This window comes from Anomaloglossus baeobatrachus, chromosome 8 (assembly GCF_048569485.1).
Source record: "Anomaloglossus baeobatrachus isolate aAnoBae1 chromosome 8, aAnoBae1.hap1, whole genome shotgun sequence".
NCBI classification, from domain to species: Eukaryota; Metazoa; Chordata; class Amphibia; order Anura; family Aromobatidae; genus Anomaloglossus; species Anomaloglossus baeobatrachus.
Window position 1 is genome coordinate 58749929 of NC_134360.1, and position 144179 is coordinate 58894107.

Consider the following 144179-nt stretch of genomic DNA (forward strand, 5'->3'; position numbering starts at 1 on the left):
CAGGTGATACCCAGGTTATACCAGCTGTACATATATAATTATATACAGGAGATACCCAGGTTATACCAGCTGTACATATATAATTATATACAGGAGATGCCCAGGTTATACCAACTGTACATATATAGTTATATACAGGAGATGCCCAGGTTATACCAGCTGTACATATATAATTATATACAGGAGATACCCAGGTTATACCAGCTGTACATATATAATTATATACAGAAGATGCCCAGGTTATACCAGCTGTCCATATATAATTATATACAGGAGATGTCCAGGTTATACCAGCTGTACATATATAATTCTATACAGGAGATACCCAGGGTATACCAGCTGTACATATATAATTATATACAGGAGATGCCCAGGTTATACCAGCTGTACATATATAATTATATACAGGAGATGCCCAGGTTATACCAGCTGTACATATATAATTATATACAGGTGATGCCCAGGTTATACCAGCTGTACATATATAAATTATATACAGGAGATACCCAGGTTATACCAGCTGTACATATATAATTATATACAGAAGATGCCCAGGTTATACCAGCTGTCCATATATAATTCTATACAGGAGATGTCCAGGTTATACCAGCTGTACATATATAATTCTATACAGGAGATACCCAGGGTATACCAGCTGTACATATATAATTATATACAGGTGATACCCAGGTTATACCAGCTGTACATATATAATTATATACAGGAGATGCCCAGGTTATACCAGCTGCACATGTATAATTATATACAGGAGATACCCAGGTTATACCAGCTGTACATATATAATTATATACAGAAGATGCCCAGGTTATACCAGCTGTCCATATATAATTATATACAGGAGATGTCCAGGTTATACCAGCTGTACATATATAATTCTATACAGGAGATACCCAGGGTATACCAGCTGTACATATATAATTATATACAGGAGATGCCCAGGTTATACCAGCTGTACATATATAATTATATACAGGAGATGCCCAGGTTATACCAGCTGTACATATATAATTATATACAGGTGATGCCCAGGTTATACCAGCTGTACATATATAAATTATATACAGGAGATACCCAGGTTATACCAGCTGTACATATATAATTATATACAGAAGATGCCCAGGTTATACCAGCTGTCCATATATAATTCTATACAGGAGATGTCCAGGTTATACCAGCTGTACATATATAATTCTATACAGGAGATACCCAGGGTATACCAGCTGTACATATATAATTATATACAGGTGATACCCAGGTTATACCAGCTGTACATATATAATTATATACAGGAGATGCCCAGGTTATACCAGCTGCACATGTATAATTATATACAGGAGATACCCAGGTTATACCAGCTGTACATATATAATTATATACAGGAGATGCCCAGGTTATACCAGCTGTACATATATAATTATATACAGGAGATACCCAGGTTATACCAGCTGTACATATATAATTATATACAGGAGATGCCCAGGTTATACCAGCTGTACATATATAATTATATACAGGAGATGCCCAGGTTATACCAGCTGTACATATATAATTATATACAGGTGATGCCCAGGTTATACCAGCTGTACATATATAATTATATACAGGAGATACCCAGGTTATACCAGCTGTACATATATAATTATATACAGGAGATGCCCAGGTTATACCAGCTGTACATATATAATTATATACAGGAGATGCCCAGGTTATACCAGCTGTACATATATAATTATATACAGGAGATGCCCAGGTTATACCAGCTGTACATATATAATTATATACAGGAGATGCCCAGGTTATACCAGCTGTACATATATAATTATATACAGGAGATACCCAGGTTATACCAGCTGTACATATATAATTATATACAGGAGATGCCCAGGTTATACCAGCTGTACATATATAATTATATACAGGAGATGCCCAGGTTATACCGGCTGTACATATATAATTATATACAGGAGATGCCCAGGTTATACCAGCTGCACATATATAATTATATACAGGAGATGCCCAGGTTATACCAGCTGTACATATATAATTATATACAGGAGATGCCCAGGTTATACCAGCTGTACATATATAATTATATACAGGAGATGCCCAGGTTATACCAGCTATACATATATAATTATATACAGGAGATGCCCAGGGTATACCAGCTGTACATATATAATTATATACAGGTGATGCCCAGGTTATACCAGCTGTACATATATAATTATATACAGGAGATACCCAGGTTATACCAGCTGCACATGTATAATTATATACAGGAGATACCCAGGTTATACCAGCTGTACATATATAATTATATACAGGTAATACCCAGGTTATACCAGCTGTACATATATAATTATATACAGGTGATACCCAGGTTATACCAGCTGTACATACTGTGTATATATACTGCTCAAAAAAATAAAGGGAACACTTAAACAACAGAATGGTATTTTAGTGTATCCTTTATTTTTTTGAGCAATATAGTTATATACAAGAGATACCCAGGTTATACCAGCTGTATATGGTATATATGGTTATATTCAGGTGGTACTCAGGTTATACCAGCTGTTACATATATAATTATATATCAGAACTTACCCAGGTTATACTGTCCTGCTCCATATCTTTACTTAAATATTCAGATTATACCAGGATAATGTATATTGCTGTATTTTGAGGGATTATTCTGCTTTTATGGTCACAATAAAATAGATTATACAAGAAACACAATAAATATAATGAGACTCAGAAATAACTTGTCCTTTCTAAACATTTTAACCCCCCATTCTCCCCTGTCCCCGGTTGCTGATCAGCCGTACTTTTAATTCCACTCAACTACATTTCCATAATCCCCAGTGGGACCTTTAGCCCCATTGGGCTGAAGTCTGAGAAATCCCTTTAGAGGTTAGTAATGTATGAATTATGTGAGGATTAGGGGACAGATAATGTGATCTCCCCCCAACCAAAACCATTTACCTGATTGGCCCATGCACATCCAGACAACTTGATCTTATTTAATAGATACTGTAATACACAGTCTGCAGGTACCTTTATGTGGCCACTAATGATGAGCGAGTTTCGACATATTCAGATTCGCAATACTCGTAATGAGGACTGTCTAATACTCGCGTATGTATTCCAAATAGTCTGTGCAATACAAGTCAATGGGGAATACTCGCAATGTAACGAGTAACCCGAATCCTGTACTATTCGTGCGAGTAGTGAATAGTGCGGCATTCAGGTTACTCGTTGCATTGCGAGTATTCCCCATTGACTTGCATTGCACACACTAGTCGGAATGCATACGAGTAATAGACAGTACTCATGACGAGTATCATGAATCCGAGTATTTCAAAACTCGCTCATCATTAGTGGCCATCGACGGCCATGCTGAACTCATTGTGCCTGCCCTCATCAGATCGCAGACAATACACAGTTTGACTGAATAGGATAACTGAAGTGAGCACTAATATATATATATTATGAGTGCAAGCCAAAAAATACATACTATACAAGAATAAGGCTGCACATCAAACATAGATAATGGTATAATGCCTCAAGCATATGGAAAAATATTGGAATATACAATGAAAAATGCTACTTGCTAATTTGAACATGTGAATAATGAATTGCATACCTGCCATGAATATTAGGAAAAAGGAGATATTTAGCAATTGCATTGATCAATGTAACTGAGCCCCAAAACCTCGTCAAGGTACATCTCTATATTGGGGTCCCTAGCTCTGTGACCCTAACTGTGTGTCATCTCATTGCAATTAAAAACTGCTGTGGGTGGAGAGGGGTAACTAAGGACTTTCTTATATAGGAGATGGAAAAAACATGGCCGAAAGGGGCGGAGCTGTGTTCACATTCAGAAAAAAAACTACATATAACTGAATAGGATAACTGAAGTGAGCACTAATATATATATATCATGAGTGCAAGCCAAAAAATACATACTATACAAGAATAAGGCTGCACATCAAACATAGATAATGGTATAATGCCTCAAGCATATGGAAAAATATTGGAATATACAATGAAAAATGCTACTTGCTAATTTGAACATGTGAATAATGAATTGCATACCTGATCAATGCAATTGCTAAATATCTCCTTTTTCCTAATATTCATGGCAGGTATGCAATTCATTATTCACATGTTCAAATTAGCAAGTAGCATTTTTCATTGTATATTCCAATATTTTTCCATATGCTTGAGGCATTATACCATTATCTATGTTTGATGTGCAGCCTTATTCTTGTATAGTATGTATTTTTTGGCTTGCACTCATGATATATATATATTAGTGCTCACTTCAGTTATCCTATTCAGTTATATGTAGTTTTTTTTCTGAATGTGATCACAGCTCCGCCCCTTTCGGCCATGTTTTTTCCATCTCCTATATAAGAAAGTCCTTAGTTACCCCTCTCCACCCACAGCAGTTTTTAATTGCAATGAGATGACACACAGTTAGGGTCACAGAGCTAGGGACCCCAATATAGAGATGTACCTTGACGAGGTTTTGGGGCTCAGTTACATTGATCAATGCAATTGCTAAATATCTCCTTTTTCCTAATATCCATGGCAGGTATGCAATTCATTATTCACATGTTCAAATTAGCAAGTAGCATTTTTCATTGTATATTCCAATATTTTTCCATATGCTTGAGGCATTATACCATTATCTATGTTTGATGTGCAGCCTTATTCTTGTATATTATATAATACACAGTTTGAGACCTGGCAAGTACCAGCGTGGGAGACTTGGCTGGGAATCCCTGCTTCTGTCAACCTTAGGTACCTTCTTGTGCCAACCACAAAGTGTCTTCCTCCGTCCTGTGTATCTTTCTGTCCACTGCCTGTTGTCAAGTGTAATCCGTCTTTAGCAGCAGGAACGGAGACGGGTTACAAGTAATGGAGATGTGTCCTTTTGTCTCTGCTCCTGCTGCCATAATGCATATATAAATACATAACAAAGGCTGGTGTTAATTTAGGGTTGAAAAATTAGACATTGGCAGAAGAATTTCAGGCTGGGAAATAAGGGAAACAAAGTCCCAGGTGTTATAGTGCTGTCTAAGGCTGGTTTCAGACGTCCGTGTTTTAGGTACGTGTGACATCCATTTTTAACACGGATGTCACACGTACCCGTGTTACCCTATTGAGTACTTACATGGCCGTGTTTTCACACGGACCGTGTGGCCCCGCTATTACCCGCACTCACACGGAGACATGTCCGTTTTTTCTGCGGACTGCACACTGATGTGATCCGTGTGACATCAGTGTGACACGGACCGGAGAAAACACGGGATTTTAAATTAAAAGATTTTCTATTTTTACCTGTGTCCAGCTCTGCTGCCTCCCGCTCCTGACCCCCACTCATTATTTTCATTGATTATTCACTGTAGTGAGCAGCTGGGAGCAGGGGCATCGCGGTGACAGCGCTGGAGAGAGCACCGCTGAGGCCGAGGACAGCATCACTGGGGACATCGCTAGTGACAGGTGAGTATCCTGCAAGCAGTGTGTGCAGGGACTTCCAGGAGGTCATCGTATTTCCCAATGAACTCTGATGACCTCCTGATGACACCCCTGCGACAACTGCGCTACAGCGAGTGTCACGATGGTGACTTCCAGGGGTTCATGAGAGTTCATTGTGAACTCCAATGACCCCCTGGATGTCACTGCACAAACTGCTGTATACTCACCTGTCCCCGGCGGTGCTGTCCTCGGTTGTGCTGTCCGCCGCTGTCCCCGCGATGCTCCGGCTTCCAGAGCCTTGGGCAGTGAATAATCAATGAAAATAATGAGCGGGGGTTAGGAGCGAGAGACAGCAGAGCAGAAGACAGCATCGCTGGATACAGGTAAATATAGAACATATTTTCATTGCAGAGACACATGTTTTCCCCGGTACGTGTCACACGTATGCAAACACGTGTGACACGTGTGACCAAAACTATGAGTGTGACTAGTACCTGATTAAACACTGAAGTCTGAAACCGGCCTAAATGCTGCCGAGGGGCCATCACCTCAAAAGCAGATGGCCCAGTACACACCAGGAGAATTGGGACAGTTCTTGGTCATAATAGATTGCACCAAATGCTACAGGACCAGAACTGGGCTTAGTTACAGGTTCTGTATCAAAGGGCCATTTTCAAGCTTCTGTTAAGCCGAAACATAAACAATAATGATTGTGGCCATGCTGATGTTCTCTACTGTACAATGATTTCTGCTCTGAATCGTCATTTATCCAAGCAAGAAAGTGTGGGGCTTGTTCCTGCCTGAGCAGAGGAAAGACTTGACTCCTCATAGTCTCCACCCCCGAGGAGCTCTATGCAAAGGGGTACACAGCATGTATACATCAAGCACATTATTTTTCCTTGGTTGTAATTTTTTTAGAAATCTAGACCCTCCACCCATCATGGAGACCGCAACAAATGGGATAAGCAGCACATTTATTCAAATAAAGCTTACAAAACACAGGGGAAAGGTCTGTACATTATATGTCCCACTAAGTGGGACACAGAAAGGGTTCAGAAAAGGACGAAGAAACAAGGTGGCGACCTGAAGCTATAAGTTTGCCGATTTCTACAGGGACAGGAGCTAACCCCAGGCTTAAAGTGGACCTGTCAAACCTGTGGCATCTTGTACTTAGGAGCGGGGTATGGCTCATCTTTTTGCGGTTCCCAATCCCAGGTGCGGGAGCGGAAGCCATATTATCATGCTTATTTGAAATACTTGTTGGGGGTATTAATAAGAAAATGCCACAAAGAGGCACAAGGAGGCTGCAAAAAAGTTACATTTCAATAAAAAGTTTTATAAACTTTGCTGTTATCTGTGGCGAAAGGTCCACTTTACTGATGGCATTAAGAAGAGGTGATAATGAGGGTGCGGTTATTTATTTAGCGTCATAACAGGGTGGGGGAATTTATTCCAACTGCGCAAATTTCTAGCAACTAAGGGATGCGAGTAAAAATAAAGGCTCTGCTCTAGCAGTGAAGGGGTTACTGGGGCAATGCGATGGGGTTAGTGCTGCGGTTCTGCCTAGCAATCAACGGGTCTGGCATCGCTCTGCGCTGCAATCAGGTGCAGATCTCTCTGACAGCAACAATGTTAATGACATAACTGCAGAGAATCCCTCCAGAGCGGAGGGAAAGGAAGGGTTAATGAGAGTATGCTCTGCGGTGAAGAGGGTGTTGGGTTTTCTATTGTTTCTCCGGATTTCAGCCGGTTCCGTCTGGAGATGGAGTCAGCAGAGTTGGAGTATCCCCGGCAGGTGTGCTGGCTGGTGATGGAGCTGGGGTTGCCAGGCCTGGCGTCTGCTCGCTCTCGTTAGATGGGGAAGGGGTTTTGGACTCTGTTGTCTGTTCCGGAGCTCTCAGCCTCTTCATCATGGTGGTCACTCGTACGGCTTTCTGAAATAGACACAAGGGATGTAAAAGGTGAGAGTGGACCAAGAGGGAACCTGCAGCAGGCAGAGGACTCCATCGGGTCACATCTACATGAACATAATTTTGGTCCAAGCAATGTCCGTGATAAAAAATGTTACCGGGTGTCCAGGTCTCGGACTAGAACACGGACTTTAAAAAAAAAGCCTGTGTCCGAGTTCGGGTGCTGTTCGTATGCTAACCACTCAATCAAGCATCAAGGTGCTCGGGTACACCGTCTCTGAATGGCTCACTGGGGATAAAAAACAACATTTTTGCACGTGATGAGTAAAAGAAACAACAGCAAAAAAACTCCCTCCCACCCTGGAAATGCTCTGCTTATGGCTGGGTGTATGTGGTCAGTGTACGTCAAAAGGTAGTCAGTGTACAGCTTGGATAGCAGTGTAAATTTTGTGCCCTCTAAATAACTCAACGTGTAGCCATTAATGTGTAAACTGATGGCAACAAACAGTGAGTACACCCCTAAGTAAAAATGGCCAAATTGTGCTGAAAGTGTCAATACTATATTTTGTGCGGTCACCATTATTTTCAAGCACTGCCTTAAAGGGAACCAATCACCAGGATTTCCGTATATAACCTAAATCCAGTGCTATACTGGCACTATCAGGCTGATTCTATACATTCCTTTAGTGGTCAGCTCGGATGTATAGGTTTTGAAATCCAAGAAAGTAAAGTTTCTAAAATTAGCTGCTTGTTGAGTGACAGCAGCTGAGGAGCAGATAATATCTGGGGGGGGGATTCATAGTTATCCCTTCCCTCTGTTAAAATTAGCATATGTATTATACAATCGACCTTGTAGGACCTGTGGTGTGGTGAGCGATAACACCAAATGTAACACAGCTGCTCCCATTCACACCTGAGACCGTGTCAATGAGTCACATGAGGTGAAAAATGGCTAATTGGGCACAGTTTGGCCATTTTGACTTAGGGGTGTACTTACTTTTGTTGCTAGTGGTTTTAACATTAATGGCTGTGTGTTGAGCTTTTTAGATGGCACCAAATTATTTACATTACATCAAAGTATCACATATTCAATGTTTTCCCATTAAAAGATATAATAAAATATTGAGGGGTATACTCATTTTTGTGATATACTGTATATATAGAGTATGTATATATATATATGTATTATATATATATATATATATATATATATATATATATATATATATATATATATATATATATATATATATATATATATATATATATATACAGTAGCTGTACAGTCATGGCCAAAAGTTTTGAGAATGCTACAAATATTAATTTTTACAAAGTCTACTGCTTAAGTTTTTCTAATGGCAATTTGCATATACTCCAGAATGTCATAAAGAGTGATCAGCTTAACAGCAATTACTTGCAAAGTCATTATTGGCTAAGAGAATGAACTTTAACCCCCAAAACACATTTCAACATCATTGCATTCCTGCCTTAAAAGGAGCAGCTAACATTGTTTTAGTGATTGTTCCATTAACACAGGTGTGGGTGTTGATGAGGACAGGGCTGGCGATCAATCAGTCATGATTAAGTAAGAATGACACCACTGGACACTTTAAAAGGAGGCTGGTGCTTGGTATCATTGTTTCTCTTCTGTTAACCATGGTTATCTCTAAAGAAACACGTGCAGCCATCATTGCTCTGCACAAAAATGGCCTAACAGGAAAGAGTATCGCAGCTACAAAGATTGCACCTCAGTCAACAATCTATCCCATCATCAAGAACTTCAAGGAGAGAGCTTCCATTGTTGCCAAAAAGGCTCCTGGGCGCCCAAGAAGGACCAGCAAAAGCCAGGACCGTATCTTAAAACTGTTTCAGCTGCGGGATCGGACAACCAGCAGTGCCAGCTAGCTCAGCAATGGCAGCAGGCTGGTGTGAGTGCTTCTGCACGCACTGTGAGGCGGAGACTGCTTGAGCAAGGCCTGGTTTCAAGGAGGGCAGCAAAGAAGCCACTTCTCTCCAGAAAAAACATCAGGGACCGACTGATATTCTGCAAAAGGTAAAGGGAGTGGACTGCTGAGGACTGGGGTAAAGTCATTTTCTCAGATGAATCCCCTTTTCGATTGTTTGGGACATCTGGAAAACAGCTTATTAGGAGAAGAAGAGGTGAGCGCTACCACCAGTCTTGTCTCATGCCAACTGTTAAGCATCCTGAAACCATTCATGTGTGGGGTTGCTTCTCAGCCAAGGGAATCGGCTCACTCACAGTCTTGCCTAAAAACACAGCCATGAATAAAGAATGGTACCAGAATATCCTCCAAGAGCAACTTCTCCCAACTGTCCAAGAGCAGTTTGGCACCCAACAATGCCTTTTCCAGCATGATGGAGCACCTTGCCATAAAGCAAAGGTGATCACTAAATGGCTCATGGAACAAAACAGAGATTTTGGGTCCATGGCCTGGAAACTCCCCAGATCTTAATCCTATTGAGAACTTGTGGGCAATCATCAAGAGACGGGTGGACAAACCAAAACCAACAAATTCTGGCAAAATGCAAGCATTGCTTATGCAAGAATGGACAGCTATCAGTCAGGATTTGATCCAGAAGTTGATTGAGAGCGTGCCAGGGAGAATTGCAGAGGTCCTGAAGAAGAAGGGTCAACACTGCAAATATTGACTTGCTGCATTAACTCATTCTGTCAATATAACCTTTTGGTACTCATAATATGATTGCAATTATATTTCTGTATGTGATGTAAACATCAGACAAACACAATTAAAAACCAGAGGGCAACAGATCATGTGAAAATATAATTTTGGTGTCATTCTCAAACCTTTTGGCCATGACTGTAGTACCCGGGCGTTGCCCGAGATAGTAACTGTCTCTGTGTCTCTCTCCCAGTCTCTGTCTATGTGTCGCTGTCTGTCTCTCTGTCTGTCTCTTTCCTTGTCTGTCTGTGTTTATGTCTCTGTCTGTCTATTTCTATCATTGTCTGTATTTGTATCAGTCTGACTCCATCTTTGTGTCTGTCTGTCTCTCTCTATCTCTGTGTCTGTCTCTGTGTGTGTCTGTCTGTCTGCCTCTTTCCCCATCTGTCTCTTTCCCATCTGTCTTTCTCTGTCTCTTTCCAGGGCTGTCTCTTTGCCCGCCTGTCTCTCTGCCCGCCTGTCTCTCTGCCCGCCTGTCTCTCTTCCCGCCTGTCTCTCTCCCCGCTTGTTTCTCTGCCGGGGTCTGTCTCTTTCCAGGGCTGTATCTTTTCAGGGCTGTCTCTTTCCAGGGCTGTCTCTTTCCAGGGCTGTCTCTTTCCCCGTCTGTCTCTTTCCAGGGCTGACTTTTTCCCCGTCTCTCTCTTTCCAGGGCTGTCTCTTTCCAGAGCTGTCTCTTTCCAGGGCTGTCTCTTTCCAGGGCTGTCTCTCTGCCCGTCTGTCTCTTTGCCCGTCTGTCTCTTTCTAGGGCTGTATCTTTTCAGGGCTGTCTCTTTCCAGGGTTGTCTCTTTCCAGGTCTCTCTCTTTCCCCGTCTGTCTCTTTCCAGGGCTGACTTTTTCCCCGGCTGTCTCTTTCCAGGGCTGACTTTTTCCCCGGCTGTCTCTTTCCAGGGCTGTCTCTTTCCAGAGCTGTCTCTTTCCAGGGCTGTCTCTTTGCCCGTCTGTCTCTTTGCCCGTCTGTCTCTTTCTAGGGCTGTCTCTTTCCAGGGCTGTCTCTTTCCAGGGCTGTTTCTTTCCCCATGTGTCTCTGTCTGTGTCTCTGTCTGTCTTTTTCTGTCTCTCTATCCATCTCTCCACCGACATCTTATTACCTCACACATAAGCTTCAACTAACAGTTTATTTTGTTCCTATAGCAACCACTGACAGTTGCTATTAATAACCTATAGCTCCCACCTCCATTCAGTTTAATGGCGGCAGGATTTTAGAGATTAACTGTAAAGCGCGGGGTTATTAAATTTTCCTGTCAAAACATAGTCTACGACGCTCCCTGGGTCACATGAGGCGTCTGTGCAAAATTTCGTGATTGTAAATGCGACGGTGCGGATTCCTTTAGCGGACATACATACATACACACATAAATACACACATAGTGTGTGTGTGTGTGTGTGTGTGTGTGTGTGTGTGTGTGTGTGTTTTTAAATATTTAAATATATGAGATAATATATACATTTTTAGCATCAAAAACTTCTTCTGTCTTTTTTTGTTCAAAGAGCAGAGAGTGTAGCAACTGTAAGATGGTCCTGGATGGAGTGTATGTGTAAGATGGAGTGTATGTGTAAGATGGAGTGTATGTGGAAGATGGTCAGGTCCTGGATGGAGTGTATGTGTAAGATGGAGTATATGTGGAAGATGGTCAGGTCCTGGATGGAGTGTATGTGTCACTAAAGTGCATAGCCTCAGTGTTGTGAAACCCGGAAAGCAGGCTCCAGCACCTATGGTGCTCAGAAGATTTTTAATTACAAGTTTTAGTAGCCGCCAGAAGTGCAGCGTGGGACTGACCACTCTGTTGTCTCCAGCCCTGGTTTTGTCTGGCTGCCTAGGTCTCATTTAAAGCAGCTGAGCTTTCTCAGGAGCTGTCTGTGGACAGAAGAAAACACCCTTTGAATGCTGGTCGGTCTTTGCCAGAGGCTGATCTGAACAGATGAGCCGATGTTATATTAAGGACTTTTTATTTTGTATTTTTGTTCTTTCATTTCTTTTGTGCCCAGGAGAGGCTCTTTTGTTTAAACCATATCTGGAAGGTTATGAAAATAATAAACTTCAGCTGTCTTGGATATAACTGCATGGCCATCCTGTGTGAACGCTACCAACTACCAGAGAGCGTAATCCACTACAGCTGGTGCTTGGAGTGCGGGCAGTGAATCCCAAGTGTCATAAGCGGCACAGTGGCTCAGTGGTTAGCACAGCAGTCTTGCAGCACTTTGGTTCTGGGTTCATATCCCACCAAGAACAACATCTGCAAGGAGTTTGTATGCTCTCCCTGTGTTTGTGTGGGTTTCCTCCGGGTTCTCCAGATTCCTCCCATGCTCAAAAAAATATACTAATAGGGAATTTAGATTGTGAGCCCCAATGGGGACAGTGTTGCTGATGTATGTAAAGCGCTGTGGAATTAATAGCGCTATATAAATCAAATATTATTATTATAATAAGCGAATGTGGACTAAGATTACATGTCCTGGCTGAAAGCTGCTATTCAGGCTCAGGCTGGAGCATGGAGGAGCAAATCAAATAGATGGTCCAAGCCAACTTGCAACAACATCAGAACAAAGAGGAAACCTACAAGCTCCTGATCCAGCACCAGCCGCTAGGAAGCAGAGGCTGCCCGAGGCAAGGAAACCACACCAACCCCAAGCGGAAGGTACGAGACCCAGTAGAGGAAGACTGTGAGAGGGGCATTGCAAAAGATTATTCCAAGGGATGATGTGGAAGTGTTCCTGTCGTTGTTTGAGAGGGTGACGGAGCGGGAGAAACTGCCTGTGAGCGGAAGTACTGGTGCCATTTTTGACTGGGGAACGGCAAAATGTGTATACCGATCTGACTCTTCAGGACCCCAAAGAGTATGGGAAACTGAAGGCTGAGATCTTGGCCCGCTTGAGCATTACCCTGGCAATTAGGGCTCAACGAATGCACCACTAGGCTATTGTATAGATAAACCTCCCTGGTCGCAGATTTTGACCTGCTACACATGGTGCAAAAATGGCTGCAATCTGAGACTTCTTCACTTGCACAGATGGTCGAGAGAGTAGTGATGAGCCGGATTATACACTTTTTTACGAGACCGGTTCAGGGCTGGGTTGCCCAGAATGATCTCCCGAACACCAATGACCTGGTGGAGAGGCACCGCACGATTGAGAGTACCCTGGCGAGTCAAGAGGCTATGTCATCACCTTATTGGAGTTCCTAAAGGGGCACTGACACTCCAAAGAGGGGGGCTAAAACCTCACCTTTAGGGCACCCAAAGGCCCAACTGGCAGCCAATTGGCATCTGAGATGAGAGATCTGTACGGTGCTGTGGTCTACTGGAGGTGTCATGCCCCTGGCCATATAGCCTCCCGGTGCCCCGTAACCTCAGAGACTATGGACTGCAGTAAAGGCCGGCACTGCTTTTATTTCGCATACCCTTCCTGCAGTGCTGTTCTTCATCCTCAGGCATGCCTGGTGATTGTAAATGGAGGTGCAGGTGATTGGACTTTTGGACTCAGGAAGTTTTGTAACCCTGGTAAGGGCCACACGTCCTCATCAGCTGGTTCCTGGGAAGGTGCTGGGTGTCAGGAGTATCCATTGGGATGCTAAGAATTATCTGGTGGCCAGCATCAACATAAGTACAGACTGTGGTACTGCGTCCCATGAAGTCAGAGTGGTGAAGGACTTGTTGCATGCCATAATTTAAGGCTAAGTTCACACAGGGCATCTTTTGATGCATCTTTGGTGCGTTTTTGACATCACAGAGATGCACCAAAATGCATGCATTTCCTTCCTCCCAGGAAAGTCTATGAGATTTCTATTTTGCTGTCCACACTGGGCATCTATTGTTGGCTGCATCTTGGCTGAGTTTTTGAAGATGCACCAAAGATGCAGCATGTCAATTATTTCTGCATTTATGCAGCGTTTTGGAGCCATTCCAGTCAATAGATTTGACTTAAAAACGCATTGGGAAAAACGCGGTAAAAACGTAGTGTGTTTTTGTTGCGTTTTTGCCGCGGTGCGTTTTTGATGCACTGGCAAAAAGATGCCATGTGTGAACATAGCCTTAGAACGGGACTTTGCGTTGTTTTGGGACCTGTAGGGAAAATCAATGTTACCTGGTAATCAGATCATAGTTAAAAAAAAATTGTCTCTTGCTGAGGCCAACGATTTTCCGTTTTCTGTGTTGGCTGACGATGAGGATGAGATAGCATCCCCAGAAGCCAATGTACCTGAGCTAGAGGTGTCCAGGGGATACTTTGGAACCGCCCCAGCTCATGGACGTAACACTAAAAAGGTGCACTGGAGAATGTGACTGTATTAAATGGGGTTCCTCAGGCAACAGGGGTAGAAGGTCGATTCCCTCATTTTGCCATGAAGAAGATTTGTTATATCAGGTGGTGAAACAAAGTAGGGAGGTAATAAAGCAGTTGCTGGTACCAAAACCCTTCAGACGCAGAGTGTTAGATATGGCCCATTCACATGTGTTGGGTGGTCATCTGGGGATGAACAGTGCCCAGGAGCGGATTATTCAGAGGTTCTACTGGCCTGCCTGCTACTGAGAGATCCCGAAATACTGTCTGTCCTGATCGACATGCCAGCTAACCTCCCCAGTATCCCATTTCCGCAGTCCCCTAGTTTCATTGTCTATTATCGAGGTCTCTTTCTAGGGGATCTGAATGAATTTAGTGGGTCCCTTGGTAACGTCTGCTAGGGGACATCAGTATGTCTTAGTCGTCCTTGATTATGCCACCTGGTACTCAGAGGCGTTGCCGCTAAGAAACTCCTCCGCTAAGTGCATCGCTCGAGAACAGGTCCATTTATTCTCAAAAACAGGCCTGCCAACAAAAGATACTAACAGACCAGGAAACGCCATTCATGTCAAAGGTCATGAAAGAACAGTGCAAAGTGCTGCCTATTGCCTATTGTGCTACTCAAGACCTCAGTTTACCATCCACAGATGGACAGCCTGGTAGAAAGGTTTAATAAAACCGTGAAGGCAATGTTGAAGAAGGTAGTAGAAAAGGACAGCTGAGACTGTCTTCTTCCGTATCTTTTGTTCTCCATCAGGAAAGTTCCTCAAGCTTCTACAGGTTTCTCCCTATCTGAACTGCTATACAGTCGACATCCCTGTGGATTCCTAGACGTGGCTAAAGAGTCCTGGGAAGCTGAGACCACCCCCTACAGGAACGTGTTAAATGGAACCTGTCACCAGATTTGGTGACTATAAGCTGTGGCCACCACCACTGGGCTCTTATATACAGCATTCTAACATGCTGTATATAAGAGCCCAGGCTGCTGTGTAGAACGTAAAAATGATTTTATAATACTCGCCTAAATGGTCGCTGCAGTGGAGTTGGGTCATATGGACCTTCTCCGTTCTCCGGTGCCGAAGCCTCCTCTTTCGGCCATCTTTGTCGTCCTTCTTCTGAAGACTAGGTGCATGACTCGTTCTACGTCATAAACACTCGCCGGCATTGAGCTCCTGCGCAGGCACACTTTGATCTGCCCTGAGCAGGGCAGATCAAAGTATTGTAGTGCGCCTGCGCGGGACCGGCGAGTGTGTATGACGTAGGACGCGTCATGCACACAGGCTACAGAATGCGGATGAAGATGGCCGTAAGAGGAGGCGCCGGCACAGGAGAACGGCGACGCCCATATGACCCAACCCCACCGCAGCGACCGTTTAGATAAGTATTATAAAGTCATTTTTACGTTCTACAAAGCGGTCTGGGCTCTTATATAAAGCATGTTAGAATGCTGTATATCAGAGCCCACTAGTGGTGGCCGTAGCTTATAGGCCCCAAATCTGCTGATGGCCTATATATGGCCCAAATACATGATAAGATTGCAAACGTGATGCCCATTATGAAGGAGCACTTCCTCAAGGTACAAGAGGCACAGACAAGTGTGTATAAGTGGTTGGCCAGAGTGAGGCAGCAAATTCCTGGCCAAGTGGCAGGGCTCCTATGAAGTAATGGAGAAGATGGGTGAATATAACTATAAAATTCATCAACCATGGAGAAGAAAGCCTTACCAGATCTACTGTTAACCTGTTCAAGCTCTGGCAAGACAGAGAACCCGTGGACGCTCCCTGTCTTCGGCTAAGTTTGAAGCTAGTGTAAAAGACGTCAAGGTTGTGGGAACCTTGTCCTGTTCTCAGAAGCACAGGTGTGGAGAGTTGTTGCAGTGGAACAAAGATCTGTTCTCGAAGTTACTAGGTTTTATGCAAGTCATAGAGCATGAATTACGGAGTCTCATGTTCGTGTCAACCTGAAGCCATATCGGATTCCAGAAACCCGCCGAGAGGTAATCTCGAAGGAGGTGCAACGGAGTTGAATCTGGGTGTCACCGAAGAGTCCCAAGAGTGGCTGGTCCAGTTCCATAGTGTTGGTGCCAAAGTCGGATCGGGAGTGGCACTTCTTTAACGACTACAGGAAGTTCAATGAGGTCTCTAAGTCGGATGCGTACCCGATGCCCCAGGTGGATGAGCTCCTCAAAAGATTAGGATCAGCAAGGTACATAACCACCCTTGACCTCACAAAGGGATATTGGCAGATCCTCCTATCCAAAGAAGCCTCAGAGAAGACTTAATTCTCGACTCCAGAAAGATATTATTAGTACATCAGGATGCCTTTAGCTCCAGCCACTTTCCAAAGAGCCGTCAATCGGGTCCTGGCCCTTCACAAGAAATATTCAGCGGCCTACTTAGATAACATCGTTATCTTCAGCCGGGATTAGGGAAGTCACCTGAACAAAATCTTAGCGATATTGGATGCTTAAAGGAAGGTGGACTTCACCATCAACTCAAACAAATGTGCAATGTGGTTGGAGGAAACAAAATATTTGGGCCATGTTTTAGGCAACGGTGTGATCAAACCTCAGATAAATAAAATAGAGGCGATACAGAGCTGGCCACGACCCCTCTCAAAGAAACAGATGAGAACCTTCCTATGGATAGTGGGTTACTACCGAAGGTTTATCCCCAATTTCGACCTGAAAAACGCCTTTCTGATGGACCTCTTGAAGGGTACCAATTCAGCGATGGCTAAGCAGTCACCGAAGGCTGAGGTGGCATTTTAGGAACCTGTGCTCTGTAGACAGCTAGTGTTCATAGCGCCTGGCTTCACTAAAGAATGTGGTCCAGATGAACGCATCAGATGTCATATAGAAGCTAAACGGAGAGTAGCACCCAGTCATCTGAGTTTAAAGTTGTTCTTCTGTGAGCGTAATTAATCAATTGTAGAAAAAGAGAGTTTGGCCATTAAGTGGAAAGCCTTAAGATATTACCTGTTGAGCCAGAAGTTTAAGCTTGTGTCCAACCATGCCCCACTAAGAGGATGTGTTAAAAAAAAGCAAACACTGCCCTGGTGACACGGTGTTTCTTGGCTCTGCAAGACTTTAATTTACAGGTTGAGCATAGTCCTGGGAAACATCAAGGGAATGCGGATGTACTGTCAAGGGTACATTATTTGCTGGCAGAAGGTGCCCAGCCTCCCGACATGTGGCAGGGAGGGGTATGTATAAGGGTAGCAGGACAGGTAAAGTATGGAGAGTATGTGTCACTGAAGTACCTAGCCTTAGTAATGTGAAACCTGGAAAGAAGGCTCCAGCACCTATAGTCCTGGAGGATTTTTTAATGGGCCTGGATTTTTGGTCTTGGTTTTAGGCCGGGTGGAACTGACTTCTCCGATACCATCAGCCCAATTTGTTAGACTGCTTAGGTCTCATTTAAAGCTGCCGAGCTCTCTCGGGAGCTGTCTGAGGATAGAGGAAAAGACCCGTTGAATGCTGGTCAGTCATTGCCAGAGGCTGAATAAGTTTGGACTGAATCTGAGCATGTGAGCCCGTGCTTTCAAAATGTTGATCCGCCCACGCTTTGCCAGTGGAATCATCAGGATCCTGTATTAGGTAAGTAGATGTATTTTATTTGAATTAAAACTTGTGCTATCACTGTGGGAGCATCATAAAGTATGGGGGACCTCATACAGTTTGGAGGCTTCTGTGGGAGCCATTATACAATGGGTTATCAAACGCAAGGGATATTATACAGTTTAAGGGCTACTTTGAGGGCCATTATATATTGTGGGAGCAAATATGGGGTCCATTACAGTTTGGGGGCTACTGTGGGGGGCCTCAAGGTGTGAGGGCTATTATACAATGTAGGAGCTATTATACAGTGTGGGGACTACTGTGCGTACTATTATACACTGGGACCATCATATTGTGTGTAGGGGAGTTGTGGGACTATCATACTGTGTATTGGAGGAGCTAAGGAAGCATTATACTGTGTATTGTGGACAGGGCTGTATTTTGCCTTCGTGCTGCCCTAGGCACTTTAAGTGGTCGCGCCCCTTAGTGACAACGTAACACTGAGTTTTCGCACACGACATCTGTTTAAGGCAGATCTACTCTGTAAAACACTTGAAAAAGTATCAATGAGAAACGAAGGGCACTAACCCCCCCCCCCAATGGGGATCACCACAGGCACATCAAAACATAGCATGAGTATAAAGTATTCCCACCACACCGTCCCCACTTATATACTATGACTGTCACACTGCCCCTAATAAACTACACACTGCCCTCCCTTATAAATTATACCCACCACACCTTCCTCAATTATGAAATATGATCTGCACATTGACCTCACATCATGCTGCCCCCTCCTCACAATGTCCCATGCATGCTGCCCCCTCCTCACAATGTCCCATGCATGCTGCCCCCTCCTCACAATGTCCCATGCATGCTTCTGTGTCGCCCTGGGCAAGCCAGGGGACACAGGTAACAACACACACGCACCCCACATTCCCTGCAGGTACACCAGCTAACCCACAAATCCTTGTTGCCTTCCTCCAGAGGCTGATGATTCACACCAGGGGGTGGAGCCAGGCGGTTGGTGTCCGCCCACCAAGGAGTTCACAGCTCTGGAGGCAGGAAGTACCAGGCAGATTAGCCCAGGCAGGGCTTGTGAGAGGAGTCAGCTCAGGGACGAGCTTGAGAAAACAACAGAGTTCAGCTCAGGAGGGAGCTAGAGTGGAGTGAAACAGCAGTGAAGGTGACAGAAAGCCTGAAGTTGGTCTGTGGCTGTGTGCCCAGACGGAGTCAGCAAGGTCAGCAGACGGTGGTGAAGGTCTGCAGTGGGACTGTCTGGAGGTTGCTGGAAGGACCACGGAGGCTGTGTGTACCCGGGGGTCTGGAGCAGTATACAAAGGGCAGTCAGCACCAAGGCAGGGGCTTTTCGGATCCCGGCAAGGCTTGGAGTCGCTGTAAATTGCCAAATCCGTTAGTGAAGGGGACGTAGATCCCCCAACAAGCAAGTCCTGATTGACGGCAAAGGTCCAACCACAACGGGGAAACACCGCCACCGCCAAGGCACCAGTTTCCCAGGGCCGGCGCCTGCGGGCAAAGTGTGGAGCTCCTCCGGCACAGATTGTAGTCGGGGAGCGGGTAACCGGTGGGAATCCACCGCTACCAAACAGACATTTCAAAGGTGCAGGGAAGAGACCGTCACCGCTAACTGCAGGGAACCGCAGCACCGTGAACCGTCCGAGGGACCCGTCCAACCAGCCGTTTGTTTACCGAGAACTGTGTCGTGTTTACTGGCTGAGTGAGTACCTCAGTGCCGCAAGGCACAGCGCTGCCCCTGCGCCCCTGCACCCCACTGGGCCCCGGGATCACCAACCCCTACCCACGGAGGGGCAACACAACAACTGGCTGCTCCGCCTCACCATCCCCGGGATCCCCATATAGACCAGCGGTGGTGTACACTCAATCACCACAACCGTGGGTGGCGTCACGGACAATAAACAATCTCCCCAACCAAAATACCCCTTTTCACTCACGGGCGAGGAGTGCCGCTCGAGAAGCCCCCGGGATCCGGCCCACCGCTCGAGCCACCACTGAGCAGCAGCCGCCGGACCCGAGCAGAAGGGGCGAGCGTAGTGTGCCGACACCCTCCTCCCCGCCCGCGACACTTCCCCCTCCTCACAATGTCCCATGCATGCTGCCCCCTCCTCCCAATGTCCCATGCATGCTGCCCCTTCCTCACAATGTCCCATGCATGCTGTCCCCTCCTCACAATGTCCCATGCATGCTGCCCCCTCCTCCCAATGTCCCATGCATGCTGCCCCTTCCTCACAGTGTCCCATGCATGCTGCCCCCTCCTCACAATGTCCCATGCATGCTGCCCCCTCCTCACAGTGTCCCATGCATGCTGCCCCCTCCTCACAATGTCTCATGCATGCTGCCCACTCCTCACAATGTCCCATGCATTCTGCCCCCTCCTCCCAATGTCCCATGCATGCTGCCCCCTCCTCACAGTGTCCCATGCATGCTGCTCCCTCCTCACAATGTCCCATGCATGCTGTCCCCCCTCACAATGTCCCATGCATGTTGCCCCTCCTCCCAATGTCCCATGCATGCTGCTCCCTCCTCACAGTTTCCCATGCATGCTGCCCCCTCCTCATAATGTCCCATGCATGCTGCCCCCTCCTCACAATGTCCCATGCGTGCTGCCCCCTCCTCACAATGTCCCATGCATGCTTCCCCCTCCTCACAATGTCCCATGCATGCTGTCCCCTCCTCACAATGTCCCATGCATGCTTCCCCCTCCTCACAATGTCCCATGCATGCTTCCCCGTCCTCACAATGTCCCATGCATGCTGCCCCCTCCTCACAATGTCCCATGCATGCTGCTCCCTCCTCACAGTTTCCCATGCATGCTGTTCCCTCCTCACAATGTCCCATGCATGCTGCCCCCTCCTCACAATGTCCCATGCATGCTGCCCCCTCCTCACAATGTCCCATGCATGCTGCCCCCTCCTCACAGTGTCCCATGCATGCTGCTCCCTCCTCACAATGTCCCATGCATGCTGCTCCCTCCTCACAATGTCCCATGCATGCCGCTCCCTCTTCACAATGTCCCATGCATGCTTCCCCATCCTCACAATGTCCCATGCATGCTGCCCCCTCCTCACAATGTCCCATGCATGCTGCTCCCTCCTCACAGTCTCCCATGCATCCTGTTCCCTCCTCACAATGTCCCATGCATGCTGCCCCCTCCTCACAATGTCCCATGCATGCTGCCCCCTCCTCACAATGTCCCATGCATGCTGCCCCCTCCTCACAATGTCCCATGCATGCTGCCCCCTCCTCACAGTGTCCCATGCATGCTGCTCCCTCCTCACAATGTCCCATGCATGCTGTCCCCCCTCACAATGTCCCATGCATGTTGCCCCTCCTCCCAATGTCCCATGCATGCTGCCCCCTCCTCACAATGTCCCATGCATGCTGCCCCTCCTCACAATGTCCCATGCGTGCTGCCCCCTCCTCACAATGTCCCATGCGTGTTGCCCCCTCCTCACAATGTCCCATGCATGCTGCCCCCTCCTCACAATGTCCCATGCATGCTTCCCCCTCCTCACAATGTCCCATGCATGCTTCCCCGTCCTCACAATGTCCCATGCATGCTGCCCCCTCCTCACAATGTCCCATGCATGCTGCCCCCTCCTCACAGTGTCCCATGCATGCTGCCCCCTCCTCACAGTGTCCCATGCATGCTGCTCCCTCCTCACAGTTTCCCATGCATGCTGTTCCCTCCTCATAATGTCCCATGCATGCTGCCCCTCTCCATGAGCTCCTAATGCTGCCTTCCTCTTTTTCATAATGACCCCTCCATGCTGCCCCACTCATCCTAAGACCACCACACTAACGCTTATGCTGAGACACCCGTCCCACACACACACACACACACACACACACACACACTACCCCACTCTTGATATTGACTCCCCTACATTGCTCCACTCCATACTGAGCCCACACATGCTGCCCCTTCTCCATAATGAGCTCCCAATGCTGCCCCCCTCTCATTCTGAGTCCTTACACTCCCCCGCCATCGATTTTGTCATTGCACTATCCCTCAACCATTGTCCTCTGTCTCTAGGATTGGCCCCTCTCTCCCATTCCCCCAGCAGCAGCCGCTCTCCCCCGCCTTCACCAGCAGCCTCTCCCCCAGCATCAGCCTCTCTCCCCCCAGCCCCCCCAGCATCAGCCTCTCTCTCCCCAGCGTCCCTCAGCTTCAGCCTCTCTCCCCCCAGCCTCCCCCAGCTTCAGCCTCTCTCCCCCAGCTTCCCCCAGCATCAGCCTCTCTCCCCCAGCTTCCCCCAGCATCAGCCTCTCTCCCCCAGCTTCCCCCAGCATCAGCCTCTCTCCCCCAGCTTCCCCCAGCATCAGCCTCTCTGCCCCCAGCATCAGCCTCTTTGCCCCCAGCCTCCCCCAGCATCAGCCTCACTCCTCCCAGCCTCCCCCAGCATCAGCCCCCCCAGCATCAGCCTCCACCCTCCCAGCCTCCCCCAGCATCAGCCTCCCCCCTCCCAGCCTCCCCCCTCACAGCCTCTCCCAGTATCAGCCTCCCCCAGCATCAGCCTCTCTCCCCCCAGCCCACCCAGCATCAACCTCTCTCCCCCCAGCGTCCCCCAGCTTCAGCCTCTCTCCCCCTCAGCCTCCCCCAGCTTCAGCCTCTCTCCCCCAGCTTCCCCCAGCATCAGCCTCTCTCCCCCAGCTTCCCCCAGCATCAGCCTCTCTCCCCCAGCTTCCCCCAGCATCAGCCTCTCTCCCCCAGCTTCCCCCAGCATCAGCCTCTCTCCCCCAGCTTCCCCCAGCATCAGCCTCTCTCCCCCAGCTTCCCCCAACATCAGCCTCTCTGCCCCCAGCATCAGCCTCTCTGCCCCCAGCATCAGCCTCTCTTCTCCTAGCCTCCCCCAGCATCAGCCTCACTCCTCCCAGCCTCCCCCAGCATCAGCCCCCCCAGCATCAGCCTCCACCCTCCCAGCCTCCCCCAGCATAAGCCTCCCCCCTCCCAGCCTCCCCCCTCACAGCCTCTCCCAGTATCAGCCTCCCCCAGCATCAGCCTCTCTCCTCCGAGCCTCCCGAAGCATCAGCCTCTCCCAGCATCAGCCTCCCTCAGCATCAGCCTCCCTCCTCCCAGCCTCCCCCAGCATCAGCCTTTCTCCTCCCAGCCTCCCCCCTCCCAGCCTCCCTCAGCATCAGCCTCCCTCCTCCCAGCCTCCCCCAGCATCAGCCTCTCTCCTCCCAGCCTCCCCCAGCATCAGCCTCCCCCAGCAAAAGCCTCCCCCCTCCTAGCCTCCCCCAGCATCAGCCTCTCTCCTCCCAGCCTCCCCCAGCATCAGCCTCCCTCAGCATCAGCCTCTCTCCTCCGAGCCTCCCGCAGCATCAGCCTCTCCCAGCATCAGCCTTTCTCAACATCAGCCTCTTTCCTCCTAGCCTCCCCCAGCATCAGCCTCTCTCCTCCCAGCCTCCCCCAGCATCAGCCTCCCTCAGCATCAGCCTCTCTCCTCCGAGCCTCCCGCAGCATCAGCCTCTCCCAGCATCAGCCTTTCTCAACATCAGCCTCTTTCCTCCCAGCCTCCCTCAGCATCAGCCTCCCTCCTCCCAGCCTGCCCCGGCATATCAGCCTCTCTCCTCCCAGCCTCCCCCAGCATCAGCCTCCCTCAGCATCAGCCTCTCTCCTCCGAGCCTCCTGCAGCATCAGCCTCTCCCAGCATCAGCCTCCCTAAGCATCAGCCTCTTTCCTCCCAGCCTCCCCCAGCATCAGCCTCCCTCAGCATCAGCCTCCCTCCTCCCAGCCTTCCCCCTCCCAGCATCAGCCTCCCTCCTCCCAGCCTCCCCCAGCATCAGCCTCCCTCCTCCCAGCCTCCCCCAGCATCAGCCTCCCCCAGCACCAGCCTCTCTCCTCCCAGCCTCCCCCAGCATCAGCCTCTCTCCTCCCAAACTCTCCCAGCATCAGCCTCCCCCAGTATCAGCCTCTCTCCTCCCAGCCTCCCCCTCTCTCCTCCCAGCCTCCCCCTCCCTCAGCATCAGCCTCTCTCCTCCCAGCCTCCCCCAGCATCAGCCTCCCTCAGCATCAGCCTCCCTCCTCCCAGCCTCCCCCAGCATCAGCCTCCCTCAGCATCAGCCTCCCTCCTCCCAGCCTCCCCCAGCATCAGCCTCCCTCAGCATCAGCCTCCCTCCTCCCAGCCTCCCCCAGTATCAGCCTCCGCCAGCATCAGCCTCCCCCCTCCTAGCCTCCCCCAGCATCAGCCTCTCTCCTCCCAGTCTCCCCCAGCATAAGCTTCCCTCAGCATCAGCCTCTCTCCTCCGAGCCTCCCTCAGCATCAGCCTCTCCCAGCATCAGCCTCCCTCAGCATCAGCCTCCTTCCTACCAGCCTCCCCCAGCATCAGCCTCTCTCCTCCCAGCCTCCCCCCTCCCAGCCTCCCTCAGCATCAGCCTCCCTCCTCCCAGCCTCCCCCAGCATCAGCCTCCCTCAGCATCAGCCTCCCTCCTCCCAGCCTCCCCCTCTCTCCTCCCAGCCTCCCCCAGCATCAGCCTCCCTCAGCATCAGCCTCTCTCCTCCCAGCCTCCCCCACCATCAGCCTCCCTCAGCATCAGCCTCCCTCCTCCCAGCCTCCCCCAGCGTCAGCCTCTCCCCATCCCAGCCTTCCGCAACATCAGCCTCCCCCTCCCAGCCTCGCCCAGCATCATACTCTCTCCTCCCAGCCTCCCCCAGTATCAGCTTCTCTTCCCCCAAGTCTCCCCCAGTATCAGCCTCTCTCCTCCCACCCCATACGCAGATCTCCAGTCTGCATTAGAGACACCCCCACGCTCCTTATGAATCTTCAGCTCTGCGAGCACTTACCTGCTCCAGGGCCCGCCGTCATCTTCCTGGCTCACGTGAGTATCCTCTTCTGACACCGGCTTCCATCGCGGCGTCCACTGCGGCGTCCTGCTGTGAGCTCTGCATGTGAAATCCATACAGCATTGGATGCAGCACAGAGGAAGGAGCTGATTGGCGCGCCTGTGACCCCGGAAGTGCAGGCGCCGGCAGTTCCGGGGTCAATCAGCTCTCTGTGCCCGGCCGCTGCAGTTTGTCTGCATTCGCGTCTTAATTGACGTGGATACAAATAAATAAAGGTGCGCCTCTCCCCCCTCCCCCCTCTGAAAATACAGCGGATTTAATGAATGTGTAAAAAAAAAAAATTTTTTTTTTTACTGCTAGAAGGTGCCGCCCCCTGCATCCTGCCACCCTAGGCACGGGACCACGGGTGCCTAATGGTAAATACGGCCCTGATTGTGGAGCTGTAGGCCATGATACTGTGTATAGGGGAGCTATGGGCCTATCATGATGTGTATAGGGAGTTGTGGAACCATCATACTGTCTATAGGGAGCAGTGGAGGCATTATACTGTGTATAGAGGAGCTGTGAGACAATCATACTGTCTATAGAGGAGCTGTGGGACAATCATACTGTCTATAGAGGAGCTGTGGGACAATCATACTGTCTATAGAGGAGCTGTGGGACAATCATACTGTCTATAGAGGAGCTGTGGGACAATCATACTGTGTATAGAGGAGCTGTGGGACAATCATACTGTGTATAGAGGAGCTGTGGGACAATCATACTGTGTATAGAGGAGCTGTGAGACAATCATACTGTGTATAGAGGAGCTGTGAGACAATCATACTGTCTATAGAGGAGCTGTGAGACAATCATACTGTCTATAGAGGAGCTGTGGGACAATCATACTGTGTATAGAGGAGCTGTGAGACAATCATACTGTCTATAGAGGAGCTGTGAGACAATCATACTGTCTATAGAGGAGCTGTGGGACAATCATACTGTGTATAGAGGAGCTGTGGGAACTTCATATTGTGAATAGGGAAGTTGTCGGACCATTGTACTGTGTTTAGGGGAGCTGTAGGCCCATCATACTGTTTATAGAGGAGCTGTAGACTGTGTATAGAGGAGCTGTGGGCCCATTATACTGTGTATAGAGCAGCTGTGGGCCCATCATACTGTGTATAGAGCAGCTGTGGGCCCATCATACTGCGTATAGAGGAGCTGTGGGCCCATTATCATTATACTGTGTATAGAGCAGCTGTGGGCCCATCATACTGTGTAGAGCAGCTGTGGGCCCATCATACTGTGTAGAGGAGCTGTGGGCCCATTATACTGTGTACAGAGCAGCTGTAGGCCCATCATACTGTGTATAGAGGAGCTGTACACTGTGTATAGAGGAGCTGTGGGCCCATCATACTGTCTATAGAGCAGCTGTGGGCCCATTATACTCTGTATAGAGCAGCTGTGGGCCCATTATACTGTGTATAGAGCAGCTGTGGGCCCATTATACTGTGTATAGAGCAGCTGTGGGCCCATTATACTGTGTATAGAGCAGCTGTGGGCCCATTATACTGTGTATAGAGCAGCTGTGGGCCCATTATACTGTGTATAGAGCAGCTGTGGGCCCATCATACTGTGTATAGAGCAGCTGTGGGCCCATCATACTGTGTATAGAGCAGCTGTGGGCCCATTATACTGTGTATAGAGCAGCTGTTGGCCCATTATACTGTGTATAGAGCAGCTGTGGGCCCATTATACTGTGTATAGAGCAGCTGTGGGCCCATTATACTGTGTATAGAGCAGCTGTGGGCCCATTATACTGTGTATAGAGCAGCTGTGGGCCCATTATACTGTGTATAGAGCAGCTGTGGGCCCATTATACTGTGTATAGAGCAGCTGTGGGCCCATTATACTGTGTATAGAGCAGCTGTGGGCCCATTATACTGTGTATAGAGCAGCTGTGGGCCCATCATACTGTGTATAGAGCAGCTGTGGGCCCATCATACTGTGTATAGAGCAGCTGTGGGCCCATTATACTGTGTATAGAGGAGCTGTGGGCCCATTATACTGTCTATAGAGCAGCTGTGGGCCCATTATACTGTGTATAGCAGCTGTGGGCCCATTATACTGTGTATAGAGCAGCTGTGGGCCCATCATACTGTGTATAGAGCAGCTGTGGGCCCATCATACTGTGTATAGAGCAGCTGTGGGCCCATTATACTGTGTATAGAGCAGCTGTTGGCCCATTATACTGTGTATAGAGCAGCTGTGGGCCCATTATACTGTGTATAGAGCAGCTGTGGGCCCATTATACTGTGTATAGAGCAGCTGTGGGCCCATTATACTGTGTATAGAGCAGCTGTGGGCCCATTATACTGTGTATAGAGCAGCTGTGGGCCCATTATACTGTGTATAGAGCAGCTGTGGGCCCATCATACTGTGTATAGAGCAGCTGTGGGCCCATCATACTGTGTATAGAGCAGCTGTGGGCCCATTATACTGTGTATAGAGGAGCTGTGGGCCCATTATACTGTCTATAGAGCAGCTGTGGGCCCATTATACTGTGTATAGCAGCTGTGGGCCCATTATACTGTGTATAGAGCAGCTGTGGGCCCATCATACTGTGTATAGAGCAGCTGTGGGCCCATCATACTGTGTATAGAGCAGCTGTGGGCCCATTATACTGTGTATAGAGCAGCTGTTGGCCCATTATACTGTGTATAGAGCAGCTGTGGGCCCATTATACTGTGTATAGAGCAGCTGTGGGCCCATTATACTGTGTATAGAGCAGCTGTGGGCCCATTATACTGTGTATAGAGCAGCTGTGGGCCCATTATACTGTGTATAGAGCAGCTGTGGGCCCATTATACTGTGTATAGAGCAGCTGTGGGCCCATTATACTGTGTATAGAGCAGCTGTGGGCCCATTATACTGTGTATAGAGCAGCTGTGGGCCCATTATACTGTGTATAGAGCAGCTGTGGGCCCATTATACTGTGTATAGAGCAGCTGTGGGCCCATTATACTGTGTATAGAGCAGCTGTGGGCCCATCATACTGTGTATAGAGCAGCTGTGGGCCCATCATACTGTGTATAGAGCAGCTGTGGGCCCATTATACTGTGTATAGAGGAGCTGTGGGCCCATTATACTGTCTATAGAGCAGCTGTGGGCCCATTATACTGTGTATAGCAGCTGTGGGCCCATTATACTGTGTATAGAGCAGCTGTGGGCCCATCATACTGTGTATAGAGCAGCTGTGGGCCCATCATACTGTGTATAGAGCAGCTGTGGGCCCATTATACTGTGTATAGAGCAGCTGTTGGCCCATTATACTGTGTATAGAGCAGCTGTGGGCCCATTATACTGTGTATAGAGCAGCTGTGGGCCCATTATACTGTGTATAGAGCAGCTGTGGGCCCATTATACTGTGTATAGAGCAGCTGTGGGCCCATTATACTGTGTATAGAGCAGCTGTGGGCCCATTATACTGTGTATAGAGCAGCTGTGGGCCCATTATACTGTGTATAGAGCAGCTGTGGGCCCATTATACTGTGTATAGAGCAGCTGTGGGCCCATTATACTGTGTATAGAGCAGCTGTGGGCCCATCATACTGTGTATAGAGCAGCTGTGGGCCCATTATACTGTGTATAGAGCAGCTGTTGGCCCATTATACTGTGTATAGAGCAGCTGTGGGCCCATTATACTGTGTATAGAGCAGCTGTGGGCCCATTATACTGTGTATAGAGCAGCTGTGGGCCCATCATACTGTGTATAGAGCAGCTGTGGGCCCATTATACTGTGTATAGAGCAGCTGTGGGCCCATTATACTGTGTATAGAGCAGCTGTGGGCCCATTATACTGTGTATAGAGCAGCTGTGGGCCCATCATACTGTGTATAGAGCAGCTGTGGGCCCATTATACTGTGTATAGAGCAGCTGTGGGCCCATTATACTGTGTATAGAGCAGCTGTGGGCCCATTATACTGTGTATAGAGCAGCTGTGGGCCCATCATACTGTGTATAGAGCAGCTGTGGGCCCATTATACTGTGTATAGAGCAGCTGTTGGCCCATTATACTGTGTATAGAGCAGCTGTGGGCCCATTATACTGTGTATAGAGCAGCTGTGGGCCCATTATACTGTGTATAGAGCAGCTGTGGGCCCATCATACTGTGTATAGAGCAGCTGTGGGCCCATTATACTGTGTATAGAGCAGCTGTGGGCCCATTATACTGTGTATAGAGCAGCTGTGGGCCCATTATACTGTGTATAGAGCAGCTGTGGGCCCATCATACTGTGTATAGAGCAGCTGTGGGCCCATTATACTGTGTATAGAGCAGCTGTGGGCCCATTATACTGTGTATAGAGCAGCTGTGGGCCCATTATACTGTGTATAGAGCAGCTGTGGGCCCATCATACTGTGTAAAGGGCAGCTGAACATGGGGGGGTACTTTATTAAATGTTAAGTGGGCACTTAAGAATTAATGTTATAGGGGCACTCATGGTATTGTGACCGTCAAATGTGCACATGGGGTAATATTACTTTCTGGGAGCAAAATGTGGCCACTGTTTTCTTGGGCATTATTATTTTCTATGGGACATGCTCCTCTGTCTAGTGCTGAGAAGTGATGAGCGAGCACTACCATGCTCAGGTGCTAGGTAATCAGTTGGGTAAGAACAGTTGGATGCTCAGATGGGTGCGACTTGAGCACACGCATATAATGGAAGCGAATGGAGGGACGCAAACATTTTTAGGGGAAATTTTCCAGAAAAATGCTTGAGTCCCCCATTGACTTCCATTATGCTTGAATCACACCCATCCGCACATGCAACTGTTCATAAGGATTACCGAGCCCCCGAGCATGGTAGTGCTCGCTCATCACTTCTCAGCACTAGACCGAGGAGCATGTGAGAACAAATCTGCTCGGTGCAGGATGGTCCACAGTAGGAGTTGTACTCCACTCAGTATCCACGGGTGTAAGCGCCTCATAAAATGACAATATAATTCAATAAAACTGTGCTGAGACTGCAGCGATGATTAGAGACGCCGAGAGCGGCCAAGATCACATCATGTGGATATGAGATGCTGACATGTTCCCGTCACATCACACGCTAATCATACGCTGCAGATGTAAATGAGCGCCACTTTATTTAGCGCTAAATATATTACAAGCCTCAAATCCACACAACAAGACCGTAATCAGCAAACCGGGGTCAACCGCTTGTACACAGCCCATTCCTATTCTCAATATCAGAGACGGCAGCAAGAAGAAAAAGCCTCAAGATATCAGTAATGTCACAGAAGATTAAGGAGAAGTCCTCATTATAGAGAATTCACTGCCGAGCAAGACACAAAGCAGGAGGCTGAACGTCAGCAGATGAATATAAAGCGACCCAGGAGCAACGATCTGCAGAAGACTATAAAGCGACCCAGGAGCAACGATCTGCAGAAGACTATAAAGCGACCCAGGAGCAACAATCTGCAGAAGACTATAAAGCGACCCAGGAGCAACGATCTGCAGAAGACTATAAAGCGACCCAGGAGCAACAATCTGCAGAAGACTATAAAGCGACCCAGGAGTAACAATCTGCTGAATAATATAGAAACCCAGGAGGAATGATCTAAAAATGAATAAACGTATCCTTTGTAGAATAATCTGCTAAAGAATATAAAGGAACCCAGAAGTAACAATCTGCAAAATAATAGAAAGTTACCAAGGATCAAGGAACTGCAGGAGATGCTATATATGGCTGGTTTCAATGTGGACACGTTATAGGGTCTTATTACACCCACAATGTAGATCCAAACAGATCACTATTGGGTTCTAAGCCCTACATATATTCATATAGGGCAGTATATGCTATGTGCCCATATGGCGTTTTTCCTTGCTCATTTTAATCAATAAAAGCATCCCAGCACAGTCGATAAGAATCCTGACTTGCTGTACACATGTTGCTTCTTTTTTTTCATTGCAGATTTTGTTGCTGAAAAAAGAAGCAGCGTGTCAAGTTTTTCTGCGTTTCCATAATCCACTGCAATGCTTTATCACTACAGGGGATTATATCGCCTCACACATTATGCATACAGTATGGTGTGTGAGGCGATCCGTAGCTCAGTAACCCGGGGTCATCATGGACACGTGTCAGGTCAGGGAGGACTGGTAGACCCAGGAGGTGGATCCGCTGGACCGAGCACGCCACCGGGGGGCAGGGTACACGGCGGCCAGAGCACTGGCGTGGCTAGGACGGGAGCCGCATCCCACAGGGGACGGGAAGAACAAAGTCACTGGGGTCACGGAGTTCCTAAGAGACAGTGCAGGACACTGGTACAGGTGCCGGGTAGGAAAGACAAACAGTAGTACAGGACACGGCACAAGGGGACCTGAGCACCTAGCTCACAAGACAAGGCTTCAAGACACGTTGATCAGGCGCCACCCACATGGAAAGGCCAGTCTTATATACCCAGCACAGCCTCATGTCATTTCCTGCCGCAGGTGTGCTGGGCCTATAAGACCAGGAGAGTAGGCGCGGCCTGGTCCTATACAGAACCATGTGGCTAAGACTCAGAGTCAGACTCATAAGACCAGGAGCAGGACACAGGAGAGCACGAGCGGGAGCGGCAGCCATGACCGGTGGACACGTGGACTGGATCAGTGGTTATGGAGCAGTGCAATGACGGTGAGGCCGGATCAGTGGGTACGGAGCGGTGCCGGGATGGTGCGACCGGATCAGCGGGTAAGGAGCGGTGCCGAGGCATCGGGAGCGTGACAACACGACCCAGGTTTTCCATGGCAGCGATCGGGTCACTGTGATGGCATTACAGGGACCCGATTGCCAGGAGGAAGTAAGCGATCCCTCTCCCTGCCTCCCGAATGCTGCAATTGCACTGATCACAGCATTCAGAGGGTTAAACTGCCAGGAGCGGTGCGGGGACTGCTCCTGGCAGTGAGAGCCGGGTCCTGGCCGTAACATCAGCCGGAGACCTGGCGGCGATCGCAGGGGGTACAGCGCCTGAACCCCCATGATAGCCATGACTAAAAAAAGAACAAAAAAAACACAAAAAGAAGGAAAAATGCAAGTGAAAAAAACATGCAAATGCAATAAAAATGTGTGGTTTTTTTAGCTGCTTTTTTCCTGCCAAAACATGTTTTGTGTGCAGAAAATAAGCATACAAAAAAGCAACAAGGGCACAGTTATATTCTTGTACATAGTGGGCAGTATTATAATAGTTATATTCTTGTACATAGTGGGCAGTATTATAATAGTTTATATTCTTGTACATAGGGGGCAGTATTATAATAGTTATATTCTTGTACATAGTGGGCAGTATTATAATAGTTTATATTCTTGTACATAGGGGGCAGTACTATAATAGTTATATTCTTGTACATAGGGGCAGTACTATAATAGTTATATTCTTGTACATAGTGGGCAGTATTATAATGGTTATATTCTTGTACACAGGGGCAGTATTATAATAGTTATATTCTTGTACATAGTGGGCAGTATTATAGCAGTTATATTCTTGTACATAGGGGGCAGTATTATAATAGTTATATTCTTGTACACAGGGGCAGTATTATAATAGTTATATTCTTGTACATAGGGGGCAGTATTATAGTAGCTATATTCTTGTACATATGGGCAGTATTATAGTAGATATATGCTTGTACATAGGAGGCAGTATCATAGTAGATATATTCTTGTACATAGGGGGCAGTATTATAGTAGATATATTCTTGTACATAGGGGCAGTATTATAGTAGTTATATCCCTGTACATAGGGGCAGTATTATAGTAGTTATATTCTTGTACATAGAGGCAGTATTATAGTAGATATATTCTTGTACATAGGAGCAGTATTATAGTAGTTATATTCTTGTACATAGGATGCAGTATTATAGTAGTTATATTCGTGTACATAGGGAGCAGTATTATAGTAATTATATTCTTGTACATAGAGGCAGTATTATAGTAGTTATATTCTTCTACATAGGATGCAGTATTATAGTAGTTATATTTTTCTACATAGGATGCAGTATTATAGTAGTTATATTCGTGTACATGGGGAGCAGTATTATAGTAGTTATATTCTTGTACATATGGGGCAGAATTATAGTAGTTATATTCTTGTACATAGAGGCAGTATTATAGTAGTTATATTTGTGTACATAGGGAGCAGTATTATATTAGTTATATTCTTGTACATAGGTAGCAGTATTATATTAGTTATATTCTTGTACATAGGGAGCAGTATTATAGTAGTTCTATACTTGTTAGTGTTGAGCGAGCAGCCAAATATTCGTACTCGCTATGCTGTTAGTGAGTACTGTCCGCTACTCACCTATTCGTTACGAGTAGCGGGCACAATGTAAGTCAATGGGAAATACTTGTCAAGTAGCGAGTAAGCCGAAATAAGTACTATTTGCTACTTGCACGAGAAGTACGGCTTTCGGCTTACTCGCTACTTAGCGAGTATTTTCCATTGACTTACATTGTGCCCGTTACTCGTAACGAATATGCAATAGCGGACAGTACTTGCTAACAGCAAAGCGAGTATGAATAGTGAGCTACTCACTCAACACTAATTCTTGTACATAGGGGCAGTGCTCAGCTGTGTAGGAGCGGTGCGTTTTTGGTGCGTTTTTTGGTGCAGTTTGTGACCCAAATCTGTATGTCTTTCTTCATGCCAGGAAAGTCAATGAGAATTCTGAAGTGTTGTGCGCATGTTGCTTATTTTTTACTTGCAGATTTGGTGCAAAAAATAATCTGCAGCATGTCAATTGTTGGTGAGTTTTTTTCCTGTGTTTTTTTTTAGCCCTTCCACCCATTGACTTCATTAAAAAAACGCATGCTTTTTTTTGGTGCGTTTTTCTGCCTGAAGGTGCAGATTTCATACAGAAACTTTCTGCCCCAAATCTGCAGCGTGCGCACATAGGATTATAGTAGTTATCTCTTGTGATGAGTGCATTGTATGACACAATGTATTAATACTAACTTGTTGCGTTTTGTAGTTCCTAATATCATTGTGCGGTGAACTTCTTACCTTCCATTTGGCTTTAGCAAAGTTTTTCTCGATCTGAGCGCAGACTCCGTCTTTGATGTTTTTATCTGATGCTGCGTTCCCTGAAATCCTGTAATAGAGAAGGGATATGTAGCAATCGGTCTCCGAGTTCACGGTTATGTAGCTGTATGGGTCACAGCTCGGGGTAACAGCCGAGCCGAGGATTAATACTCAGAAATAAAGAACACGGTGAATACAGCAGTGACTGACATGACGAATGATGACTGAGATAACATAAAGGTGATGGCTGCCACTCGGTGCAGTCAAGTGACACAAGGATCCACTGGTGGGGTGTCACTGTGGAGGCTGCACAGATGGGTGTTGTTTTCCTTCGCCTTCCACCTTTATGGAAAGGGGAAGTTTGACGGATACTAGTGACGTTCAAGTAATCAAAATCAATCCAATCCCCGACAGGTCATATAGTAATGACATCATGAGTGACACGTAAGAAATCGGAACGGATCGAGTTCCATGTGATGCCGTCTCCTAAGTCATCAGTGTCTGGGGTTTACCTCTTGTGCACACGACTGTGATATGATGGACATGCTGGACACCGATGAGGACATGGGAATGAGTAAGGTCTATGGTGAGACAGAGGTGAAACGTCACCATTCATGGCTGATGGCGTCGGCCGCTGTCACCCGCTGGTCCTGGTCCACCTCCATCAGACGGGTCACCAGGTCTTTGGCTGCAGAGAATAAAGTGTTGGTTATTATACGCCCCAATATCCTGCAATCCTGAACGCAACAGCAGTGGGATCATTCTACTGACCACCCTTCCAGGTTGATAATCTGTGCCTTATACATTGTAACAAACCCTCAGCTACATGAGCAGGACTAGAAAGTTACAGACTTATTCAGTATACAGTGATGGCGCTTCAGTTACAGAAGATGCCATTAGGGTATGGTTCCACTTGCACATAGCTTCTGATGCGTGAGCAAGCAATATGCTAATGACCCTCTGCTGCGAGCGTCAGCCGAGAGTCAGGCAACTGTGATCTGAACTTGTGATCGGATCACAGCTGCAGAGAAGAGGGAGGGAGCACATTCTCCCCATCTCCTCCGCAGCCTGTCTCTGCGTTTATCACACTGCAGTCGGATGACATGCGAGTGCAGTGCGATATTTCACACGCTCCCATAGACTTCTATGGGGGTGCGTGAGACGAGAATCGCTGCCAAACGCAGCATGCTGCAATTTATTTCTCAGGCCAATATGACATGAGAAATCAATCGCAGATGGACATTGCCCAATGTTTTATCGGGTTGCACTTGTCCGTGCAAAATGCAGGTGGAACCATACCCTTTGATGAAGCATGGCTGATGCCTACCTGCGGGGGAAATGTCATCCCAGTACGGTGAATCAAATTCGTAGTCCCCATGCAGAATCTTCCTGAACAAGTTCTTGTCATGGCTTTCATAGTCCTCGTCCTCCATCTCGTCGTAGAACGGGGGGTTCCCAGATAGACTATGGGAGACCATACGTTAGCTTTTATACGGTATACCCTCGCTAATACGTTGGTGACGTCCCCTCCTGCCACTTACAGTATATACATGATGACGCCTATCGCCCAGCAGTCAACAGGTCGTCCATATCTCTGTCGTGCAACCACTTCAGGCGCTGCAAAAAATGGTGTGATCCATAAGAAGAGGTGGATTCGAGTATACACCAAGCCTAAAGGCCCCGTTACACGCTACGATTTATCTGACGATATGTCGTCGGGGTCACGGATTCCGTGACGCACATCCGGCATCGTTAGCGGCGTCGTTGCGTGTGACACTTACGTGCGACTCCGAACGATTGCAAATAGGTTGAAAATCGTTGATCGTTGACACGTCGTTCACTTTAAAAATATTGTTCATCGTTTGGAACGCAGCAGATATATTGGTACGTTTGACATCCTGCAAACGACGAACAACATCCAAACGACCGCCTTGGTCAAACAATATATCGCTGAACGATTTTGCGTCACTTGTGAGATCGTTACGTGTGACCGCTAATAAACGACCTATGTGCGATCTTGGCAAATCGTAACTCCGATCTGAGCGTGTCACATCGCTACTGAGATCATCAGATAAATCGTAGCGTGTAACGGGGCCTTAATGCTGTGCCAGAACCATAAATGCTACATAGAGAAAGGGCCTGGTAGTGTGTGTCCATGAGATGGTCTTCATCACATGCTGTTTTATGACAACTTAATGCAGCCTTTAGTGGCATCTTTTTTTTTTCCCCCCAAACAAAACTCATTTATTTTATGTTTTAGGCTACTTTCACATATCCGGTTTGAGCCGTGCGGCTCAATCCGGCTGTGAAACCTATGCAACGGATGCGGTGAAAACACCGCATCCTTTGCATAAGTTTTTACATGCGGCCGGTCCGTTTTTTTCCGGTTGCGGCACGCTACTGAGCATGCGCAGTGAAAGAAACCGCATGCGGCGGCCGGATGCGCTTTTTCCCGCATCGCGCCGCATCCGGCGTCCATAGGCATCCATTGAAAAATGCGCCGCAGCTGCCGGATGCGGCGCGATGCGTTTTTTTTTGCCGGAACAAAAAACGTTGCAGGCAACGTTCCATCCGGCATCGGCTAAATCTGCCGCATGCGGCAAAAACCGGACCGAACGCAAGCCCATGTGGCACAATACGGCACTAATGTAAGTCTATGCAAAAAAAAAAACGCAACCGGCAGCAAAAAAAACGGTTGCGGTTTTTCTGCAGAGCGCCGTATTGTGCCGCAGAGCAAAAACCGGATGTGTGAAACCTGTAAAAAACACATCTTAAAACTACATCACAATTGTTGAAACACACCCTTTAAGAAGTTAAAGGCTCGGCGAGCTCAGCTGATGACGACATGTAAAGTGTTAATTCAAGGTTACAATATTACATTTTGGGGTTAAGCACAACTAACATGTTCAGTCCCTGTAAATCATTGGGTGCTTTTAAGTTTCATCAGATTTTTTACTCCAGTCACACCCAGAGCTGCAATTCTGAGTGTTTCCTAACTAAAGGCCCCGTCACTCACAACGAGATCGCTAACGAGATCGTTGCTGCGTCACCGTTTCCATGTCACAGCAGTGATCTCGTTATGTGTGACACCTACCAGCGATCAGGCCCCTGCTGCGAGATCGTTAGTCATTGTTGGGACCATTTTCTTCAAAGGCGATGTCCTGCTGGGCAGGACACATCACTGTGTTTGACACCTACCAACGACCTCCTAACACAGTCCCAACGCCCGCCGAGATCGTTATACAGGTCGCTGATTGTTACTGCGTCGTTGGTAAGATCTGACTGAGTGACATCTCACCAACGACCTCCCAACAACTTACCAACGATCCTTCTCAGGTCACATCGTGACGGGGGCTTAAGCTGCAGGCCTTCATATCTCACTCTTGCCCCCCGCTGGTTGTGATGTATCCGTGACTTTCGTGAGACATAACCTACTGTCAGAATGCGATGCAGCCGAGTGATTGATCTTGGCAGGGGAAGTATGGGGTCTCTACGCTCCTATATGGACACTGACAGTGTCGGCCCTGAGTCACTTACCCAGATACTCGGGGGTCCCACATGGTTCTTTGATCAGGCTCGTCTCCACTTTGGCCAAATGGAAGTCGCTGATGACAATCTTCGAATTTTTCATGCGATTAAAATACAATAAATTCTCCAACTACAAGAAGAGAAGAGAAGAGTGATCATCTGCAGACGCTGGTTTTCCCCCTATATCACATCTAACAACCATAAAACTAAGTTACCTCCACCCTTGTCACACCCTGGCCTCCTTTACCTTCAGGTTTCTGTGCACGATACAGAGCGAGTGTAGATACGCCACCGCCTCCAGGACCTGCCTGATGACGTTACTCGTGTCCTTCTCCGAGTAATATCCCTGGTCCAGGATCCAGTCAAAGACTTCACGTCCTGATGCCCTGAAGGAGTAATAACCAATGAGAAAAGAATGTATTATGAGAAAAATGTAAAGGAGAACGGCATGTTTCAGCTTAATTGTTGGAAAATATTAACATTTCATTTAAGGAGAACTCTGGAATGATTATAATAACAAGGACTCCTCACTGGAGCGAGCCAGCATCAGTAGGACAGGGCAGGGATCTTCAAGACGAACAGGAATCTCCAGGACAGTGATCTCCAGATCCGTATGGGGGATAGCCAGGGCAGGGCCAGCATCTCCAGAACAGGGCAAAGACAACCAAGACAGGGTGGGAATGACCAGTACAGGGCCAGGATCTCCAGGACAGGGCAGGAATAGTCAGCGCAAGGACAGAATCTTCAGGATAGGGCGGTGATCTCCAGTACAGGGTCAGGATGTCTCCTGGACAGGGCTCACCAGAACAGTATGAGGATACCCCAGACAGGGGAAGGATCTCCAGGATAGGGCTGCGACCTTAGGACTGGGTCAGAATTTCCAGGACAGGGCAGGAATAGCCATTAACGGGCCAGGCTCTCCAATACAGTTTGGGGTTCTCCATGACCGGCCACAGGTCTTCAGAACTGAGCGGTGATTTACAAGATTTCCAGGACTGGCCGGAATCTTCAGGACAGGGAGACAATCTCCACAATTGAGCCAATTGATTTTCAGAACAAGTTGAAGATTTTTATGATGTGGCTAGGAACTTCAGAACAAGGTTGAGATCTCCAGGATGCGGCCAGGATCTCAAGGCCAAGAATAGGATCTAGATGAAATGGTGGGAATCTCCAGGAAGAGGCCAGGACTTCCAATACAGGACTCACATTTTCAAGACAATGAAGAGATCTCCAGGAAAGAGCGGAGATCTCTAGGATGGAGTCAGTATCTTCAGAACAAGGTGAGGATTCTCAGGATAGGGTCAGGATCTCCAGGGGGTGGTGCCTGGATTTTATAGGGTGGGGATCTTCAAGACATTAGTGACTGAATATGTAACGGGTATATAAAAAGTAGAGCAAGATTCACAGAATGAAATATACCAATTAGAAATATTTTTGTTTCATTACCCATTAAAAACCTCCAAAATGTAAATATTGCACTTAATACGTAAAACAAGTCTACCTGATACCAATGCAGAATAAGCCTCCACAGTAAATAGACTGAGAAATTCTATAAATCTCAGAATCACAAGTATAGGGATTAATTCTGGAAATAGGTTGATAATGTATACTTTATGGTACAGTGACCTATTAATTCCCTGATGAAAAAGTCCCTACCCAGCCGTGAAAATTGGTATCCTATAAAAACGCAAATGGCGTCCCGGATCAACATGGTCTTATCCTTATAGGCCCTGTAGCCCCTGGCACTTTAATGACAGTTCTCCATCTTCAGTACAGTGCTGGTATTTGCAGCCCAGGACTGGTATCCGTATAACAGGACCATGATCTCCAGGACCAGGATGGGGCCAGATGGGATAAGATTTCCAGCACAGAGAAGGCATCTCCAGGACGGGGCCACAATTTCCAGGAGAGGATGGAATGCTTCACCTGCTGCTTATGAGACCTCTAATTATAATTATCTATAAAATCGTTCAGGGACTGCAGTGCTCATTACGTGACTCCATATTGTATGGGGACCGTGACTGATAGGGAGCAGACACCAGATGACGTGGAGATTTCTGCTTCCAGCGTTTTTTCTTCTCATCTTCTAAAATCAAAAATCTTCAGATTTGATATTCAGCTGCAGTTTACACAGAGGAGACAGCAGCACACAAAGCTCCACAACAGGCCGCAGCATCTGAATATTGATCAAGAGCTGCAGAGCATCAGCCATGCACCAGAGCCCTGGAGAGCATCAATCATACACCATACTTCTGCACTAAAGCCGTGCAGAGCATCAGATCTACACCAGAGCTCTGCAGAACATCAACCACGCACCAAACCTATGCAGAGCATCAGATCTACACCAGAGCTCTGCAGAGCATCAGCCATACACAAGAGCCTTTCAGAACATCAGATGCTTGCACCAAATCTATGCAGAGCATCAACCATACACAAGAGCCTTTCAGAACATCAGATGCTTGCACCAAATCTATGCAGAGCATCACCCATACACAAGAGCCTTGCAGAACATCAGATGCTTGCATCAAATCTATGTAGAGCATCAACCATACATAAGAGTCCTGCGGAACATCAACTGTGCATCAGACCTATGCAGAGCATCAACCATGCACCAGAGCCCTGGAGAGCATCAATCATACTCCATACTTCTGTACTAAAGCTGTGCAGAGCATCAACCTTGTAGCAGAGCCCTGCAGAGTATCAACCATGCACCAAACCTATGCAGAGCATCAGATCTACACTAGAGCCCTGCAGAGCATCAACCATGCACCAAACCTATGTAGAGCATCAGATGTGCACCACAGCCTGCAGAGTATAAACCTTGCACCAAACTTATGTAGAGCATCAACTCTGCACCAGAGCCCTGCAGAGCATCAACCATACACAAGAGGCCTTCAGAACATCAACTGTGCATCAAACCTAAACATAGCATCAACCCTGTAACAGAACCGTGCAGAGCTCTGCATAGCATCAGCCGTGAACCAGAGTCCTGTTGAACATCAGCCATGTACCAGACCTATGCAGAGCACCAATCGTACACCAGAGCCCTTAGCCACAATACTGCAGATTGTCAATCCTTAACCAGAGACTTTCAGAACAACAGTCCTAAACCAAAGCCATGCAGAGCACTGACATGAAATGATGTATTAAAGAGCATGACTGGGAGACTTGTTGAGATGCAGAGATAACATTATGCTATCTGTAGTGTGTTACTATATTTCCCAAGTCTCCCAGATTTTAAGAGTCCGTGGTCCAGATTCCTGACTCTTCTGCTCATCAGTGTATTCATTGCCTGACATCTGCCTGCAGTGTGGTTCCGCTCTCTCACCACAAGGTGGCAGCACTGCTCTATGTGGCCGTTACCAGTGACTGGCAGAACCGGCTATTTGGACCTGTGTAGACTGCAATGCGCCGCACAGAAGAGACAGAACCGTGCCCGCTGCTAACAGTACACATCAGATAACATAAATGCAATGAGTGCAATATTTCCCTTCAGTCGCTAAATTTAATCTGCTTTATGAGACCTGAAACGTCTGCAGGTCTCCTGCGCAGCAATGAGAGCCTCGTCTGATCTTGGGATACAGTAATACATGCAGCTCTGCTTAATTAACCTGATATCAGTTCAGCTGAATCCTCACAATGTCCGACGTTCTCGTCTCCTACTGAAGATTCTCTTTTTATAGCGATGTAATTACTGTAATAAGTCATTGGACTCAGCAAAATGAGATTAGCGCAAGTATAAATTATATAACTGGTGCATTATCAGCGACATCCGTGATATAGAACCTGCTTCTGCTGACTGGAGACCATAAAATAAGGAGTCAATTAAAGGGCCAGTAATTCTTCAGGCCGAAGTCTTGAGCAGTGCGAGGACATTATGTCAGATGTGATGTAAATGCCTCTGGAGATGGAACGAAGTAGTGACCCTGCATTTTCTGGCCATTATTCCTGGATGGCTGATGACAGCAAGCAATAGATTATATTCACCTGCTCAGGTGATGAACAATATAAACTGCAAGTGAATTTTCTCTTTATTTGGCCTTACACTACATTTAGTGATATGATACGTGATCTGGGTGCACTTACTTTAAGGCAAGAGCAGTACATTGGACAAAAGCTTTCATCAAAGACTCCAGTTCAGCTGCATTGTCTATTGGAGTCTCAGTCTGAAATCTGCCTTCTCTCTCATTAGGTGGCTCAGACTGCCGCCCTCCATGCTTTACATTGCAGTTCTGCCTTTTCAGATTGGCTGAGCATGAATGAGTTCATGAATGAGTTCAGCAGGAATTCAGTATATAGAGATGTGATAACAATACAGCCAAGACAAAAGGAGCTGCAAGCACCTGAACCAACAAAGAAGGAAGATTAACCGGGAAACTGCTGCATGTAGACTGAGGAGAGGAACCCCAATATGGGGAGGACCCACCAATATGAGGCAGATCTTCCATAGTGGGGCTCCCTCTCACGGGGCGTAGCTTCAGTATGAGAAAGAGACCCACTATGAGGTACAGTTTCAGTGTGAGAAAGAGCCCCACTATGGGGCACAGCTTCAGCGTGAGAAAGAGCAGTATTATGGGGTACAGCTTCAGCGTGAGAAAGAGCCCCACTATGGGGCACAGCTTCAGCGTCAGAAAGAGCAGTACTATGGGGTACAGCTTCAGTGTGACGAAGAGCCCCAGTATGGGGTACAATTTCAGTGTGGGGAAGTGCCCCACTATGGGGAGTATCCGTCAATATGGGGCAGATCTTCAGTGAGAGGGAGCCCCACTATGAGGCAAAACTTCACCGTGAGAAAGAGCCCCACTATGGGTCACAGCTTCAGCATGAGAAAGAGCCCCACTATGGGTCACAGCTTCAGCATGAGAAAGAGCCCCACTATGGGTCACAGCTTCAGCATGAGAAAGAGCCCCACTATGGGGTACAGCTTCAGTGTGAGAAAGAGCAGTATTATGAGGTACAGCTTCAGTGTGAGGAAGAGCCCCACTATGGGATACAGCTTCAGCGTGAGAAAGAGCACTACTATAGGGTACAGCTGTAGTGTGAGGAAGAGCCCCATTTTGGGGTACAGCATCAGCGTGAGAAAGAGCCCCACTATGAGGCACAGTTTCAGTGTGGGAAAGAGTCCCACTATGGGGTACAGCTTCAGTGTGAGAAAATGCACTACTATGGGGTACAGCTTCATTGTGAGAAAGAACACCACTATGGGGTACAGCTTCAGCATGAGAAAGAGCCCCACTATGGGGTACAGCTTCAGCGTGAGAAAGAACCCCACTATGGGGCAAGCTTCAGCGTGAGGAAGAGCCCCACTATAGGGTACAGCTTCAGCGTGAGAAAGAACCCCAGTATGGGGCATAGCTTCAGCGTGAGAAAGAGCCCCACTATGGGTCACAGGTTCAGCGTGAGAAAGAGCCCCACTATGGGTCACAGCTTCAGCATGAGAAAGAGCCCCTTCAGTGTGAGAAAGAGCCCCACTTTGGGGCGGAGCTTCAGTGTGAGCAAATATGAGGAGTATCCGCCAATATAGGGCAGATCTTCAGTGAGAGGGAGCCCCACTATGAGGCGGACCTTCAGTGTGAGAAAGAGCCCCAATATGAGAAGGTCCTACCAATATGGGGCAGATCTTCAGTTTTTCAGTGCGAGGGAACCCCACTAGGGAGCGGAGCTTCAGCATGAGAAAAATCCCCACTATGGGGCACAGCTTCAGTGTAAGAAACAGCCCCAATATCGTGTGGAGTGTCGGTGTTAGAAAGAGCCTCAAAAAGGGAGTGGAGCTTCAGTGCGGAAGCCCCAATATGAGGTGGAGATCCAGTGTGAGGAATAGACCCAAAATGGGGCGGATATTCAGTGTGAGACAAAGGTCCACTATGGGGGCAGAGCTTCATGCTGAGAAAGCGCCTAGATATGGTGTGGAGCATCTATGTAGAAAGTAGCTCCAATGTCGAGTGGCGCTTCAGTGTAGAAAGTAGCCCCAATATGGGGTGGAGCATCAGTGTAGAAAGTAGCCCTAATGTGGGGCTGAGCTTCAGTGTGGAAATCTCCTCACGAGTGGCATACCATGATGATGTAGCGCTGTGTAACATGAGTCCATGATACTGCCATAGAGGTAAGCGTTCGTACCACTACTTACAGCTCCATGAAGATAAAATATTCCTTTTTTGTTTCAAAGACATCGATCAATTGCAGGATGTTGTGATGTTTAACCCTGTAAAACAGAGAGAAAGAAGTCATTATTCATCACCATCATCATCATCATCATTATCATCATCATCATCATCATCACAGATGTTATAGGGAGGCAGCACAGAAGAATGGAGGTGATGTGCGATGAATCCCTTCCTGCAGTTACTAGTTATAATAGCGATTCCCTAATGTCGCACCCTTCCGCACTGACCAATGAGGGAGCTGAACTAAGCAGCATGCATCATACATGCGCCACATTGATTGTGTTATTTAGCCACTCTTATCAGCCATTGTGTTAAATTTGGCACATTTTAAGCGTATACTCTTGTTCTAGCAAATAATATCTGAAGTTGCTTTCCCATAATTGAGGGCTAGTGTAATAATCCCAATTATGGATTCATTGTCCTCTGGGCTCTATTCATCTAGGACACTTACATTTTAAGGATGTTGATCTCATTCTTGGCCGCCTTCCTGACTTTTCGGCCATCTCTCTTCAGGAATCTTTTGCAGGTATAAAGTTTTCCAGAAGATTTTTCTTTGGCTCGAAATACTTCACAGAACTCTTCCCTGAGAAGACAATATTACAAGAGGCTCTAGCTAGAGGAACCTCTGAAGATATCGCCCGGCCTTCCCAGAAACAGATCTAACGTATAAATAGCTGAACAGCAATGTGAAATACTTTTCAAAAAAGGAGACTCCATACAGGGTAAAACCGGTGACTCCATGAGGAGAGGCTGACACCAGCGACTGTATGATGAGAGGCCTACACCAGGGACTGTATGAGGAGAGGCCGACACCAGAGACTGTATGAGGAGAGGCTGACACCAGGGACTGTATGAGGAGAGGCCGACACCGGGGACTGTATGAGGAGAGGCTGACACCAGGGACAGTATAAGGAGAGGCTGACACCAGGGACTGTATGAGGAGAAGCCGACACCAGAGACTGTATGAGGAGAGGCTGACACCAGGGACTGTATGAGGAGAGGCCGACACCGGGGACTGTATGAGGAGAGGCTGACACCAGGGACAGTATAAGGAGAGGCTGACACTAGGGACTGTATGAGGAGAAGCCGACACCAGAGACTGTATGAGGAGAGGCCGACACCAGGGACTGTATGAGGAGAGGCCGACACCAGGGACTGTATGAGGAGAGGCCGACACCAGGGACTGTATGAGGAGAGGCCGACACCTAGGACTGTATGAGGAGAGGCAGACACCAGAGACTGTATGAGGAGAGGCTGACACCAGGGACTGTATGAGAAGAGGCCGACACCAGGGACTGTATGAGAGGCCGACACAATGAACTGTATGAGGCGAGGCCGACACCAGGGACTGTATGAGGAGAGGCCGACACAATGAACTGTATGAGGCGAGGCTGACACCAGGGACTGTATGAGGAGAGGCTGACACCGGGGACTGTATGAGGAGAGGCCGACACCAGGGACTGTATGAGGAGAGGCCGACACAATGAACTGTATGAGGAGAGGCTGACACCGGGGACTGTATGAGGAGAGGCCGGCACCAGGGACTGTATGATGAGAGGCCGACACCAGGGACTGTATGAGGAGAGGCCAACACCAGGGACTGTATAATGAGAGGCCGACACCAGGGAATGTATGAGGAGAGGCCGACACCAGGGACTGTATGAGGAGAGGCCGACACCAGGGACTGTATGAGGAGAGGCCGACACCAGGGACTGTATGATGAGAGGCCGACACCAGGGACTGTATGATGAGAGGCCGACACCAGGGACTGTATGATGAGAGGCCGACACCAGGGACTGTATGAGGAGAGGCCGACACCAGGGACTGTATGATGAGAGGCCGACACCAGGGACTGTATGATGAGAGGCCGACACCAGGGACTGTATGAGGAGAGGCCGACACCAGGGACTGTGTGAGAAGAGGCCGACACCAGGGACTGCCGTGGGTGACTCCCCAATGAAATGTCTTTTCACACTTACGTCTTGATAAGTTGTCCCAAATCATATCTGTCGCTCACTTCGGTGGGATGATTATAATCCTTCTTGTCGCCTAATGTCACACATCCAAACGGCATTGCCTGCCTGCAGCGAGACACAGAATATTCTGTCTTTATATGGCACTTTATCATAGGTCACATCAGTATCTTCAGTATTTTCTGTTTATTTACCGATCTCTTTTATTAACTTTTCAATTTATAACTGCGTCTACCTTTCTATCTATCTATATGTCTGTATCATACATATCTATCTATTATGTCTGTCAGAAACATAAGGGAACAACAAACAAAAGACTATATTGCTGGTGCAGAGCCTTCCAGGACAAAACCAAATTGTATATAAATATAAAAAAGGGCAGCACGCCAATGAATATTACAAGAAAAGAGTTTTTATTAGCCCATGTGGCAAGATTTTGGTTCAGAGAATGGTTTTGTGAACATGAACATTGCCACATGGGCTAAGGACTACTTTTTTCTTCCATTATTCACCCTTTTTTTCATTTTTTTACATCAATTTATCATAATACCTTCTAATATCTGCAAAAAAAAAAGTAGTAATGAATGGTGCAACAATAGTAGTATTCTGATTTTCAGAGGTGCTTTCCAAAAATCCCCATAAATACCTGGCAAAAAAAGGGAAGGCAGCACACTAATAGTTAATGTTTAAAGAAGACGGACTCTTTATTAGCCCATAAATTGCAATGGATCGATTATGCTCTTAGCCACTGATCGTTTCTCCAGCTTTCTGATATCTATCATCCCATATCTGTTTATCATTGGTTATGCAGCTCTCATATCTATCTGTTTTCATAACTATCATCTATCTCTCCATCTAATGTCTTTCATTCTATCTACCCATCCATTTATTTTCTCTACATCTCTCATCCATCCGTATCTCCAGGTTGCACTGGGCAGAGAGCCTGGAAATGAGCTGTGTATTTGTGTTTGCCCCGGACATGCGGCGGTTTGCTCTGCATGCATTCCCCCAGGAGCAGAGCGTTGTGCTCCCGCAGAGCGATGCGTAGTGACAGGACGCAGGGCTGTTCGTTCACTGACCTGGAAAGGGAGCACTTAGGGGGAGAGATGCTCACAAGTCACCACCGCTAGGATTAGCGCACAGTTAACTTCTGCGCTGCTGGATGCAGCAGCGACATTACGGGGACCATTATTGATTTTATGCATCCTGAAATTTAAGCCTGCTTTACACGTTGCAATTTCGCATACGATATCGTATGCGATTTGCAACGCCCCCATCGTATGTGCGGCACGTTTAATTTGTTGAACGTGCCGCACAAACGATTAACCCCCGTCACACATACTTACCTTCCATACGACCTCGATGTGGGCGGAGAACGTCCACTTCCTGGAGTGGGAGGGACGTTTGGCGTCACATCGACGTCACGCGGCAGCTGGCCAATAGAAGCGGAGGGGCGGAGCTGAGTGGGACGTAAACATCCCGCCCACCTCCTTCCTTCCGCATTGTGGGCCCGGGAGCCGCAGGAGGCAGGTGAGATCTGTTCATCGTTCCCGGAGTGTCACACACTGCGATGTGCGCTACCCCGGGTACAATGAACAATCTGACGTTCAATTCGTCAGGAATGAACGACGTGCATGCGATGAACGTTTTTTTGTTCAATCGCAATTGCACGTCGCTGTCACACGCTACAACATACCTTACGATGCCAGATGTGCGTCACTTACGACGTGACCCCGCCGACACATCGTAAAATATCTTGTAGCGTGTAAGGCAGGCTTAATACTATGAGGTTGTGCAATCAAACCTTGGTCCCCATCGCACTACTGGGTGGGGGAAGGGCAGTGACAACCACTCAGGATGCATTCTGTCCTGGAGCAGTAATTGTCACCTTACCACTGTCCGCAGGATTATCCTCTAGGTTGACCATGCTTGGAGCCCACAGACTCGGTGGTGGTCTCGACAGTAGGCTACTTTCACACTTCAGTCGTTTCAAATCCGCCAGGTCCGTCGTTGCGACTGAACGACGGATGCATCGTTTTTTAGCTGTCAACGGACGAGTTATTTCACAGGATTCCGTTCACTGGAATCCTGTGAAAAACTGGTCCGTTAGGCTAGGTTCACACTTCCGTTAAATTGTATCAGTCACAATCCGCTGCTCTGGTAAACAACGGAATCCGTTTGGCAGATTCCGTTGTTCCCATAGACTTGTATGAGCGGCGGATTGTGACTGATGATGGTGCGTTGCATCCTCCGCTCGACTGATCAGTCGTGGAACAACTGACCGCGGGGCGGAAGGAACGCAGCTTGTAACGTTTTTTGAGCAGCGCAATCCGTAGGATTTCGCTGTGCATGCTCTTTCTGGCTCCCTGCACACGTAACCAGGATACACATCGGGTTACCAAGCAATGCGCTTTGCCTAGTTACCCGATATTTACCCTGGTTACGTGTGCAAGGAGCCAGCGCTAAGCGGTGTACGCTGGTAACCAAGGTAAATTGAGGGCAACCAAGCAAAGTGTTTTGCTTAGTTTTTACCCGATATTTACCCTGGCTACGTGTGCAGGGAGCCCGACACTTCCCCGCTCGGGTCCGCCCCCTCCCACACTCCGCATGTATACACACACACACACCTGTCCCCAGCCATGCAGACCGTGGCACTGACGTCCTCAGCGCCACGGCCCTGCTCGGCTCCAACCACCTCGCACTCCGCCCCCCGCACACAACAGACTCCGACAATGAATTCTGTTCTTTGTCATCCGTTGTACAACGCATCAGTCACATGCGTCAAGCAACGCATGTGACTGATGCAAAACAACCTAGCCTTACATCCATTGTGTGTCCATTTTACGACAGATCCGTCGTGATCCGTTTGTTTTTTGGACAGCCCAATGGGAGTGCCAGACTAGTTGGGCATACTCAGTAGAACATGACGGAATCCAGAACTGGATTCCATCGTGTGACGGATTACGGCAGAATTCTGCACCATAGACAACCATTATACCTCTTGACGGATTACGACAAAATCCTGCGCATTGCGTTTTTTTGACGCTCCAAAAAACGTTACAGTGTCAGTTCCTTCCGTCCGACGGTCAGTCATTCCACGGCGGATGCAACGCAAGGCCATCAGTCGCAATCCAAGTCTATGGGGAAAAAACTGAATCCTGCTAAATATTTTGCAGGATACCGTATTTTCTCAAAGCAATGGATTGTGACTGATGGAGGAAGACTGAAGGGTGAAAGTAACCTAACATTTGCAGCCCAAAAAGTGGGGACACATGAAGGTTGACAGACAAAGTCTTCATAAATTTGCCCACCGCGGGGCAGTTTGTTGTATGTGTACGCCATTTATGGTGCTTTAAAGTCTATTGATACAAATGTTGCACCGTTGATGCCGTCTAGCCATATCCCTTTTAGAAATCGGAGCCTTCACTAAAATTGTGCGCTACATTGCTGACTGACGCGTGCCATCTGCATGTCCACGGTATTGGAGCGTCTGCCGATGCTTGAGTTGAGATCGCGGATCCTTTGATCCTAATGTAGGTTGAATATTTCCAGCCTGAGATTAGACCACTATCACATGACAGATCATCGTGACCCAGACACCGCTGATCACTGACAGAATAATGACGTGCTCTCGCCATGACGCTGTAATAATGACTGCCCCGCCGCGGCTTTGACATTCCTTCGCCTTGTCATCCTTTTTGTTATTTCTCAGCATTCTGGTTTTACATTTGTATCTGTAGTTCCAGTTTTAGTTCATTTGTTTTTCAATTGTCTGTGTTCCCTTTGAGATGGGCGTCCTGCGGATCCCAGGATCGTCTCATCAAAGCTCCCTCTATACCTCCGGTAAAATGTGAGTGCGCAGTCACGTGAATTTCACCAGGGTTATATTTTATTCATAGTTCTTGTCCTCTTATCTGCAAGACGCACTTTGCCTTCCTTGTATTCTCGGTCATCTTTGAGCTTTCGAAGGGAACGTGATAGTGTGCTATGGAGAATACTGCACTACGTGTGGGAAGGGAATTATTGGTTGTTAACTTTTTTAATTGTTAGTTATATCATAGATAATAACACAAGTCAAAGAACAGGACCATACACAGGGTGGGAAATCTCAGAGCACCCCATGAAACTGTTGAGCACAATGTGAGACCATCATCAGCAGTTGCCACATTGTCAGATCAAACCAACCACATGGGCCACAACAATACCAAAGTATTACCATCTGAGATATTTATTGCACATAGAAAGCATGCGACATAAATATCTAATAGGACCTGGTTGCATTTATATAGCTCTCATCTATCTGTCATGGTTGACAGACAACCCTATGGTGTCCGGCTGCAGAAGGTAGCTGTTGCTCCTTGCTATTCCATCCTTTCCTCTGTGGTGTAAATGGCGTTTTGTGTGTCATCTCTGTAAGGGTTTACTCTTTCCCCTTTAGAACCCTGAAGAGATCTTTTCCTTTCATCTGCTATTATTCCTCAACTTCTATGTCTTTTATATACCTGCATTTCGCCTTATAAGAAATAAATCCAGCGCAGTCCTCAAGATGTAGACTTTAAAATCATCAATATTTATTTGTGAAATCCAATAAAATCCATAAAGTGTAAAGCGGTCAGCAAAAATTACAGGGGATACAGATATGGAGACCCCACAGAACTACCCGTTTCGACACATAGTCTTACTCATGGAACCGCTTTACACTTTATGGATTTTATTGGATTTCACAAATAAATATTGATGATTTTAAAGTCTACATCTTGAGGACTGCGCTGGACTTCTTTCTTATATCGTATAATGGGCTGCCAAGCTTTCCTTGCGCTAGGTCCACAAAGACAGCGGTGAACAGCAACTCGGTGAGCTGAACTTTTTTCTTTATTTCTATGCATTTCCCCTTGTTATATTGCTGGTGATAGAGCGGAGTTTCTAGACGGTCCGGATGGTAGACATCTGAAGAAACATTGTTGTGTGTTGCTGTTTCTCTCCCCAAGTCATCTTGGAGATAGGTTGTGTGTTTGCTTTCCCTCTGTGTTCTTTAGGACTTAGTGGGATTAACTAGGGCTCATCCTGCCTGTTCAATACCTAGGCCAAGTTCGAGATCAGCCAGGGCCAGGTATCCTGCTCGGCCGATAAGGGGGGATCCTATTTTGGGGCTTCAGGGGAGTCTTTCAGCTGCTAACTACTATCTTTTATCTCTGTGTCTTGAAAAACCTGTATTTCCCCTTGGTATATTGCTGGTGATAGAGCGGAGTTTCTATACGATCCTGATTGCAAGCAGTCGGCTTTTAATTATCTGGAAAAACATTGTTGTGCATTGCTTTTCCTCTCCTTAAAGCCCCCATCACATTTAACGACTTACCAGCAATCCCGAAATCGATATGACCTGATAAAGATCACTGGTAAGTTGTTGGGAGGTCGCTGGTGAGATGTCACTCAGTCAGATCTTACCGACGACACAGTAACAATCAGTGACCTGCATAACAATCTCGGCGGGTGTTGGGACTATTTTAGGAGGTCGTTGGTAGGCGTCAAACACAGCGATGCATCTGCCCAGCAGGACATCACCTTTGAAGAAAATGGTCCCAACCATTCAGCAACGACTAGAGATCTCACAGCAGGGGCCTGATCGCTGGTATGTGTCACATATAACGAGATCGCTGCTGTGTTAAGGCCCCGTCACACTAAGCAACATCGCTAGCAACATCGCTGCTAACGAACAACTTTTGTGACGTTGCTAGCGATGTTGCTGTGTGTGACATCCAGCAACAACCCGGCCCCTGCTGTGAGGTCGTTGGTTGTTGCTGAATGTCCTGGGCCATTTTTTAGTTGTTGCTGTCCCGCTGTGAAGCACAGATCGCTGTGTGTGACAGCGAGACAGCAACAACTAAATGTGCAGGCAGCAGGAGCCGGCTTCTGCGGAGGCCGGTAACCAATGTAAACATCGGGTAACCAAGAAGCCCTGTCCTTGGTTACCCGATATTTACCTTTGTTACCAGCCTCAGCCGCTCTCACTGTCAGTGCCGGCTCCTGCTCTGTGCACATGTAGCTGCAGCACACATCGGGTAATTAACCCGATGTGTGCTGTAACTAGGAGAGCAGGGAGCCAGCGCTCAGTGTGCGCTGCTCCCTGCTCTCTGCACGTGTAGCTGCGTGAGCTGGTAACCAAGGTAAATATCGGGTTGGTTACCCGATATTTACCTTAGTTACCAAGCGCAGCATCTTCCACGCGGCGCTGGGGGCTGGTCACTGGTTGCTGGTGAGCTCACCAGCAACTTGTGTAGCCACGCTCCAGCGATCCCTGCCAGGTCAGGTTGCTGGTGGGATCGCTGGAGCGTTGCAGTGTGACATCTCACCAGCAACCTCCTAGCAACTTACCAGCGATCCCTATCGTTGTTGGGATCGCTGGTAAGTTGCTTAGTGTGACTGGACCTTTATGGAAAGAGTGATGCAGCAACCATCTCGTTAGCGATCTCGTTGTGTGTGACGGGGGCCTTAAAGCTGGGTTCACACATAGCGACAGCGATAACGACGTCGCTGTTACGTCACCATTTTCTGTGACGCAATCGCTGTTATGATCGCTGCTTAGCTGTCAAACACAGCAGAAGCAGCAGCGATCATAACGACACACGTCGCTGTGCTACATGTGCAGAGAGCAGGGAGCCGCGAGCACAGCTTAGCGCTGGCTCCCTGCACTCCTAGCTACAGTACACATCGGGTTAATTACCCGATGTGTACTGCAGCTACATGTGCAGAGAGCAGGGAGCCGCGCACACTGCTTAGCGTTGGCTCCCTGCACTCCTAGCTACAGTACACATTGGGTTAATTACCCGATGTGTACTGCAGCTACATGTGCAGAGAGCAGGGAGCCGGCACTGGCAGCGAGAGCGGCGGATGCTGGTAATGAAGGTAAATATCGGGTAACCAGGGAAAGATCTTCCCTTGGTTACCCGATGTTTACCTTGGTTACAGCTTTCCGCAGCTGCCAGACGCCGGCTCCCTGCTCCCTGCTCACTTCATTTCGTCGCTCTCTCGCTGTCACACACAGCGATGTGTGCGTCACAGCGGGAGAGCGGCGACCAAAAAAATTAAGCTGGACATTCAGCAACAAGCGGCGACCTCACAGCAGGGGCCAGCTCGTTGCTGGATGTCACACACAGCGACAGCGACGGGACGTTGCTGCAACGTCACAGAAAAAGGTGACGTAGCAGCGACGTCGTTGTCGTCGTCGCTGTGTGTGACACCACCCTAAGTCATCTTGGAGATAAGTTGTGTGTTTGTTTTCCCGTTTTGTTTTCCCTGTGTGTTCTTTAGGACTTAGTGGGGTTGACTAGCACTCATCCTGCCTGATCATTACCTACGGCCCAGTTAAGGGTCAGCCAGGGCCAGGTATCCTGCTCAGCGCATAGGTGCGGAACCTATCTAGGGACATCAGGGGAGTCAGGGCCGGCAGAAGGTGTTATCAGGGGATCACCATCTCCCCCTCTTGTACACACAGGGTTTCCCCTCTTACCTCTCCTCCCTTTTTGTTGTTCGGTAGGTATTTTCCCAAAAGTAGTGTGACATTATCAGGAAGGTTGACGTGCCCTTCTCATGGGTTTGCTATCCATAAAGAAAGAAACCATGCATTCAGCTCTCTACATTGTGTTATATGCCAGATGCTAAAGTAGTCAAGTGTTATCCTTCTACTATAAACTACAATGAATATAACAGCGCTCATGATGGCGACTTTTCCACCTCATCTAGTCCGTTCTGTGCTATGGTAGTCAGGACTCTAGTCATTTCTGGGCCAGACAGATTTCAGCATACCATGATTGCCTGTCCTTATGGTGCTTATTCACCACTGTACGTCTTGATGACGTACATATGACCAAACACTATACAAATGGTTGAAGGCCATACAGAAGGATATCGTCAGACACATGTGGCCCCAAGGCTGCAAGCTGTGCACCCCTGATCTGCAGCAAAGCGACAATCACCTAATCTTATTCTCACACAGCTGAATCACTGTGTACAAATATTACATCATTGAATACAGAATAGTGTATACATTCCATCTATAAAGGTTAGTGTATATATATATATATATATATATATATATATATATATATATATATATATATATATATATGTGTGTGTGTGTGTGAAATACTGTAAATATTGAACATGTCACCTATATTCTAAGTAAATATATTTCTAAATGTACTATTGACAAATTCTCACCAGATGACGTTACTCCATCCAATCCACACAGGCAAGGAAATCAAACCATAGATGTCCATAAATTATTTGTAATAATGAGAAACGACACAGAGAAAAGTATTGAACACGGTTTCTGAAATTAAATTAATACTTTGCACAAAAGCCTTTGTTGGTGATGAAGCTTCAAAACGCCTCCTGAATAGTGATGAGCGAGTATGCTTGTTACTACTCGGTACTCGCACGAGTATCAATGTACTCGGGCTACTCGGCGGGGACCGAGTAATCTCGCGATACTCGTGCTGTACTCGTGGTCTTCATGTTGGCGCTCTTTTTAGAGCCAGCCCTTATGCAGGGATTGGCTGGCAGACCAATGCAATGCCACAGCCCTGTTGTGGAATTGCAGTGATTGGCCGGCCCTCACAGCATGACCGTGCCTTTAGCCCGACACTTCCCCGCTCGGCTACGGCCCCTCCCGCACTCCACTCCGCGTGTATATATATATGCACGCTTACACACACACGTACGTTTTTTTATTTAATTTACAGTTTTATGGTTTCTACATGCTGCCGGTGGTCATTTCACAAAAATACTCGGGTCTCCCATAGGATAACATTGGGCTCGGTGCTCGGGCCGAGTACACGAGTATCTTGGGAGGCTCGGCCCGAGCCTCGAGCACCCGAGCTTTTTAGTACTCGCTCATCACTACTCCTGAAGAAACTAGTCGGCTGCATTGCTTAGGTGTGATTTTGGCCCATTCTTCCACACAAACAGTCTTCAAATCCAAAAGGTCCCATGGCTCCTTCTATGAACTCTGAGCTTTAGTTCCTTCCATACATTTTCTATTGGTTTCAGATCTGGTGATCGGCTCAGCCGTTCTAGCAGACTTATTTTCTTTTTCTGAAACCAATTGACAGCTTTCTTGGCCTTGTGTTTGCGATCATTTTCTTGCTGAAATGTCCACCCTCATTTCATCTTCATCATCCTGGTAGATGGCAGCAGATTTTTCTCAAAAATGTAATTTATCCATTCATTCTTCCTTCAAGTATATGAAGTTTGCCAGTGTCGTATGCTGAAAAACAGCCCCACTCCATGATGTCCCCAACTCCAAAGTTCACTGTGGTTATGGTGTTAAAGGCCTCCAAACATTCTGTGTATTATGGCATCCAAAGAGTTCAATTTTGGTCTCATCTGACCAGACTATATTCTCCCTATATTCACTTTATTTCACAGACTTGTCTAAATGTTGTTTTGCAAGCTTTAAACGTGCTTGAACATGCTTTTTGTTTAGGAATGGGGTCTTGCATGGTGAGCATGCACACAGGCCATGGAGGGGGCGTGCATTACTTATTGTTTTCTTTGAACCAATGGTACCTGCTAATTCCAGGTCTTTCTGTAGCTCTTCACAGGTGGTCATTGACTCTTGGACAACTCTTAAGAATTATTTACACTCTTCTGTCTGATATCTTGTAGGGAGCACAATGGACCTGACCAGTTTATGGTGAAATTATGCTCTTTTCACTTCCGGTTTCTGGCCCCAAATGTGCAACAATAAAGTTGCAAAGTTATTGAAACAGCTCACTGATGTTGCCCATCATGAGATGTTCCTTGTGTGGTACCTTGGTAATGATACACTTTTTTATAGGTCAACAGTTCAACCAGCTGATATTATTTTTCAATAAGTGGCAGGATTGCGTTCTAATTTATGATATATTTCAGCTGGTGTCATGACTCCATGTTTTTTTCACCTCTTTTTCTGCGTGTGTTCATTTTACTGTGTCATTTCTCATTATTAGGGTTCGCTTAAATCTGCATATAAATACGAAGAGTGCAATGTGAGGAAAAAAAAAAAATCGCATTGCACTTGCACCAATGTTATTCAATGAGGCAGCGTTCATCTGCGAGTTTTTCCTCAGATTTAATCAGGCTGAGGAAAGAAATTGCAGCATGCTACATATGACTACGCATATCAGACGACGCTCACTAATGCACTAATAAAATCTGACGGCACACGAACCATCCATAAACATTTCTCCATTGTTAACACCAGGGCTTGATGCTAGCTGACATCAACCCCAACTGCCATAACCCCAATTGCCACTGCACCAGGGCAATCGGAAGAGCTGTGGCGAAGCGCCAGAATTGGCACATGTACCGTATTTTTTGGACTATAAGACACACCCTGGTTTTAGAGGAGGAAAATAAAATTTTAAGCAAAAAATGTGGTCATGACACACTGTAATGACGCAAGGATCTGCTGCTGACACTGTTATGGGGGTAATGTCCCCAAATTCTCTACTAAGGTACCCCATCCTGGTAATGATCCTCCTGCCTTGTATATGGCCCTCATCCTGATAAATACCCCCATCCTGATATATGCCGCCATCCTGGTATAGCCCCTATCCTGTTATATACCCGCATCCTGCTATATACCCCCATTCTGCTCATAATATACCCCCATCCTGCTATATACCTTCATCCTGCTCATAATAAACCCTCATCCTTCTATATACCCCCATCCTGGTATATCCCCCCATCCTGCTCATAATATACCCCCATCCTGCTATATACCCCCATCCTGCTTCTAATATACCCCCATCCTGCTATATACCCCCATCCTGGTATATGGCCTGTATCCTATGGCACAGAAAAAAAATAAACGTTTATACTCGCCTTTCATCACTCCAGTAGCATCGCTCGTCCTCCCCTCTGTGTCAGCAACAGCGCCGCTGATCTGTGTGGAACCGTTCCCCTGCAGCATCACAATGTCCTCTTGTCTGCCGGCTGATGTGTGTGGAGAGCGCGCACAGGGATGACGTCATCCGTGCTCACCGTTCTCTACACAGATCAGCGGGCCGGCAGACAGGAGGAGATCGCGATGCTGCAGGGGAACGTTGATGGGTGAGTATACTGTACTTATTCACTGCCAGAATATAGCCACACATGATTACTCCAGGCTGTAGTTGCCAGGGGTGATCACGCGGGCTGGCTCTTTACTATGCGCGCACCCCCTGTCCATCATCCCCTCCACCTGTCAGCACCAACTTCGTCACTGAGAGATGATGGATGGGAGGATGCATGCATATGAAATGAACGGGCACACGTGGTCACCGCAGGCTGCTACAGCCTGCTCATGCCGCCGATGACCCGCTCCACCGCAGCACCCTCATTCCCCGCAGCCCTACATTCAGACTTTAAGACGCACACCCCCCCCCACTTTCCCCCAACATTTGAGGGGGGGGGGGTGTGCGTCTTATAGTCCAAAAATACGGTAATGTGATGCGCCACTTCTGGGGCAGCTGCGGTTTGGTATTTTTAGGCTGGGAAGGACCCAATAACCATAGACCTTCCGGCCAGATAATCTCAGCTGTCTGCTTTACCTTCACTGGTAATCAGAAATAATTATTTTAATTATGTATTTATTTGGTTAATCAAGCCTAAACACCCTATAGTGCTACATGAAAGGGTCTAAAGGGTGCAAGTGTATAATATGTAGGGCAGGTTGTACAGTTATATATCTACAGGATATCTATTATAGTATATAAAAAAAATGAGTACACCTCACATTTTTAGAAATATTTTATTGTATCTTTTCATGGGACAACACTGAAGATTTGACACTTTGATAAAATCAGTTTGCAGCTTGTATAACAGTGTAACTTTGGTGCCCTCTACATAACTCAACACACAGCCATTAATGTCTAAACCACTGGCAACAGAGGTGAATACACCACTAAGTGAAAATGGCCAAATTGTGCCCATTTAGCCATTTTCCGTCCCGATGTGAATAGACTCATCAGTGTTACAGATGTTCTCAGATGTGAATTGGGAGCAGGTGTGTTAGGCCGGGGCCACACGGGGCACTAGTGCGATGCTCACATGACACTCGGCTCGTGCTGGCAGCACAGCAGGAGCCGAGTGTCATGCTAGTGTCCCTGCGACTGCGGTCCGACTGTGCGAGCGGACCTCAGCTGCGAGGAGGGCGGTCCGGCTCTGAGGAGGGGCAGGCCAGCGCTGCGGAGGGGCGAGCCGGCACAGAGGAAGGGAGGGATGGATTTATCTCCCTCTCTCCTCCGTAGCCGGCTATTGCGATTCTCGCTCTGCATGCATGGTACACCGGAGTACTGCGAGTGCACGGCGATATATCTCTCGCCCCATTCACTTGAATGGGTGCGAGAGAAATGAGTCTCGCATTACAAATTGCAGCATGCTGCGATTGTTTTCTCAGTCTGATTAGGGCTGAGAAAATAATCGCTCATGTGCGCTGACACACAGGCTAGAATTGGTCCGAGTGGAATGCGATGTTTTATCGCACTCCACTCGCACCGATTTTCTCGCCATGTGGCTTAGGCCTTACATTTGTTGTTATCGCTCATACACTCTCTCATACTGGTCACTAAATAGTAGGACGTAGATAGAAATCATGTATATATCGCGCTGATACTCAATGGTATATTAATACAACTCCTTTATTGTTCATACAGGTCTATGCATTTCAGAGACATCCGTCTTCTTCCTCAGGGCATCAAAGGAACAATAGAACAGGTGGCTCCTCATGGCAAAGAATGCTATGATGATCTGAAAAACAGAATTGTTGCTCTACATAAAGATGGTCTAGGCTATAAGAAGGTTGCCAACACCCTGAAATTAAGCTGCAACCCAGTGGCCAAGGCCACACTGTATCAAATTGGTCTGCATGGCTATCATCCCAGAGAGAAGCCTCTTCTAAACAAAAAGCACGCAAAACAGTTTGCTGAAGACAAGCAGACTAAGGACATGGGTTACAGGAACCATGTCCTGTGGTCTGATAAGACCAAGATAAACATGATGGTGTTAAGCGTGTGTGGTGGCAACCAGGTGAGGAGGACAAAGACAAGTGTGTCCTGCCTACAGTCAAGCATGCTGGTGGGAATGTTATGGTTTGGGTCTGCGTGAGTGCTGCCGGCTGTGGGGAGCTACAGTTCATTGAACCATGAATGCCAACATGTACTGTGACATACCAAAGCAGAGCACGATCCCCTTCTGTTAAGAATCTGGGCCGTAGGGCAGTATTCAAACATCATAACGACCCCAAACACATCTCCAAGATGACCATTGCTTTGCTAAAGACAATGAGCTAAAGATGCTGGACTGGCCACGCGTCTCCAGACCTAAAACCTATTAAGCATCTGTGGGGCCTCCTCAAACAGAAGGTGGAGGAGTGCAAGGTCTCTAACATACACCAGCTCTTTGATATCATCATAGAGGATGGAAGAGGATCCAGCAGCTCCTGTGAAGCTGTAGTCACCTCCATGCCCAAGAGAGTTAAGGCAGTGCTTGAAAATAAAAGTGGCCAAACAAAATATTGATACTTTGGACACCTTTACAGTCAGTTTCTTTTGCAAGGCAGTAGTCATCTTGGAGGTGTGTTTGGGGTCATTATCTTGTTGGTATACTGCCCTGCGACCCAGTTTACAAAGGGAGAGAATCATGCTCTTCTTAAGTATGTCACAGTACATGTTGCCATTCATGGATCACTCAATGAACTGTAGCCCCCCCACAGCTGGCAGCACTCATGCACCACAAAATTATGAAAATCCCACCACTATGCCTGACTGTAGGTAGGACATACTTGTCTTTGTCCCCCTCACTTAATTGCTACCACATACACTTGACACCATTTGATTCAAATAAGTTTATGTTTTTCTCATAAGACCACTGGACATGGTTCCAGTAATTAATTTCTTAGTCTGCTTGTCTACAGCAAACTGTTGCGGGCTTTCTTGTGGATCATCTTAATAAGAGGCTTCCTTCTGGGATGATAGATCTGCAGACTAATTTGATGCAATGTGTGGCGTATTTTCTGAGCACTTATAGGCTGAACTCCCCATCCCTGTAGCATCTGCAGCAATGCTGATAGCACTTGTACATCTATTTTGAAAGACGACCTCTGGGTATGACGCTGAGCAGGTGCACTGAACTTCTCTGGTCGACCATGGCATGGCCTGTTCTGAATGGATGCCGTCTTGTTAAACCACTGTATCGTCTTGGCCACCGTGTTGCAGCTCATTTCTGTGTGTCGGCAACATTTTTATAGCCTAGGCCATGTTTATGAGAGCAACAATTCTTTATTTCAGATCCTCAGAGAATTCTTTGCCATGAGGAGCCATGCTGAACTTCCAGTGACCAGTATGAGAGAGTGTGTGAGCGATAACACCAAATGTAACATCCCTGCTCCCCATTCACACCTGAGACCTTGTAACTCTAATGAGTCACATGACACTGGGGAGGGACAGATATAATAAAATATTTTTAAAAATGGGAGAGGTGTATTCACTTTTGTGATTTTCTGTACATATGTCCTGTATACCTTATAGTGTATGTATGTTCTCCTGTATACAGTATAGGGTGTACATATAAAGTCACGTGTTAGTGTATTCAGTGCGGGGGTGCTGACATTAGCTAATGAGTCACACATAGAAAAATGGCGTCCTCGGCTCAGGTACATGCGGAGGAAGGATTGTATTTAACTTTATAGTGGTGTTAAAGCTGGGTGTTACCATAGCAACCGATCCCAGCCGGAGTATTCCGCGAATGCTATTAATGCATCAGGATGACACGTGTAATACTGGGGCTGAGGCTACATTGACAGTCGGTTGCCGGGATAGCAGGGATGAGGCAGCCCGGGTGCAGGGGTAGGAGAGATGAGACGATTTGGGAGCCAGGATAGAAGCGATGAGACATCCAATGTGCTGGAATAGGAGGGATGACAGCAAGAATAGTAGGGATGAGACAGCCGGGACACCAGGCTAGGAGGAATGAGACAGCTGGTGTGCAGGGTAGGAAGCATGAGACAGATGGGGTTCCAGGATCGGAGAAATGACACAGCCAAAGCACTTATCCTCTAACACAGTGAAGAGCAAAAGGGTAACAATGTTTTGAACTTTTTATTTGAGGCTCCATATCTCACTATCCACTACATCTGTAAGCGTGAGACTACCTTCATTTTATAGACAATCATCTTGGCTATCTCATACACAAATTTGCAACTATGTAGAATATGATTAGTTATACAGATTCTTGTCATGTCACTGTATTGTTACTGTTTTGCTTCTGGTTTTTGAGAAAACAATGTCTTCCTTTATACTACAAATTATAACATGTTCTAACATTCCCTAATAGCTCAGTGTGTTATTAGGTTGATTCCCAAGTGAAAGGTCACTGGTTCGAATCGAAAAGCAGCCATGAAGATTCCCCAAGAAAAGAGAACCGCATCATCCAGCTCATCGATAGCGGTATCGCTACCAAGAAAACTGCCATACTCCATCACATGAGGCCAGGATAGTTTAAAGAATATGAAATTAAGGCCATCCATCCATTCACAAGCCAAGAGCTGGATGTCCTGGCAAAATATCGGAGTCAACAAGCCAGCTAATCACAAGGTCTATCCGTTCTAGTGGGACAAACACAGCAATGGAGGCGGCTCGTATGCTTCATAATAATAAAATCACAGACATCCATGCAAGCGTCATGCAACGTACGTTACACAAATCTGGAATGGTGGCTTGAAAAAAGGTGAAGAAACCTCTACTTCAATATCATCATAAGAAGCGTCAGCTTGAGTTTGCAAAGAAGTACGAAAAGTGGACAGTAGAAGATAAAAAATTGGTGATTTGGAGCCATGAGCCAAAAGACAATAGACTAGGCTCTGAGGGGTGCAAATGGGTCTGGAATCCTGCAAAACGAGTTACTTTATAAACTTGAGTACTAAAAAGGACGACATAGTGTTCCAACAGGACAATGACCCAAAGCATAAGTTGAGATTGGTGAAGAAATGGTTCAATGACAATGAGGTAAAGGAGCTGGACTGGCCCCCTAGAGTCCACAGATCTCAACCCAATCAAACACCTCTGGGTAGAGTTGAAGAAAAAGCTGTATACATCCCCTAGTGAGCCGACCAGTATACACCAACATTGGGACCATGTAAGAGAGACTTGGGATCAGATTTCAGTTGAGACATGCTTGAGTCTGAAGGAGAGCCCAGAAAGATTCAGGCTGTGCTGAAAGCTAAAAGGTGGATTTACAAAATACTAACAAACTAATAAAAATTTAAATTTAGATTATTTAGGAGCAAAACAGTAACAATGCAGTGACATGACAAGAATCTGCATAACTAATCATATGCTAAATACTTGCAAGTCAGATTTATGTGTGAGATAACCAAGATGATTGTCTATAAAATGAAGGTCGTCTCACACTCAACGCTGTAGTGGTGGATGGTGAGACATGGAGACTGAAAGTCAAAAGTTCAAAACATTGTTACACTTTTGCTTATCACTGTATATCATATTATGACATAATGCTGCCCCTTAACCTCTCATATTTCTAGTTATTACATAATTCCCACCCCTAATCCTCACATTATCATCATATATCCATGAAATATAAACACCAACACTTTTGGTTTTGCTCCCATTTTCCATGAGCTGAACTCAAAGATCTAAGACTTTTTCTATGTACACAAAAGGCCTTTTTCTATCAGACAGTGTTCACAAATTCGTCTAAATCTGTGTGAGCACTTCTCCTTTTCCAAGATAATTCGTTCACCTTACAGATGTGGCATATCAAGATGCTGATTAGATAGCATGATTATTGCATCGGGGTGCCTTTGGCTGGCCACAAGAAAAGGCCACTGTAAAATGTGCAGTTTTATCACACAATACAATGCCACAAGTCTTGAGGGAGTGTGTAATTGGCATTCTGACTGCAGAAATGTCCACCAGAGCTGTTGCCCATGAATTGAATGTTAATTTCTCTACTATAAGTCATCTCCAAAGGTGTTTCAGAGAATTTTGCAGTACAGCCAACCATCCTCACAATCGCAGACCAAGTATCCATCCCACCCCAGGACCTCCACATCCAGCATTTTCACCTCCAAGGTCGTCTGAGACTGGCCCCCGGACAGCGGCTACAGCAATTAGTTTGCATAAAAAAAGAATGTCTGCACAAACTGTCAGAAACGTCTGAGGGAAGCTGATCTGCTCCTTGACGTCCTCATCAGGGTTTCCACCTCACTGCAGCTCCACATTGTAACCGACTTGAGTGGCCCTATGCTCACATTCGATGGCGTCTGGCATGTTGGAGAAATGTTCTCTTCATTGATGAATCCTGGTTTTCACTTTCCAGGGCAAATGGCAAACTGTAAATGGTGGTCACACCAGATATTGACTGGTTTTCTGACCCCCACCCATTCCCCCTCCACTACATTAAGACTGGACAATTTAGAGTGGCCAGCCTAAAGCGGGCTTTACACGCTACGATATATCTAACGAGATGTCGGCGGGGTCACGTCGTAAGTGACGCACATCTGGCATCGTTAGTGATATCGTAGCGTGTGACAGCTATGAACGAGTAGAAATACCTTCTCGTTCATCGTTGACACGTCGCTCATTTTCTAAAAATCGAATGTCCTGTTGTTCATTGTTCCCGAGGCAGCACACATCGCTCCGTGTGACACCCCGGGAACGACGAACACAGCTTACCTGCGTCCCGCCGGCAATGCGGAAGGAAGGAGGTGGGCGGGATGTTTACGTCCCGCTCATCTCTGCCCCTCTGCTTCTATTGGGGCGTCGCTGTGACGCCGAACGTCCCTCCCCCTTCAGGAAGTGGATGTTCGCCGCCCACAGCGAGGTCGTTTGGAAGGTAAGTATGTGTGACGGGGGGTTACAGCATTGTGCAACACGAGCAAGAAATTGCCCGTGCCGCACAAACGATGGGGGCGGGTGCAATCGCACGATTAATTGTAACATGTAAAGCAGCCTTAAGGCACACCTGTGCAATAATCATGCTGTCTAATCAGCATCTTAATATGCCACACCTATGAGTTGGATGGATTATCTTGGTAAAGGAGAAGTGCTCACTAAGGCCTAAGCCACACAGCGAGAAAATCGGTGCGAGTGGAATGCAATAAAACACCGCATTCCACTAAGACCAATTCTAGCCTGTGTGTCAGCGCACATGAGCGATTATTTTCTCAGCCCTAATCGGACCGAGAAAACAATCGCAGCATGCTGCTGGTGTAATGCGAGACTCTTTACTCTCGCACCCATTCAAGTGAATGGGGCGAGAGAAAAATCGCACTGCACTCGCGGTACACCGGTGTACTGCGAGTGCAGAGCGAGATTCGCAATAGCCGGCTACGGAGGAGGGAGAGAAATCCCTCCCTTCCCTCCTCCATGCCGGCCCGCCCCTTCGCAGCGCTGGCCCGCCGCTCCTCAGCGCCGGCCCGCCCCCCGCAGCTGAGGTCCGCTCGCAGAGTCGACCTCAGTGGCATGGATACTAACATGACACTCGGCTCCTGCTGTACTGCCAGCGCGAGCTGAGTGTCAGGCGAGCATCGCACTAGCCCCCGTGTGGCCCCGGCTTCACACAGATTTACACAAATGTGTGAACAATATTGAGAGAAAAAGGCCTTTTGTGTCCATAGAAAAAGACTTAAGGTACCGTCACACTAAGCGACGCTCCAGCGATCCCACCAGCAACCTGACCTGGCAGGGATCGCTGGAGCGTCGCTACACAGGTTGCTGGTGTGTTTCTGGTCAAACAGGCAGATCTCACCAGCAACCAGTGACTAGCCCCCAGCCAGCAGCGACGCGTGGAAGACGCTGCGCTTGGTAACTAAGGTAAATATCGGGTAACCAACCCGATATTTACCTTGGTTACCAGCGCACACCGCTTAGCGCTGGCTCCCTGCACTCCTAGCCACAGTACACATCGGGTTTATTACCCGATGTGTACTCTGCTACGTGTGCAGGGAGCAGGGAGCCGGCACTGACAGCGTGAGTGCGGCGGACGCTGGTAACGAAGGTAAATATCGGGTAACCAAGGAAAGGGCTTCTTGGTTACCCGATATTTACATTGGTTACCAGCGTCCGCAGAAGCCGGCTCCCTGCTCACTGCACATTCAGTTGTTGCTCTGTCGCTGTCACACACAGCGATGTGTGCTTCACAGCGGGAGAGCAACAACTAAAAAATGGTCCATGACATTCAGCAACAACCAACGACCTCACAGCAGGGGCCAGGTTGTTGCTGGATGTCCCACACAGCGACATCACTAGCAACATCGCTGCTACCTCACAAAAATCGTGCCTCAGCAGCGATGTTGCTAGTGATGTTACTTAGTGAGACGTGGCCTTTAGATCTTTGAGTTCAGCTCATGAAAAATGGAACCAAAAACAAAGAGTGTTGCATTTATATTTTTGTTCAATATATATTATTACATCATTTCCACCCCATTCTCCTATTATACTATTACATAGTTCTTCGCCTTCTCCTCTCATATGTAATAACACAATATAATTCCCACCTTTAATAAAAGATGGAGAAAACCAGGTTGCACCTCTATATATACAATCTAAGGGAACGTGGAGGTTGAGCAGGACGAATGAGCTCTAAAATGGATTGGAGAGTCGGAGCACTGAAGTTATTAGCATTCTTTAATGTAGCTTTAAGCGGGCTTTACACACTGCGATATCGGTCCCGATATTGCTAGTGTGGGTACCCGCCCCCATCTGTTGCGCGACACGGGCAAATCGCTGCCCGTGCCGCACAACAGCCGTCACACATACTTACCTGTCCGGCGACGTCGCTGTGACGGGCGAACCGCCTCCTTTCTAAGGGGGCGGTCCGTGCGGCGTCACAGCGACGTCACTGAAGCGTCACTGAACTGCCGCCCAATAGCAGCGGAGGGGCGGAGATGAGCGGGACGTAACATCCCGCCCACCTCCTTCCTTCCTCATAGCGGCCGGGAGGCAGGTAAGGAGAGCTTCCTCGTTCCTGCGGCGTCACACGGAGCGATGTGTGCTGCCGCAGGAACGAGGAACAACTTTGTTACTGCTGCAGTAACGATTTTTAAGAATGGACCCCCATGTCGCTGATTAGCGATTTTGCACGTTTTTGCAACGATGCAAAATCGCTTATCAGTGTCACACGCAACGGCATCGCTAATGCAGCCGGATGTGCGTCACAAATTCCGTGACCCCAACGACTCCGCATTAGCGATGTCGCAGCGTGTAAAGCCCCCTTTAGTTGATTTAAGTCCATTGCCATGGAATTGAAGAAAAAGGGATTCAGAAGCTTTAAAGGATTGGGTAACTTGAACATAATTTAAGACTGCCCTTCTTACTTCCAAAGTGTGTAATAATCCCTGCTGTTCATCCACTGGATCTCCCACAAACACTGGAAGCTCAAGCTTTTCCTTAAGGCCAGAGTCACACTTGCGAGTGCCTCGCGTGTATCTCGCGCGAGTCTCTCATTCAATCACCCGGCACGGACTCGCACTCTCCTGACGGGAGCGGGTCGGTTGCATGTATGTCTATGCAGCTGAGACGCTCGTGTCCGGAGAGTGTGAGTCCGTGCCGGGTAATTCAACTAGAGACTCGCGCGAGTTACACGCGAGGCTCTCGCAAGTGTGACTCTTGCCTTACAGTAGAAGTTGAAGAGTCTTCTGAAAGAAAACCTGGCATGGTTCTTAAAACAAGGAAGATCCTGAAGCTTGCTTACTACATTCTTCTGGTGGAAGTAACTGAGTCAAGAAATGTAGTGTTAAATTAAGACATAAAACAGAGTCAAGCATAGGCTTGAATAGAGGACCCATCAAGGCTTTTATAATAAGAGAAGTCCTATGGTGGAATAGGACTGTGATGTATTAGTTTTAATTCCTTTTTGTCTTTTCAAGGAGAGCTTGGATTCCATTAGTTGGCGTACTTGGATTCCATCTGAGCTTTCAAAGCTGTAAAATGGACCTTCAGAGAGTTGTATTTTAGGCTAGTATTACATTCTTGAAGAATAGAGTATAAGCAATCAATACCAAAGTTATTAGCAGAACACTATTCTTAATAAATCTTCCAGATTCTGTTGTAGGCAAAGATAGTAGCCTTTCTTCTAGTAGCCAAGAGGGTTTTAATCATGTGTCAATGAGCAGGGAGCACCTGAAATTATCCAGTCTGTCTCCAGATGGAGTTAAGGTACTTTTAGATAGAACATGAATCTCTGGAAGAGTAGACCTTTCTAGGCCGAAAGTTTCCATTATCTGCCTCTCGAGAGCACCAGAAATACATGCCCTACAGGGTATGATCATTGGGGTTATTACTATGGCTTTCATTGATCATCCAGAGTTTCCTCAGGATTTTCTGGATAAGATGGAGAGGAGGAAAGACATGAATCAACTTGTCCTTCTAACTGATGAGCCATCACTATGGAATTTCCCTGTATTGAGAAGAAGGAAAAGCTCTCCTGATGCCAGTAATTTTATTCAGGTTGGACGATATCATTCACTTTTGAGATGACCACATATGTTGGTGCCATAGATTCTGTAGATGGGCACTCCAGCCTACAGAGGAGGCATTCATAGTGAGGACTATATGATCTTGGTGAGACGTAGATCTCTATGAGCACATGCTGTCTGGGTGGATCCACCATCTCATGTCCTTTGTGAAATTTTGTATGAAAATTGGATTGTCCAGGGAACATTTCCTCCTGTTTCCGGAGCTCAGACTGTTTGCTTGAAGAGAATGGATTGAGACTTGGTCCAAGGAAAACATTGGGACTTAAAGGGATCCTGTAAGCAAATTTATACACCACATCTTTTTTTGCCAATAGATTCCTCAAAACTGAAAACAAGTATTTCTACAACAAATGTATGGATTTAACCTACATTACAGGGACTTTACACAGATGACAATAATTTGGGATGTAGAAATCTGCTGACCGGTTCACTTTAAATTTTCCATTTATGTTTTTGGATGTGGAATTACTTCCAAAACCTGGCAAACTTCTTCATTTGGAACGAAAAGATCTGACTTGTTACTTTTTTTTATTCACCTCATGAAAATATTTTTCCTTTACCTTCGGAAATAGATTATAGTATTTTCTCTAGTTAGTTGTGGCCCAAAGAGGCTGGAAGGCTGAAATGGCAGATTACAAAAAATATTTTTGGATGGGAGATCATCAGGATTAGAAACCAACATGCTAAGATTAGGATTATATTTGATCACATCCGGAGATGCTGCTCAAAGAAACTCTACTGCATTCTTTGTAAAAAGAAGATTCTGTAAGGCTGCTTTCACACATCCGGTTTTTGGCGTGCGGCACAATACGACGCTCTGCAGAAAAAAACGCAACCGTTTTTTTTTTTGCCGCCGGTTGCGTTTTTTCCCGCATAGACTTGCATTAGCGCCGTATTGTATTGTGCCGCATGGCCTTGCGTTGCGTCCGGATGGAACGTTGTCTGGCACATTTTTTGGTGCGGAAAAAAAAAACACATCGCGCCGGATACGGCGCGATGTGGTGCGATTCACACCTATGCAAGCCTATGGACGCCGGATGAGGCGTCCTGCGGCAAAAACCGCATCCAGCCGCCGGATGCGTTTTTTTGCACTGCGAATGCTCAGTATCAAGGCGCATCCGTTAAAAACCGGACGGGCCGCATGGAAAAAACGTATGCAACGGATCCGTTTTTTTCGCCGCATCCGTTGCATATGTTTTTGAGCCGGATTGTGCAGCTCAGCACAAACCGGATGTGTGAAAGCAGCCTTTAATGTCCTCTTTTGAGAGTCCATCCTGAAGGTGCTGATTATGCTGGTTTAATAAGATACCTGGGCTACACCAGATAGGTGGCAGAACAATAATAAATAATATTTATTCATTTATATAGCGCTATTAATTCCACAGCATTTTACATACAACAGGAACACTGTCCCCTGTGGGGCTCACAATCTAGAGTCCCTATCACTATGTTTTTGGAGTGTGAGAGGAAACCAAAGAACCTGGAGGAAACCCGCACAGACACAGGGAGAACATACAAACTCCTTGCAGATGGTGTCCTTGGTGGGATTTGAACCCAGGACCCCAGCGCTGCAAGACTGCAGTGCTAACCACTGTTCACCGTAAGAAATAGATTTGTCATCATATCCATATGATCTTGCAGAAAACAATGACTCTTCAAATGGAAATTCAGATTTTTTTAATATACACTACAGTTCAAAAGTTTGGGGTCACCCAGACAATTTTGTCTTTTCATGAAAAATCATACATTTATTTATCAAATGAGTTGCATAATGAGTAGAAGATATAGTCCAGACAGTGACGAGGTTAGAAATAATGATTTTTACTTGAAATAATAATTTTCTCCTTCAGACTTTGCTTTCGGCAAAGAATGCTCCTTTGCAGCAATTCCAGCTTTGCAGACCTTTGGCATTCTAGCTGTTAATTTGCGGAGGTAATCTGGAGATATTTCACCCCATGCTTCCCCCTCCCACAAGTTGGATTGGCTTGATGGCACTTTTTGCGTACCCTACGTTCAAGCTGCTCCCACAACAGCTCTATAGGGTTGAGATCTGGTGACTGGGCTGGCCACTCCATTACAGATAGAATACCAGCTGCCTGCTGCGTCCCTAAATAGTTCATGCATAATTTGGAGGTGTGCTTTGGGTCATTGTCCTGTTGTAGGATGAAATTGGCTCCAATCAAGCACTGTCCACAGGGTATGGCGTTGCAAAATGTAGTGATAGCCTTCCATATTCAAAATCCCTTGTACCTTGTACAAATCTCCCACTTTACCAGCATCACAGCAACCCCAGACCATCACATTACCTCCACCATGCTTGACAGATGGCGTCAGGCAGTCCTCCAGCATCTTTTCAGTTGTTCTGCGTCTCATAAATGTTCTTCTGTGTGATCCAAACACCTCAAACTTCAATTCGTTTGTCCATAACACTTTTTTCCGATCTTCCTGTGTCTAATGTCTGTGTTCTTTTGCCCATATTAATCTTTTCCTTTTATTAGACAGTCTCAGATATGGCTTTTTCTTTGCCACTCTGCCCTGAAGGCCAGTATCCCGGAGTCGCCTCTTCATTGTAGACGTTGACACTGCAGTTTTGCAGGTATTATTTAATGAAGCTGCCAGTTGAGGACCTGTGAGGCGTCGATTTCTCAAACTAGAGACTGTAATGTACTTGTCTTGTTGCTCAGTTGTGCAGCGCGGCCTCGCACTTCTCTTTCTACGCTGGTTAGAGCCTGTTTGTGCTCTCCTCTGAAGGGAGTAGTACATACCATTGTAGGAAATCTTCAGATAATTGGCAATTTCTCGCATGGAATATCTTTCATTTCTAAGAACAAGAATAGACTGTTGAGTTTCACATGAAAGTTCTCTTTTTCTAGCCATTTGGAACCAACAAATATAATGGTCCAGATTCTCCACTAGCTCAAAAGGAAGGTCAGTTTTATAGCTTCTCTAATCAGCAAAACTGTTTTCAGGTGTGCTAACATACTTGCACAAGGGTTTTCAAGGGATTTCTAAACATCCATTAGCCTTCTAACACGGTTAGCAAACACAATGTACCATTAGAACACTGGAGTGGTGGTTGTTGGAAATGGGCCTCTATACACCTATGTAGATATTGCATTAAAAAACAGACGTTTGCAGCTAGAATAGTCATTTACCACATTAACAATGTATAGAATGTATTTCTGTTGAATTTAAAGTTAGCTTCACTGAAAAAAAAAAAAGTGCTTTTCTTTCAAAAATAAGGAAATATCTAAGTGACCCTAAACTTTAGTATATATATATATATATATATATATATACACACACATATATATATATATATATATATATATATATATATATATATATATATATATATATTTGTTTATAGTATTTAATTTTTATTTTTTTATATTTATTTATTTTTTAGAGCTTTGCCATTGCCAGATTCGCTTAGGGGAGTGACCCCGCTGTGAGGTGAACACAGTAGTAAGTAGTTTATCTGATCTGGATCAATCAATTTGCAGCATATCAGGTCATTATTATCAAGTTATACTGCTCATATAACATGTTATACATAATCCCTGCCCTTCTCCTCTGATATCATATTACACCCCCGTCCTTTCATATATCATGTTATTGCAACCCTCCTCCCCCAATTATCCTATTGTATATCTTGTTATTGCATCCCTGTTATCCTCTTATATATCATATTATTACACCCCCTGTTATATTCTCATATATCATGTTATTATATCTCGGTTATCCTCTCATATATCACGTTATTACACCACCCGATATCCTCTCTTATATCATGTTATTATACCCCTTGTTATCCTCTTATTTATCATTTTATTACACCTCCGATATTCTCATATTTCATGTTATTACACTTCAGTTATCTGCTCATATATCATGTTATTACCGTCACTATCCTTTCATATATAATGTTATTAATCCCCTTTATTCTCTCATATATATGTTCTAACATCCTGGTTATCCTCTGATATATCATGTTATTACATCCCTGTTATTCTCTCATATTATTTTATTTTATTACCCCCTTGTCATGATTCCTCCTGTGCGTCTTGGATGAAATTAGTGATTATTTGTTGCATTATATATTCCAGGTGTTCTGAAATGTTGTATGTATGTTGATTGACAGTTCTGTTGTCCAATCAAGTGCAGGGGCATGCTGAGCTGTAGGCTATGTTCACACAGTGCATCTTGTCTAACCATAAAGATGCAGCGTTTTTGGCCCCAAAAAACGCATCCGTGGCAAAAAATGCATAAAAAACGCATGCGTTATTTACGTGTTTTTGCCTCGTTTTTACCGCATTTTGCCCAATGCGTTTTTTAAGTCAAATCTATTGACTGAAGTGCTGAAAAATACTGGAAAAACTCAAAAAGAATCGACATGCTGCATCTTCAAAAACACAGCCAAGATGCAGAGAAAAATAATATGCACAATGTGGACAGCAAAATGGAAATCTCATAGACTTTTCTGAGAGAAAGAAATGCATGTACTTTGGTGCATCTTTGTGACCTCAAAAATGCAATAAAAGATGCAGTGTGTGAACATAGTGAGAGTCTTCTGTTTAGGGTACTCTTCCACTTGCGATTTTCATGTGCGAGTGCAATCCGATAAAACATCAGATTGCATTTGCAGCAGTGCAAAACTATAGGACAGTGTCAATCTGCGATTGATTTCTTATGCCATATCGGCCTGAGAAATGAATTACAGCATGCTGCGTTTGGCAGCGAGTCTCGGCTCACGCAACCCCATATAAGCCTATGGGAGCGTGTGAAACATTGCACTGTACTCGCATGTCATCCGACTGCAGTGCGATGTACGCAGAGACAGACAGCAGAGGAGAGGGAAAAAGTGATCCCTCCCTCTTTTCCGCAGCTGTGATACGGTCGCAAGATCACATCACAGTCGCATGACCCTCGGCTGACGCTCGCCGCAGAGGGTCATTAGCATATCGCTTCCAGTGCTCTCGCATCGGAAGCTGTACACAAGTGGAACAGTACCCTTAGGGGTAGTGTACACGCTGCGATATCGCTAACGATTTATCGTCGGGGTCATGGTGTTTGTGACGCACATCCGGCGTTGTTAGCGGCATCGCAGCATGTAACACGTACGAGCGACCTTAAACCATCGCAAAAGAGACAAAAATTTTTAGTTTTGGAGAGGTCGTCCAAACACAAAAAATCGTTGTCTCGTACGTAGCGATGTTGTTCGTCGTTCCTGCGGCAGCACACATCGCTATGTGTGACACCGCAGGAGCGATGAACATCTCCTTACCTGCCTCCACCGGCAATGAGGAAGGAAGGAGGTGGGCGGGATGTTACGTCCCGCTCATCTCCGCCCCTCCGCTTCTATTGGCCGGCCGATTAGTGACGCCGCAGTAACGTCGATATGACGAGGGAGGGATTGTTGAGGGAGGGATTGTTCGGCGGTCACAGCGACATCGCTGACAAGGTATGTGCGTGTGACGCTGCCGTAGCGATAATGTTCGCTACAGCAGCGATCACCACATATCGCTGGAACGACGGGGGCGGGTGCTATCGCGCTCGACATCGCTAGCAATCGCTAGCGATGTCACAGCGTGTAAAGTACCCTTTAGGGTGCTTATTGGCCTCAGTTTTCTGTGCTCTGTGGATTGATCTTTTGCTGCCATACCTCTGACTTCTATTGACCATCCTGTTGCCTTGTCCCTTTGCTCTGATCCACTACCCTCCAGGTATTGTGATTCAGGACCATGACCTGACTACACCTCGGTCTAGCCCCTTAATCTTGACGTGCTCCCCTGGTGCCTGACCCATGAGCATTTATCTATCCTGTATCTCGACAATCCCTTATATTGACTAGTGTCACATTAAGACTTGTCAGACTTTTGTTTTTTTTCCCCCCTCTTCACCAGTATGGATCCTATTCATATATTGAGTGATCAGGTGACAAATCTGACCCAGGTGGTTCAGGATCTCGCCAAGGAGCAGCAGAGACTAGAGAAGTTGCAGTCCCAGTTGTAGGGTCAATTATCTAGTGCGAAAGGTGCCTCTCTCAGCCGGCAGCAGCTTTGACTCCTGTATCTCCTGATGTGCAGTTGGTCTCTCCCGAACCAGTATTGGCCCTTCCTGACAAATTTTAAGGGAAGAAAGATCAGTTTTGGGTGTTCATTGAAAGCTGCAGGCTATTTTTTACACTGTGACCCTCGTCTTAAGTGAATGAGTTCCAGTGGGTGGGAATATTCATGTCCCTGCTGTGAGGGGTCCTCCGACTTGGGCTTGTTGTTTACCCCTACAAGCCCCAGAAAGGTCATCTTTTGACCCCTTTTTTGACTCTGTGGGGTTGATCTATGATGAATCAGACAGAATCCAAGTTGCAGATACAAAGATCATGAACCTGACAAGGGGCTGCACCGCTGAGGACTACAGTACTGAGTTCCGGCAGTAGTCCATGGAAGTTCTGTGGAATGATGCTGCTGCGGCCTTTCAGATCCACTTAAGGACGAACTGGCTCTGCATACTCCACCCAGTTCCTTGGAGGAGGCCAAGTCTCAGGCCATTCAGGTGGATTGCAAGATTCGGGAAAGGTGTGATGAGCGAGCGACAGGGGGTTTTGAAGACCAAACTGGTATAACAGGATGCACTTAAGTTACTAGACCAAATGTAAATATGTCCACCCCTAAAAATAGACTTTATTAATTGATTATTAAAAAGACCAACAGTCAAACAAACAGAAAAAAACACACAATGTGCGTGTTGTGTGTAATTGATGCACACTGGTTAGAAAGGTGTTTGGGATCTGTCAATTGGGCTACAAGTGCAGTGGTGGAATATAATTGGCATAAGTTAACTATGCAGGGGTCTCAAGGGGATATGACTATCCCTTCACTCAGTCCTACCTGACAATGGGGCTTTGCGCACCCTAGATATATTATGGTGCCCCCAGACCATGACAGCTATCCCTTTATCTCCCTAACTACTTCAGGAAATACCCACTACCAACCTCCATAAAGTGCAAAGTGCAAATAACCTTAGCACACAGACATACACACCAGAAAGGGATTTTCGTACAATAAAAATATAACCCTCCCTGATGAGAACCTCGTCACTCAGGTGACCAACAGATAGAATACGTAGCCCTATAATGATGACTGATATACACCAAATTAGAAGTTAAACGACATGGTTTGTATTATTGGGGTACTTTACAGTTAGGTGGTAGTCCTCCTGGGCTACAAAGAGAATCCACATTTTGAAACGTACGTTCCCAGAGATGGAACCTAAATATAAAAGTTCCCGGAAATGTGTTGTGGTTAGAGGACCTAATCCCTTTCCCAACACGTTTCCCCCACTGGTTTTTGGGGTTCATCAGTCCAGATAAGGAGCATCCGCCGGATACACTTTCTATGGAAGGCATTTAAACCGTGACATATACCGGGCCAGCATCAGCACATATAGGACTGCGGTTTGCCTTATCTGGACTCAGGTGTTTTGCTCTATGGGACATCGTGACCGGTCACTTTATAATACCTGGACTCTTTGGATGGGGTGGCACTTCTGGGCAATCGGGATGCGACTGAGCTCCTGGTAGCCATTTCCAATTCCCCTGGTGAACCCCAACAACAAGTAGTGGGAAACGCGTTTGGAAAGGGATTAGGATTTCCATGAATATTCAGATTCACAAGCCTCTCATTGATTGGGGTCAAAGGGATATTGTTAAATGGAGTCGTCATGTCATAAGAAATGTCTAAATTCTGTACAGGTTTTCTACACTAGTCTGAGGGTCTTCCGGGGTACCTGAAATACTTTGGGCATGTGTTCTCAGAAAAAGAGGCAGAGATATTACCTCCTCATCGTCCTTATGACTGTGCTATCAATCTTGTTCCAAATGCCAAATTACCTAATGCTCGCATGTATAATCCATCGGGTTCTGAATGGACCGCCATGAAAGAATATGTAAACAAAAATTAATATTCGTTTTTCTTCCTTTTACTGAAGTTGCTGGATATTTAAAAAGAAAGATGGAGGTCTCCGTCCTTACCTGGATTTCGGTGAATTAAACAAAATACTTACCCACTTCCACTTATCCCTGACCTATATAACCAGATTACAGGGGTTAAATGGTTTTCCACACTTGATCTTAGAGGGGTATATAATTTGATACGCATCTGAAAGGACTATGAGTGGAACACAGCGTTTTTAACGTCTGAGGGTCTATTTGAAAATCTTGTCATGACTTTTGGATTAACCAAGGCGCCTCCAGTTTTTTCAAAACTTTATGAATTTTCTGATCAAATTAGAAAGTGTATCGTATTCTAGCTGGACGATAGTCTATTTTTTTTCCTGATCTGGAATCGCACTATGAACGTTTGTTTTGTCTTAGAGAAAGCTTAGAGAAAATGTGTTGTTTGCCAAGATGGAGAAATGTACTTTTTCTGTGAAAGAAATTTAATTCCTGGGGTTCATTGTATCTGCTGAAGGGTTTAAGATGGATCCTGGGAAGGTACAAGCCATAATTGATTTGGATCAACTTTGGGACCTTAGAGCACTGCAATGGCTTTTAGGAGTTGCCTATTACTACAGAAAATGAATTAGGTTTTTTTTCCCAGATCGTCAAACTCCCTCACTGTCACACATGTAAGGGGGCGGATGTGAGAGTTTGGTCACCGGATGTTGTTGGGGTCTTTAATAAAATAAAAAAGTATTTTATGTCCGCTCAAGTTCTTATCCAACCTGATCTGCTGAATCTGTTCATTCTGGAGGTGGATGCTTCTAAAATCAGGATAGGGGCTGTATTGTCTCAAGGTCCCAAAACATTCACCAACTTCCGGCCATGTGCCTTTTTCTCTAGGAAATTCTCTTCTGCAGAGAGAAATTCTTTTTTTTTAATCCAATTAGTTTTTTATTGAAAACACGGCAGATACAAAATCATACATGGTAATTTAAGAGAACAATTGTCAACTGCCCGCACATGAGGGCTCCATACATTAATATACTCCGAGACAATCCAGTTACAATTCCTCTGCCTTACACTTTAACCACACAACAACATGGGGAGGGAGGAGAGGGGAGGAAAGATGGGGACTTCATTCAAGTAAGGGGGAACAAGAACAAAGGGGGAGGGGAAGAAGGTAGGGTTGGGGGGGAAGTGGGGGGGGGGGGTTAGTAGGGGTACAGGGTTAGATGCCTGTCTGCATTACCAACCCCAGTCTACCAGCCGGGGCCATCAACTCCTCCTAGATTTCTCTCATAAACTGCTGCCTCAGTCAGGGTCTCAATGCTTTAGCCCCCTGGCTAGCCGAGCCAGGGCTATAATTCCATCGGCTCTATCTCAACTAGGTGCTCTTTGCACGGGGAATAGTTGTGTAATAGGTGTTGCATGGCTGGATGACAGCCAGGGTTCCCATATAGTAAGAATTCTAGTTTTTTGTTTTAGGGAGTGGGCAAGGCAGTATTCATATTGGCATTGTTGGTCGATCCTACTATATAACTCGGCTCCAGCGGGAGCTTCAGTGGCCTTCCACGAATGGCTCAGACACTGTCTGGCAGCTATTAGAATTTGCACAATCAGTCCCCTAAAATTCTGCGGGTACGAGTCTATGCCCAAATTCAGAACTGCCAGCCCTGGGTTGGGGTTGGTGTGCACTGCAGAGAGAAATTCTGATGTTGGGAATTGTCTATTGCTTGCTGTCAAATTAGCTTTTGAAGAATGGAGACATTTTTTGGAGAAAGCTGCTCATCAAATCACAGTTGTTACAGATCATAAAAATGTAGCTTATATTGAATCTGCCAGGCGGTTGACCCCAAGGCAGGCCAGATGGTCCTTATTGTTCTCTAGATTCAATTTTTTTAACACGTTTAAGCTGGGGGCTAAGAACGTGAGGCCTTCCGCTTTGTAACGCTGCCTTGATTCTGTTTCTCCTTTAGAACCTCCATTCTTCCTCTAGGTATTGTGGTTTCTATGGTATCCTCAAAGTCGAAAGCAGAGATCCATCAAGCCCAGCCGTTGGCTCAGGAGTCTCCATTTTTCTTCCCATGTACCTGAGAATATATGTCTGTTGCAGGAATTTCAGGACTTCGTTTTGAGTGGTCACCTGGGGGGTCACAGCTACCCAGAAAGCTATTGCTAATCTCTTTTGGTGGTCATCCATGTATAATGCTAAAGATTTTGCATTCGCTTGTGAAACTCGTGCACGCGTTAAAATCTGTCAGTCGGCCACAGAATTGGCTCCATTGCCAATACCAAAAAGACCATGGACTCATTTGTCCATGGATTTCATTACTGATTTGCCTTTGTCTGGTGGGAAAACGGTGATTTGGGTGGTAGTCGACCGATTCAGTTAACAAGCCCACTTTGTTCCGTTTTCATGGTTACTTAATGGCGAGACGTTTTCCAGGTATTTTATCAATCATATGGTAAGATTCCATGGAATCCATCTTAGTATTGTATCTGATAGGGGAGTTCTATTAGTCTCCAAATTGTGGACAGTTTTGTATAAAGTTGAGGATTGACTTGTTGTTGTTTTCCTCTGCTTATCACCCTGAAACCAAAGGTCAAACTGAAAGGACAAATCAGTTGTTGGAGCAAATTTTAAGATGATTCATTGCAGCTCAGCAGGAGGACTAGTCCGCATATTTACTTACCCCTTCCTGACTTCGCCTTTAACAGTCAGGTCAATCAGTCCACTCAAACCTCGCCTTTCTTTTATAATTATGGTTTTCATCCTCATTTTTTGTGAATTATCCAGGGGGAGTACTGGGTGTCCTGGAGTAGAGGTGGCCATACAGAAATTCAGTGATGTCTGGAGGGAATTTGGGTGGCTCAAGTTCGTCAACAACTGAAGGCTGATAGGAAGCGTTCAGCAGGTCTTGTCTTCAAGATAGGAGATGAGAGTTGGTAATCTTACAAAAATTTTAAACTGAAGGTGCCATCGACGAAGTTGGGTCCTAAATTTATTGACCCGTATGAGATTTTGGAAGTTGTTAATCTGGGCACCGGAAGACTAAAACTTCCTTCGTCTTTTCGCATCCCAGATGTGTTACATATATCACTTCTAAAAGGAGGTTGTCCCTTCGGTTTGTCTCCCTCTTCTCCGCCGGCTCTGGTCTCTGTCAATGACAGTTTAGAGTATGAAGCACAAAAAATTGTTGATACTTGGAAAGTTCATATTTACTGGAAGGGATACGGACCTGATGAGAGATTCTGGGCTCCGGCTCATTCTGTAAAGGGTGATCATTTGGTCAGAACCTTCCAACGAAGATTTCCTAGCAAAACAAAGGGTCTAGTGAACCCCACCAAAACAAAAGAGGAGTTGCCCAAATTGAGACTGGGAGGTTCTGAGCTTTCCAGGTGTGCCCTGTTCTGTTTGATGGCCCAGCTATTTTGCTGAGCAGTCAGTCCCAAAACACTGCCAGTCTAAAGGGTGCTTTACACGCTACGACATCGCTAGCGATAGCGATTTTGTGCGCGATAGCACCCGCCCCCGTCGTTTGTGCGACATTTGGTGATCGCTACCGTAGCAAACATTATCACTACGGCAGCGTCACACGCACATACCTTTTCAGCGACGTCGCTGTGACCGCCGAACAATCCCTCCTTCAAGGGGGAGGTGCGTTCGGCGTCATAGCGACGTCACTGCGGCGTCACTAAGCGGCCGCCCAATAGCAGAGGAGGGGCAGAGATGAGCGGGCGGAATATCCCGCCCACCTTCTTCCTTCCTCATTGCCGGTGAACGCAGGTAAGGAGATGTATGTCGCTCCTGTGGTGTCACACAAAGCGATGTGCGCTGCCGCAGGAGCGACAAACAACATCATACCTGCAGCAGCAACGATATTTCGAAAAGGAGCGACGTGACAACGAGCAACGTTTTTTCACGTTTTTGCGCTCGTTGATCGTCGCTCCTTGGTGTCACATGCTGCAATGTCGCTAACGGCGTCGGATGTGTGTCACTAACGACATGACCCTGACGATATATCGTTAGCGATGTCACAGCGTGTAAAGCACCCTTTAGTCTTCTTTTTAGATTGCTGTGCTCTGTGGATTGATCTTTTGCTGACCTCTGACTTCATTTGACCATCCTCTTGCCTTGACCCATTGCTCTAATCCGCTACCCTAAAGGTATTCTCACTCCAGACTGTGACCTGACCTAAATCTTGACATGTTCTCCTGGTACCTGACCCGGAGCCTTTGTCTATCCTGTATCTCGACTTGCCTGGCTAGTGACTAGCATCACACCCCTGGTATCCTCTAGTACTGTATATCATGTTATTATATCTCATTCTCCTCTCATATATGAAAGCATAAGGGGGGGGGGGGGTAATAACATTATATATGAGATGATATATAGGAGGATAACTGGGATGTAATAACATGATATTACATTCCCATTATTCTCCCATATATCATGTTTTTACATCCCGGTTACCCTCCCATATATCATGTTATTACACCCCAGTTATACTCTTGTATATCATATCATTACAGCCAAGTTATCCTCCCATATATCATGTTACTACCACCACCCCCCTCGTTATCTTCCCATATATCATGTTATTACATCCCAGTTATTCTCTCATATACCATGTTATTGCCCTCCATTATCCTCTCATATATTATGTTATTACAGCACTGCACTATTATAACCTGTGGTGAGTGGTTATATCGGTGTGGTATAATTGTGCAGTTTGCTCCCTGACAGCCTCCATTTTCTGCCGCTCAGCGTCTCATTAGCCTGTAATTCCTAATCCTGATCTTTGCTTGTGTAATTGACTGAATGAGATTTTGGTCTAATCCCTCATTCTTGCTGGTTGTTGGCAGGCACACAGGACGATCGGCGGCTTTACAATTCCCTGAACACTCACTGACTGCGACCCTGATCTCATCTGTCATCGGTTCTGTTATTTACAGTGTAAAGTGCCTATAGGTGACATGTCTGCAGCTCCTGCACCCCATATTCTGGACTCTGCACCCTCATAATACAATGGCCTCACCAAAGCAGAGCCCTGCTATACGGGAGACTCACACCAGGAGCCTGGAGCATCCCCGCCAGATACTCCCCAAAATTATACTAATGGAGATTACCATTTCCATTGTGATGGCTGAAATTTATCATGCTTAATAGAAAGTGCACCTCAACATTACCCCACTGCTCTTCATGATATACCCTGCACCCAAACTTACTACACCACTTAATGTGAATCATTAATCCTGTACAGAATACTCTGCTCGCCAACATCTCACCCCTCATTATGACCCTGCACCATACAGAAATGTCTCTGCCCCCAATATAATATTGGGGCTATCTAATGGTTCTCTGATAATAAATAAGTTAATTAGTGGGCAGCACAGTGGCTCAGTGGTTAGCATGGCAGTCTTGCAGCCCTGGGGTCCTGGGTTCAAATACCACCTAGTGGTGACTACAGACAGAATTTATCATGTATCTCTGTGTACAGGGAGCTCCCCCTAGTGGTGGCTGCAGAGAGAATCTTATAATGTATCTCTGTATACAGAGAGCTCCCCCTAGTGGTGGCTGCAGAGAAAATCTTATAATGTATCTCTGTATACAGGGAGCTCCCCCTAGTGGTGGCTGCAGAGAGAATCTTATAATGTATCTCTGTATACTGAGAGCTCCCCCTAGTGGTGGCTGCAGAGAGAATCTTATAATGTATCTCTGTATACAGAGAGCTCCCCCTAGTGGTGGCTGCAGAGAGAATCTTATAATGTATCTCTGTATTCAGGGAGCTCCCCCTAGTGGTGACTGCAGAGAGAATCGTATAATGTATCTCTGTATACAGAGAGCTCCCCCTAGTGGTGGCTGCAGAGAAAATCTTATAATGTATCTCTGTATACAGGGAGCTCCCCCTAGTGGTGACTGCAGAGAGAGTCTTATAATGTATCTCTGTATACAGGGAGCTCCCCCTAGTGGTGCCAGCAGAGAGAATCTTATATTGTATCTCTGTATACAGGGAGCTCCCCCTAGTGGTGGCTGCAGAGAAAATCTTATAATGTATCTCTGTATACAGGGAGCTCCCCCTAGTGGTGACTGCAGAGAGAATCTTATAATGTATCTCTGTATACAGGGAGCTCCCCCTAGTGGTGGCTGCAGAGAGAATCTTATCATGTATCTCTGTATACAGGGAGCTCCCCCTAGTGGTGGCTGCAGAGAGAATCTTATCATGTATCTCTGTATACAGGGAGCTCCCCCTAGTGGTGGCTGCAGACAGAATCTTATCATGTATCTCTGTATACAGGGAGCTCCCCCTAGTGGTGACTGCAGACAGAATCTTATCATAATTTCTATATACAGGGAGCTCCCCCTAGTGGTGGCTGCAGAGAGAATATTATCATGTATCTCTGTATACAGGGATCTCCCCCTAGTGGTGACTGCAGACAGAATCTTATCATAATTTCTATATACAGGGAGCTCCTCCTAGTGGTGACTGCAGATAGTTGGAATATATTGTGTAAATTTATGGCTGTGTGAATGGAAAACAGCACTATGCCCTTTTTCACTTCTACGACGGATCATTATTTCAATGAAGAAATTATGCCACCACTCTTTATTGATCCCTGCATTCAGGGTTTATGGAGAACATATGTCATCTGTGTATAGGAAAAAAACCAGCAGAAAGTGAATAATGACTCCACACGTGAAGTCTCCGGGGCAGAGATTTCCCAGACATTTACTCTTCTTCAAGGCTCTGCACACATCAACCGTATTTTCATTCCTTTTGCTAATGATCGGGAATTTAACTTTTTAGTTTGTGAAGTCAGGACCCGTCATCATCATCACCTTCTTTGCAGAACTTTATTGCTTCTGCCATGTGATTACCCAAACCCTCAACCACGCACAACACACAACATGTCATTATAACCTAAATTTAAAGTAGACCCTCCCCACAGCTGTAGATCCCCCTGCTCTCGGAGATGCACAGCGCCTTCTTCCCAGACTCATCGCTCTGATATATGGAGGCCATTACTCAGTGTCCAGATTGTGGTGCAATACGGCGGATGTAGTCGAGGCAATATGGAGCTGATCTGACAGAAATTTCCCTGTAGGTTTTACATTCATATCACAGAATATGCTGCTGAACAGCGGATCCTCGGCATCAGCGCAGCAGCTGCACATTGTTCATAGAGCGGGGGGAAGGGAGGGGGGGTTAACCCTGTTTTCATGCCAGGATCCTGATATTAAAATTTCCAACACTGGGAATACTGGTTCTGACTGCCGAGAAGTTTGAAGCTGGAGCTCAATATAGTATAATAGCTGTAGTATCCGGCATTGCTCAGGATAGTAACTGTCTCTCTCTCCCAGTCTCTGTCTGTATCTCTTTCCCTGTCTGTCTCTCTATCTCTTTGTCTGTCTCCATCTGTCTCTTTCCCTGTCTGTCTATATCTCTTTCCCTGTCTGTCTCTGTTTGTATGTCTCTTTGTCTGTGTCTGTGTGTGTCTCTATCTCTTTCCCTGTCTCTTTCCCTGTCTGTGTTTATCTCTTTCCCTGTGTGTTTGTCTCTTTCCCTGTGTGTGTGTGTGCCTGTCTCTTTGTCTGTGTGCCTGTCTCTTTGTCTGTGTCTGTGTGCCTGTCTCTTTGTCTGTGTCTGTGTGCCTGTCTCTTTGTCTGTGTCTGTGTGCCTGTCTCTTTGTCTGTGTCTGTCTGCCTGTCTCTTTGTCTGTGTCTGTCTGCTTGTCTCTTTGTTTGTCTCTGCCTGTCTCTTTCCCTGTCTGTCTGTCTGTCTCTTTCCCTGTCTGTCTGTCTCTTTCCCTGTCTGTCTGTCTCTTTCCCTGTCTGTCTCTTTCCCTGTCTGTCTGTCTCTTTCCCTGTCTGTCTGTCTCTTTCCCTGGCTGCATTGTGACATGCCAACATTCTTCTGAAGTTCTGGTTTCCAGCTCCATTGACTTTAATGGAGGAAGGGGTTTTTTTGTGAATTACTGTAAAGTGCATGGTTAAAATTTCCCCTCAAAATATATTCTTTGACATTCCCTGAAATAGGGTCAAATAGAGTGTCTGTGCAAAATTTCGTGACTGTACATGCAACGGTGCAGATTCCTTCAGCGGACATACACACACACGCACACATATATACATACATACACTCAGCTTTATATATTAGATGGTCAGAGAAGGGAGGTAGACGGGGTCCTGTGCTCTTTAATATTATGTGTGGAGCATTTACTCAAACAGAAGACAACACTTTGGAAATGACAGAAATCACCATCATATTTAAAAGAGGAGAAGACAAGAAGGGGGTCAGGAGGCGACAGGACTTGTGCTGTGCCAGAGGCCCCAACTGGAAACACTCATGCCTCCTCTCTAGTATAAATGTGGCCCTACAAATGCTTCACACCATGCATTTCTTACCCATTATGGGATTTGTCCTTTGGGAACATATATACTGACCCCAAATTGTGTCTGGGGAGCAGGATTATCTACGTTCTATAAACATGTCCCAGAAATCCAGTGTTCAAACATACTCGAACTGGAAATCACAGAGGAACATTGTTCTACAACTCAGCGCAATCCGTCACAACATCCAGGATAATGCGACCACGCCAATATCTACTGCTAAGCCACAGGAACTATAAGGCTCAGACAATTCTGCAAGCCCAGCATGTTCCTGAGTCCAGGCATGTGCATTCTCAGCACCATGGACAGCGGAAATGTCCTGCATCACACCATGGTGCAGCCCTTCACAATAAAAACCTGCAGGGACATGAGTCTCCCATCATCTCCTACCTCCTAAAGAGTCAAGACAATCGCTTGCTGTTACTAAATATTCTTTCACAGCTGAGGGTTTATTACTATTGTTGTCCTCTATAAAGGTAAAGGGAACCTGTCATGAAATTCATGGTGCACAAATCATGAAAGTCTCCCTATGTACAAGTGCATCCCTGCCGAGGACTACAGGGAAGACCTGACTGGTCCATGAGAGCCTTCTCCCGGCCCCGCTCCAGTTGATTGAGAGGTACCTTCCATGTATGTAGAAGTGCATCTCAATAAATTAGAATATCATCAAAAAGTTAATTTACTGTATTTCAGTAATTCAATAGAAAAAGGGAAGCTCGTATATTATATCGAGTCATTACACACAGAGTGATCTATTCCTATATATTATATAGAGTCATTACACACAGAGGGATCTATTCCTATATATTATATAGAGTCATCACACACAGAGGGATCTATTCCTATATATTATATAGAATCATTACACACAGAGTGATCTATTCCTATATAGTATATAGAGTCATTACACACAGAGGGATCTATTCCTATATATTATATAGAGTCATTACACACAGAGGGATCTATTCCTATATATTATATAGAGTCATCACACACAGAGGGATCTATTCCTATATATTATATAGAATCATTACACACAGAGGGATCTATTCCTATATATTATATAGAGTCATTACACACAGAGGGATCTATTCCTATATATTATATAGAGTCATTACACACAGAGGGATCTATTCCTATATATTATATAGAGTCATTACACACAGAGGGATCTATTCCTATATATTATATAGAATCATTACACAGAGGGATCTATTCCCATATATTATATAGAGTCATCACACACAGAGGGATCTATTCCTATACATTATATAGAATCATTACACACAGAGGGATCTATTCCTATATATTATATAGAGTCATTACACACAGAAGGATCTATTCCTATATATTATATAGAGTCATCACACACAGAGGGATCTATTCCTATATATTATATAGAATCATTACACACAGAGGGATCTATTCCTATATATTATATAGAGTCATTACACACAGAGGGATCTATTCCTATATATTATATAGAGTCATTACACACAGAGGGATCTATTCCTATATATTATATGAATCATTACACAGAGGGATCTATTCCCATATATTATATAGAGTCATCACACACAGAGGGATCTATTCCTATACATTATATAGAATCATTACACACAGAGGGATCTATTCCTATATATTATATAGAGTCATTACACACAGAGGGATCTATTCCTATTTATTATATAGAGTCATCACACACAGAGGGATCTATTCCTATATATTATATAGAATCATTACACACAGAGGGATCTATTCCTATATATTATATCGAGTCATTACACACAGAGGGATCTATTTCAAGTGTTTATTTCTGTTAATGCTGATAATTATGGCTTACAGCCAATGAAAACCCAAACGTCATTCTCTCAGAAAATTAGAATAATTACCCAAAACACCTGCAAAGGCTTACCAAAGAGTTTAAAAAGGTCCCTTAGTCTAGTCCAATAGGCTACCCAGTCATGGGGAAGACTGCTGACTTGACAGATGTCCAGAAGTCCACAAGGAGGGTAAGCCACAAAAGGTCATTGTGAACAGCCAGCTTCATTTGCAAAGTGCTGTATCCAAGCATAATAACGGAAAGTTAAGTGGAAGGAAAAAGTGATGTAGAAAAAGGTGCACAAGCAACCGGGATAACCACAGCCTTGATATGATTGTTAAGAAAAGAAGAAAAGGCCATTCAAAAAATTTGGGGGAGATTCACAAGGAGTGGACGCTGCTGGAGTCAGTGCTTCAAGAGCCACCACACACAGACGTATCCAGGACATGGGCTACAAGTGTCACATTCCTTGTGTCCAGCCACTCATAACCAATAGACAACGCCAGAAGCGTCTTACCTGGGCCAAGGAGAAAAAGAACTGGACTGTTCTCAGTGTCCAAGGTGTTGTTTTCAGATGAAAGTATATTTTGCATTCAATTTGGAAATCGTGGTCCCAGAGTCTGGAGGAAGAGTGGAGAGGCCACAATCCAAGCTGCTGAGGTCTAGTGTGAAGCCTCCACAATCAGGGATGGTTTGGGGAGCCATGTCATCTGCTGGTGTAGCTCCACTGTGTTTTATCAAGACCAAAGTCAGCGCAGCCGTCTACTAAGACATTTTAGAGCACTTCATGCTTCCCTCGGCCAACAAGCTTTTTGGAGATTGAAATTTCATTTTTCAGCAGGACTTGGCACTTGTCCACACTGCCAAAAGTACAAATACCAGTATCACTGTGCTTGATTGGCGAGCAAACTCGCCTGACCTAAACCCCATAGAGACTCTATGAGAGACACCAGACCGAACAATGCAGACGAGCTGAAGGCTGCGATCAAAGCAACCTGGGCTTCCATAACACCTCAGCAGTGCCACAGGCTGATCACCTCCATGCCACATTGCCGCATTGATGCAGTAATTCATGCAAAAGGAACCAACGACCAAGTATTGAGGCATTTACTGTACAGACTTTTCAGTAGACGCCAACATTTCTGAGTACGAAGACTTGTATGCCGAAACTAGTCTCTGACTAATCTCCCGTTTTGTGACTGCTATTCTTGCTGGATTTTTAAATATTTTTTCAATAAAAATTACATGATTTTAATCACATCTTCTGGTTACTGAGGAACACCGCTGGATTTGCTTCTGCCTTATTTCACATTAAACATTTCTGAGTGTAAAATCATGTTATCAGTTGGTCTTATATAATATTCTAACTTTCTGAGATAATGACTTTTGGGTTTTCATTGGCTGTAAGCCATAATCATTAACATTAACAGAAATAAATACTTGAAATAGATCCCTCTGTGTGTAATGACTCTATATAATATATAGTAATAGATTTCTCTGTGTGTAATGACTCTCTATATATTATATAGGAATAGATCCCTCTGTGTGTAATGACTCTATATATAATATATAGGAATAGATCCCTCTGTGTTTAATGACTATATAATATATAGGTATAGATCCCTCTGTGTGTAATGACTATATATAATATATAAGAATACATTCCTCTGTGTGTAATGACTATATAATATATAGGAATAGATCCCTCTGTGTGTAATGACTCTATATATAAATATATAGGAATAGATCCCTCTGTATGTAATGACTATATAATATATAGGAATAGATCACTTTGTGTGTAATGACTCTATATAATATATAGGAATAGATCCCTCTGTGTGTAAGAACTCTATATAATATATAAGAATAGATACCTCTGTGTGTAATGACTATATAATATATAGGAATAGATTGCTCTGTGTGTAATGCCTCTATATAATATTTAGGAATAGATCCCTCTGTGTATAATGACTCTATATATATTATATAGGAATAGATCCCTCTGTGTTTAATAACTATAAAATATATATAGGAATAGATCCCTCTGTGTGTAATGACTCTATATATAATATATAGGAATAGATTCCTCTCTGTGTAATGACTCTATATATAATATATAGGAATAGATTCCTCTCTGTGTAATGACTATATAATATATAGGAATAGATCCCTCTGTGTGTAATGACTATATAATATATAGGAATAGATCACTTTGTGTGTAATGACTCTATATAATATATAGGAATAGATCCCTCTGTGTGTAAGAACTCTATATAATATATAAGAATAGATACCTCTGTGTGTAATGACTATATAATATATAGGAATAGATTGCTCTGTGTGTAATGCCTCTATATAATATTTAGGAATAGATCCCTCTGTGTGTAATGACTATATAATATATAGGAATAGATTCCTCTGTGTGTAATGACTCTATATATATATTATATAGGAATAGATCCCTCTGTGTATAATGACTCTATATATATTATATAGGAATAGATCCCTCTGTGTTTAATAACTATAAAATATATATAGGAATAGATCCCTCTGTGTGTAATGACTCTATATATAATATATAGGAATAGATTCCTCTCTGTGTAATGACTCTATATATAATATATAGGAATAGATTCCTCTCTGTGTAATGACTATATAATATATAGGAATAGATCCCTCTGTGTGTAATGACTCTATATAATATGTAGGAATAGATCCATCTGTGTGTAATGACTATATAGTATATAGAAATAGATCCCTCTTTGTGTAATGACTCTATATAATATATAGGAATAGATCCCTCTGTGTGTAATGACTCTATATAGTATATAGAAATAGATCCCTCTGTGTGTAATGACTCTATATAGTATATAGAAATAGATCCCTCTGTGTGTAATGACTCTATATAGTATATAGAAATAGATCCCTCTTTGTGTAATGACTCTATATAATATATAGGAATAGATCCCTCTGTGTGTAATGACTCTATAATATATAGGAATAGATCCCTCTGTGTGTAATGACTCTATATATAAATATATAGGAATAGATCCCTCTGTATGTAATGACTATATAATATATAGGAATAGATCACTTTGTGTGTAATGACTCTATATAATATATAGGAATAGATCCCTCTGTGTGTAAGAACTCTATATAATATATAAGAATAGATACCTCTGTGTGTAATGACTATATAATATATAGGAATAGATTGCTCTGTGTGTAATGCCTCTATATAATATTTAGGAATAGATCCCTCTGTGTGTAATGACTATATAATATATAGGAATAGATTCCTCTGTGTGTAATGACTCTATATATATATTATATAGGAATAGATCCCTCTGTGTATAATGACTCTATATATATTATATAGGAATAGATCCCTCTGTGTTTAATAACTATAAAATATATATAGGAATAGATCCCTCTGTGTGTAATGACTCTATATATAATATATAGGAATAGATTCCTCTCTGTGTAATGACTCTATATATAATATATAGGAATAGATTCCTCTCTGTGTAATGACTATATAATATATAGGAATAGATCCCTCTGTGTGTAATGACTCTATATAATATGTAGGAATAGATCCATCTGTGTGTAATGACTATATAGTATATAGAAATAGATCCCTCTTTGTGTAATGACTCTATATAATATATAGGAATAGATCCCTCTGTGTGTAATGACTCTATATAGTATATAGAAATAGATCCCTCTGTGTGTAATGACTCTATATAGTATATAGAAATAGATCCCTCTGTGTGTAATGACTCTATATAGTATATAGAAATAGATCCCTCTTTGTGTAATGACTCTATATAATATATAGGAATAGATCCCTCTGTGTGTAATGACTCTATATAGTATATAGAAATAGATCCCTCTGTGTGTAATGACTCTATATAGTATATAGAAATAGATCCCTCTGTGTGTAATGACTCTATATAGTATATAGAAATAGATCCCTCTGTGTGTAATGACTCTATATAGTATATAGAAATAGATCCCTCTGTGTGTAATGACTCTATATAATATGTAGGAATAGATCCATCTGTGTGTAATGACTATATAGTATATAGAAATAGATCCCTCTTTGTGTAATGACTCTATATAATATATAGGAATAGATCCCTCTGTGTGTAATGACTCTATATAGTATATAGAAATAGATCCCTCTGTGTGTAATGACTCTATATAGTATATAGAAATAGATCCCTCTGTGTGTAATGACTCTATATAGTATATAGAAATAGATCCCTCTGTGTGTAATGACTCTATATAATATGTAGGAATAGATCCCTCTGTGTGTAATGACTCTATATAGTATATAGAAATAGATCCCTCTGTGTGTAATGACTCTATATAGTATATAGAAATAGATCCCTCTGTGTGTAATAACTATATAATATGTAGAAATAGATCCCTCTGTGTGTAATGACTCTATATAGTATATAGGAATAGATCCCTCCGTGTGTAATGACTCTATATAATATATAGAAATAGATCCCTCTGTGTGTAATGACTCTATATAATATATAGGAATAGATCCCTCTGTGTGTAATGACTCTATATAGTATATAGAAATAGATCCCTCTGTGTGTAATGACTCTATATAATATATAGGAATAGATCCCTCTGTGTGTAATGACTCTATATAGTATATAGAAATAGATCCCTCTGTGTGTAATGACTCTATATAATATATAGGAATAGATCCCTCTGTGTGTAATGACTCTATATAATATATAGGAATAGATCCCTCTGTGTGTAATGACTCTATATAGTATATAGAAATAGATCCCTCTGTGTGTAATGACTCTATATAATATATAGGAATAGATCCCTCTGTGTGTAATGACTCTATATAATATATAGGAATAGATCCCTCTGTGTGTAATGACTCTATATAGTATATAGGAATAGATCACTCTGTGTGTAATGACTCTATATAATATATGTGTTTCCCTTTTTGTATTGAATTACTGAAATAAATTACCTTTTTGATGATATTCTAATTTATTGAGATACACTTCTATATACATGGAAGGTACCTCTCAATCAGCTGGAGTGGAGCGGGGAGACGCCTCTCATGGACCAGTCAGGTCTCCCCTGTAGTCCTCGGCAGGCGTTTCATACCTGTCTACAAACCTCCTTCTATTGTGGCTGCTCCACTTTTCAGTGCCCTTCTGTTCCAAAGTTCTGCCCCCTAGTAATAGTGCAAGCTCTCATTTCAATGATAAGGGCGCCTACCACGGATCCAGAATCAGTGGAGCTGAAGCAATTGGGGGAGCACAGAATGACTGCACAAACCAGGTACAGCGCGTGGTGGGTGCAGCACGGCGAGGCCAATCATTCATATACACCTTCCCACCTACATGAGGGATAACAGAGGGTAATAGATTGCAGTCACCTATCCTAAAGTTACCTCTCCCAGTTGTAGCTGATAACAGGGAGTAATAGACTGTAGTCACCTGTCCTGCAGCTTCCTCTCCTCAGTAGTGGCTGACAACAGGGAGTACTAAATTGTAGTCACTTGTCCTACAGTTGCTTCTCCACAGTAATGGCTGATAACAGAGGATGATAGATTATAGTCACCTGTCATACAGTTGTGACGCCCTGGTCTAGCCAGGTAGCCACAGACAGACCCTTGCACAAACACCTGTCCCCTAAAAAGGTAACAGCAGCCAACCTAAAAACCTTGGTCACCCCTCTCGGGTCTTGACGTTCACACCAGGGGGCGGAGCCAGGCAGTTGACCACGCCCACGAGGAGTTTGGATAGCCTGAGGCGGGAAAAACAGGGCAGATTAGTTTTGGAGGTGAAAGAGAGTGGAGTTGAGAGAAGTAAACGTCTGACAGGGGTCTGGGTCGTAGCCCGGACACCCTTTGGCCAAGAGGCAGACGGTGGTCGCCACCTGCAGGAGTCGAGAAGACGGCCTGGTGGAACCGTAAGGGACCGGGACAGGGTAGTGGCCCGCCGGTACCGAACCGGGGAACCGACTGGAAACCGGAGCACAGAGGGGGGTACTCAGACCCTGAAACGAGGTCCCGAATCTACCGGACTAAGTTAATTCACTGATTGAGGTCTGGACTTTAGGTCCTTTCCCAACCAAGTCCCGAATGAAGACAACAGCCCAACGAGGGGGATAGAAACCCACCGCTCAGGCAGAGAGATCCCACGGGCCAGCGTCTGCGGGCAAACGGGCTCTCCCGTCACACACACAGCCGGGGAGCGGACTCCCGTCGCTGAAGCACAGGCAGTCCACAGCTACAAAACAAGATGCAGGAGAAAGGCGGGGACCACCAAACCGGGTGGGGGACCAGACGCAGCCGGCTGCGGGCACTGACCACCATCTTTTTGGTTTACTAGAGACTCCGGTGTATCTGTCAGAGTGAGTACAACTGTGCCCTCAGGCTGCGCACCGCCCCGCACCACACCAATCCGTCCGCACCCTCACAACCAGGCCCCGGGACCATCAACTCCCTACCCACGGAGGGGTCAACACCTGGCTGTGCAAGACCATCCCCGGGGGCCTAGTAAACAGCAGCGGTGGTGTCTACATTCACCACAACCCGTGGGTGGCGTCACGAACTTAACCCAAACCACGGCCCCGGCCGTAAACCTACCTACCAACCACCTACGTAGAGCCAGTATCCTTTCAGAGCGACGTGACCCCGGGTCCGGAGGCGCTGGAGCCACCCACCGACGAGCCCGGATCCGAGCGGCTCAGCTGCAGCTGAGCGCGGGGCGGTACACAGTCACCTCTCTGATAACAGTGGCTGATAACAGGGAGTAACAGATTGTTCTCACCTGTTCTACTGTTGCCTCTGCACAGTAATGGATGTTATCAGACTGTACTAGATTGTAGTCACCTGTCCTACAATTACGGCTCTCCAGTAATGGCTGATAACAGGGAATAATAGATTGCAGTTTCCTGTCCTACAGTCACCTCTGAGTAATAGCAGATAACAGGGAGTAATAGATTGCAGTCACCTGTCCTAGGGTTTCCTCTCCCCAGTAATGGCTGATAACAGGGAGTAATAGATTGTAGTTACCTGTCCTACAGTGACCTCTACCCAGTAATGGCTGATAACAGGGAGCAATGGATTGTATTCACCTGTCCTGTAGTCCCAGTAACAGAATAATAGATTGCATTCTTCTCCAGGCGATTGCCCTTTTACCCCTTGCCTACATGCAGCGGTGACTGTGGCAGATTGGGCTGTACACTGTGAGTATGATATATACAGATACTGTATATACAGTGAGGTTCAGTTTTGGGATCTGGTTGGGGGCTGCAGGGCGACTATATATAATCAATCTCCGCTTTTCCTGCCGCTCTCGTTAAGCACAATACCTGCGGGAGAAGTTATGAAGCACGAGCCCCATGAGCCCCCGCGTGGATGCGAGCGTGGCCTGCGCCCCCCACAGATCAGCCGCTCTCATCATCTCCGCAATTATTGTACAATTCCTGTCACCACAGACGTGTCAATGGGGAAAGTTACATGATAGTAACAAACCCTCTGCTATGAGGCCTATTCGATCAGGACAGATTGTATATACTAAATGTTACCATTCACTGACAGCAATCAGACATGTCAATTACTGTAAGAAAGCTTCAGATCTTTTCATTACAGGAACAAGATTGGAGAAGGCACGAACATTAGATCAGGAGATCCCTGCAGCTTCCAGAACACAGTGAACCCTGATATAGGGCTCGTGACCCCAAAACTAAGTTCCATTGCAGACATAGGGAATGCTATACTAGGGCTGAAGGCATTGCCACCTCACCTGGTGCTATGATATCAAAGACCCTCACCTGGTGCTACCCTCCTACTGCAGAAGGGTGGAGGGCGGAGGTCAGAACCGACGAAGAATAGAAAAATAAAAATATAGAAAAAGTTCTGCAACCCCATCAAGATTCTTAAAGGGAACCTGTCACCAGATTTGGTGACTATAAGCTGCAGCCACCACCACTGGGCTCTTATATACAGCATGCTAACATGCTGTATATAAGAGCCCAGGCCGCTGTGTAGAATGTAAAAATCACTTTATAATACCTAAGGGGCAGTGCGGTACAGACTGGTCAGATGGCTGTCTCGGTTCTCCAGTACTCTTTTGGCCATCTTTGTCCTCCTTCTTCTGAAGTCTGGGTGCATGACGCATCCTATGTCATGCACATGAGCTGGAATTGAGGTCCTGCGCAGGCGCACTACAATGCTTTGATCTGCCCTACTCAGGGAAGATCAAAGTGCGTCTGCGCAGGACCACAATGCGGCAAAATCTGGTTACTGGTTGCCTTTAACTTGTCCATGTAATATAAACAGTAAATATGTAATCCCTATATACTAATCATGGACTTTATATGCATAATGCAACCCACAAAAACTTCATATATGCCACCTATGAACCCCACATATACTTCTACAATGGAGATATAAGGTCCCCACCCCTGTAGGTTTTTGTCATGTAAATGATCCTGTCAAGAAAAAAACATTTCCAAACTTTTTGCCCCTTTAATGTCGCTCATAATCTTTACAAATCCATTGAGAAACAAAACAGAAAATTTTTTGAGTGGAAAAATAAAAATAAAAAACTAAAAGAATATTGTTGCATAAATCTGCACACCCTTACACTAAGGGGCACTTTGCACACTACGACATCGCAAGCCAATGCTTGCGATGCTGAGCGCGATAGTCCCCGCCCCCGTCGCAGCAGTGATATCATGGTGATAGCTGCCGTAGCAAACGTATTGCACATGCACATGCACTTACCTGCCCTGCGACGTCGCTCTGGCCGGCGAACCGCCTCCTTATTAAGGGGGTGGGTCGTGCAGCGTCACAGCGACGTCACACGGCAGGCGGCCAATAGAAGCGGAGGGGCGGAGATGAGCGGGACGTAAACAGCCCGCCCACCTCCGTCCTTCCGCATAGTCAGCGTGAGCCACAGGACGCAGGTAGGAGATGTTCCTCCCTCCTGCGGCTTCATACACAGCGATGTGTGCTGCCACAGGAACGAGGAACAACATCGTAACATCGGTCCTTCCGAAATTATGGAAATGACCGACGCTACACCGATCATACGATTTGGACCTTTTTTGCGCTCCTTAATCATATAAAAAAAGGATTTGCACACTACGATATCGACTGCGACGCCGGATGTGCGTCACTTTCTATTTGACCCCACCGACATTGCACCTGCGATGTCATAGTGTGCAAAGTGCCCCTAATGCTTTGGTGAATTCTCCTGTGAATTTCTGACAGCATTCAGTCTTTTTGGGTCAGAATCTACCTCTTGGCTCATCTAGAATTGTCGATCTTTGCCCTTTCTTTTTTGCAGTAGCTTCACATCTGTCTGATTGCGGGGGCATCTCCGGTGTACAGCGCCATCTTCAGGTCACCACAGATTTTCCCTTGAACTCGAGCCTGGGTTCGGGCTGGGCCATTCCAGAACTTTCATGTTCTTTTGGAGAAGTCGTTCTTTTGCTGATTTGGAGGTCGCTTAGTGGCGATCTTGTGCTTAAAGGTGAAATTCCTTTTTATCTGCAACTTTTCATCAGAGGACTGAAGGTTTCGATACTAACATTTTCTGATATTTAGAATTGTTAAGAATTCTCTCCACCTTGACTAAAGCCCCAATTCCAGCTTCTGAAAATCAGCCCGAATGGACAATGCTGCGCTGTGCCTCAATATGTGGCTGGTGATCCTCTGCTGAAGCACATTGGTGACTTTGCACCTTTTGGAATCAAAGCCAAAGAGTTCCTCCTTGGTCTCATCAGACATAACTTTTCCCTTAGGCTTTTGCAGACTTGAGGTAGGTTTTGGCAAAACATAGTCATACTTGGATGTTATTATTTGTAAGAAAAGGCTTCAGTCTTGTCCTCCCTCAACTACAGGCCGAACATACAGTACAGACCAAACGTTTGGAAACACCTTCTCATTCAAAGAGTTATCTTTATCTTCTTGACTGAATTGTAGATTCACATTGAAGGCATCAAAACTATGAATTAACACATGTGGAATGAAATACTTAAAAAAGTGTGAAACAACTGATAATATGTCTTATATTCTAGGTTCTTCAAAGTAGTCACCTTTTGCTTTGATTACTGCTTTGCACACTCTTGGCATTCTCTTGATGAGCTTCAAGAGGTAGTCACCGGAAATGGTCTTCCAACAGTCTTGAAGGAGTTCCCAGAGATGCTTAGCACTTGTTGGCCCTTTTGCCTTCACTCTGCGGTCCAGCTCACCCCAAACCATCTCGACTAGGTTCAGGTCTGGTGACTGTGGAGGCCAGGTCATCTGGTGTAGCACCCCATCACTCTCCTTCTTAGTCAAATAGCCCTTACACAGCCTGGAGGTGTGTTTGGGGTCATTGTCCTGTTGATGGTCCAACTAAACGCAAACTGGATGGAATAGCACGCCGCTGCAAGATGCTGTGGTAGCCATGCTGGTTCAGTATGCTTTCAATTGTGAATAAATCCCCAACAGTGTCACCAGCAAAGCACCCCCACACCGTCACACCTCCTCCTTCATGCTTCACGGTGGGAGCCAGGCATGTAGAGTCCATCCGTTCAACTTTTCTGCATCGCATAAAGACACAAATTTGGACTTATCAGACCAGAGCACAGATTTCCACTGGTCTAATGTCCATTCCTTATGTTCTTTATCCCAAACAAGTCTTGTCTGCTTTTTGCCTGTCCTTAGCAGTGGTTTCCTAGCAGTTATTTTACCATGAAGGCCTGCCGCACAAAGTCTCCTCTTAACAGTTGTTTTAGAGATGTGTCTGCTGCTAGAACTCCGTGTGGCATTGACCTGGTCTCTAATCTGAGCTGTTGTTAACCTGTGATTTCTGATGCTGGTGACTCGGGTAAACTTATCCTCTGCAGCAGAGGTGACTCTTGGTCTTCCTTTCCTTGGGCGGTCCTTATGTGAGCCAGTCAGTGAGCCAGTCAGTAGCATTTGATGGTTTTTGCCACTGCAGTTGGGGACACTTTCAAAGTTTTCCCAATTTTTCGGACTGACTGACCTTCATTTCTTAATGTAATGATGGCCACTCATTTTTCTTTACTTAGAATTTGTATTATGGCAAGAAAAAAGAAGCTAACAGTCTATTCAGTAGGACTATCAGCTGTGTATCCACCAGACTTCTGCACAACACAACTGATGGTCCCAAACCCATTTATAAGGCAAGACATCCCACTTATTAAACCTGACAGGGCACACCTGTGAACTGAAAACCATTTCCGGTGACTAACTCTTGAAGCTCATCAAGAGAATGCCAAGAGTGTGCAAAGCAGTTATCAAAGCAAAAGGTGGCTACTTTGAAGAACCTAGACATATTATCATTTGTTTCACACTTTTTTGTTAAGTATTTCATTCCACATGTGTTAATTTGTAGTTTTGATGCCTTCAATGTGAATCTACAATTTTCAGAGTCATGAAAATAAAAAAAACTCTTTGAATGAGAAGGTGTGTCCAAACTTTTGGTCTGTACTGTATAAGAAATACTATGCCATCACATGCAGGACACAATCAGTACCTCCTGCAGCTCTATTAATGTTCTTGTCGGCCTCTTAGCAGCCTTCCGGACGAATTTTCCTCTTGTCTTTCCATCAATTTTTGAGGGACATCCATTTCTAGGTATTTTCACTATTGTACTACATTTCAGCCCCTTCTTGATTACATCTTCACAATGCCTAAGGTAGATCTAATGCTTTGGAAATGTTTTTGTATCGTTCTCCTGACTGATAACATTTTAAAAGAAGATCCTTTGCTGTGTTGTCAGCTGTTTGTGGACCAGAAAATGTCAGGAAAATGCTTCTAGAACAGCGAAACGTAATCCGAATCGGTGTAAATGATGGCGGCCGTGCACAGACTAGTATGTGATTGATGATTTTGAACACAACTACATTCCCAATTATAAGAGGGTGCTCATATTTATGCAATCACATTATTGTAGTTTTCATATTTTTACTTTCCTGCTCAAAATTATTTCAGTTTGTTTCTTAATGGATTTCTACAGATCATAGGTAACATTAAAGGCGGAAAAAGTTCTGAAACGTTTCTTCTTTATAGGATATTTTAAATGTCAAACACCTAACATTTTAGCAAGGGTGTGTAGAAATGTTATATCCATTGCATCTGACAACCATATACAGTACTGTGCAAAATGCTGCACAATAAGTAAATGTTTAGTGTCAGAAGTGATATTAGTTTGTTTTTATCACTTGATAAAATGCAAAGTGAGAGAAGAGAAATGCAAATCCCCTCAGTATTCGGTGACCACTAGTCACCTTCATCCACTTCTTCCTGTCACTTGTTGTCACGATGACTTTGGGATAGCGAGGAACCGGGGCTCCTAAGCTGTCCCTCAAGCTAGGGGACCCCACGCTATCACTAAACTCATGGATACTCCTGATGGTGGAGAGGCCTGAGTCTCCTTCCCAGCCCTACTCCTGACCAGTCCTGATTGGATTCTCCCTCCCCTCCCCCAGGGACGGACAGGACAGGAGTGTGTTGAACCCACAGATATAGACAGACAAGGGAAAAAAAAATAAACTTTGTCAAACAGTATGCACATACAAAGGTAAAGACAAGTAGAGATTCAGGAGGCAAAACAAAAGTAGGAAGGAAGTACAAAACAATAGAGGTAAACACTACAACCGCTCCAAGCAATAGGCACAACTAAAGCAAAACTTTAATCAGAGAGTCTGGGACATGACACCTCACAGCCCAACATAGAATAAACTATAGCTGGCATAGGTAGAAGGATTCCACCAGCATAAATAGGAGGGGAGAAGATATGATAAGTCTCCGCACAGCATGTGATTAAAGGAGCGAGATTAACTCTTTCTAGCCTGCCTATGAATCAGCACACAGCAGGTTGATGTCCGAGTCAGCATGTGTTGATCCCAGACACCAGAGAAATTATCAGGCGGAGTGTCAGAGTCAGCAATCTGAACAGAATCTAATGCTGCCATGATAGTCGGAGACGTTAGTGCAAAACTCCGTGGGACACTTTTACATAATTTATGAAGGAGCTCGTCAAGAGATTGTTCCAAACATCTTGGAGAACTTACCCCCGATCTTCTAGGTATAAGGCTTATGTAGATTATTTTTCTCTTCATGTGATCCCAAACAGACTGGATGAAGTGCTTAATAACATCGGCTAGATGTTTGGAGTCATTGTCCAGCTGCAGAATAAATTTGGAGCCGATCAGACGCCTCCTGATGGTATTACATGATGGGTAAGTATCTGCTTGGATTTCTGAGCAATGGACAATGTTGAGGATCAGCAACTAGTGGGACCAGCTACACCCATCTACTGTTTAGCCAGAAGTCATCTTTATAGAAGAATTGCTGCCAAAATCCCAGAACAAACGTGGAAGAAAGAGCTAGCGACTTAGCTATGCAGGAAAACATAGGAACTAGGGGTAAAAAATGTCAGCAGGTCTCTGGACTGAAGAGAAAAATGGGAAATATTCGGCAGTAAAAGAAGTAGATTGTCCCTGAAGGTCAGAAGAGCGGACCAACAATGAGGGTCTGCAGGAGCAAGGACGTGCGGTGGAGGGTCCGGCAGCTTTGTGACTGCATTTCAGCAGATGGAGTTGGTGATTTGGTCAGGATTAATGGTATCCTCACTGGTGAGAAATCCAGGCCGATACTTATCCATCATGCAGCACCATCAGGTGAGTGTTTGGCTCCAAATTTCTTCTGTAGCCGGACAACGACCCCGAACATTAATCCAAGGTCATTAAGAAGGAGGAGTCCTGGAGGTGATGATCTGGCCCGACAGAGCCCTGATCTCACATCATCCCGTCTGTCTGGGATCACATGAGGAGACAGAAGGGTCCACAAAAGCCTCATACCCAGAAGATCAGGGGTCAGTTCTCCAAGATGTTTGGGACAATCTCATGCCACGCTCCTTCATACACTGTGTACAAGTGATGAGAAGATGTAATGGAGACAACGGTGCAGACACCAAATACTGAGGGGATTAATATTTTTCTATTTTTCATTCACTTTGTATTAACACTTCAATGTTTGAAGCTTCTTAACTGCAGCAGTTTTCTACGCCTGCCTAAGACTTTTGCACAGTGTGGTATATATGTGTGCACATACATATATTTCACACACATCGCAAGGCCCCTCACTCTCCACTGACCCCATGGACACATCACAGCTCGATGCTGGAGTGTTTGGTCGGATTACCGGCTGTAAAATCCTCCGTTACATAATCACATTTTACATGAAACCTGTCTGTGTTTTTCATTCCCTCAATAATCTCTATAGGAAGCACATATTAAATATCCTCCGCTAATGCCGGGTCCTAACAACGTACTACAACCCCCAACAGACCCTGAAATGCACTGTAATGACTACAGAGGAGACATCGACATCACCTGCCGCAAATCCTGTGCTGGTATTATGTGTTATCTGTGGTGTTACATAAGACTGCAGGTAACAGCTACTGCGCTAGCTATACCTATAGGTATCACTGTGCCAACTGTAGTCCTACATAGGACTGCAGGTGTGATAAACTACATTATCTGTACTCAGTGAGTTATCACTGTGTCATCAGTGGTGTTACATAGGACTGCAGATGACATCTACTGCATTATCTGAACTCTGAGAGTTATCACTGTTTTAGTTGTGGTATTACATAGGACTGCAGGTGACATCTACTGCATTCTCTGTACTCCGAGAGTTATCACTGTTTTAGTTGTGGTGTTACATAGGACTGCAGGTGACATCTACTACATTATCTGTACTCAGAGTTATCACTATGTTAACTGTAGTCTTAATGTCTTACATATGACTTCAGGGGGGGATATACTACACTATCTGTGGTGTTACATAGGACTGCATGTGACATCTACTACATTATCTGTATGTGAAGAATTTTTACTGTCATCTGTGGTGTTACATAGGACTGCAAGTGAGATCTACATTATCTGTGCTCAGAGAGTTATCACTCTATTGTCTGTGGTGTTGCATGGGACTGCAGGTGACATCTCCATTATCTGTGGTCTAACATAGGACTGCAGGTGGGATATACAACATTATCTGTACTCAGAGAGATATCACTGTGTTATCTATGGTGTTACATAGGACTGCAAGTGAGATCTACATTATCTGTGCTCAGAGAGTTATCACTCTATTGTCTGTGGCGTTGCATGGGACTTCAGGTGACATCTCCATTATCTGTGGACTAACATAGGACTGCAGGTGGGATATACAACATTATCTGTACCCAGAGAGATATTACTGTGTTATCTATGGTGTTACATAGGACTGCAGATTGGATATACAACATTATCTGTACTCACAGAGTTATCACTGTGCTATCTATGGTGTTACATAGGACTGCACATGACATCTACATAATCTGTGCTCAGAGAGTTATCACTGTATTGTCTGTGGCGTTGCATAGGTCTTCAGGTGTCATCTCAGTTATCTTTGGACTAACATAGGACTGCAGGTGGGATATACAACATTATCTGTACTCAGAGAGATATCACTGTGTTATCTATGGTGTTACATAGGACTGCAGATTGGATATACCACATTATCTATACTCACAGAGTTATCACTGTGTTATCTGTGGTGTTACATAGGACTGCACATGACATCTACTACATTATCTGTACTCAGAGAGATATCACTGTCTTATCTATGGTGTTACATAGGACTGCAGGTGACCTCTCCATTATCTGTGTGCTGTCTGAGTGGTGCTATGTGTAATATTACTTATGTGCGGTGACTTTTTGGGAGCCCGGCATTTACTGCTCCATTACAGCACGCCGCGCCCGCACACAAGCCTGAAATCTCATGTAACCCATCTGATGGTGTGCTGTGCGATCGCAGGGTCGGGATCACAATGGGATTTGCAGCGCAGGTTAATAGCGCCATAATCTCATGGCACAGAGAAAGATCTCAGGGACAGATCCGCTTGACGTCACGCAGAGCAATCAGAGAATATAAGCAATTTTATGAAATGCTGAAGAACACGATGCCCATCCTTGATGGCACTAAGGGGATTTATGTGTGATACATCCTGGCAGATAATAAAGACTCGCTGTGTGCTCATTTTGCGGTAGGGCTGTACGCAGCACACCCTGTGTGACTTCAGGCAATTCATTGTACAGACAAGGAAATGTGAGAGATTTCTCCACCATGGCAGCTTATAAATGATCCACCTTCTGGGGTACACCATGTGAGGGTACAGCTGATAGTAGACCTCTCCATGACTCCAGTAGTGGATGGTCGCTTTTAGCTACCCATACACATTACAGGTAAAGATCCTCTGAAGATGGTATACAACTGTCCATGAATCCTGCTCGCACCCTCCGTCATATGCAGTTGTAGCCTCTAAATAAAGGCTTAGCCCAAAGTTTTACTCATCTTAGTCAGAGCATGCATTCAGCTGCGGTACAGAACCCTTTCTTGTTTGTCCATAGGCTGAGACGTTGGGATTGTTATATGGAATTACTACGATTTTTATAAGAAGGTAAAGTCACAACTCCGCCATCTGTATTGACCGGACCCTTGATCCGCAGTGGGCACTATGTTTAGGTTCAGCTCAGCAGAGGTGCTTGTGGCCAATCGTAGAGATTCATACTGAGCAGTCCAGATGTTGACGTCCCATATGCCATAGACTGTAATCATCTGGACCAGGGCTAGACCTCAGGGTCTCCAATACACCATACAGTGAGAAGATCAGGACCGAGGGTTTTACAATATACCATACAGTCAGAAGATAAGATCAGGACTGAGGGTCTCCAATATATATTATATACTATACAAGAAGAACATCAGGACCGAGGGTCTCCAATACACCATACACTGAGAAGATCAGGACCGAGGATCTCCAATACACCATACAGTGAGAAGACAAGGACTAAGGGTTTCCAATACACCATACAGTGAGAAGATCAGGACCATGGGTCTCCAATACACCATAAAAAGAATGGGTCAGGCCTGAGGGTATCCAATATGCCATACAATGCTAAGACCTTGGGATATCCAGTATAACGTACAATGAGTAGATTTGGACCATAGGGTCTCCAATATACCTCAGCATGAGGGAACTTGGACCTCATGGTTTCCAATATAGCATACAATGAAGGGACCCAGACCTTGGGGTCTCCAATATACCATAGGATTAGTTGCATTAGATATTGGAGTTTCCAATCTGCCATTGCATGAGGGAACTTGGATCTTGGGGTATTCAACATACCATACGATGAGCGGACTCTAACCTTAGGGTCTCCAGTATACAATAGCTTGAGGGAACTTAATCCTCGGGGTCTTCTCTATACTGTACGATGAGGGGACTCAAACTGTGAGGTGTCCAATGTACGATAGGATGAGAGTACTTGAACTGCAAGGTCTCCAGTATATCATAAGATGAGGGGACGTGGACCTCCGGGTCTCCAGTATACCATAGCATGAGGAGACGTGGACCGCAAGCTCTCCAATATACCATGTGATGAGCTGATTCAGACCTCAGGAGCTCCAATATACCATATGATGAGGGGGTTCAGACCAAGGGGTCTCCAATATACCATAGCATGAAGGGGCTTGGACTGTGGGGTCTCCAATGTACTATAAATTGAGAGGGCTCAGACCGCTAGGTTTAGAATATACCATATGATGCAGGAGACTCAGAACACACGGTCTCCAATATACCATATGATGAGCGGACTAAGACCTTGGGGTCTCCAATATACCACAGGATGAAAAGGCTCATATCACTGGGTCTCAAATATACCATAGGATGAGGTAGCTTGGACTGCAGGGTGTCCAATATACAATAGGATGAGAGGTCTCCAGTGTTCCATAGTATGAGGGGGCTCAGACCACGGGGTGTCCAATATACCATAGCATGAAAAGGCTCGGACCAAGGGGGCCTCCAATGTATCATAATATGAGAGGGTTTCCAATATAGCATATAATGGAAAGGACTCCAAGCTTGGGGTCTCCAATATTCCACAGGATGAGGGGACTAAGATCTTGGAGTCTCAAATATACCATAGGATGAGGAGACTCAGACTGCAAGGTCTCCAATGTACCATAGCACGAAAGGTCTTGGACTGCGCTGTTTCCAATGTACCATATGAGTAACAGACTTGGACTTTGGAGTCTCCAATATACCACAAGATGAGGGGGCTCAGATCGCAGGGTCTCAAACATATTATTGTATGATATAGCTTGGTCAGTAGGATCTCCAATATATTACAAGATGAGAGGGCTCAGATCGCGGGGTCTCAGAGATACCATAGTATGACGTAACTTGGTCAGTAGGATCTCCAATATACTACAGGATGAGGGGGCTAAGATCATGGGGTCTCCAATATACCATAGGATGAGGTAGCTCGGACCGCGGGGTCTCCAATGTACCATTGGATGACGAGGCTCAGACCTCGGGGTCTCCAATGTACCATAGCACAAAGGGAATTGGACTGCAGGGTCTCCAATGTACCACAAAATGAGAGGGCTCAAACTGCAGGGTTACAATATATCATATGACAGAGGGGACTGGGACAGCAATGTTGCCAATAAACCATATGATGGGTGGATTCGGACCTTGGGGTCTCCAATATACCATAGGATGAGTGGGCTCAGAACGTGGGGTCTCACACATCCCATAGGATGAGGTAGCTCAACCGCAGGGTCTCCAATATACTATAGGATGAGTGGGCTCAGACTGTGGGGTCTCAGACATCCCATAGGATGAGGTAGCTCAACCGCAGGGTCTCAAATATACCGTAGGATGAGGGGGCTCAGACTGTGGGGTCTCAGACATCCCATAGGATGAGGTAGCTCAACCGCAGGGTCTCAAATATACCATAGGATGAGGGGGCTCGGACCGTGGGGTCTCCATTATACCATAGCATGAGGAGACTTGGACCAAGGGGTCTCCAAACTAAAATGAATGATTGAGAGCATAGACAAGTAGTGGCCGCTAAGCCATAGCAGAGGGACGAGGTGTCCCTTGGGGAGCAGACCTAATTCCTTCACATATCTATCTGGAGCGCTCCGCTGGAAGGTGACAAAAATCTCTGCCAAAATAGCATCTCCCGTCGGAGGGGGGAGACAGAAATACTCTGCTGAGCAGGAAGATTAACCCTTCACTCCTCAGTAAAAGCTGAATACACGTGGAGCTGCAGGCAGCTTTACTGCACACAATGAAGGGTTAACACCAGCAGGTGAAATGTGGGGAGACCAGGGTGCAAGGGGTGGACCTGGAATCAGAAGCGTACTCTTATTGAATGCATCCTCATCCCACGGTGCTGTCTTTTGCCTGGGATTTTGATTGCCAGCTCTGCAGATCAGTATGGGACCTCAGTAGGCACACAGCCCACACCTGCCATGGCCCCCCCATGCATTCTTACCTTGGTGTTGTAGGACTGGTGCTGGAGAATGGCTGTGTCTTGTCCTGGCAGTCCTCTCCCCGCAGCAGCTCACAGATCAGGAGGAGGATGTATTCTCCATGTGTTCTGTACTTAAAGCCCCTTGTGAAACTTACAGCTTCCAACTGACACGTGGCCCCTCCCACACATAGAGGGGGGTGATGGGCCACTGATGACATCACAGGAAAACTTTAGGCCCCTCCCATGCTTGTTCTCCTGCGCAGTGTGCGAAGATGATGGGGGCACTGACTGCTCAATCTACAATTCCAAGCTCCAAAGAGAAAACCCAAATCATGAGAGAAATGGGGTTTCTGCCCTAAACCGCCTGCGTAATGACCCCAGTCTGCTGCTAGTGTGAGGATGGGGGGGGTTATAGTGAGGACAATGGTGGGAGTTTTTATACGTATGATCATCTCATGAACAACTGAAATTCTGGAATATTGCTAAGGAGGACTGCAAGGAAAAGAGTAGGGGTACGGGACAACAGAAGAGTGTAGTGTAAAGAGTAGGGGTACGGGACAACAGGAGAGTGTAGTGTAAAGAGTAGGGGTACGGGACAACAGGAGAGTGTAGTGTAAAGAGTAGGGGTACGGGACAACAGGAGAGTGTAGTGTAAAGAGTAGGGGTACGGGACAACAGGAGAGTGTAGTGTAAAGAGTAGGGGTACGGGACAACAGGAGAGTGTAGTGTAAAGAGTAGGGGTACGGGATGATAGGAGGGTGCAGGGCAAAGAGTAGGGGTACGGGATAACAGGAGGGTACAGGGTAAAGAGTAGGGGTACGGGATAACAGGAGGATACAGGGTAAAGAGTAGGGGTACGGGATGATAGGAGGGTGCAGGGTAAAGAGTAGGGGTACGGGATAACAGGAGGATACAGGGTAAAGAGTAGGGGTACGGGATGATAGGAGGGTGCAGGGCAAAGAGTAGGGGTACGGGATAACAGGAGGGTACAGGGTAAAGAGTAGGGGTACGGGATAACAGGAGGGTACATGGTAAAGAGTAGGGGTACGGGATGATAGGAGGGTGCAGGGTAAAGAGTAGGGGTACGGGACAACAGGAGGGTGCAGGGTAAAGAGTAGGGGTACGGGACAACAGGAGGGTGCAAAGTAAAGAGTAGGGGTACAGGATAACAGGAGAGTACAGAGTAAAGAGTAGGGGTATGGGATAACAGGAGGGTACAGAGTAAAGAGTAGGGGTACAGGATAACAGGAGGGTACAGATTAAAGAGTAGGGGTACAGGATAACAGGAGGGTACAGATTAAAGAGTAGGGGTATGGGACAACAGGAGGGTGCAAAGTAAAGAGTAGGGCTACGGGATGATAGGAGGGTGCAGGGTAAAGAGTAGGGGTACGGGATAACAGGAGGGTGCAGGGTAAAGAGTAGGGGTACGGGATGATAGGAGGGTGCAGAGTAAAGAGTAGGGGTACGGGACAACAGGAGGGTGCAGGGTAAAGAGTAAGGGTACTGGATAACAGGAGGGTGCAGGGTAAAGAGTAAGTGTACTGGATAACAGGAGGGTGCTGGGTAAAAAGTAGGGGTACGGGATGATAGGAGGGTAAAGAGTAGGGGTATGGGATAACAGGAGTTTTGCAAGGTAAACAGTAGTGGTACTGAATGTCAGCAGGACTGCAGGTTAAACAGGGGTATGGGATGATTGGCGAGTGCAGAGTAAAGCAAAGAGGTATGGAATGACAGGTTAAAGAGTAGCAGTACAGAAGGGCTACAGAGTAAAGAGTAGGGGTACGGGATGACAAGAGGACCGCAAAGTAAAGAGTAAGGGTATACGATGACAGAAGGACTGCTAGGTAAAGAGTAGGGGCAGGGGAATGTTACGAGGGTGCAGGTTAGAGAATAGGGGTACATGATGAAAGGAAGGTGCAGGGTAAAGAGTAGGGGTAAGGGATGAGAATATAACTGCAGGGTACAGAGTAGGGGTAGGGGATGTTAGGAGGGTGCAGGTTAAAGTGTAGAGGTGCGGGATGAAAGAAAGGTGCAGGGGTACAGGAGGACTGCAGGGGAAAGATCAGACAAAGATCAGAGGTATGGGATAACAAGAGCGTGCAGGGAAAAGACTAGTGGTATGTGATGGCAGGAGAGTACAGCGTAAAGAGTAGGGGTATGGGATAGCCAAAGAGTGCAGAGTAAAGAGTAGGGGTATGGGATAGCCAAAGAGTGCAGAGTAAAGAGTAGGGGTATGGGATAGCCAAAGAGTGCAGAGTAAAGAGTAGGGGTATGGCATGACAGAAGGACTGCAGGGTAAAGAGAAAAGAGTAAAGAGTAAAGCAGGAAACACACATGAGTAAGTGGGAGAACCTCTTAGGGGAGAGTCGACCTTCTCGCATTTGGGAACAGATATGGAATAGTGCATCCAAAACGTCTTCGCGCTATGTTTACAAAAAAAAATTTAATTTGGACTTAAGGGGGCTTTACACCCTACGAGATCGCTACAGCGATCTCGTTGGGATCACAGATTTTGTGACGCACATCCGGCCGCTGTAGCGATGCCGTTGCGTGTGACACCTATGCGCAATTTTGCATCGTCGCAAAAACGTGCAAAATCGCTCATCGGTGACATGGGGGTCCATTCTAAAATATCGTTACTGCAACAGTAACGAAGTTGTTCCTCGTTCCTGTGGCAGCACACATCGCACCGTGTGACACCGCAGGAACGAGGAACTTCTCCTTACCTGCCTCCCGGCCACAATGCGGAAGGAAGGAGGTGGGCGGGATGTTCGTCCCGCTCATCTCCGCCCCTCCGCTTCTATTGGGCGGCGATTCAGTGACGCTGCTGTGACGTCGCTGTAACGCTGAACGAACCGCCCCCTTAGAAAGGAGGCGGTTCGCCGGTCACAGCGACGTCGCAGGAAAGGTAAGTCCGTGTGACGGGTCCGGACGATGTTGTGCAACACGGGCAGAGATTTGCCCGTGTCGCACAACCGATGGGGGCGGGTACGCACGCTGGCGATATCGGTACCGATATCGCAGTGTGTAAAGCGGCCTTTACACCCAAAATTGTATTTACTTAATGTTCACACATGTAAAAGCATCCCTTTCCCTACCCATTTCTGTCAGCGTCTTGTTTAGTATGTGTTTTAGTTGATATAATATCTTTGGACTACTGCTCGATATATGGAAATATATCATTTGTTTCTAAGCTACTTTTAAACTCAATCCATATGTTTATAGGCTATGTTTTTCCCATTTTCTGTATGTAATAAAACTTTAATAAACTTCAGTTAAAAGAAAAAGAGTAGGGGTACAAGATAACAGAAGGACTACAGAGTAAAGAGTAGGGGTATGCAATGACAGGTGGATTGAAGGGTAAAGAGTAGGTGTACGGGATGACTGCAGGGTAACGAGTAGGGATATGGAATGCAAGGTAAAGAGTAGGGGAACGGGATAGCAGGAGGACTGCAGAGTAAAGAGTCGGGGAATGCAATGACAGTAGGACTGCAGGATAAGGAGTAGACATATGCGTTTACTATAAGACTGCAGAGTAAAGATTAGGGGTACGGGATGGCTGGTGCGTGCAAGATAAAGTAGGGGTACAGGATCAAGAGTAGAGGTTTCAGGATGAGAGGAGGAGTGCAGGGTAAAGAGTTGGGGTGTGGTATTGTACCGCCCCGGGCTCGGCTGCAACCGAGCCGCTCGGATCCGGGCTAGCTGGTGGGTAGCTCGAGCGTCTCTGGACCCGGGGGCCCTGTGGTCACTCCGATCTGAAAGGGGCTGGCGTTTTTCTGGGACGTAGGTTTACGGCTGGAGCCGTGGTTAAGTTTGTGACGCCACCCACGGGTTGTGGTGAAGGTGGACACGACCGCTGCGGTTACGGGGCACCCGGGGGAGATGTTGCGCAGCAAGATGTTAACCCCTCCGTGGGTAGGGATGGTGGCCCCGGGACCCGTTGGGGGTGTTGTTTGGTGGTGCAGGGAGATGGGCGGCCAGAGAGCACTGGTGTACTCACGATTAGAAACACACAGAAGTCTATGGTAAACCAAGGTGATGGTGGTCGGTGCCCGCAGCCTGCTGCAGTCTGGTCCCCCACCCGGTTGGTGGTCTCTGCCTTTCCCCTGCACCTGTTTGTGATGATAGACTACCTAAATTTGCAATACAGGAGTCCGCTCCCCGGCTTGTGATTGTCGGAGGAGCCCTTTGCCCGCAGACGCTGGCCCGTGGGATCTCTCTGCCTGGCCAGTGGCTTTCTATCCCCCTTGTTGGGCTGTTGTCTTCAGTCGTACCCCCCTCTGTGCTCCGGTTTCCGAGTCGGTTCCCCGGGTCGGTACCGGCAGGCCACTACCCTGTCCCGGTCCACCACGGTTCCACCGAGCCGTCTTCCTGCAGGCAGAGGCCTCCGTATGCCTCCTAGCCAAAGGTGTCAGCCTGCTGCAGACCTGGGCACAGGCCTGCTTCCACTCTCCACTCCTCTACTGAACTCACTAGCAACTGACTAACGTTTTCCCGCCTCAGGCTCTCTGAACTCATCGGTGGGTGTGGCCAACCGCCTGGCTCTGCCCCCTGGTGTGCCCATCAAGCTCTGAGGGGGGGTGACTAGGGTTTTAATGGTTGTCTGGTGACACTTTATTAGGGGACAGGTATTGTGCGGGGCTCTAACTGTGACTACCTGGCTAGTCCAGGGCGTCACAGAATAACAGGTGAGTGTAGGGGTATGGGATAGCAGGAGTTCTGCACAGTAAAAAGTAGGGGTACGGAATCACAGGTGAACTTCAGGGTAAAGAATAGGGGACCGGGATGACTGGTGGGTGCAGGGTAAAAAGCAAGGGTATGGGATGACAGGTCAGAACAGGGTAAAGAGTAAGGCTATGTCCGCACGTTGCTTTTTACCTGCTTTTTTGCTGCTTTTTCAACTGCAGCGTTTAATGACAAAATACATGTGTTCTGCTTTTCAAGCAAAGTCTATGGGAATTTGGGTTTCTTGTCCGCATGTCAATTGTTTTTGCCATTTGGGTTTTGCACTGCAAAGCTGAGTTTTTGACCAAAGTTCTGCAACAAAAAGGCTGCAGTTTGAACTGCATAGTGCGGACAAGAAACCCAAATTCCAATAGACTATGCTTGAAAAGCAGAACACATCCATTTCTCCATTAAAACGCTGCAGTTGAAAAAGCAGCAAAAAAAGCAGGTAAAAAGCAAGTAAAAAGCAAAGTGCGGACATAGCCTAAGGGTACCAGATGACATGAGAGTTCCGCATATAGAGTATGGGTACGGGATAACCATAATTCTGCAGGGTAAATAGTAGGGGTATGAGATGACATTAGGACCCCAGAGTAAAGAGTATGGTTCGGGGATGTAAAATAGCTGCTGGACACGTAGTTCATGGGAGGTATCTATCACGGAGGTGGTTATCTTCTGTGATGTAATCCCAAGTGCAAGTTCTAGTACACCTAGTACAGAGAGAGTTATTAGGGCACGTCAGGGCTGAGTTTTACAAGTAACTGGAGAGATGGGCGGGTCTGACTGCTCACATACCCCACCCTTGGGTACATATCTTAAAATGGATACCAGTATTGTCATAAAACACAAAAAAAACACAAAAAAACTGAGCTGAAACAATGTTCAGTAAACATGCAACATTAAGCATGTGAATTGCAGCCTTAAGACTAGAAAAAAAAACAAAGAGAAAATTGCATGAAAAATACCCTGACTATAAATAAATAAATTGCAAGTGCTTAATAACAGGGTACTTAGTGTATACATTTTTGCAAAAAGGTAAAAAGCTGTCTCACCTCGTCAAGGTGTACCCATCTGAGACAGTCCCTAACCTACTGAAGTTAAAAACATTATCAATACCTGACTTGTGTCATGTCAAACTCCAATATGAATGGTGGCAAGTGGTCAGCTGTGTCCCAGATTAAATACACAGTGAAGTGAGACGCAATTAGTTGTTCAGTCTCAGTATTAGGAGGGCTGCGCCCCCAACTTGCAAAAAAGCAAGATAACAGACAAAAAACACAAAAAAACTGAGCTGAAACAATGTTCAGTAAACATGCAACATTAAGCATGTGAATTGCAGCCTTAAGACTAGAAAAACAACAAAGAGAAAATTGCATGAAAAATACCCTGACTAGCCGGGGCCACACGGGGACTACTGCGATCCCCTTGCATGAGACTCGGCTCGTGCTGGCAGTACAGCAGAGCCGAGTGTCATGCGTGTGTCCTTGCAACTGAGGTCCGGTCGTGCGAGCAGACCTCAGCTGCGGGGGGCGGGCCGGCACTCAGGAGGGGAGGGAGGGATTTCTCTCCCTCTCTCCTGCGTAGTCAGCTATAGCCATTCTCGCATTGCACTGGCAGTACACCGGTGTACCGCGAGTGCAGTGCGATTTTTCTCTCGCCCCATTCACTTGAATGGGTGCGAGAGAAAGAGTCTCGGATTACAATCGCAGCATGCTGCGATTGTTTTCTCAGTCCGATTAGGGCTGAGAAAATAATCGCCCATGTGTGCTGACACACAGGCTAGAATTGGTCCGAGGGGAATGCGATGTTTTATCGCACTCCACTCGCACCGATTTTCTCGCCGTGTGGCTTAGGCCTAAATAAATAAATTGCAAGTGCTTAATAACAGGGTACTTAGTGTATTGTCATGTCTATTTGTGTGTGTGTGGAGGTGTGCAGGCCTCCAGCAGTGGGATTCTTGGTGAAGAGTGGAGAATCCTGAGTGGGCAAAGCCAACAGCACTGCACAAACATTGTTACCTTGTGCCAAAAAAGGCTTTCTTTACGTTTGTGGATCAGTTTATGAAGACTGAATAAACTAGCCAAGTAGTTAGATAGAAACAGTTCCTGTCTCTACGTCTGCAAGTAGCGGGGGGGGGGGGGGGGGATAGCGCTATCACAGGGATAACAAGAAGACTGCAGGGAAAAGAGCTGGGGTACTGGTTGACAGCAGGATGAAGCGTAAAGAGTTGATGTTTGGGATGACTGTAAGGGGTACTTTGCTCGTTGCGACATCGCTACTGCGATCTCGTCGGGGTCAAATCGAAAGTGACGCACACCCGGTGCCGGTAACGATGTCGCAACGTGTAAAGCCTAGAAGCATCAATAAACGATTGCAAAAGCGTCGAAAATCGGTGATCTGTGTAGTGTCTGTCATTTCCATAATTTGGCTGCAGCGACAGGTACGATGTTGTTCCTCGTTCCTGCGGCAGCACACATCGCTGTGTGTGAAGCCGCAGGAGTGAGGAACATCTCCTTACCTGCGTCCCGCCTGCAATGAAAAACGAAGGTGATGGGAGGGATATTTACGTCCCGCTCATCTCCGCCCCTCCGCTTCTATTGGCCGCCTGCCGTGTGACGTCGCTGTGACGCCGCACGACCCGCCCCCTTAGGAAGGAGGCGGGTCGTCAGCCAGAGCGACGTCGCAGGGCAGGTAAGTGCGTGTGAAGCTGCCGTAGCGATAATGTTCGCTACGGCAGCTATCACACGATATCGCATCTGCGACGGGGGCGGGGACTATCGCGCTCGGCATAGCTACAATCGGCTAGCAATGTCGCAGAGTGCAAAGTACCCCTAAGTCTGCAGGTTACAGTGTAGGGGTATGGGATTACAGGAGGACCCAAGGGTAAAGTATAGGAGATGACACCAGGACTGAAGGGTAAAGAGTAGGAGCTTGGGATGACAGTATTATTGCAGGATAAAGAATAGGGATACAAGATGACAGGAGGACTCCAGGGTAAAGAGTAAGGGTAGGGGAGGACAGGAGAATGCAGGGTAAAGATTAGGGGTACAGGATGACAGGAGGGTGCAGTGTAAAGATTAGCGGTACCTGATGACAGGAGGGTGCAGGATTAAGAGTAGGGGTTCAAGATGACAGGTGAGTGTAGTGTAAAGAGTAGGGGTACTGGATGACAGAAGAGCATAATGTAAGTAGGGGTATGAGATAACAGGAGAATGCAGGGTAAAGAGTAGGGGTATGGGATGACAGGAGAGTATAGTGTAAAGAGTAGGGGTAAGAGATGAAAGGAGAGTATAGTGTAAAGAGTAGGGGTATGGGATAACAGGAGAGTGCAGTGTAAAGAGTAGGGGTATGGGATGACAGGAGAGTGTAGTGTAAAGAGTAGGGGTATGGGATGACAGGATAGTATAGTGTAAAGAGTAGGGGTATGGGATGATAGGAGAGTGTAGTGTAAAGAGTAGGGGTATGGGATGATAGGAGAGTGTAGTGTAAAGAGTAGGAGTAAGGGATGACAGGAGATTGTAGTGTAAAGAGTAGTGGTATGGGATAACCGGAGAGTATAGTGTAAAGAGTAGGGGTATGGGATGACAGGAGAGTGCAGTGTAAAGAGTAGGGGTATGGGATGACAGGAGAGTATAGTGTAAAGAGTAGGGGTATGGGATGACAGGATAGTATAGTGTAAAGAGTAGGAGTAAGGGATAACAGGAGAGTGTAGTGTAAAGAGTAGGGGTATGGGATGATAGGAGAGTGTAGTGTAAAGAGTAGGAGTAAGGGATGACAGGAGATTGTAGTGTAAAGAGTAGTGGTATGGGATAACCGGAGAGTATAGTGTAAAGAGTAGGGGTATGGGATGACGGGAGATTGTAGTGTAAAGAGTAGGAGTAAGGGATAACAGGAGATTGTAGTGTAAAGAGTAGGAGTAAGGGATAACAGGAGATTGTAGTGTAAAGAGTAGGGGTATGGGATGACAGGAGATTGTAGTGTAAATAGTAGGGGTACGGGATGACAGGAGAGGTGACTTAATATTAGAGGTACATCACAGGCAGATGCGCTGGCATAATGTCAAGGCTCATATATTAGGGTACAAGAGGAACATGTGTGACAGATAAAGGTTGATTGTCACCTTAGATTGTTTACTTTTTTGGGGGGATACATTAAAGGCTACTTTACACACTGCGATATCGGTCCCGATATCGCTAGTGTGGGTACCCGCCCCCATCTGTTGCGTGACACGGGCAAATCGCTGCCCGTGCCGCACAACATCGCCCAGACCCGTCACACATACTTACCTGTCCGGCGACGTCGCTGTGACCGGCGAACCGCCTCCTTTCTAAGGGGGCGGTCCGTGCGGCGTCACAGCGACGTCACTGAAGCGTCACTGAACCGCCGCCCAATAGCAGCGGAGGGGCGGAGATGAGCGGGACGAACATCCCGCCCACCTCCTTCCTTCTGCATAGCAGCCGGGAGGCAGGTAAAGGGAGCTTCCTCGTACCTGCGGCGTCACACGCAGCGATGTGTGCTGCCGCAGGAACGAGGAACAACTTCGTTACTGCTGCAGTAACGATTTTTAAGAATGGACCCCCATGTCGCCGATTAGTGATTTTGCACGTTTTTGCAACGATGCAAAATCGCTTATCGGTGTCACACGCAGCAACATCGCTAATGCGGCCGGATGTGCGTCACAAATTCCGTGACCCCAACGACTCCGCATTAGCGATGTCGCAGCGTGTAAAGCCCCCTTAAGGGTTCTAGTTTAGGGTCTTTTCACAGTAGCATTTACTTTCAGCATTGCTGGGGTTCAAGCCTTATTACTCTTTGTAACATTCGGGTCCAACACTCCACTCTTAGTGATATTTGGATTTAGGAACCCCTGCTGTCAGTGGTAGTGGGATGCAGGCCTTTTTACTGTCAATAACATTGGTTCCAAGATACTTTATACTCAATAATATTGGGGTTTATGTCACACTTCTCTCAGTACCATTAGGGTTCATGGCTGTTTGCTCTCAGTGAATTTGGATTCAGGCCTGCGTGTTGTAGATTTGTAGGGTTCTCATGCATGCAGGGCCATGTGCTTTTCCTGGAAGATTATATTCATTTTCTCCATGTGAGCTGACAACCACCAGGAATTACTACAACATGACATGTCCCTGGGGGAGCGGATAATGAAGCGGCTGAAGTGTGGAGCGATGCTGAGGATGACCACCCTGATAATGAACATGTGCTGCACTCCGGTAATGATGCTGTCTACGGTCATATTGAATCCCCCTTCCATATTGCCAGGGCACAGAGGAGAAGAGACAGCAAGTGTTCCAACCCTGAATCATTCCATTAGAGGATCCTCAATGTAGACCTACGGTTTCATAGTGTCATGGTCATTATACTGTGCAGCCTTCAGCGCTGAGATTTCTGCTCTCAACACTGCATTCTTCAGAGCAAGATCTCTGCTCCTTATAATGTGCTGCCGGGAAGGAAGAAGGACTGCAGGGTAGAGGTACAGCCTTCAGAGTTGAGATCTCTGCTCCTTACACTGTGTAGCCTTCAAAGCTTAAATGTCTGCTCTTTACAGTTTGCAGGCTTCAGTGCTGAAATCTCTGCTCCACACAATGTGCAGCCTTTAGAGATGAGATCTCTGCTCCTGACACTGCAGTCTCCAGAGCTGAGATCCTTATACTGTGAGCCTTCAGAGCCTAGATGTCTGCTTTTTTACAGTTGGCAGACTTCAGACCTGAGATCTTTGCTCCTTACACTATGCAGCTTTCAGAGCTGAGATCTTTGCTCCTTACTCTGTGCAGCCTTCAGAGCTGAGATCTCTGCTCTTCATAGTGTGCAGCATTCAGAGCTGAGATCTTTGCTCCTTGTAAGGTGAAGCCTTCACAGATGAGATCACTACTTCTTACTATGTTCAGCTAAGAGCGGAGATCTCTGCTCCTTACCCTGTGCTGCCTTTTACAGCTCAGATCTATGCTCCTTACACTGTGCAGCCTTTTACAGCTAAGATCTATGCTCCTTACAGTGTACAGTCTTCAGAGCCAAGATCTTTGCTTCTTACACTGTGCAGCCTTCAGAGATGAGATCTCTGCTTCTTACAACGTGCAGCTTTAAGAGCTGAGATCTCTGCTCCTTACACTGTGCAGCTTTTAGAGCTGAGATCTCAGCACCTTAGAATGATAGAATATTAGAGTTGGAATGGACCTCCTGGGTCATCTAGTCCAACCCACTGCTCAAAGCAGGATTCACTAATCATCCCAGACAGATGTCCGTCCAACCTCTTTTTAAAGACTTCCATTGAAGTCGAACTCACAACCTTTCGTGGCAGCCTGTTCCACTCGTTGATCACCCTCACTGTCAAAAAGTTTCTTCTAATATCTAATCTGTGTCTCCTCCCCATCAGTTTCAATACCTTACACTGTGTAGCCTTCAAAGCTTTAGATGTCTGCTCTTTACAGTTTGCAGGCATCAGTGCTGAGCTCCCTGCTCCTTACACTTTGCAGCCTTCAAAGCTGAGATCTCTTCCTACATTGTGCGGCCTTCAGAGCTGAGATCTCTGCTCCTTTCACCGTGAAGCAGTTAGAGCTGAGATCTCAGCACCTTACAGATCTCTTCTCCTTAAATTGTGCGGCCTTCAGAGCTGAGATCTCTGCTCCTTACACTGTGCAGCCTTTAGACATGAGATCTCAGCACCTTACACGGTGTAGCGTACAAAGCTTGTATGTCTGCTCTTTACAGTCTGTAGGCTTCAGTGCTGAGCTCTCTGCTCCTTACATTGTGCGGCCTTCAGAGCTGAGATCTCAGCACCTTACACTGTGCAGATTTTAGAACCTATATGTCTACTTTTTATAGTTTGCAGTCTAGTGTTTATCCATCAGAGCTGGATGTCTGCTCTATACAATATGTAGCTTTCATAGCTGAAATCTCTGCTCCTGACACTGCAGTGTTAAGAGCTGAGGTCTCCGCTCCTTAAACTGTAAGCATTCAGAGCCTACAATTTGAAGAATTCAGACCTGAGATCTTTTGCTCTTTACACTATGCAACTTTCAGAGTTGAGATCTCTGTTCCTTCCACAGTGCAATCTTCAGAGCTGAAATATTTGCCCTTTACACTGTGCAGCCTTCAGAGCTGACAACTCTGCTCCTACAGTGTCTAGCCTTTGGAGCTCAGAGCTCAGCTCCTTACACTTTTCAGCCTTCAAAGCTGAGATCTCTGCATCTTATATTATTAGCCTTCAGAGCCTAGATGTGTGCTTTTTACAGTTTGCAGACTCGAGACCTGAGATCTTTGCACCTTCACTATGCAGCTATGTCTGCTCTTTACGTCTTCAGAGCTGAGATCTTTGCGCCTTACAGGGTGCAGCCTTCAAGGCCTAGATGTCTGCTCTTTACGTCTTCAGATTACAGAGCTGAGATCTCTGTAACCTTCATGGCCTAGATGTCTTCTCTACGTCTGAAGGCTTCTAAACCTCATATCTCTGGTCATTACATTGTTCAGCTTTGTCTCTGCAGGCAAATGTCCCCCATCACTTTACCTGTAGGGGGTGTAGTACAGTCTGGCTTCATAGGCTATAGTTTGGGTTATCTTGGCACCTTATGCATCTTTAGCCTCTGGATGAGTTGCATTATGTGTCTCGCAGACCTTACAGTAGTTTAACTCCCCACTTGATTTTCCTCAGATCCTGAAGTTCATAGAATAGATGCGGACTGCTATGTTATTAGGGAACGAGAGAAGCCATGTGTCCATCAAGCAGTGTCACTGTGGCCAATAGCGGCTGCCAACCAGAACTGGAAACTGAAGGATTATGGACCACAAATGTGAAAGAGGTCATGGCTGTGGCACATTCGTAGGTCATATTTAGCCCGTACAGGACCTCAGCATTGACGCCGCGCCTTCATCCCTCCGATTACCCATCATATGACCCTGAGCAGCTTAATTCCTGTTTTGGCAATGTGGTAGACTTTCCTGTCTGTATATATTTATCAACATCTAACATGGAGCCCGCAGCATCTCCACCCTGCACAGAGTCGGTTAATAGCACAGTTTGCTGTCTCTATGGAGACACCCGCACAAAGTACTGTGACAATGGATGCTCCTGTTACCACGGAAACCAAGCACAACAAATGCGGCCACCTCGGAGCTTCTGTCAAGGTCCCCTCTTAAATACGAAGAATAGGCAAGAGCTATTAATACAGAATTATCTGCTGCGGCTGCATCACGACAATCTGCGCCTATGATGCACAATGACAGCCGATATCAATAGATTGCAAACTACATCCCAGTATCCGGCACTGGGGGCTGCACGTGACCCCCACCTGTAGGGGAACAATCCATTGCAGGTTGCTGAAAATTCTGGGAGATGTTCCCTGAACTTGGTACAGCTGATTGCAAGCCTGAGGGGAGATCAGAAGCAGTGAGGCTTCATATCATCCATCATTGTGCATCCGATGAGGATTGAGGTATACTACAGTAACTATGTCTTCAGCTGCATTTAGTTTGTCTAGAAGACGGTCATACACATAAGACAGCTGCTGGGTGTGCGTTGACCTCCCAAAAGATTGAGCATGAGGAAATCCGACATGGTCAATTCTCGCCCACTGAGGCCCCGTTCTTCCTTCACATTGGACAGATCTTGTATGTATAAAAGTCACATTATTACTGAAGGCATCCTCCTCGACAAGTGGTAAAATTGCAGCATTGACCTAGAGGATTGAAAAAAACGACACAGATAAATCAATAATTATAAGGATTTTCTCAGACGGGATTCTGCACCAAACCAATATGTATGATCCCACTTCTAGAAATCATCCATAGGAGGCGCCGTCCAACATGTGTATATATAAGGGCATAACCGCTGTGATGTCATCATCAAGTCAAGCAAGACAAACACCATGTCACCTCTGGGTGCAGCACCCTGAATCATCATTATGTAGAGGGAGCATGCTGGGGGTCCTGAGATGAGCCGGCTCCTCACTGTGGCGCCCACAGAGGCTTCCCTGCTTAGTTTGATTACCTTGAATAATAACGAGTAATCACATTAGCACAGTGCACTCGCTATCTTCGTCTATATATGGTACAAGGCTGTGTTTAGTCGCATCACTATCTTGCATCTGTAATACAAGTATTTAATAATAATTGAGAGATTTCACCTGTTGTTCTGCTGGGAAACTATTGGCCAGTTACTGTCACATGATTGCTGTCACAATTCAGTTTAGACTCTGCTGTTGCAGAGTTGTATTTGTCACCTGTTCCTGCGGTCGGTGTTTCCCTGTTCTAGGCCGGTGGGAGGAGCCTATCCTTCCGTGCCTCGTTCCGTGATCACGTTTCTTTATTAGGATGTCTCCTCCATCGGTTCGGCGCCAGTTATAGCCCTGCTCTGCAGTGTGCATGTCTGGTTCTTGTAAGTTCGTCCCAACAATAGTAAAGATAATCAATAATTTCATTCGATCCAAGAAAAACCACACATGATAAAAACACTTAAAAAGCATGTGAATATCAAAACGACCTTTGGGGGAAATAACATTAGCTCATGAGATGATATAGAATCATTATGATCTATTGTTGGTCTTAGTACGTTACAATTTTGAGACATATGACTCGCCCACCCCAGGGCTATGGGACACCCGGTGCCGGGCCGGACTAGTCCGGTGGTAGTCAGTGGTGGCTGGGCCCGGCTCCGTGGCCCTGGTGGGTGTCAGTAAAATATGTGGCTAGGTGAATGAAGTTTGTGTTCGTGACGCCACCTGTGGTATGCGGCTATTAAGCCGCCGCTGCTGTGTGAGGCCTCCGGGATGGTGTTATGGCAGCAATGGTGATACTGCTCCCCACAGGTGGAGCAATGCCCGGGGCACAGTTGGTGCTTGTGAGTGTCTATGCAGCTGAAATAACAGAGACCACTTCAAGGGTGCAGTTCAAGTTCTTTACTCACAGTTCTTGTCACAGCTGTAGGGACCCTTGGACTGCTGGGACCACTGTCAGGGACCTCCGCTGTTTCTGGGTGATTCTGAGAGTGAAAGCCGGTACCCTTCTCTTAGTGTCTCTATCTTCTGCTGTCTTCCTTAGCCTTGCCTTTGTTAGGATGGACCTGGCTTGGCCTCCACTACAGCCTCCAGGCTGGGGGGTCACCTGTCGGCTGATTACCCCTTTTCTGGAAGTCTGCTATGGGTTCTGGCCCTGGGAGTCTACAACCTTCCCTGGGCCTCGGTTTTTACTGTTTGGAGATTGTCTTTGCACTCCTCCAGTCTCTAGGGACCGTCCCCTGTCGCAGCTTGATCACTCCACCGATGTTAATGTGGAACAGGCCACCGCAGCCTACAACTACCCGTGGCGCCTCTAGGCCCTCTCTCCTTGGGACCTCTAGGACTGCTCGTGGTACCTCTAGGACTACCCGTGGCCCTGCGACTCCTTCTGTTTCCGTGTGGTGTCACCTGGACCTCTGGGTCCCAGGTTCTTCACCAGGAAGCGTCTCCTTCTCTTTCTCTGCTCCTGCCTGACTTGGAGCTTTCTTTCCTTCTTTCTTTCTTTCTTTTCTCCTCCTTGCCTGCCTCCAGCAGGCCTCCTTCTCCCTCCTTTCTCTTGTTCTTCTTCTCCAACTACATGCTCACTCTCTCACTCCCTGAGGTAGACTGACTAAACTTGACCTTCCTCTCTGTGTCTGCTCTCAGATGGCTCCTCCCACCTCCCCAGTTGCTAAGCTGTACCCTATAGGAGCAGGGATGGGTCTTACGACCCCTCCCAGCATGCAGCATGGAAGGGCTGTCTGCCACTTTCCCTGGTCCCAGTATGTACCTAACAATGGGTGTAGTGTGGATTTACCAGGGGACCGGAGTTCACTCTCTTCCTCTCTCAGAATGGGGCATCACACCGCTGGATGGGGTGCAATGACCTGTGGCGACGCAAGCCTCAGGGGCGCCACACTCCCCCCACAGCAAATCCCAGCACGTCCTCGGGCTGAAAAACAACAAAAACATGTGGAGAAACTGCAAAACATTTTTGGTATGCAAAACATAAAACAATAAAACATTTCTTCCCTTTATGGGAGGCATAATCACTTTAACGTTGCAAACTTCTTATAAAGAAACTATGTGTGCACTTCCAGTTCATTGCACGGTTTGGGCACATCCCCCATAATTCTGGTAGGGGGCACAACGGGTGCAACTATATACATTTTCGGCTACAACAAGTCCAGTAGCCTGGCAGTTCATTTCCTTTCAACACCAAAACGACACAATCAACCAGCCATTAAGTCCAATGGCCTGGTTACTTAAGACACATACACATTCACCGGGGCCCACATTCCAGTTCAGTGGCCCGGTAATACATAAACATGGGGGTGACGTCTTCAAAAAGCATGAGGGGCAGTACATCAGGAAAGGGTGTCATCTTCGAAAAGAACATTGGGGTAAAACACAAGGGACATCTTCAAAAAGAATGAGGGGCAGACAGGGGCTATTTACAGTTCAGCATCTCTTCATCTTTACTCACGAGGGTAGATGCGAGGGTCCCACTCCGGCATTGCTCCTGGCAGTAGGTACGCTGACGATATCATCGTCTGGGTCCCCTGGGCGCTGGTCCCCGACCTTCTGCGCTGTTCTGCAGCCTGGATTGGAGTGGAACTGCTTGCAGACGTTGCACGGCGTTGCTGCAGAGGGCTGCTTGTCTGCAGGGGGCTGTTGCTGTGGTCTCTAGGGCTCTGCTTTGGCCGGGCTCCCTGCATCACACACGCCATGGAGATCCTGGTCTGCGTCTCCTGGGTGGCTGTCACAGGACCTCTGCTCAGTTCTGTGTCCTGGGTCTGCCTTGAGGCGGTGCTGCTGCCAGGGGAGATGCTGTGCTCTTGCACTGTGCGGCGCCACTCTGGCTCTTCTGGGGCCGCTTCTTCCCGCAGGATATGTACATGCAGCGCGTACCATCCACGGTCCCCCATCAGCCGTATATACTCCACCACATTACCCGGCTTGGCATCGCGCCCTGGGTGGCCTCTGGGCAGGTGCTCCTCGATGTCTCTTCGGGCTACAAACACGTCCTTGCCCAGACCGGGCTCCCTTATGAAGCCCCAGCCACCAGCTTGTCTGAAGTCCACTACTAGGCCCCGTCGCACTGGGCCCTCGGATCCCTTCAGGGCCTTCCTGACCTCTTCTTTGGAGGCCAGATTAGCGGCTTCTCGGGCCCTCCGTTTCTCCTCCCGGAGTTCCCGCTCCCTCTGGTACTCTACCACCAGCCTCCGGCACGTCAGCACGTTGGCCAGGGGAGTTTCCTTGGGGAGCAGCGGCCGCTGCAGTTCCCTGCTTTCAATGGGCGCTGCGTCCCAATTCACTCCCGGGGATGCCATTCCCAGGAGGCTCACAGGGGGACTCGGCAGGGGGCCCGCTAGTTGTTCAGGGTTCACCCCTCCCCAGGCTCCGTCTGCGGGGGTCTCAGGCAGGCCTCCGGTGCCCCACCGGGCGTCCGCGGGGTAAGATGGGAAGGCCAGGGGGTCAGTGAAGGGGCTAAGCGGGGGCGCGTGGCTGGGCCCTGGGTCCGGACTGGACGGGGTTTCTGGTTGCTCACCCTGCTTCCGCTCCGCGGCATCCATCCACCGCTCCAGATCCTCCGGCACCCTCGGCGTTTCTTTCTGCCGGTCCGCCTCCACTTCCACACTACTCAGCCTCCGGGCCAGGACTCGCATTTCTTCTCTCAGCAGGTCCAGCTCGGGATCCACTCTTCCGGTCCCTGGTGCACCTTGCTGCAGCTCCTCCGCCATGCTACCGTCCTGGAGAAAGCTGCCTGGAACACTGCTCGGGTGCTCGACCACGCCACTCGGCTGCACCCTTTCCCTTCTTGGAGGCGGGGCCGGGGGCTGCACTAGCATCTGGCGCCAGACTGGCGCCCAGCCCATCACGACCGGCATCACTCCGTTTGCGATAAGGTACATTTTCTTTATCTGCTGGTCTGGCATTTAGACTCTCTCTGCCAGCTGGCCAGCTTATCTTGTCGCCATTTCTTTTTCCTCCGCCTTCTATGGCGGGCACTGCTTCGCGCTCTTTTCTTGGACAAGGGGGCGGGGCTTATCTTCGCGCCCTTTCTTCTTTCACGCCCCCCTTCTTCCCGCGCTCAGTGTCTTAAATGGCGGCAGTTTCTTACAGTAAACACAGGCTATCTCACGATTCTTCAGGCGCACAGTACCCGGTGTGACCGGGCACGAAATCCTGTTCGTGACGCCAAAAGTTGACTCGCCCACCCCAGGGCTATGGGACACCCGGTGCCGGGCCGGACTAGTCCGGTGGTAGTCAGTGGTGGCTGGGCCCGGCTCCGTGGCCCTGGTGGGTGTCAGTAAAATATGTGGCTAGGTGAATGAAGTTTGTGTTCGTGACGCCACCTGTGGTATGTGGCTATTAAGCCGCCGCTGCTGTGTGAGGCCTCCGGGATGGTGTTATGGCAGCAATGGTGATACTGCTCCCCACAGGTGGAGCAATGCCCGGGGCACAGTTGGTGCTTGTGAGTGTCTATGCAGCTGAAATAACAGAGACCACTTCAAGGGTGCAGTTCAAGTTCTTTACTCACAGTTCTTGTCACAGCTGTAGGGACCCTTGGACTGCTGGGACCACTGTCAGGGACCTCCGCTGTTTCTAGGTGATTCTGAGAGTGAAAGCCGGTACCCTTCTCTTAGTGTCTCTATCTTCTGCTGTCTTCCTTAGCCTTGCCTTTGTTAGGATGGACCTGGCTTGGCCTCCACTACAGCCTCCAGGCTGGGGGGTCACCTGTCGGCTGATTACCCCTTTTCTGGAAGTCTGCTATGGGTTCTGGCCCTGGGAGTCTACAACCTTCCCTGGGCCTCGGTTTTTACTGTTTGGAGATTGTCTTTGCACTCCTCCAGTCTCTAGGGACCGTCCCCTGTCGCAGCTTGATCACTCCACCGATGTTAATGTGGAACAGGCCACCGCAGCCTACAACTACCCGTGGCGTCTCTAGGCCCTCTCTCCTTGGGACCTCTAGGACTACTCGTGGTACCTCTAGGACTACCCGTGGCCCTGCGACTCCTTCTGTTTCCGTGTGGTGTCATCTGGACCTCTGGGTCCCAGGTTCTTCACCAGGAAGCGTCTCCTTCTGTTTCTCTGCTCCTGCCTGACTTGGAGCTTTCTTTCCTTCTTTCTTTCTTTCTTTCTTTCTTTCTTTCTTTCTTTTCTCCTCCTTGCCTGCCTCCAGCAGGCCTCCTCCTCCCTCCTTTCTCTTGTTCTTCTTCTCCAACTACATGCTCACTCTCTCACTCCCTGAGGTAGACTGACTAAACTTGACCTTCCTCTCTGTGTCTGCTCTCAGATGGCTCCTCCCACCTCCCCAGTTGCTAAGCTGTACCCTATAGGAGCAGGGATGGGTCTTACGACCCCTCCCAGCATGCAGCATGGAAGGGCTGTCTGCCACTTTCCCTGGTCCCAGTATGTACCTAACAATGGGTGTAGTGTGGATTTACCAGGGGACCGGAGTTCACTCTCTTCCTCTCTCAGAATGGGGCATCACACCGCTGGATAGGGTGCAATGACCTGTGGCGACGGAAGCCTCAGGGGCGCCACACATATATTTAATGAAGGTATGACACTCATGCTCATTGGGCGTATATTACTTATAATGATCGCTCTGATTAGAACTTTAGAACATTTATTTGTCTATCCACATATGTTCTCCATATTATTGTATTCAGGGTTGACAATATGTTGCTATTCTATTCATGAATATATTGCCCTGTACTGTGTTAATCAGGGTTATTATCCTTGGTAGTCATATTTATTTCTACTTTTTTATGTACATCTACCTCTTATTATCTTAAGGGGGCTTTACACGCAGCACCCGCCCCGTCGTTTGTGCGTCACGGGTAAATCGCTGCCCGTGGCGCACAAAATCGTTAGGAGCCATCACACGGACTTACCTGCCTAGCGACGTTGCTGTTGCCGGCCTCCTTTCTAAGCGGGCGGTTCGTGCGGCGTCACAGCAGCGTCACTAAGCGGCCGCTCAATAGAAGCGGAGGGGCGGAGATGAGCGGCCGTAACATACCACCCACATCCTTCCTTCCTCATTGCCGGTGGCCACAGGTAAGCTGTAGTTCATCGTTCCCGAGGTGTCACATGTAGCGATGTGTGCTGCCTCGGGAACGACAAACAACCTCCGTCCTGCAACAATCAACGATTTTTTGAAAATGAACGACATGTCAATGATCAACGATAAGGTGAGTACTTTTGATCGTTAATGGCCGTTCGTTGGTGTCACACGCAATGACGTCGCTAACAATGCCGGATGTGCGTCACGGAATCCGTGACCCCGGCGATATATCGTTAGATATGTCGTTGCGTGTAACGGGGCCTTTAGTGTCTTCCATTGCCCATGGTTCTATATCATCTCATGAGCTAATGTTATTTCCCCCAAAGGTCGTTTTGCTATTCACATTTTTTTAAGTGTTTTTTTATCATGTGTGGTTTTTCTTGGATTGAATAAAATTATTGATTATCTTTATTATTGTTGAGATGTGTGCTTCCTATTTGGACTTTTTCTCTTCTATTGATTCTTGCCTTCCACACAAGAGGCTGCACCCCTCTCCTTATTGGATCGGCTGTGCACCCTGTCTTTTGTTTGGTTCCTGTAAGTTCTCTTAATTCTGTTCGCTCCCTCGTCCGACCTCCCTGACTCCCGTCCTTCCCGTTTCGTCCAACCTCCCTGACTCCCGTCCTCCCCGTTTCGTCCAATCTCCCTGACTCCCGTCCTCCCCGTTTCGACCAGCCTTCCTGACTCCCATCCTCCCCATTTCGTCCGACCTCCCTGACTTAAGTCCCCTCCGTCTTGTCTTACTTTCCAGTTTTCCTCTCCTGCTCCCTATTTGATGTTCCGTCCCTGCACCCCCCTCCTACTGCTTGCTCTCCCGGTTCCCGACCTCTGTCTCGCCCCTGACACTGACTCCACTTACTCCCTTGTTCTGTGTGATCTTCTGGCTCTGACCCTGCTTGTGTGACTTCTCTGTTGAATAATTTGGTGATTTATTTCCGTGACACCTTGTGGATTCATTGTCCTATTACACACACCAGAGTTCCGGCTTTCCCTAGTGGTGACTTTACAACTGCAAGCTACAAACAGGATGATGAGCAATCTTGTACTGGGATTAAATGAAGAATTTTTTTTTATTTTATTTTTTGAATATAATTTTTATTAGATTTTAAGTATAAAGATACAAGGTAAACATCTAAAAATTTTATGACAAAACATAAAAAAAATGTAAACTATTTGCACAACTATTTCAAGTGATCAAACATCAATCTCCAGCTTCCCAATGTGGTACCATGTAGAGTTTTTTAAAGGCATAACTGTGTGTTTTATCTCCTCAGTAGAGCAATATTTTTCAATGAATAGCTTCCAAGTTTTGAAGTACTTGGGTACCCGATCCTTTCTTTTTTCATCATCCCGCTTTTCTATATGCAATAAATGTTTAATTTGCTCCAGAAATTTGTGATGGGGTAGTGGGGCCAAGGCAATGGTTGAGTAACAATCTTTTAGAGAGGAGTAACACCACAAGGAGAAGGCACGGAGGGGAGTTTCGACCACTTGTTTTCTCGTTATTTACCGACCAATAGTGAACACTAACAAAGTGTTTGTAAGAACGACCGTGAAGTTACAGATGATTTCATACATAATTCTATTGTCCAAGGGCATAACCATAAGCCATGTAAGAAATCTGTGGAGGGAGTCTTGCATTTTGAACATTGCGTTATCCTATCTGGTTTAAGAGGAGTCGCCGGATGGCTGAAAGCGTAAATAGCTCTGTGTATTATTTTAAACTGGGTCTCCCTCCACTGCTCATTTAGAATATTTTTCCCTATTATAATCCATCCATCCCTAATTCTAGTCCCAATGTCTGGGTCGAAGAAGAATTAGACCTGAAGGAGGGCAATGCAATTAAAACCTCTGCCCAGCTAAAATAATAATGCGTGTATCGCACCAACATGTTTCTCAGCACTGTCCAAATCAGAGGAAACGTACATAGGACACTCCAGAGATTTGCTGTAGCACAAGAACGTCTTAGAGATGCAAGTAGGATGTCCAGTTAAGGGAGAATTAGTCTAAAGCCTGCTTTACACGTTGCAATTTCGCATATGATACCGTATGCGATTTGCAACGCCCCCATCGTATGTGTGGCACGTTCAATTTGTTGAACGTGCCGCACAAACGATTAATCCCCGTCACACGTACTTACCTTCCATACGACCTCGATGTGGGCAGCGAACGTCCACTACCTGGAGTGGGAGGGACGTTCGGCATCACATCGACGTCCCGCGGCAGCCGGCCAATAGAAGCGGAGGGGCGGAGCTGAGCGGGACGTAAACATCCTGCCCACCTCCTTCCTTCCGCATTGTGGGCCGGGAGCCACAGGACGTAGGTAAGATCTGTTCATCGTTCCCGGGGTGTCACACACTGCGATGTGTGCTACCCCGGGTACGATGAACACTCTGACGTGCAATTCTAGAGAAAGGTACGATGTGTATGCGATGAACGTTTTAACGTTCAATCGCAATCGCACGTACCTGTCACACACTGCAATGTAACTTACAATGCCTAATGTGCGTCACTTTACGACATGACCCCGCTGACACATTGTAAGATATATTGCAGCGTGTAAAGCAGGCTTTAGAGATGCAAGTAGGATGTTCAGCTAAGGGAGAATTAGTCTTAGATCAGCGGAAGAACAGAGAGTATAATTGGGGTGGTGGATAGATGAGCAGGAGATGTAGGGCTGTGCAGCACTGTGGAAAGGACAGGTGAGGTGGTAGACAAAGATGTGCAGGGTGGTAGACAGAGATAGAGGAGGTGATGTAAGGTAGTGCAGCACTGTGTAGGATTGGCATTTTGAGATGAGATATAGGGTGGTACATCACTGTGGAGAGGGATGGGTAGGGTGGTAGACAGAGAAGAGATGTACAGTGATGCAACACTGTGGAGAAGATGGATAAAGTGGTAGACACATGAGGGAGGTGATGTGGGACTGTGCAGTACTGTGTAGAGGGCAGGCAAGGTGGTTTAAAGAGATGAGGAGATGTAAGGCAGTGCCCCATTGTGGAAAGGATACAGATATGTAGGGTGGGGCAGCACTATTGAGAGGATGGGTAGCATGGTAGACAGAAATAAGGGAGGAGATGTGGGATGATGCAGTGCTTTGGAAAGGATGGGTAGGGTGGTAGAAAGACCAGTTGGTGATGTAGGATAGTGCAGCTCTGTAGAGAGGACAGGTAGAGTGTTAGATAGAAACTAGGGAGGAGATTTAGGTTGGTGACTTGGTGCAGTACTGTGTATACGATGGGTAGGATGGTAGACAGATGAGGAGATGTAGGGTGGTGGAGCACTGTGGAAACCACAAATAGCCTGGTAGACAGAGTTGGGAAAAGATATGTAGAGTAAAGTGTGAGAGCACTGTGCAGAGGAAGAGTAGGGTGGAAGACAGGATGGCTAAAAGATGTAGGATGAAGCAGCACTGTGGAGAGGACAAGTAGGATGGTAGACAGAGATGAAGGAGGTGACGTAGGGCAGTGCAGCACTGTTTAGAGAGGATACGGAAGGTGGTCCATAGAAGTGAGAAGGGGATGTAAAGCAGTGCTTCACTGGAGAAGACAGGTAGGATAGTTTATAGAGATGAGGAGATGTAGGGCATTACAGTACTGTGCAGACGATGAGTAGGGTAGTATGTAGAGATAAGGAGATGTAGGGCAGTGTAGCACTGTAGAGAGGATGGGTGTGGTGGTAGGTAGAACCTAGGGGGAGATGTAGGGTGGTGCTGCCCTGTGGAGAGGATGGGTAGCCTGGTAGACAAAGATTAGTAGCAGATATAAAATGGTGCACAACTGTGGAAAGGTTGTGCAGGGTGGTAGACAGAGATACGGGGGGTGATGTAAAGTAGTGCAGCACTGTGTAGAGGACATGTAGGGTTGGCATTTTGAGATGAGAATATGTAGGGCTGTACAGCACTATGGGGAGGATGGGTAGGGTAAGAGAAAAATATGAGATGTAAAGTGGTGCAGCACGGAGAATGAGTAGGGTGGTAGACAGAGATAATGAGGAGATGTAGTGCGGTGCAGCACTGTTGAGAAGATGCATAGGATGGTAAACAAAGATTAGGAGATGTAGAGTGGTGCAGCACATTGGAGAGAATGGCAGGCACTGTACTGCTTAAGGAACGTGCCTCTGACTGTGGAGCCCACCTGACCAATGCTAAAGGAGACAATGGTTGTGCCCATTTCCCCTCTGTCCACCACTCCCCAGGTGAGCCACTAATTGGGATGCCCAGTTGACCAACGGGACCACAGGGGAAGGGGGGTCCAGCCACACCTACAGGGGTTAAATTCAGTGCCCGGGGTCAGTGATTTCCTCTTTCCCTCCGGCTGCCCCCTAGAAGCTTTTGTCCCACCCTCCCTCCCTTATATTCTCACCATCTTCTTATTTTATTTGTATTGTTTCTTACCAGAATAATTGTATGTTAAATGAATAGAGATGAAACCCTTGTATTTGAAATTACGTCACAGCGGAAAAGGTGGAGACGGGCAAAGGCTGTAACCGCTCGTTGGCTGTTCGCCTGTCGGTCGCAGACAAGGTTGCGGCGATGAGCTCGTAATGACATTGAAGGGCCCTTCTCTACCTATGAAATTAATAAACTGTGACCGACCTGTTTTCACCCCATCAAGGCCTGGCCGTGTTTTCATTTGGGGACTGGTGGGAGGAGGGGAAGGCACCGTTTCAGACACGCGGGTCTCCACAGTCTGGTTAGAGGTGGTAGACAAAGATGAGGATGAGATGTAAAAGGGGGCAGTACTGTTGAGAGGATGGGTAGTGTGTTAGGCAGAAATGGAGAAGGAGATGTAGGGCAGTGCAGCCCTATGGAGGGGACAGGTATTGTTCTACACTGAATTGACGAGATGATGTATATAGTACAGTGGAACAGACGGGTAGGTGGATAGAAAAAGGTGTGGAGGGTATGTAGCGTGGTGCAGCCATGTGAAGGGGACAGGTATTGTTCTACACATAGATGTGGAGGTGATCTAGGGCAGTGCCCGACTGTCGAGAGAATTCAGAGGTGTAGGGGTGTAGGGCAATGCAGCACTGTGGTGTTGACAGGTAGGTGGGTTTAGCACTGTGGAGAGGACTGGTAATGTGGTAAAGAGATGAGCAGGGGATGTAGGGCAGTGCAGCAGTTTGGAGAGGATGGGTTGGGTGGTACACATACATGACAAGGTGATGTAGAGCGGTGTAGCAGGGGAACTGACAGGTAGGGTGCTAAAATAAGATGTTGAGGATATTTAGGGCAGAACAGCACGGTGGAGAGGATAGGTAGGGTGGTAGACAGAGTAGGAGATGTAGAGTGGTACAGCATTATGAAGAAGACAGGTAGAGTGGTAGACAGAGATGAATGACGAGATGTAGATTGGTGCAACACTGTGTATAGGATGGATAGAATTGTAGACAGAAATGAGAAGGAGATGTAGAACATTGCAGTATTGTGGAGATGACAGGTAGGGTGGTAGTCAGAGATGAGGAGATGTAGAGTGGTATATCACAGTGGAGCGAACGGGTAGTATGGTAGACAGATGAGGAGAAAATGTAGGGTGGCGAAGGACTGTGGAGAAGACGAGTAGGGTGGCACACAGAGGTGATGTAGGGTGAAGAAGCACTGTGGAATGGACATGGAGAGTGATAGACAGAGATGAAATGGCTAAATAGGGCGGTTTAGCACTGTGTAGAGGACCAGTAGCATGATACACAGAATGATGAGGAGATGCAGGTGGATGCAACACTATGGAAAAGACAAGTAGGGTAGTAGATAGAGATGATAAAGAGATGTAGAGTGGTGTATTACTGTGGAAAGAAAGGGTATGGTGGTAGAGAGACATGAAGACGAGATGTAGGGCATTGCAGCATTGTGGAAGAAAGGATATTTTGGTAGACAGAGTTGAGGAGGCGATGTAGGGTGGTGCAGCATTGTGGAGAGGACGGGTAGGGTGGTAAACAGAGATGATGAGGCGATGCATGTGGGGGTAGCAATGTGGAGAAGATGGGTAGGGTGTTAGACAGAGATGAAGAGTAGGTGTAGGTTGGTATAGCCGTGTGGAGAGAACGAGTGGAGTGGTTGAATGAAATGGGGAAGACATGTAGAGTGATGCAAAACTATGTAGAGCTTTCTTGATGACAGTGATAAGTTTATTTTTATGCTATAGTGGACAGGCAAGCAGTGCTGTGTGATGCACAGGGTTGGAGGCAGTGCAGTGATTGACACAGTCTACTCAGCAGTGAAGGCAGAGGTGTATCTAGGTTTTCTGGCACCCAGGACAAGAATACAGTTTGGCTCTCCCCCAAGTGGTTTGAGTAGACGTTGTGTGACTGCTCATTCATATGTGATTTGCACACTTAGTCACGTGCCGACGAGCTGCTCGTCATAATTTTCTCAATGTTCAATGAAACACTGAGAGAAGCAGGAAGAATAGCCAGTTTTTCACATGAACGTAAGTATGAAAATTTTATCTGAATAAAGTGGCCATGTGATAGCGGCTGGAACCAGAAAGCAGAGCTGAATCCTGACAGGAAGTATATTACACGCTGTTAGGATTTGGCATGCTACAGGGCTTAATTTTATAATTAAAGAGGTTGTCCAGGTCTGAGATGAAAATCTGCAGTCACTGTAAGTGACTGTAGGCTTTTGAATTCTCACAGCGCATGCACTGTACACTTTTAGGATTCTCCCATACCAGTGGTGAGAGTAGACCGTTATATGAGCACAAGTATGTGATTTGAATACTTCTGGCCACATTCAAACTAGACGTTTCTGGCCTCGCTTAATTCATTTTCATTGAGTGAGGCTGCGCATGTCTAGTCAGCATGTGACTACATGAATGCAAATCGCATTCTTGCGGTTAGTTTCGCAACCTACCTGCAGTGCGCGCACTGTGAGAATTCAGAAGTCTGCAATCACATAGAGAAACACATAGAGTGACTGCAGACTCTTCACAAACTTGGACAATCCTTTAATGTTCCTAACATAAAAAAACATAGTTACCATTAATTTGTCAGAAGGCTCAACACTTTATTAACATAGCCTTGTATCACATAAACTTACACATTATGAATTGTTACATTTGTACAGGATTAGACCTAATAATAGAACTACCAGAAGTACAGAAACAAATAACTAGAACCCTCATCAGCACAGAAACATAGCATCACAACCCTCATCAGTACAGAAAGTAATGATCAGAACCACCAGCAGTACAGAAATTTATCAGAACCATCAGCAGTGCATAAATCCATCATCATAATCACCAGAAGTGCAGACATTCATTACCAGAATCACCTGCAGTACAAAAATTAATAATCAGAACCACCAAGAGTACAGAAATTCATAATCAGAACCACCAGTAGTGTAGAAATTCATCACCAGGACCACCAGCAATACAGAAATTCATCATCATAACCACCAGCAGTGTCCGCATGCTCTCACTCTTCATCCTGTGTCTGCACCATCCTGCCCCCTTGTTACCCATACTGTGTCCTCATTTTTCGCTCCCCATATGATATCTGTATACACTCCACCCACTCTTCACTCCCCATACTGTGTCCACATACCTCCCCCCCACCCTCCCTCCCTATACTTTTTTCTCAAATTTCTTCCTCCTTTTCCCTATTACAATATATCTTCGGTGTCTTCAGCTTTACTGGAGCACTTACCACCGCTATATTGCGCTGACGAGTGACGTCAGCAGACATGATCACGCTGCTGATGTCGCCCTGACCTGGAAGTGCTGGCGGTCAGGCTTCAATTGCACTTGCGTCTAAAAGTACAATTCAAGATCAAGTACAATTGATCACTGGGAACTAGCACGCTGCACTTTCTCTGAGCTGACTGTCAGCCTGACAGCAGGATCAGAGAACTCCCAACTCCCATTACGGGGGAGGAAAAATGCAGCCACCGGGGAGACACCTTGGGCCGCTGCATCAGGGAGCCCGACGGCACCCTGCCCGATGCACCTGGGGCAAATTCCAAGCTCGCTCCTCGTGGATACACCACTGAGTGAAGGAACTCAGCTGGAGTTGCAAACTTCTTGGATAACTAACCACAGATCTTGTGTGTATGAGGCATGCTCACTTTTATTCTATCTCTTTGTGTAATCCCACATAGACTGGATATTATGAGATCAGGGCGCTGTGGGGTTGTATCATCACTTCCAGAGCTTCTTGTTCTTTTTTCACTGAAAAGATAGTTCTCATGACATTGGCTACAAATTTATTCTGTAGCAGGACAACGACCCCAAAAAGCCAGCCAATGTCATCAAGAGCAAGGAGTCCTCCCCTATCTGTACAAGAAATGTCACATTCTCCAGAAACAAACCGAGGGCAAAGCTAGCGAAAGGGTGAAATTAACATCTTGGGTCATATCTGCTAATTCATACCCTGGAGTAGTGTACAGAGAGGTTTTCTTTATGAGGGTGCCTCTTATTTAACCCTTTAACACTAGAAGTCCAAGAAATTTCGAGCTCCCCCCTCAAGTCCCAAAAGAGGGTCAAATGACCCTTGGTCCAAACTAACAACTGACAACTCTGATGGCTCCAATTAGCATCCTTTTATTTGTAAATGTGGCCATTGCCTGAGGAATCTGCAGGGGGCAATTGTGTTGATCCACCTCAACAAAGCATGTTAGCTAAAATCCTTTAGGTCATTCGACCCGTCTCTGGGTTCCAAACGTAGAAATGTGAAATGACCCCTCCCTGGGACTTCTAGTGTTAATCGTTCTCAGTTATTCTTCACATTACAATGAACACATCATTTCGGGAATTCTGTTTGCTGAGACACGTTCTCAGAGTTTGTATGAACATTTACAAAAATGACTTCTCTGTGACAACATAATACGAATGAGAATTGGGCAAAAAATAGTTGTCAGCCCCCTCCCCATTAACCAGCTAATTGACAGGACATTGCGTTTGATAAAACGCTATTACACGAAATGTGTGCCACATCCGATGATCCCCGTAGTAGTCGTGTCATTATCAGTAGGGGCTGAAGTTCACCTTTAATTTGGTGCACGGTTGAATTGACTTTGCCATGGTCACCTCTCCGTATATGAAAATGTACAGAAGTGATTGATTTACAGTACTCAGTTCCAATAGAGGATGGAGGAAGCCACATGTCTGAAGGAGACACAAGATCTGCGTCTCTTCTCCAGAAGAAGGGGGTTAATTTCTTTCAGTTGAGCCGAGAGGGTCTCGGAGGTATAAGTTGTATAGCGCACTCCTCCTATATCCCCCCTCCCTCACTCTTATTCTCCATCTCCCAGTGGTCCGTGTACGATTTCCTCACCTCACTCTTTTTATCTGGCTTCAAACAACCCAAGATCTGCTCAGTTCAAAGACTTCTAGCCCCAGAGAATCGCCATGCGCTGTGGTGTGAAGCCAGAGCCGTGCCGCCATATAGCGCAGTAATGAGTATGATCTTTTCCATATCGCATTCTGCTACCCAAACAAACAGGGCCCTTAAAGCGCACCCCACAGATCAGGGCGTACTTGCACGTGTTCTTCCATTAGGTGAACACCGGTGTCCCCATTGCCAGAATATGAAATGTCGCTGTTGTTCATTATACCGCATGGTGCCTTCATTAGTGCCTGATTCACGGTTACCCAACGCCATAGTTATACAGCACCACAAACACCCAGTAACGATGACAGAGCTAATAACCCTGTCCTCCCTGCACTCAGATTCCCACAGGCGCCTCTAATGAGGGAGCTGAACATCGTAGCGCAATTAATTCTGGCTCTGGCGTAAGGGTCGGCAACAAGACGGGGGAACAAAAACGGGACAAATTTAACCACATCTGTGCCAGATCAAGTAAGATAAAGCGGCACTCTATGAAATTTAGGGAATGCGCTGAGCAGTGTGTATCATCTGCTGCGTACAATTTGGGTCTGTACACACCAATTATCCAAAGCACAATGAAGAGAATCAAAGCCTCCACATTGTCCTGTGGGGAGTCTTATACAGATGCAATGACAATCAGTAATGGTCTCCCACCTTAGTCCTGTCTCGGTGGTTATGTAGAAAGCTGCTGGGAACAGGAGCTCCTTGACTGGCCCTCAGTCTATGGGTCCTTTTTGCTATCCTTGTCCTCAGAGTTACCAGTTTGAAGTGGAGGATGTCTGAGCCACCTTCCTGGCCCTGCTCCTGACCAGCCCTGATCTTGTGCCCCCTACCCCAGGAGAGGGCCAGGACAGGAGTGTAATTAAACCAACAGAAATAGACAAACAGGGGAAACCAAAATTCTATCTCACAGCACGCTCACACAGAGGTGTAAGGGATAAAAAGGAAAATACAAGCAGGGAGGAAACAACAAGATGACGGGTGAACTCCACAACAACTCCAAGCACCACGCATTACAATCACCAGCACGACTGAGACACAACAGCATACAGACCAACACAGCAATAAACTATAGTCGGCGTGGGTAGACAGATTCGACCATCTTAAAAAAGCAGGGAGCAAATGTGATAGGTTTAAAACATGTGATCCTAGAGGTAACCAGCAGGCTAGCAGAGGTTAACTCTTGCTAGCCTGACCATAAATGAACACACATCTGGTCAACGCCCGAGTCTGCCTGTGTAGCCCAGAAACCCCAGAGAAACCATGATGTGGAGTGTCACAATCCGTAGTGTTTGTGTTTGTTTGAGCAAAACTCTGTGTGACAGATCTAGCACTATGATTATGAAGCATTGGCTGTACCCAGATGGAGAAAGATGATGGGGTGAGTAGAATGGGACTGCTTCTATGTTTTATAGAGGCAACGAGCCCCAGCAACTATCATAAAGTTAATACGATGCAGTCCTGTGTACAGTGAAGACATCATAGGCTACGATGATGGCTCTCAGGACTATTTGCACCTCTCAAACCATTATCTCTCAGATCATCCAAAAACATCTAACACCCCAACCTCCCCCCAATTTGCTGCTTCATACCTAAGTGTCCTGAAAAGAAAAAAAACTCATAAATCAAATGCAGGAGAAGGATAGAATTGTGGCCACCATAATACTGGACCAACAACACCCCACTGACAACATTATGCATCTATTCTGCACGACTAGGGAGGTTTGTAGGCCCCACTCTTGTGTTGTAACTACTATAAAAATGTCCATGTGTCGGAGGGTGTCAGCACACTACGCTCACCCCTTCTGCTCGGGTCCGGCGGCTGCTGCTCAGTGGTGGCTCGAGCGGTGGGCCGGATCCCTGGGGTTTCTCGAGCGGCACTCCTCGCCCGTGAGTGAAAGGGGATTGTTGGGTGTGGGAAGTATTTATTGTCCGTGACGCCACCCACGGTTGTTGTGATTTCACCACCGCTGCTCAGTACAGGGGTCCCGGGGATGGTGATGCGGAGCAGCCAGGTGTTGTGTTGCCCCTCCGTGGGTAGGGGTTGGTGATCCCGGGGCCCGGTGATGGTTTGGGAGGTGCAGGGCCTGGTGGGCGCAGGGACGCGGGGGCAGCGCTGTGCCTTGCGGCACTGTGGTACTCACTCAGCCTGAGACGTGGACACAGTTTTTACGGTAAACCAAACGGCTGGTAAGACGGTCCCACGGACGGCTGCACTTGCTCTCCCGGTAGGTGACGGTGATATCCCTCTTCCTTGCACCTTGGTGTACTTTTTGGTTGCAATGGGTCCCCACCGGTAACCCGCTCCCCGGCTTCAAGCTGGACCGGGGGAGCTCTACTCTTTGCCCGCAGGCGCTGGCCCTAAGAAACGGGTGCCTTGGCGGTGGCGGTGTCTCTTCTACACTGGCTGGGCTGTTGCCTTCAATCGGGACTTGGTTGTTGGGGGATCTACGTCCCCTTCACTGACGGATTCGGCAAATTATGGCGACTCCAAGCCTTGCCGGGGTCCGAGAGGCCCCTGCCCTGGTGCTGACTGTCCTTCGGAACACTGCTCCAGACCGCCGGGCACACAGCCTACGGGGTCCTTCCAGGAACTTCCAAACGGTCCCCCTCCAGACAGTCACCGCCGTTGCTGACCTTGCTGACCTGGTCCTACACACAGCTGGACCCTTCAGGCTTTCTTTCTTTCCTGTCACCTCACTTGCTTTCCTCCTTTACCACTTTTCTACTTTCACTACTTGTTTACTCCTCCACTTAGCTCCTCACTCCTGCTCCTCCCTGAGCTTTCTCTTGACTAGACTGCCTGGTTTCTCCCGCCTCCAGAGCTGTGACCTCCTCGGTGGGCGGAGCCAACCGCCTGGCCCACCCCCTGGTGTGAATCATCAGCCTCTGGAGGAAGGCAACAAGGGTTTTTGGTTAGCTTAGATGTTCCTACCTGGGATGTAGGGTGTGGTGGTGTGTGACCTGTGTCCCCTGGCTTGCCCAGGGCGACACATTCCCCCTTAGCAAAATGCAGACCGTCCGCGGGCTGCCGTCTAACACCGGTTTTATTTTTCTGAAAAAGATAACATAGTAATATAACATATTTACATTTTTAATAATAACTCTTCCCAAGACGGGAGGCACATTTCTTTTAACGTTGCATAACGGTTTACGGTTACGGTTTCCGCTCTCTCCCACCCAAGCAACCTGGCCCTGATGCTGCCCCTAAAGCCCAGGCAGCACCCCTTGACCCATAGTCCAGCACACGGTACCCGAGCGGGATCTGTCCTTCCCTCCAGAGGGTAGCCACCGGTTCCTTTGGTGGCTGGGCCCCAGCCTGCTCTGCTGAGGGCCCTCCCTCCAACCTGCCTCTCAGGAGGCGGCATTGCGGAAACGGTAACGGTAAACAACATATTTACAAGCCACTAACGTTTGTGGTTGCCCTGCAAGTTCACGGGCTTGTCCATGGATAGTCCTCCATGCCAAAAACTTTTTAACGGTCCCCACGGGGACAACGGTGCCGGCTCCAGCCGGTTGCAAATCACGGTAAATCAGGTGAAACTTCGGTATCATTTTCTTATCATTCTTTCAAACTTTTTCAAACAACAAACTTGTAAACATGCTGACTGGTGGTCCCAACGGGGACGGTGCAACGGGCATCCGCTGCCCTACTCCAGGCCTTCAGGCTCTAGTGTTCCTTCCAAGGGAGGGGGCGCGGCGCTCGCTCGGGCCCCTGGGCTGCCCTTTAGTTTAGCGTCCAGCGCGAACCACCCCCGCTCCCCAAAGAACCGGGTGTATTGCACGATGTCACCCGGCATCAGATTGCGGCCGGGATGCTCTTCAGGCAGGTGGGCATTCACATCCCGCTGGGCTATAAACACTTCGGCCTCCAGGCCCGGTTCGTAGATGAACCCATAGCCCCGGCGGACATCAAACCGCCTCACCTGCCCCACGTACAACGGGCCCCGGACACGGAACGTGGCCTGGCGGAGATTTTCCTTTTCCCGGATAGCTCGGGCCACCAGCTCAGCCTTCTTCCGCTCCCTCTCGGCGATCTCCAGGCCCAGCGGTACCGGCTCCCTATCCCAATACGGCGCTGCCGCTAGCGCCGGCGCACGGGTCGGGCCCCGCGGGACATCCTGGACGTTGCCCACTGTCAGGACTCTGGGCGGCATGTCCCGCGGTGTCTTGTCCTTGGGCGCTGCCTTGCAGCAACAACCCGGCGCTACCTCAGCCGAGGTGTGGGGGATGGGCATAGGGGCTTTCCGCTGCCGTGCCTTCGGCTCGGAGCGGGTCATCGGCTCCGGCTCGGGGAATTCTTCAGGGGATGCCTCCGGTTCCACTTTCGGAGTCTTCCACGGTAACACCTCCGGGGTGCCGCGGGCTCCGGCTACAGGTCGGCCCGCCTGGGCGGGGACGCTGGGTACTGCTACCGGTTGCGGTGGTAGCAGGCCTAGTGGCGGGGTCACGGCCTCCGGGACGGGTGGCGAGGGAGGCAGCGGGGGGAGAGGGCTTGGACCGGGCCCCACAGCCGCGATGACCGGCCCTTCAAGGGCATCGGGACGTGGGTCACTCACCCTCCCTTTCTCCGACTCCTCCTCGCGTCTCCGCACGGTGGCTATAACGTCCGCCATGTCGGCCTCCCACTCCTCCATGAGGAGCTGCATCCTGACCTGCAGCCTTTGGTAGAGCTGCGCGGTTCGGATTTCCACCCACGCCGCGGTTCCAGGCGCGGGGGCTACGGTGTCGCGGGATGGCATCCACATGATGGCTTCTTCTCTACTTCCAGGAACGGTATATTCGCAGAGTCCTGGCGTCCCTGCTTTTATAGCCGCAGCTACATGCGTCCAGCCGCCATCGCGTCCCCCTTAGCTCTTTCTGGCCCCTCCTCTCTCGGGGCGGGGTCTTGGCCTTCGCGCCTCTACTACTCGAGAAGACGCTCGAGCGGGAACTTTTCGCGCCAAAGATGGCGGCTTCTGAAATTTTTCTGCCGGATACCTCCGGCGGTAACAAGGCGCACCTCTACCAGACGGCAGAGCGGTAAGATCCTGTTCGTGACGCCAAGTTGTCGCGGGTGGGGAGGAGGGTGTCAGCACACTACGCTCATCCCTTCTGCTCGGGTCCGGCGGCTGCTGCTCAGTGGTGGCTCGAGCGGTGGGCCGGATCCCGGGGGTTTCTCGAGCGGCACTCCTCGCCCGTGAGTGAAAGGGGATTGTTGGGTGTGGGAAGTATTTATTGTCCGTGACGCCACCCACGGTTGTGGTGATTTCACCACCGCTGCTCAGTACAGGGGTCCCGGGGATGGTGATGCGGAGCAGCCAGGTGTTGTGTTGCCCCTCCGTGGGTAGGGGTTGGTGATCCCGGGGCCCGGTGATGGTTTGGGAGGTGCAGGGCCTGGTGGGCGCAGGGACGCGGGGGCAGCGCTGTGCCTTGCGGCACTGTGGTACTCACTCAGCCTGAGACGTGGACACAGTTTTTACGGTAAACCAAACGGCTGGTAAGACGGTCCCACGGACGGCTGCACTTGCTCTACCGGTAGGTGACGGTGATGTCCCTCTTCCTTGCACCTTGGTGTACTTTTTGGTTGCGATGGGTCCCCACCGGTAACCCGCTCCCCGGCTTCAAGCTGGACCGGGGGAGCTCTACTCTTTGCCCGCAGGCGCTGGCCCTAAGAAACGGGTGCCTTGGCGGTGGCGGTGTCTCTTCTACACTGGCTGGGCTGTTGCCTTCAATCGGGACTTGGTTGTTGGGGGATCTACGTCCCCTTCACTGACGGATTCGGCAAATTATGGCGACTCCAAGCCTTGCCGGGGTCCGAGAGGCCCCTGGCCTGGTGCTGACTGTCCTTCGGAACACTGCTCCAGACCGCCGGGCACACAGCCTACGGGGTTCTTCCAGGAACTTCCAAACGGTCCCCCTACAGACAGTCACCGCCGTTGCTGACCTTGCTGACCTGGTCCTACACACAGCTGGACCCTTCAGGCTTTCTTTCTTTCCTGTCACCTCACTTGCTTTCCTCCTTTACCACTTTTCTACTTTCACTACTTGTTTACTCCTCCACTTAGCTCCTCACTCCTGCTCCTCCCTGAGCTTTCTCTTGACTAGACTGCCTGGTTTCTCCCGCCTCCAGAGCTGTGACCTCCTCGGTGGGCGGAGCCAACCGCCTGGCCCACCCCCTGGTGTGAATCATCAGCCTCTGGAGGAAGGCAACAAGGGTTTTTGGTTAGCTTAGATGTTCCTACCTGGGGTGTAGGGTGTGGTGGTGTGTGACCTGTGTCCTCTGGCTTGCCCAGGGCGACACACATGCATGTTACAAAACAAGATAAACATGCTACATGTCTCTTACTCTGCTACACATGACGACAGAGGGTTCATAAATCTCTAATTTCATTCATACAAACAAGTGATTGATTCTGCACTCATCCACAGGTATTTTATCCGCCTCCTGGTGAGCAGAATGCTCCTTGTGTCTCCGCTGTGAAGACGCCATCTCCAGACTGCAGATTTTAACTCCTTCAAATGTACTGTAGCATTGACATTAGGGCTCATAGAAGCCACTTCAGAAGAGTTCGATGCTTTGTTCTTAGCGATTCTTGCATGTTTTTTGCTGGGATTTGGGTCATTAGCCTGTTGGAGGAGCCATGACCTGCAACTGAGACCAAGCCTTCTGACACAGGGCACATTTCGCTTTAGAATGCCTCAATAGACTGTGGAGACCCGCGTGTCTGAAACGGTGCCTTCGCCTCCTCCCACCAGTCCCCAAATGAAAACACGGCCAGGTCTAGATGGGGTGAAAACAGGTCGGTTACAGTTTATTAATTTCATAGGTAGAGAAGGGCCCTTCAATGTCATTACGAGCTCGTCGCCGCAACCTGGTCTGCGACCGATAGGCGAACAGCCAACGAGCAGTTACGACCTTTGCTTCTAGGGGACATCCGGAAGGAAAGAAGAAATCACTGACCCCAGGCACTGAATTTAACCCCTGTAGGTGTGGCTGGACCCCCCTTTCCCCTGTGATCACGTTGGTCAGCTGGGCATCCCAATTAGTGGCTCACCTGGGGAGTGGTGGAAAGAGGGGAAATGGGCACGACCATTGTCTCCTTTAGCATTGGCTAGGTGGGCTCCACAGTCAGAGGCACGTTCCTTAATCAGTACCGTGCCTGCCAGTCTTGAGAGCAAAGCAGTCTCCTCGATGTCTCACAGGAGGTACAATGTTCTTCACTTTGTATCCTTAATTTTTCCTCCTGTGAGTACTGAGCTGATGTGACTTGCCAAAAAGATTCAGTTTTCTCTAATTCTCCCAGAAGCTTTGTGACTTGCCAATACGCATTTGGCAAATTTCAGCCTTGCTTTTTATGATTTGCTTACAACAGTGGTTTCCCCCTCTATCATCTTCCATAAAAAGCCAATTTGATCAAGGCAGTGATGGATGGTGCGATTTGACACTGATGGTCCTTGACCTTGCAGTTCACTTCTTATCTTTGATACTAGTTACTTTCCCATGGGCAGGTCTATAGGCAGGCTAGTCAGATGTTCCGCAGTCAGATACCCAAAGAGCCTGTCGTGGATACATAGAGTAAACTGATGCTTTGGCGGATCACGGTCCAGCGTCAGAATACCAGGGGGACACGTCATGGGTACAGGGAGTAAACTGAGGCTAAGGGGTGCTTCACACATAGCGAGATCGCTACCGAAATCGCTGCTACGGCACGGTTTTGGTGACGCAACAGTGACCTCATTAGCGATCTCGCTGTGTGTGACACTGAGCAGCGATCTGGCCCCTGCTGCGAGATCGCTGCTCGTTACACACAGCCCTGGTTCGTTTTCTTCAAAGGCGCTCTCCCGCTGTGACACACAGATCGCTGTGTGTGACAGCAAGAGAGCGACGAAATGAAGCGAGCAGGGAGCAGGAGCCGGCATCTGGCAGCCTGCGGTAAGCTGTAACCAGGGTAAACATCGGGTAACCAAGGTGGTTACCCGATATTTACCTTAGTTACCAGCCTCCGCAGCTCTCACGCTGCCTGTGCTGCCGGCTCCGGCTCTCTGCACATGTAGCTGCAGTACACATCGGGTTAATTAACCCGATGTGTACTGTAGCTAGGAGAGCAAGGAGCCAGCGCTAAGCAGTGTGCGCGGCTCCCTGCTCTCTGCACATGTAGCTGCAGTACACATCAGGTTAATTAACCCGATGTGTACTGTAGCTAGGAGAGCATGGAGCCAGCACTAAGCAGTGTGCGCGGCTCCCTGCTCTCTGCACATGTAGGTGCAGTACACATCGGGTTAATTAACCCGATGTGTACTGTAGCTAGGAGAGCAAGGAGCCAGCGCTAAGCAGTGTGCGCGGCTCCCTGCTCTCGCGGTTATGATCGCTGCTTCGGCTGCTGTGTTTGACAGCTAAGCAGCGATCATAACAGCGACTTAGAAGGTCGCTGTTACGTCACAGAAAATGGTGACGTAACAGCGACCTCGCTGTCGCTTAGTGTGAACCAGCGCTTAGTCAAGTCACGGTCCAGGGTCAGATAGCAATAATGATAACAAGAAAGGGCACAGGAATTTAGGCCAACTGCACCACTCATACAGAATGTTACAACTGGCAAAGTTCTGGGAGAGACTGCTCAGCTAAGTAGCTGGGCAATCACTGGGAACATGGAACATCTGAGCAACCCAGCACCTCCCAGAACCAGGTTGGACGTCGAAGTTGTCATTCCACTCACCGACCGCTCTGCACAGCTCAGTACTTGATTGGAAAAATGAGCTGTCACTTACCAAACTGACAGCGCAGCACGTCCTGTTTCCATAATCACATTTTGTCAGATGCTCTGAGCAGAGGAATCATGTCATTATCTTTGTGGATGTTGTTCTGGGCTGTTTGGTTACTATTTGTATTATCTGTCTATTCAGTTTGCTACTTGTCATAAATTTTCCTCTTGCGACCACATCCAGGGACGTCGGCTACAGTCCCATAGAACTTAGGGTACCGTCACACTTTAGCGACGCAGCAGCGATCCCACCAGCGATCTGACCTGGTCAGGATCGCTGCTGCATCGCTACATGGTCGCTGGTGAGCTGTCAAACAGGCAGATCTCACCAGCGACCAGTGACCAGCCCCCAGCCAGCAGCGACGTGCAAGCGACGCTGCGCATGCACGGAGCCGGCGTCTGGAGGCTGCGGAGACTGGTAACTAAGGTAAACATCGGGTATGGTTACCCAATGTTTACCTTAGTTACCAGCGCACACCGCTTAGCTTAGCGTGTGCAGGGAGCAGGAGCCGGCACTGGCAGCGTGAGAGCTGCGGAGGCTGGTAACGAAGGTAAATATCGGGTAACCACCTTGGTTACCCAATGTTTACCTTGGTTACAGCTTACCGCAGGCTGTCAGACGCCGGCTCCTGCTCCCTGCACATTCAGGATTGTTGCTCTCTCGCTGTCACACACAGCGATGTGTGCTTATCAGCGGGAAAGCAACAATAAAAAAACGAACCAGGGCTGTGTGTAACGAGGAGCGATCTCACAGCAGAGGCCAGATCGCTGCTCAGTGTCACACACAGCGAGATCGCTAATGAGGTCACAAAAACCGTGACTCAGCAGCGATCTCAGTAGCGATCTCGCTGTGTGTGAAGTACCCCTTACACTTCTGAATAATATTTGCAGCTGTGGTAACAGAGAACATCAGCTGTATAATACTGGTGGGAGTGGACCCACTGTGCCACGGGCCGGGTTTACCCTGGAGGGATTTGAATAAGTGACTACTGGGTATTCACTACAGCCTCTGATGGTGGGAATAGGCTTGGTACCAGATACCACTCCAGGGCAGTCTGGGTCTGCGGAAGCTGTTTGGGGGGAGTCAGAGACTCAGATAAGAGATACAGGCGGGTGAAGGCAAAGCCATGGTCAGAAAGTTCAGGGTGAGGGCAGGCAGCACAGGTTTGATATATATGTATAGCCAAGGTCAGGAGCTGAGAGATAAGGATAAACGGTACACAAGCTGGGTCAATAACTGTAAAGAGGGAACAAATAAGCACAAATAGGCACTAGGGACAAACTGCTAGGAGCCTACATTCAGGTGAAGAGTGATGGGAGGATCTGACTAATAACCTTTCTTCTTCATAGTTATAGGCTGGGGAAGTTACACTCTGCAAGATACAGCAGCGATCAATCTCTTTAGGAACTGGCCGCTCCTCCCTATAGCCAGGTGGAGACAGCAGAGATATGCAGCAGAGTTGGATGAGCTGCATGAGGACTTAGGGCCACTTTGCACATTGCAACATCGCACATGCGATGTCGGTGGGGTCAAATCGAAAGTGACGCACTTCCGGCGTCACTTTCGAGATCGTAGTGTGTAAATGCTAGATGATACGATTAACGAGCGCAAAAGCGTCGTTATCGTATCATCATTGCAGGCTCCGACTTTTTCATAATTATGCTGCAGCGACAGGTACGATGTAGTTCCTCGCTCCTGCGGCAGCACACATCGCTGTGTATAACGCCGCAGGAGCGAGGAACATCACCTTACCTGCCGCCGGCGGCTATGCGGAAGGAAGGAG

The 144179-nt window shown here is 46.9% G+C and overlaps 1 protein-coding gene across 1 annotated transcript; it reads right to left on the reverse strand.

The window, feature by feature from the left end:
* Nucleotides 1–6462: 6462 nt before the first annotated feature.
* CAMKV (CaM kinase like vesicle associated) lies at nt 6463–104718 on the reverse strand. Its single transcript, XM_075320807.1, has 11 exons — nt 104567–104718; nt 45496–45597; nt 43968–44099; nt 43480–43554; nt 37600–37738; nt 37362–37482; nt 35366–35441; nt 35152–35288; nt 34434–34512; nt 33807–33894; nt 6463–7439 (listed from the first exon to the last, which is right to left on the reverse strand). Exons 2-11 carry the CDS (start codon nt 45588–45590, stop codon nt 7248–7250), a joined length of 1134 nt encoding a protein of 377 aa, XP_075176922.1. The 5' UTR covers nt 45591–45597; nt 104567–104718; the 3' UTR covers nt 6463–7247.
* Nucleotides 104719–144179: the final 39461 nt, after the last annotated feature.

What these genes read in the sequence shown, in the direction of transcription:
- CAMKV (XM_075320807.1), bottom strand. Translation starts at nt 45,590, where the DNA reads ATGCCGTTTGGATGTGTGACATTAGGCGACAAGAAGGATTATAATCAT. An exon ending in TGGGACCCCCGAGTATCTGG is followed by an intron (nt 35,442 to 37,361) that starts GTAAGTGACTCA and finishes CATTTTTTGCAG; the next exon opens with CGCCTGAAGTGGTTGCACGA. An exon ending in GACGCCATCAGCCATGAATG is followed by an intron (nt 33,895 to 34,433) that starts GTGACGTTTCAC and finishes TCTCTATTACAG; the next exon opens with GATTTCAGGGAACGCAGCAT.